The sequence below is a fragment of the Mastacembelus armatus genome, chromosome 11, assembly GCF_900324485.2.
Source record: "Mastacembelus armatus chromosome 11, fMasArm1.2, whole genome shotgun sequence".
NCBI lineage: Eukaryota > Metazoa > Chordata > Actinopteri > Synbranchiformes > Mastacembelidae > Mastacembelus > Mastacembelus armatus.
In genome coordinates this window covers 20,749,863-20,865,628 of record NC_046643.1, presented here as the reverse complement: position 1 = coordinate 20,865,628, position 115,766 = coordinate 20,749,863, and the positions used below count along the sequence as shown (strand labels likewise).

Here is a 115,766-nt window from a genome sequence, read left to right as displayed (position 1 = left end):
ACCTGCAGCTAACACTTAGCTTGTTAGCGCCGCTAACTTAGCGGCTAACGCTGCCTGACGGCGGCCCGATACGCCCAGCGGCTCCAAACGTCAGACTACGGACCGGAAAAGACAACAACTCGCTATCACTTGGATCTGCTGTGACTCCTGTCTCTCCTCAAACGCTCCCCCACCTCCAAAACTCTGGTCCTTCTCAATCGTTTGGCTTCCGGTGGCTCTGGGTTTGTTTTCTCTCCCGCCCCTCATCTCCGCAGCCAATCACAGCCCGACCTGGCTGACTGACAGGTCGATGACCAATAGAAGTTGCGCATTTAGCTGCAGGTGTTGTTCCAGGTGAGGTACCCACCCAGCTAATAGGATTTATGACCTGGATTATTAACTGCACTGACCAAAGTACTTGCAGTTGTGTTCCCTTAGTAAAAGGTCTGAATTGACCCCGTTTTAGAAACTAAACTGTTTTAATCCCGAGTTTTTCCCTCCAGGGCTGCACAGTGAATGTTTCTTAAAATGCAGACGGACTCAGTAAAAACATCAGATCTGCTCCTCACATCAGGACTGTTCAGGAAAACATGTTCCCAAAGAACTGGAGGACACTGCAGTCAGCAAGTGACTTATTTATTATTTAACTACATTATATTAAAGACAATCAGTCAACAGGAAATTATTTCATATATACATCGAATATTTGAGCCATTACTGAACTATAGACTGTGTCAACCTGTTCTTTGTTTTTAATCTATTTATTCAAGTGTTAGTAACAACAGATCTGCTGCAGTTTTTAGATGAGTAAATGTAGTACATTTACAACAATGTTCTGTTGGTTTGATGTTCAACAGAATGAGGTGTTTCTCCTTCAAACAACAGCAAAAAAAAAAAGTTGTAATTTAATTTTTCTCATGATGTTGATTTAGTTTGGATGTCTGGATTAAACATTTAATGCTTTTATTTTGAAAAGAAAGTCCATCATAGTGTCTGCTGTCAGCTCTTTCAGACTCTCTCACAAGTAAAAATTTCTTTATTTGAAAGTAGTTTTTCCCTGATCCCTCTGTGTCTCTATATGCTGATGATATTTCACTTTTTATTTCTAGTTTCTACATTTTGTCAGAGGTTCTGCAGATTCTTTTCTTGGCAAAATAAATAAACTTTTAAATAGACAAAGTAAATGAAACACAACAAATTCACTTCATTATTCTCAGTTGGTAAAACAGTGTTAAAGTGTTGATAAGGACAAACAATGAACAGTTAAAGTGCAAATACTTGAATTCATTTGGACTCCACTAATAAATAAAACACTTCACAAACTTGAAACTACATCAGTCCATCTGTCACTGGACATACTATAATACATCCAATAACTTTGAATACAGCATAAAATCTTTATCACACACTATTGTGATGTTGAATCAATGCACAAACATCCATTCTGTATTCTGATTTTTATATCTTTAAATAACTTGACAAAGTAATGATTCTGTCCACACATACCACATACAGCAATAGTAAAAAATTCTTTTGATTACAAATCACAATTTTTCTCTGTAAACACTGTCAGTATATTTGTATAACTGTGTGTTTTAATGTTAAAATAACCTAATAAATAAATGACAAAGTGAAACAGAATTGAGTTGATGATCAGATCTTTATTAGTCTGGAAACTTTGACATAATCAACGTTAAACGAAACTAGCAAACATATCTGGAAGTAAGAAAAAACATAGAAGGAGATTTTCAGAGTGAGACAGTTTCAAAGTAAAACCAGTATCAGTGTCCCAGTGAGTCAGGTCAGGACTGGGAGCACTGGTCTCTCCTCAGTGTCTCTGTGACCGGACTCTGGGAGCCCTGGGTGGCCTCACAGGTCACAGAGCCCACCTTCCTCCACTGGTCTGCAGGGAGCCTCAGGGTGCTGCTCCAGCTGTAGCGGCCGTCCTTCCCCAGCACCCCGGGGCTCCTGCTCTCCTCCCAGTTGCTGCTGCTGCCGTCCACCTTCCAGGTCAGAGTCCAGTCTGAGGGGAAGCCCTTGTTGGCCAGGCACATGAGCGTGGCCTTCCCCTGCTGCAGCTCCTGGCTGGAGGGGCCCAGCACCGTCAGGGTGGGACGGACATCACCTAGGAGACACCGATCGGCTTAGAGCACAGGTACCACACAGCTGTCAATCAAAGAGCAGACACCTGGACACCTTTCCTGTGTCAGAGTGGATTTTCTCCTTTAAGGACTTTGTGTCAGATGGTTTTTCTGCTCCACCAGTCACTGACTCACACATTGTTTCACTTCCCTTTAACAAACCTCTCATGCACATCAGCACAGAGACAGTCAGCTCACAGTTTGACCTGAAATATGTCAAACTACAGACGATACAAAACTGGATCATCAAAAACATCCAAAATATTTACATTCAAATATTTAGTGAAAGAAACAAACACAGAAAATGACCTGAATGAACTTCATGTTGATTTCAGTCATTGTTTAACAAACTGTTCACATGATTTCAAGACACATTTAAAATAACATGTGACACAAAATCTTTATCTTCACTGTTTGTTTTGACATAAACTAAGTGAAATGAAGTCACTGTAATAATAGTCACTATGGTGAAAAAATGAAAATCATTTTCAGATATTTTAAAGTAGAATTAAAGTTTCAGTGTTTTTAGACTTGAAGTGGTTTAAATTTGAGCAACTTGAATCAAACTGCTCTGAGTTCACCTTCATGGAGGTGGAATAAAACCATAAATACTAAACAAATTACAAATATAAATGAAAGTTTGATCAGACAGAAACATTAAAAACAGAATTTAAAATGTCACTTTACAATATTATATTTAGTATTTGTGCAGAAACTTACTTCCAAACTCCAGTCTGGTTCCTCCACCGAACGTGTACCACAGTGATACAAACTGATTGAGGCGTCGTACAAAAACCTCTCAGTGCAGAGACACGGCTCTCTGAGTCTGAAACAAACAGTCAACAAAAACAGTCTGTAAAACACAGCTGCTGTTATAAACATGAACTAAAACTGAGCTCCAGAAAACACTCAAATTAATTCATTTGTTGAATATTTAGTAGATTTTTAATGTCTTGAATTCAAACTAAATGTTGCACATGCACCATCATTCTTTCATTCAAAACAGCTATTTAGGAAAAACATCCACCAAACAAATCAACACATTCCTAATCAATAATGTGATAAAGTGATTGATCCATGAATAATCAGCCTGATCAAAGTGATCCAAGTCCCTGTTGAACACTGGATGACTGACAGCTGTCCTTCATGACAACAGAAGCCACAGAAATCCTCCTCATCAAAAACATGACTCTGATCTCCGTCCTCATCTGGACTCTCCTCTGCTGCTGCTTCACAGGTAAAGTCCAGAGAATCCAGCTCCTCTCCTCTATGAACATCCGTCGTTGTGAAATGAAGCCGACAAAACCATGAGGCTGCTTTATGTTTTTGTCTCTGTGTCCTCAGAGTCCAGAGGCCAGTTCACAGTGACTCAGCCTGGAGCAGTGAGCTCTGCTCTGGGAGGCTCCGTCACCATCAGATGTAAGACCAGTCGGGATATTTATGTTTCAGGCAGCACCCACTATTTAGCCTGGTACTAACAGAGAGATGGAGAAAGTCCGAAACTGCTCATTTACTATGCTAGCACTCGAGTATCAGGGATTCCAGGTCGTTTTACAGGCAGTGGCTCAAACTCTGACTTCACTCTGACCATCAGTGGAGTCCAGGCTGAAGATGCAGCAGTTTATTACTGTCAGAGTTATCACTACATCAACAGTCAGGGTGTGTTCACAAAGTGAAAAACAGTCGTACAAAAACCTCCCTCAGTCAGACTTAACAGAAACTGAACTGACTGCTGCAGCTGGAAACTACTGCAGAGACTGATACAGTTCACTGAGGACACACACACACACAAACAGTTCAAATCAACATTTAACAACAACAGGTCCAATGATCCAAAATGATGCTGATGGAATTTAAACTCCTTTCTCCATGACAGCGTCTCACCATCCTTTCATATCCCAGTATAATCCCATGGTTTTAAGGGATTGGCCAAAGACTCAAGATGAGCCAAACTGGGACAGTCAGTGAGAAAATGCCTGCTCATGACCTTTGCCCTCAGCCTCATACTGGATCCCAGCTGTTTCAAGTCCAGTTCCAAGTCCAATCTAAAGTCATCAGCAGCAGAAACCTTGATGATTAAAGACCCAAACAGCCTCTGCACATACAGCTCATATCCCTACATCAACATACAGTATATAACTGGAGGAGGTCTAAGAGAAAGGGGGGGGGTTCAAGCTTATGGAAAGCGTTAGAAGGGAGTAGTAATATTTTATAATGGATTTGAAATTTGACAGGCAGCCAGTGAAGTTGTCTAAGTGCTGGAGTGATGTGATCAGAGGAGGGGGTTCTTTGAGAGATGAATTCTGCACCAGTTGACATTTATGGACGAATTTGTAAGGTAGACCATATAGAAGTGAATTACAGTAATCACTTCTGGATGTGACGAGGGCATGTGTGACGATGGCAGTGTTAAAGGGGCTGAGTGATGAGCGCAGACGATTGATATTACAAAGGTGGAAGCAGGTGGACCTGGTGACATAGTTAATATGAGCGGAAAAGGAGAGGGTACTGTCAAAGGGTGACACTCAGACTCTTTACCTGAGGGGAGAAGAGAATAGTGGAGTGATCAATCAAGAGAGAGAAAATGTCGACTTTAGAGAGTGTAGATTTGGTAGCGATGAGCAAAAACTCATTTGTATCACTGTTTAATTTGTGAGAAAACCACATTTTGATGTCCAAGAGTCAGTCAGAGAGGGAGGAAGGGGGAAGTGCAATGGTGGGTTTAGAGGAAAGATAGACCAGGGTGTCATCTGCATAGCAGTGGAATTGTATATTGTATTCATGGAAAATGAGACCAGGTGGGAGTAAGTATATAATGAACAGGAGGGGTGCCCAGGACAGAGCCCTGGGGAACACCAGTAAACAGATGAGGAATGGGATCTGTGATTTTTAATTTGGAGAAACAGTGGGGCCAGAGATGTATGAATGAAAGCAGGTGAGTGCACTGTTGATGATACCAACTGATGCTAAACGGTGAATGAGAATGAAGTGTGAAATTATATAAAATGCGGCAGTTAAATTAATGAGGATGAGAATAGTGATGAGTCCAGAATCTGCAACTAATAGGAAGTAATTTGAAATTTTTACCGCAGCTGTTTCAGTGCTATGGAGGGGGTGAAAACCAGACTGGAATTTTTCATACAAATTATTGTTAGTAAGATGATTATGAACCTGAGCAGCAACTGTTTTTTCTAGGACTTTGGAGATAAATGGTAAATTGGAGATGGGTTGGAAATTATTCAGGTTTGTTGGATCAGAGCTGGGTTTTTGAGGATAGTTGTGTGTTTAGCAGTCTTTAGAGATAATGGAACAGAACCAGAGAGAAGAGTGAATAATATTGGTTATGAGAGGAGAGAGGGAGTGGGTGCAGGCTTTAAATAAGGTGGTGAGTAGAGGGTCCAGTTGGCAGGTAGACCACATTCTCATATGGCTAAAAAAAGTAAAATATTGATGAGCGCAATGAATGAATGTTTTGAAAATAAAAGGTGAAAGTGCAAATAGTTTAAGCTATAGCTTTAAAAACTTGACAAGGTCATGACCTCCACACCTTTACAACCTAAACCTAATTTTAACTTAAGTGTTTTACTATATATCACTGACACAGGCTCAGTGTATTTATATCAATTTGTCTGTGAATGTTAAAATAATCTAATGAATAAATAAACGAATAACATACATGGAAATACAACTGATCTGATGATCAGATCTTTATTACTCTGAAAAAATTGAAACAATCAACATTAAACAAAACCAGTGAACATATCAGGAAAAAATAAAATGAGAAAGAGTTTCAGAATGAGACACTGTGAGAAAAAAATCAGTAAAACCAGTAGCGGAGTCCAGGAGGGAGGTCAGGACTATGAACACTGGTCTCTCCTCAATTTCACTGTGACAGGACTCTGGGAGCCCTCAGGGGCCTCACACTTCACATTTCCATAGAGAGCCACTTTGCATCAGCAGCACCATGCTCCAGTGCTCTGGGACAGTTTATAGTCCTGAGAGTTGAACACTGGATGACTGACAGCTGTCCTTCATGACAACAGAAGCCACAGAAATCCTCCTCATCAAAAACATGACTCTGATCTCCGTCCTCATCTGGACTCTCCTCTGCTGCTGCTTCACAGGTAAAGCCCAGAGAATCCAACTCCTCTCCTCTATGAACATCCGTCGCTGTGAAATGAAGCCGACAAAACCATGAGGCTGCTTTATGTTTTTGTCTCTGTGTCCTCAGAGTCCAGAGGCCAGGTCACAGTGACTCAGCCTGGAGCAGTTAGCTCTGCCCTGGGAGGCTCCGTCACCATCAGATGTAAGACCAGTCAGAATGTTTATGGATCAGACAGTTTAGCCTGGTACCAACAGAGAGATGGGGAAATTCCTAAACTGCTCATTTACTATGCTAGCACTCGAGTATCAGGGACTCCAGATCGTTTTACAGGCAGTGGATCAAACTCTGACTTTACTCTGACCATCAGTGGAGTCCAGGCTGAAGATGCAGCAGTTTATTACTGTCAGAGTTTTCACAGCATCAACAGTCAACGTGTGTTCACACAGTGAAAAACAGTCGTACAAAAACCTCCCTCAGTCAGACTGAACAGAAACTGAACTGACTGCTGCAGCTGGAAACTGCTGCAGAGACTGATACAGTTCACTGAGGACACACACGCACACACACACACACCAACTCATATTTCTATCCTTATTAGGACTCTCATAGACATAATGCAAATCATAGACCCTAACCCTGAAACCAAGCCTTAACCCTCAAATAGGTGTCTGAAAAATGGTAGAAATAAGGTAGAAATACAAACCTACACAACCTCATGATGTTCACTTTGTTTCCAACAGTTTTTCTGCTAAACTTCAAACAGTCACCTCCCACTTCATCAACTGGACAAAGTCCCCAAATTATTGCTATACTTATAAATGGACACATACACAACTGTGTTTGTCCATACATATGTCAATGAGATCACAGGCTCCACAGATTTATACACATCTACACCAAGAATCCAGTGTGGTATTTCTTTAGGCATGTTACAGATTCCAAAGTCCCACATTTGCAGCCAGACAGAGGTAAAGTAAAGTGTGGACTGAGGGCAGGTTGGTGTCAGGAGCTGAGGCCCTGTGCTGAGGTGGGAGAGCTCAGGTGGGAGAGGACTATTATCTTGGAGCTGGTGTGTCTGATCCTGGAGTGTTTGTTGTTGTTTGATACAGTCAGGATGGTGAACATGCAGGAGGACACTGTAACACTGTAACTGAACTGTGTGAAGGTAAAGTTTCCACAGAAATAAAAATAGAGATCTTAAGATGATTATAAAGTGACGTCATTGTTCTTGTGATGTTGATACATCCTGAGTTTGGATATCTGGATTAGAATGAATGGTTTATTTTGGAAAGCAAATATTGTCTTTTGTCAGATCTTTTGTTCTTTCAGACAGCCCCTGTTCACATGTGAAGATATTTTTATCTGAAAGTAGTTTTTCACTCTTTGTGTGTCTCTATATGCTGATGATATCTGAGTTTATATTTCCAATTTCTAAGTTTTCTCAAAAATTCTGAAGATTTTTTTCACAGAAACTTATAATGGACATAAACTTTTAAGTACTTTCATGTAAAATAAATTAAACACAATGAAGAAATTATTCTTCTCTGGGCAAAATGATTAAAGTGTTGATGAGAGCAATGAATGAATCTGTTGAAAATAAAAAGTTAAAGTGCAAATGCTTCACATTTATTTCAAAACAGTTAAAAAGCCAAGACTACATCAGTTCATCTGTGACTGTAGATCCAAAAAATATTATATCCCATAAATTTCATAAAATTACAAAATCTGTATCAAGAGGACAGTATGGTGATGGGGAATCAATACAAAATATTTCATTATATTTGATTACTTTTTTACCTTTAAAAACTTGACAAGATGAAGATTATCTCCTCACCTTTTGCTCATTTGTTGAATATGTATTAGAATTTTAATGTCTTGAATTCAAACTAAATGTTGCACATGCACCATCATTCATTCATTCAATACAGATATTTAGGAAAAACATCCACCAAACAAATCAACACATTCCTAATCAATAATGTGATAACGTGATTGATCCATTCATAATCAGCCTAATCAGAGTGATCCAAGTCTCTGTTGGACTCAGTAAGATCATTTCCATAGAGAGCCACTTTGCATCAGCAGCACCATGCTCCAGTGCTCTGGGACAGTTTATAGTCCTAAGAGTTGAACACTGGATGACTGACAGCTGTCCTTCATGACAACAGAAGCCACAGAAATCCTCCTCATCAAAAACATGACTCTGATCTCCGTCCTCATCTGGACTCTCCTCTGCTGCTGCTTCACAGGTAAAGTCCAGAGAATCCAGCTCCTCTCCTCTAAGAACATCCGTCGCTGTGAAATGAAGCCGACAAAACCATGAGGCTGCTTTATGTTTTTGTCTCTGTGTCCTCAGAGTCCAGAGGCCAGGTCACAGTGACTCAGCCTGGAGCAGTGAGCTCTGCTCTGGGAGGCTCCGTCATCATCAGATGTAAGACCAGTCAGAATGTTGGTGTTTACAACAATAAACATCTTATGGCCTGGTACCAACAGAGAGATGGAGAAACTCCTAAACTGCTAATTTCCCGGGCTAGCACTCGAGAATCAGGGACTCCAGGTCATTTTACAGGCAGTGGATCAAACTCTGACTTCACTCTGACCATCAGTGGAGTCCAGGCTGAAGATGCAGCAGTTTACTACTGTCAGAGTGAACACTACATCAACAGTCAGAGTGTGTTCACACAGTGAAAAATGGTCGTACAAAAACCTCCCTCAGTCAGACTTAACAGAAACTGAACTGACTGCTGCAGCTGGAAACTACTGCAGAGACTGATACAGTTCACTGAGGACACACACACACACACACACACACACACAGTTCAAATCAACATTTAACAAAAACACATCCAATGGTCCAAAATGATGTTGATGGAATTTAACCTCCTTTCTCCATGACAGCGTCTCACCATCCTTTCATATCCCAGTATAATCCCATGGTTTTAAGGGATTGGCCAAAGACTCAAGATGAGCCAAACTTGGACAGTCAGTGAGAAAATGCCTGCTCATGACCTTTGCCCTCAGCCTCATACTGGATCCCAGCTGTTTCAAGTCCTGTTCCCAGTCCAATCTAAAGTCAGCAGCAGCAGAAACCTTGATGATCAAAGACCCAAACAGCCTCTGCACATACAGCTCATATCCCTACATCAACATATATAGAACTGCAGAGATTGAACCTGCCAAAGCAAATGGGATGACACACTCTCTCTGACTATTAACTCATAAATCAAACAAGCTCAGTGAGACTAAAAGTTCTGTGTGCAGCTTTCAGTCCCATCACATGATCATCCTCAGCACATGGACTTTCCCAGTTGTCACTGAGCTGTGGATGTTCAAATTTCCATTCCTCTGAGCATTTTGGGACAAATGATCCACACTGGCTTCAGAGTCAAAGCATCATTTCACTTTGCCAAACTCATGTCTCAGCTTCACTGAGTAATTGTGTCATTGTTTCATTTCGTCAGACATTCTGAATATTTGTTTTCTTAGAAAACTATAAAGGGCATGTAGTCTATGGAGTAGATGTTAGATGGGATAGAGTTCCAGAGGTGGGGAGCAGAGTGGCTGAAAGGCAAAGGCAAATTTATTTGTATAGCACCTTTCATACACTACGCAATTCAAAGTGCTTTACAAGGCATACAATTACATTAAAAGCATTAAAATCATTGAAAAGAGCATTTAAAAATAAAGACATTTAACATAAAATAAATTTAAATCAAGTAAAGTAAATTAAAATAAAATAAAACATAAATGCACATTAAGAAAACAAAGATAACAATTATTCGAAGGCAGCAGTAAACAACAGAGTTTTCAGTCCTGATTTGAATGAGCTCCTGGAGTGGACAGGAGAATGGCTGTAGAGGACTGTAGTGAGCGGGAAGGATTACGGTGGGTACGGAAAGTATTCAGACCCCTTTAAATGTTTCACTCTTTGTGTCATTGCAGCCATTTGCCAAAATCAAAAAAGTTAATTTTATTTCTCATTAATGTACACTCAGCACCCCATCTTGACAGAAAAAAACAGAAATGTAGAAATTTTTGCAAATTTATTAAAAAAGAAAAACTGAAATATCACATGGTCATAAGTATTCAGACCCTGTGCTCAGTATTGAGTAGAAGCACCCTTTTGAGCTAGTACAGCCATGAGTCTTCTTGGGAATGATGCAACAAGTTTTTCACACCTGGATTTGGGGATCCTCTGCCATTCTTCCTTGCAGATCCTCTCCAGTTCTGTCAGGTTGGATGGTGAACGTTGGTGGACAGCCATTTTCAGGTCTCTCCAGAGATGCTCAATTGGGTTTAGGTCAGGGCTCTGGCTGGGCCAGTCAAGAACGGTCACAGAGTTGTTCCGAAGCCACTCCTTTGTTATTTTAGCTGTGTGCTTAGAGTCATTGTCCTGTTGAAAGGTGAACCTTCGGCCCAGTCTGAGGTCCTGAGCACTCTGGAAGAGGTTTTATTCCATGATATCTCTGTACTTGGCCGCATTCATCTTTCCTTCAATTGCAACCAGTCGTCCTGTCCCTGCAGCTGAAAAACACCCCCACCACATGATGCTCCCACCACCATGTTTCACTGTAGGGATTGTATTGGGCAGGTGATGAGCAGTGCCTGGTTTTCTCCACACATACCGCTTAGAATTAACACCAAAAAGTTCAATCTTGGTCTCATCAGACCAGAGAATCTTATTTCTCATAGTCTGGGAGTCCTTCATGTGTTTTTTGGCAAACTCTATGTGGGCTTTCATGTGTCTTGCACTGAGGAGAGGCTTCCGTCTGGCCACTCTGCCATAAAGGCCCGACTGGTGGAGGGCTGCAGTGATAGTTGACTTTGTGGAACTTTCTCCCATCTCCCTACTGCATCTCTGGAGCTCAGCCACAGTGATCTTTGGGTTGTTCTTTACCTCTCTCACCAAGGCTCTTCTCCCACGATTGCTCAGTTGGCTGGATGGCCAGGTCTAGGAAGAGTTCTGGTCGTCCCAAACTTTTTCCATTTGGGGATTATGGAGGCCACTGTGCTCTTAGGAACCTTGAGTGCTGCAGAAATTCTTTTGTAACCTTGGCCAGATCTGTGCCTTGCCACAATTCTGTCTCTGAGCTCCTTGGGCAGTTCCTTCGACCTCACGATTCTCATTTGCTCTGACATGCACTGTGAGCTGTAAGGTCTTATATAGACAGGTGTGTGCCTTTCCTAATCAAGTCCAATCAGTTTAATTAAACACAGCTGGACTCCAATGAAGGAGCAGAACCATCTCAAGGAGGATCAGAAGAAATGGACAGCATGTGAGTTAAATATGAGTGTCACTGCAAAGGGTCTGAATACTTATGACCATGTGATATTTCAGTTTTTCTTTTTTAATAAATTTGCAAAAATTTCTACATTTCTGTTTTTTTCTGTCAAGATGGGGTGCTGAGTGTACATTAATGAGAAATAAAATGAACTTTTTTGATTTTGACAAATGGCTGCAATGACACAAAGAGTGGAAAATTTAAAGGGGTCTGAATACTTTCCGTATCCACTGTATATAACTGGAGGAGGTCTAAGAGAAAGGGGGGGTTCAAGCTTATGGCGAGCTTTAGAAGGGAGTAGTAATAATTTATAATGGATTTGAAATTTGACGGGGAGCCAGTGAAGTTGTCTAAGTACTGGGGTGATGTGATCAGAGGGTGGGGTTCTTGAGAGGATGTGGGCAGATCATTTCTGGACCAGTTGAAGTTTAAGGAGGGATTTGTGAGGTAAACAATATAGAAGTGAATTACAGTAATCAATCGTGGATGTGACAAGGGCATGTATGAGGGTGGCAGTGTTATAGGGGATGAGTGATGAGCGCAGACGATTGAAAGTACAGAGGTGGAAGCAGGCCGCCCTGAGAGAAGGGGGGAATAGTGGAGTGATCAATGCGGAGAGAGATAATGTCAACTTTATGAAGTTGATTTATGAACTTTATGTGTAGATTTGGTAGCGATGAGCAAAAACTCATTTTTATCACTGTTTAATTTGTGAGAAAACCACATTTTGATGTCCAAGAGGCAGTCAGAGAGGGAGGAAGGGTGAAGCGCAGTGGTGGGTTTAGAGGAAAGACAGACCCGGGTGTCATCTGCATAGCAGTGGAATTTTACATTGTATTTACAAAAAATGAGACCAAGTTGGAGTAAGTATATAATGACCAGGAGAGGTGTCCAGGACAGAGCCCTGGGGAACACCAGTACTAACAGATGAGGAATGGGATCTGTGATTTTTAATTTGGAGCAACAGTGGGGCCAGAGATGTTTGAATGAAAGCAGGTGAGTGCAGTGTTGATGATACCAACTGATGATAAACGGTGAAGGAGAATGAAGTGTGAAATTATATAAAATGCGGCAGTTAAATTAATGAGGATGAGAATAGTGATGAGTCCAGAATCTGCACCTAACAGGAAGTAATTTGTAATTTTTACCCCAGCTGTTTCAGTGCTATGGAGGGGGTGAAAACCAGACTGGAATTGTTCATACAAATTATTGTTAGTAAGATGATTATGAACCTGAGCAGCAACTGTTTTTTCTAGGACTTTGGAGATAAATGGTAAATTGGAGATGGGTTGGAAATTATTCAGGTTTGGGGTAGAGGGTCCACTTTGCCCACATTCTCATATGGGCTAAAAAAAGTAAAATATTGATGAGAGCAATGAATGAATGTTTTGAAAATAAAAGGTGAAAGTGCAAATAGTTTAAGCTATAGTTCATGACCTCCACACCTTTACAGCCTAAAACTAATTTTAAATTAAGTTTTTTACTATATATCACTGACACAGGCTCAGTGTATTTACATCAATTTGTCTGTGAATGTTAAAATAATCTAATGAATAAATAAATGAATAACATAGGCAAGGCAAGGCAAGTTTATTTATATAGCACAATTCATACACAGAGTAATTCAAAGTGCTTTACAGAAATAAAAGACAGGTTAAAAATACATAAGCAAGAATAAAAATAAAAAGGCATGCCACCGCTTTGTCACCATATTTGCCCCTTATGATATCGACTATCGGACCACGCTGACCCATATTTGTGGGTCCCCTACTTTCAGTTTGTCCCATCCCTGATGGACTAAAAGTACCTCAACACAGACTATCTGCGGAGACGATCCTGAGTCCCGGACTCTTACGTCTAGGATTGAGTAGACTACAGCTGGAGGTTCCAAACCCCTTGTTTAAGTCTACAGCTGTTTAGACCCGTATTCCAAGGATAACACTAAAGCGCCTGGGTTCCTAACCCCTGAGTCCCTGACCCAATTGGCTTTAGATTGAAGGTTCCTAACCTAATCAACTTAGAGTACTGACCGTGAGTCCGATTGTCTCCCCCAACTGGACAGAAGTAGTGACAAAACAGTTTTTAAAAAAAAAGAAAAAAGAAATAATAATAAAAAGTTAAAAATTAATATTAGAGGAAACTGAGTGCCGATAGAGCGGTTTGGATAAGACACTGTCAGGTCTAGTCAGGTCATATGTTATATGCCACACTAAAAAGAAAGGTTTTTAGCTTGGACTTAAACATTGCCAGAGATAAGGCTTGTCTAACATCATCAGGAAGACTATTCCAGGTTTTAGCTGCATATAACTGAAACACTGCTTCTTCCTGTTTACTCCTGACTCTGGGCACGAACAGAAGGCCTGTCCCTGATGTTCTCAGAGTTCGAGATGGTTCATATGGCATCAGCATGTCAGAGATGTAATGTCGTGCTGAGCCATGAAGAGACTTATACACAAGCAGTGCAGTTTTGAAGTCTATTCTCTGAGAGACAGGAAGCCAGTGCAAAGATCTGAGAACAGGAGTAATGTGGTTGTACTTCCTGGTTCTAGTCAGGACCTGAGCAGCGTTCTGAATGTACTGCCTTACAGCTCGTTTTGAGAGCCCCGTGAACAGGCCGTTACAGTAATCTAACCTGCTAGAGATGAAAGCATGGATGAGTCTTTCCAAGTCTGGTTTAGACATGATCCCTTTGATTCTGGCAATGTGTTTGAGATGGTAAAATGCTGATGATGTTATCGATTTAATGTGGCTGTTAAAATTTAAGTCTGAGTCCATGATTACCCCTAGATTTCTAACTTGATTTTTAAATTTTAGAGAAAGAGACTCGAGGTGACTGCTGACACTTTCTCTTTGTTTCTGAGGCCCAAAGATGATTATTTCAGTCTTGTCACTGTTTATTTGGAGAGAGTTGTTTTGCATCCACAGAGTGATCTGTTCAATACAGCTGCACAGTGAGTCGACTGGTCCATATTCACCAGCTGCGAGTGACACGTAAATCTGAGTGTCATCTGCATAGTTATGGTAGGACACATTATTGCTGCGTATTAACTGGCCTAAAGGAAGATTGAACAAAAGGGGTCCCAAGATGGACCCTTGGGGGACCCCACATGTTAACACAATTTGGTCTGAGACACAGTTACCAAATTCAATGAAATACTTCCTGTCTTCAAGATAGAACTTAAACCATTTAAGGGCAGTACCAGAGATGCCTATCCAATCCTCTAAACCTTTGTAATAGGATCACATGGTCCACTGTGTCAGAAGCAGCACTTAGATCCAGCAGTACCAAAACAGACACTCTGCCAGCGTCGGTGTTCAGATTAATGTAATTTGTCACCTTGATGAGGGCAGTTTCAGTGCTGTGATGGGGCCTAAAACCTGACTGAAAATCATCAAAGCAGTTGTTTAGCATGAGAAAGTAAGTAAGTTGTTGGTAAACAACTTTTTCAATGATTTTGCCTAAAAACGGCAGATTTGATATGGGCCGGTAGTTGTTCAGCACCATGGCATCGAGACTGTTCTTCTTCAGGAGAGGCTTGATGACAGCAATTTTCAAGGCACTTGGAAATGTTCCAGACTGTAATGAGTTATTAACTAATTGAGTGAGTTGTGGTAACAAACTGCTTAGTACTGATTTCAGAAATTTAGTGGGTAAAACATCAAGGCAACAGGTGGATGAGCTCAGACTTGAGATGGTCTCTTCAACTGTTATGTCATTTACTGGTGTAAAGTGTGCCAGTTCTACCAAGCATCTCCTGGATGGCTGCAGAGTTGGTATCTGCCTTGTGCAATTTATTGTTTGTTTAATACCCTGAATCTTGTCATTAAAAAATAATGCAAATTCATTACATTTAGATGTTGAAATTAGTTCCACTGGCAATGGAGATGGAGGGTTTGTTAACCTACTCACTGTAGCAAACAGGACACGTGAGTTGTTACTGTTGTTGATGATTTCAGAAAAATACATTTCTCTCTTTCTATGTAGAGTTTCATTGAACACACACAACATCTGCTTATAAATGTCATAATGAACCTGGAGCTTTGATTTACGCCATCTTCGTTCGGCCTTCCAGCACTCCCTTTTCTGTGCCCTGACCGAGTCATCATTTCTCCACGGTGGCTTTTGCCTGTTCCTGATTAATTTATCCTTAACAGGAGCAATCACATCTATGACATTTAGAACACTTGAAGTATATGAATTCAACAAATCTTCAACATGAGAGAAAGTGGTACTTTCAAACCTAATCATCTCCATAAACAGTGTCCTGGTGTTATCATTTATGTGTCTTTTCTGAACAAGTGTAGGTCCAGTTGCATCTTTGGGAATTATGGACAAATCAAAAAAGACACAAAAATGATCAGACAAAGCAACATCAGTCACAGTGATATTAGAAGCGTTAACACCCTTAGTAATGACAAGGTCCAGAGTGTGACCTCTGGTATGGGTCGGCTCCCTAACGTGCTGACTAAGGCCATACGTTTCAAGGACGGCAGAAAGTTCTTTGGCATATCTGTCACAGGCCTTATCCATGTGAACATTAAAATCACCTGTAATAACCAAACAGTCAAATTCTGTGAGGACAACTGAAAGCATCTCAGTAAATTCATCAATAAAATTTTGACAGCATTGGGGAGGTTTGTAGAGGATAATAAAAAGTACAGAGGGAGATAATTTTTGCTCCATTTTAAAAGATACATACTCAAATGATAAGAACTCCCCAAATGACAGCCTGTGGGTAACCATATTATCCCTAAAAAAGGAACAGACGCCACCACCCTTTTTGTTTTCTCGTGTTTCTGATAGAAATGTAAAATTAGGTGGGGTGGATTCAATAAGAACTACATTTGCTGTCCTGCTATCTAACCATGTTTCTGTTAAAAACATAAAATCAAGATTGTAAGAGGAGATAAAATTATTGATTAAAAATGATTTGTTACATAAAGATCTGACATTGAGCACTACAAGTTTCAAATTAGTTTGAGTAGGACCTGAAACTATCTGTCTGCAAAAGATTTGAATTAGATTTCTCTGATTGGACAGTCTAACTGTCCCTCTTTTAGCCACTCTGTGTGTTTTGACTGAAGCTATAGCACTAGGGGAGAGTGTTCTCATACATGGAAATACAACTGATTTGATGATCAGATCTATATTAGTCTGGAAATATTGAAACACTCAACATTAAACAAAACCAGTGAACATATCAGGAAAAAGATAAAATGAGAAAGAGTTTCACAATGAAACAGTATCAGAATAAAATCAGTAAAACCAGTAGAGGAGTCCAGGAGGCAGGTCAGGACTGTGAACACTGGTCTCCACAGTTTCATTGTGACAGGACTCTAGGAGCCCTCAGGGGCCTCACACTTCACATTTCCATAGAGAGCCACTTTGCATCAGCAGCACCATGCTCCAGTGCTCTGGGACAGTTTATAGTCCTGAGAGTTGAACACTGGATGACTGACAGCTGTCCTTCATGACAACAGAAGCCACAGAAATCCTCCTCATCAAAAACATGACTCTGATCTCCGTCCTCATCTGGACTCTCCTCTGCTGCTGCTTCACAGGTAAAGTCCAGAGAATCCAACTCCTCTCCTCTATGAACATCTGTCGCTGTGAAATGAAGCCGACAAAACCATGAGGCTGCTTTATGTTTTTGTCTCTGTGTCCTCAGAGTCCAGAGGCCAGGTCACAGTGACTCAGCCTGGAGCAGTGAGCTCTGCTCTGGGAGGAGACGTCACCATCAGATGTAAGACCAGTCAGAATGTTTATACTTCAGGCGGTTATGTTAATGGTGGGAACTATTTAGCCTGGTACCAACAGAGAGATGGAGAAAGTCCGAAACTGCTCATTTACCGGGCTAGCACTCGAGAATCAGGCATTCCAGGTCGTTTTACAGGCAGTGGATCAAAGTCTGACTTCACTCTGACCATCAGTGGAGTCCAGGCTGAAGATGCAGCAGTTTATTACTGTCAGAGTGCTCACTCCATCAACAGTCAGTTTGTGTTCACACAGTGAAAAATGGTCGTACAAAAACCTCCCTCAGTCAGATTGAACAGAAACTGAACTGACTGCTGCAGCTGGAAACTACTGCAGAGACTGATACAGTTCACTGAGGACACACACACGTGCGCACACACATGCACAGTTCAAATCAACATTTAACTAAAACAGGTCCAATGGTCCAAAATGATGTTGATGGAATTTAAACTCCTTTCTCCATGACAGCGTCTCACCATCCTTTCATATCCCAGTATAATCCCATGGTTTTAAGGGATTGGCCAAAGAATCAAGATGAGCCAAACTGGGACAGTCAGTGAGAAAATGCCTGCTCATGACCTTTGCCCTCAGCCTCATACTGGATCCCAGCTGTTTCAAGTCCTGTTCCAAGTCCATTATAAAGTCTTCAGCAGCAGAAACCTTGATACACACATACAGCTCATATCCCTACATCAACATATATAGAACTGCAGAGACTGAACCTGCCAAAGCAAATGGGATGACACACTCTCACTGACTATTAACTCAGAAATCAAACAAGCTCTGTGAGACTAAAAGTTCTGTGTGCAGCTTTCAGTCCCATCACATGATCATCCTCAGCACATGGACTTTCCCAGTTGTCACTGAGCTGTGGATGTTCAAATTTCCATTCCTCTGAGCATTTTGGGACAAATGATCCACACTGGCTTCAGAGTCAAAGCATCATTTCACTTTGGCAAACTCATGTCTCAGCTTCACTTGGTGAAATCTCCACTTTGCAAACACACAAACATGTCACAGCTGTTTTCACATCAATCTACAAAGAAGTGGACGAGTTCACTGCCAGACTGTTTGATCCTGTACATGTGAATATGCAGCAGTGAGGAGGAAGCAGGCTGCCGTGGTGAGGGCAGCTGCAGCTGACTGACTGTGTGTTTGCATATGTGTCCTGCCTCTGTGCTCCAGACGTTAAGAGGCCAGTGTTGATCAGTGGCCGTCCAGGCCTTTCAGAGCCACCCACACGCTGGCAGCACCATGATGATGATGATGATGATGTCGTCTCTGACTCTACTGCTGGCCACCCTGGGGCTCCTGGTTCAGGGTGAGACTCTCTTCTGAAAACTTTGCTTCAGGATGCAGCCAGGTTCACCACAATGATGTTCTGCTCTGATGGAGAAACGCTGACACGAGCAGCACTGAGCTTCTTCCATCTATTGTCCATGTTAAAGAAATGATCCTCTTCTGTTTGGATGATGATCGTCTTTCTCCAAGCTGGACTGGTCTCCATAAGCCTTCTCCTCTTTTTCATGTTTTCCAGGTTCATCAGGACAAATCACCCTGACTCAGTCTCCTGGATCTCAGTCTGTTGTTCCAGGACAGACTGTAAACATCAGATGTAAAGCCAGTTCACATGTTAGTTATGAGATGGAATGGTACCTTCAGAAACCTGGAGAAGCTCCTAAACTCCTGATTTATTCAGCTACAACCCATCAGCCTGGAGTTTCTGATCGTTTCAGTGGAAGTGGATCTGGGACTGACTTCAGTCTGACCATCAGTAGAGTTCAGGCTGAAGATGCAGGAGTTTATTACTGTCAGCATGATTACGGCACACCCTTCACACAGTGAAACAACGTCGTACAAAAACCTCCCTCAGCTGCAGAGTGTCATGAACTTGGGCGTGGTCAGGAGCAAACTTCAACCAAAAACACAGGAGTGAGGGGAAAGGGGCTTTATTGAACAAAAAACAAGGTTAAACAAGAACTAACACACAAGGCAGGAGTACACTAGGGCATGAAACCTGAACATGAAGACAAGACAGGGACTCAAGGGGAACAAGGCATGAGGGTCTGGGTCACACACTTAGGGAGACGCACCAGACCAAACAAGAAAACATGAATATGAAAGTCAGGGAAAACAAGGCATGAGGGTCTGGGTCACACACAAGGAGGACTCACAGACCTAGGGGAAACATGGACATGAAAATCAGGGAAGACAAGGCATGAACAAAGGGAACTAACATGCACACAGTAACAAGACAAAACCTGAACACAAGAGGAACTAGATAAACACGCAAGACATGGTGAGGACACACACAAAAGAAAACCAGAACAACTTAACTTGGAGAAACCAAAAATTCAAACCATGGCAAAAGGTCAGGCAATCAAGACATAGAAAGCATAACAGACATGGTAGGATAGCAGTCGAGGTGAGGCAACAGACATGGTACAACAGACAACCTGGCAAAGGGCAGTGACTGAAACAAGGTACTTAAAGTGAGGGAGAAAACAAGGCACAGGTGAAAACAATGAACTAATCAGGTCAAAAGGTCAAGGGAACAGAAAACAACCAAAACAAAATCCTGCCATGATCCTTCAAAATAAAACGACAGGAAGTGCAAAATGCGGATCATGACACAGAGGAACTGATCTGACTCCACAGCTGCACTGAAACTCAAACATCAAAATATGTTTTGACATTAATTAATGACTTTTAATTCATCCAACACATAATTTAGTAACTAGTTAAAGCAGATTTCCAAAGAACTGGTGGACACTACAATTAGCAAACTCTTTTACAAAATACTAATTTGTCCCCACATTATACTAAAAAATAAAATAAAATAATCAGTGAACAGAAAAACACTTCACAAACAGATAAAAAAATTGACCCACTATAGACCATGTTGACATTTTTATTTATTAACTTAATCATTGAAGTATTTTATTTTTGTTTGTGACTCCTCATAAATAATGAAAAAGCAGATTTGTTGCAGTTTAAAGTTTGCATAGTAAATGTTTTATATACAACATTATTATTGAACTACAGATTCATATTGTTGTTTGTTGTTTGTTTGTTGTTTTACTGTCCAACAGATTCAGATGTTCCTCCCTCTCCTACATCAGTGAAGGAAAAGTTTCCATAAAAGTAAAAACTAGAAATCGTCTCTAAATTGATGTAAATGTTTCAATGATGTTCACGTGTGCTGAGTTTCAATATTTGGATTAGAATTAATGCCTTTATTTTGTAAAGAACGAGCATCACAGTGTCTGTTGTCAGATCTTTTGTTCTTTCAGCCTGACACTGCTCAAATGTAAAAATATTATTTGAATGTAGTTTTTCACTATTTGTGTGTCTCTATATGCTGATGATATTTGACTTTATGTTTCCAATTTCTACATTTCCTCAGACACTAAATATTTGTTTTCTCAGAAAATTAAGAAGGATATAAACTTTTAATTGCACAAAAGTAAATTAAACATAACTATTACTCTCATCTGGGCTAAAAAAAGAAAAATATTGATAAGCGCAATGAATGAATGTGATGAATAAATAAAAGATTAAAGTGCAAATAGTTCAAATAATACTTTATAAAAACAGTCTGGTTTCGAAATCCTGTGCTGACCAGCTGGCTTCCATCTTCAGACAGATCTTCAAACAAATCACTGGAATTGTGCGAAGTCCCTTCATGCTTCAAATGCTCCACCATCATCCCCATCCCAAAGAAATCCAAAATTACAGGACTAAATGATTACAGGACTGTGGCTCTAATGTCTGTGGTCATTAAGTCATTTGAAACACTGGTGCTGGCCCACCTGAAGGACATTACTGAACCCTTGCTGGATCCTCATCAGTTTGCCCATAGAGCAAACAGGTCTGTGGATGATGCAGTCAATATGGAACTGCATTATGTTCTGCTACATCTAGACAGCTCAGGGACTTATGTGAGGATCCTGTTTGTGGATTTTAGCTCTGCCTTTAACACCATCATCCCAAACCTCTTCCTGCCCAAATTAACTCAGTTCTCCGTACCCACCTTTGTCTGTCAGTGGATCAACAGCTTTCTGGCAGACAGGCAGCAGCTAGTGAGGCTGGGAAAATTCACATCCAGCACCCATATAATCAGCACTGGAGCTCCTCAGTGATGTGCTCTCTCCCCACTGCTCTTCTCCCTCTATACGAACAACTGCACTTCAAAGGACCCCTCTGTCAAGCTCCTAAAATTTGCAGATGACACCACGCTCATCGGCCTCATTCAGGATGGTGACGAGTCTGCTTACAGGCAGGAGGTGTGACATTCAGGAAATTATTTTCCCGAATCCTGTATTTTATTGTGAAGGGTCATTTGGGGAAGTGGATGTCACTCAGTTGTTGGTGCCTAGTGATTGCTGATTCACTTCACCTGTGGACCTTGTAGACTTTTTGTTCTTATAGCAGAGACCGTGCCGTCACTAGCCGCCGGGTTGTCTGCTACCTCGTCTTGGAGAGACGTTTGGATTATCTGGAGTAAGGAATCTCACCCCGTGTGGCTGCTAGAGGGATCTGTGGGATCTTCCTGGTCGCAGCAAGTATTTTTGGTTTATTGACATTTTAAGACTCTTTAGAAGAGGAGGACCTCCCCGGTGTCGGGAGGATCCCGCGAAGGAGAGGACCTCGACGAGGGGGACGTTTTCTCTATTTGGATTTTAAGTTAGTTACGGACTACGTTGGTCAAGACCTCGCAAGTAGTGCGAGAAGAAAGAGAAACGCACTGGACTCTCCGTGTGCCAGAGAAGCGCAGGTGCGTCACCGCAGTCATTGAAGGGTTTCTTTCTACTAACCCGTGTCCTTACCTTCCTACAGTTGTGTGGCAGCTTGCCTGGATCCCTGTTCGACCACAGGGAAGCCCGTTACCCGTCAGATGTTGCTCTGCGGACACCCATCGGATCTAGCACACCATCTCTGTGGACCGTCCCGGTAGTACCGTGTTCCGGCCCTCAGAGGAACCCTCCACTCCATACTCCGCATCCGGTCCTGGACCCTCACCTGCTGGTCGCCAATTCACTGACTCCCCCACTCCTTGCAATCTCTCAATAAACATTCCTTTTTGCCTTCATACCCGGACTCCAGTGGTTGGTGTTTTTGAAGTCAAGGTCCACATAAAAATTAGCTAGAAGCATGACAGGAGGCTAAAGAGATGGCTGTCTGGTGCAGTCTTAACAACCCGGAGCTTAACATGTTCAAAACAGTGGAGATGAAAGTGGACTTCAGGAGAAACCCCCCGACTCACCATCATGGACAACACTGTAATAACAGTGGAGACATTCAGGTTCCTTGGCACCATCTCCCAGGACCTGAAGTGGTACATTCACATTGACTCCATTGTTAAAAAGGCCCAGCAGAGGTTGTACTTCTTTCGCCAACTGAGGAATTTCAACCTGCCACAGAAGCTGCTGAAACAGTTCTACTCTGCCATCATTGAATCCAGCCTCTGCACTTCTATAACTGTGTGGTTAAGCTCAGCTACCAAATCTGACCTCAGAAGACCACATCAAATAGTCCAGACTGCTGAGCAAATCACTGGTACAACCTTCCCTAGTCTCCAAGAACTGTAATTATCCAGAGTGCACAAAAGGGCTAAGAAAATCACTTTGAACTGTTGCTGTCTGGTCGACACTACAGAGCACTGCGTACCAGAATGGCCAGGCAGAGGAAGAGTTTCTTCCCTCAGGCAATCCAACTTGACAATAATTGTGGAACACACAACACTATTTATACACCTATTTATCTAACACACATACTTAGTTTACATTTCGAATTTGCACATAATATACCTGTACATACAATTGTCAATTTGTATATTCTTATTCCCTATTTATTTGTTCTATTTTTATTCTTTTATTATCTTGTATTTTGTCCTGTCACTGTCATTCTGTTGCACCGTGGAAGCTTCTGTCACGAAAACAAATTCCTCGTATGTGTAAACACACCTGACAATAAAGCTAATTCTGATTCTGTTTTATAAACTAAACTGTTTTAATCCCGAGTTTTTCCCTCCAGGGCTGCACAGTGAATGTTTCTCAAAATGCAGACGGACTCAGTAAAAACATCAGATCTGCTCCTCACATCAGGACTGTTCAGGAAAACATGTTCCCAAAGAACTGCAGGACACTACAGTCAGCAAGCGACTTATTTATTATTTAACTACATTATATTAAAGACAATCAGTCAACAGGAAATTATTTCATATATACATCAAATATTTGAGCCATTACTGAACTATAGACTGTGTCAACCTGTTCTTTGTTTTTAATCTATTTATTCAAGTGTTAGTAACTACAGATCTGCTGCAGTTTTCAGATGAGTAAATGTAGTACATCCAACATTATTAACAAAGCACAGATTTGTATTTGGAGGCTCCGTCACCATCAGATGTAAGACCAGTCAGAATGTTTGTGTTAGGCAGCACCCACTTTTTAGCCTGGTACCAACAGAGAGATGGAGAAAGTCCTAAACTGCTCATTTATGCTGCTAGCACTGTATACACTCCATGTATACATATGGCAATAATTTTGGAGACGTTGTCAGGTTGTTGAGGTGGGAGGTGACTGTTGGAAGTTCAGCAGAAAAACTGTTGGAGACAAAGTGATCATCGTGTGTTTGTGTAGGTTTGTATTTCTGCCTTATTTCTACCACTTTTTCAGACACCTATTTGAGGGTTAAGACTTGGTTTTAGGGTTAGGGTCTATGGTTTCCTTTATGCTTATGAGAGTCCTAATAAGGATAGAAATATGAGTTGGTGTGTGTGTGTGTGTGTGTGTGAGAGAGAGTGTGTGTCCTCAGTGAACTGTATCAGTCTCTGCAGTAGTTTCCAGCTGCAGCAGTCAGTTCAGTTTCTGTTCAGTCTGACTGAGGGAGGTTTTTGTACGACCATTTTTCACTGTGTGAACACCCACTGACTGTTTAACCAGTGTTCACTCTGACAGTAATAAACTGCTGCATCTTCAGCCTGGACTCCACTGATGGTCAGAGTGAAGTCAGACTTTGATCCACTGCCTGTAAAACGACCTGGAGTCCCTGATTCTCGAGTGCTAGACCAGTATATGAGCAGTTTAGGAGTTTCTCCATCTCTCTGTTGGTACCAGGCTAAAAGATGTTTGTTGTTCCAAAAATTAACATCCTGACTGGTCTTACATCTGATGGTGACGGAGCCTCCCAGAGCAGAGCTCACTGCTCCAGGCTGAGTCACTGTGACCTGGCCTCTGGACTCTGAGGACACAGAGACAAAAACATAAAGCAGTCTCATGGTTTTGTCGGCTTCATTTCACAGCGACGGATGTTCATAGAGGAGAGGAGTTGGATTCTCTGGACTTTACCTGTGAAGCAGCAGCAGAGGAGAGTCCAGATGAGGACGGAGATCAGAGTCATGTTTTTGATGAGGAGGATTTCTGTGGCTTCTGTTGTCATGAAGGACAGCTGTCAGTCATCCAGTGTTCAACTCTCAGGACTATAAACTGTCCCAGATCACTGGAGCATGGTGCTGCTGATGCAAAGTGGCTCTCTATGGAAATGTGATCTGTGAAGCCACCAAGGGTCCTAGAGTTCTGCCACAATGGAAATGAGGAGAGACCAGTGTTCCCAGTCCTGACCTGATTCACTGGGACTATTGGTTTTACTCTGATTATGGTTTTACTCCGTTCTCCATTCTCTGTCTCTGTGTTTAGGATGAAAACACCCAAGCACCATCAGGTTGGGGGCCGCTCGACCCACTGCAGGCAGAGAGAACAAATTGTAGAGAAACTGGGAGTTTGTATAAAACTGGTCTTCAGTGTTTGATTTCCCTCTTTAAGCTCAGTAACCATAGCAACAGGCAGGTTTCAGTACTAAAGACAAAAATGTTGATACAAGAACCTTTTTTTGGTAATGTCAGTTAAACCAGTCTGGTTTTTCCACTAAACATGTCTCACACTGATTTAAACAAGTGATTATAGAAAAACCTCTCACTGTAAACACAGCTCTCCGACTTTGAAACAGAAAAGTTAGTAAAAAATTTTCTGACCAAACATGATTTCAATTTTAATTTCATTTTAAAAATGTGATATGACCATCTCTGAAACTAAAAGAAAATAGGGGCAGATTTTCTCCTTGGTAATTTCTTAGGTGCATACAAATTTGCATGAAAGTAATTCGCTAACTAGACAGCGCTGTTGATCCATTGATCAGCAGCCTGATCAGAGTGATCCAAGTCCCTGTTGGACTCAGTCAGAACATTTCCATAGAGAGCCACTTTGCATCAGCAGCACCATGCTCCAGTGCTCTGGGACAGTTTATAGTCCTGAGAGTTGAACTCTGGATGACTGACAGCTGTCCTTCATGACAACAGAAGCCACAGAAATCCTCCTCATCAAAAACATGACTCTGATCTCCGTCCTCATCTGGACTCTCCTCTGCTGCTGCTTCACAGGTAAAGTCCAGAGAATCCAACTCCTCTCCTCTATGAACATCCGTCGCTGTGAAATGAAGCCGACAAAACCATGAGGCTGCTTTATGTTTTTGTCTCTGTGTCCTCAGAGTCCAGAGGCCAGGTCACAGTGACTCAGCCTGGAGCAGTGAGCTCTGCTCTGGGAGGAGACGTCACCATCAGATGTAAGACCAGTCAGAATGTTCATGTTTATAGCAGCAACCATTATTTACAGTGGTACCAACAGAGAGATGGAGAAACTCCTAAACTGCTCATATACTGGTCTAGCACTCGAGCATCAGGGACTCCAGGTCGTTTTACAGGCAGTGGATCAAACTCTGACTTCACTCTTACCATCAGTGGAGTCCAGGCTGAAGATGCAGCCGTTTATTATTGTCAGAGTGAACACTGGTTAAACAGTCAGCTCGTGTTCACACAGTGAAAAACAGTCGTACAAAAACCTCCCTCAGTCAGACTGAACAGAAACTGAACTGACTGCTGCAGCTGGAAACTACTGCAGAGACTGATACAGTTCACTGAGGACACACACACACACACACACACACAGTTTTTCCATTCATGTCTATGAGTGTATTGTATCCCACTACTCTCTTCCTTCAGTCGTAGCTATGAATAAATGAAAACTCCTGCTGTCTACATAAACTACACATGCACTGCAACATAAATGACTGACACATTACTCAGACTTCACATTGTTGTTCTGACCAATAAAACAGAACAAACACATTAACGTCAGTTGTGCACATCAACACTTTAGTTGATCCTGGATGAATATGTGGTCAATTCACTTCCCAGGAAACTTCTCAGTCTGAGCTAAAGTTAGTGATGGTTGATTATAGCAAAGACAGTGAACCAGCAAATGTCTTTTTGGAGGATTCTCAGGAAAAACTACCTGCCTGAAAAACTGCTGGTGTCCTTTTATCGCTGTGCAACTGAAAGCACACTGACCTACTGCATGTGTGTGTGGTTTGTCAGCTGCACAGTCACAGAGAAATAAAGTTCTCCAGAGAGTCTTGAATACGGCCCAGAACAGTCCCGGCTGCCCCCGACCCTCTGTGGAACATCTACACTGGTCCGGCAGCTTGAAAAGGGAGCAGAGTATCACGAGGAACATCTGGCACCAGGTAAACATCTGTTTGAGCTGCTGCCTTCAGCCAGAGGGTAGAGGACGTTTGAAGCAAGAACAAAAACACTCAACAATAGTTTTTATCTTGGAGCTATTGCTGCAATGAATAGTAACTGTTTTACTGGGGTAGGCCATGTTAATGTAGGTCTATACAATCACAGCCACGCTGTGACTCATGGGAAGTGGGAATAATTCAATTGATCTTATCTAATAAACTGATCATATTCTATGATTCTGATCAAATCAGTGATTCAGTCTTGGCAGATTTGATGACTTTGTAAATGAATTTCAACCTGAGAGTTTCCACCAATGACGTCTAAACATTTGAATTTCTCTGAGTTGAATAAAACTATTGGGACAGAAACATTATTTTGTGTCACTATTACAAGAAAACAAGTCATTTGATGAAATAATGTTTATTTACTGTGATGATTCAAATTGTAACAAGCACAAAAACTTTATAGATAAAACATGAAACTAGAGAAGGAGGGAGGGAACCAGAGGGAGACAGAGCTGCAGAACAAAGACTGAGAACAGTTACAGAGTAAAACCAGAATCAGAGTAAAACCAGTAGCAGAGTCCCAGAGTCATATCGGGACTATGAACACTGGTCTCTCGTCAGTGTCTCTGTGACTGGACTCTGGGAGCCCTGGGTGGCCTCACAGGTCACAGAGCCCACCTTCCCCCACTGGTCTGCAGGGAGCCTCAGGGTGCTGCTCCAGCTGTAGTGGCCGTCCTTCCCTAGCACCCCGGGGCTCCTGCTCTCGTCCAGGCTGCTGCTGCTGCTGCCGTCCACCTTCCAGGTCAGACTCCAGTCTGAGGGGAAGCCCTTGTTGGCCAGGCACATGAGCGTGGCCTTCCCCTGCTGCAGCTCCTGGCTGGAGGGGCCCAGCACCGTCAGGGTGGGACGGGCATCACCTAGGAGACACCAGTCGGCTTAGAGCACAGGTACCACACAGCTGTCAATCAAAGAGCAGACACCTGGACACCTTTCCTGTGTCAGAGTGGATTTTCTCCTTTAAGGACTTTGTGTCAGATGGTTTTTCTGCTCCACCAGTCACTGACTCACACATTGTTTCACTTCCCTTTAACAAACCTCTCATGCACATCAGCACAGAGACAGTCAGCTCACAGTTTGACCTGAAATATGTCAAACTACAGACGATACAAAACTGGATCATCAAAAACATCCAAAATATTTACATTCAAATATTTAGTGAAAGAAACAAACACAGAAAATGACCTGAATGAACTTCATGTTGATTTCAGTCATTGTTTAACAAACTGTTCACATGGTTTCAATACACATTTAAAATAACATACGACACAAAATCTTTATCTTCACTGTTTGTTTTGACATAAACTAAGTGAAATGAAGTCACTGTAATAATAGTCACTATGGTGAAAAAAATGAAAATCATTTTCAGATATTTTAAAGTAGAATTAAAGTTTCAGTGTTTTTAGACTTGAAGTGGTTTAAATTTGAGCAACTTGAATCAAACTGCTCTGAGTTCACCTTCATGAAGGAGGTGGAATAAAACCATAAATACTAAACAAATCATCAATGATCAGACAGAAACATTGAAAACAGAATTTAAAATGTCACTTTACAATATTATATTTAGTATTTGTGCAGAAACTTACTTCCAACTTCCAGTCTGGTTCCTCCACCGAACGTGTACCACAGTGATACAAACTGATTGAGGCGTCGTACAAAAACCTCTCAGTGCAGAGACTCGGCTCTCTGAGTCTGAAACAAACAGTCAACAAAAACAGTCTGTAAAACACAGCTGCTGTTATAAACATGAACTAAACTGAGCTCCAGAAAACACCCAAATTAATTCATTTGTTGAATATTTAGTAGATTTTTAATGTCTTGGATTCAAACTAAATGTTGCACATGCACCATCATTCATTCATTCAAAACAGATATTTAGTAAAAACGATCCACCAAACAAATCAACACATTCCTAATCAATAATGTGATAAAGTGATTGATCCTTTAATAATCAGCCTGATCAGAGTGATCCAAGTCCCTGTTGGACTGAGTCAGAACATTTCCATAGAGAGCCACTTTGCATCAGCAGCACCATGCTCCAGTGCTCTGGGACAGTTTATAGTCCTGAGAGTTGAACACTGGATGACTGACAGCTGTCCTTTATGACAACAGAAGCCACAGAAATCCTCCTCATCAAAAACATGACTCTGATCTCCGTCCTCATCTGGACTTTCCTCTGCTGCTGCTTCACAGGTAAAGTCCAGAGAATCCAACTCCTTTCCTCTATGAACATCCGTCGCTGTGAAATGAAGCCGACAAAACCATGAGGCTGCTTTATGTTTTTGTCTCTGTGTCCTCAGAGTCCAGAGGCCAGTTTACAGTGACTCAGCCTGGAGCAGTGAGCTCTGCTCTGGGAGGCTCCGTCACCATCAGCTGTAAGACCAGTCAGAATGTTTATGTTTACAACAGTAAACATCAGTTAGCCTGGTACCAACAGAGAGATGGAGAAACTCCTAAACTGCTCATTCATGATGCTAGCAGTCGAGCATCAGGGACTCCAGGTCGTTTTACAGGCAGTGGATCAAACTCTGACTTCACTCTGACCATCAATGGAGTCCAGGCTGAAGATGCAGCAGTTTATTACTGTCAGAGTGCACATGTTATCAACAGTCAGGATGTGTTCACACAGTGAAAAATGGTCGTACAAAAACCTCCCTCAGTCAGACTGAACAGAAACTGAACTGACTGCTGCAGCTGGAAACTACTGCAGAGACTGATACAGTTCACTGAGGACACACGGACACATACAGTTCAAATCAATATTTAACAAAAACAGGTCCAATGATCCAAAATGATGTTGATGGAATTTAAACTCCTTTCTCCATGACAGCGTCTCACCATCCTTTCATAGCCCAGTATAATCCCATGGTTTTAAGGGATTGGCCAAAGAATCAAGATGAGCCAAACTGGGACAGTCAGTGAGAAAATGCCTGCTCATGACATTTGCCCTCAGCCTCATACTGGATCCCAGCTGTTTCAAGTCCTGTTCCCATTCCAATCTAAAGTCATCCGCAGCAGAAACCTTGATGATTAAAGACCCAAACAGCCTCTGCACATACAGCTCATATCCCTACATCAACATATATAGAACTGCAGAGATTGAACCTGCCAAAGCAAATGGGATGACACACTCTCTCTGACTATTAAGTCAGAAATCAAACAAACTCAGTGAGACAAAAAGTTCTGTGTGCAGCTTTCAGTCCCATCACATGATCATCCTCAGCACATGGACTTTCCCAGTTGTCACTGAGCTGACATGGTTAATTTGAGTGGAAAAGGAGAGGGTACTGTCAAAGGGTGACACTCAGACTCTTTACCTGAGGGGAGAAGAGAATAGTGGAGTGATCAATCAAGAGAGAGAAAATGTCGACTTTAGAGAGTGTAGATTTGGTAGCGATGAGCAAAAACTCATTTGTATCACTGTTTAATTTGTGAGAAAACCACATTTTGATGTCCAAGAGGGAGTCAGAGAGGGAGGAAGGGGGAAGCGCAGTGGCGGGTTTAGAGGAAAGATAGACCAGGGTGTCATCTGCATAGCAGTGGAATTGTATAATGTATTCACGGAAAATGAGACCAAGTGGGAGTAAGTATATAATGAACAGGAGGGGTGCCCAGGACAGAGCCCTGGGGAACACCAGTACTAACAGATGAGGAATGGGATCTGTGATTTTTAATTTGGAGAAACAGTGTGGCCAGAGATGTATGAATGAAACCAGGTGAGTGCACTGTTGATGATACCAACTGATGCTAAACGGTGAAGGAGAATGAAGTGTGAAATTATATGAAATGCGGCAGTTAAATTAATGAGGATGAGAATAGTGATGAGTCCAGAATTGGCAGCTAACAGGAAGTAATTTGTAATTTTTACCCCAGCTGTTTCAGTGATATGGAGGGGGTGAAAACCAGACTGGAATTGTTCATACAAATTATTGTTAATATGATGATTATGAACCTGAGCAGCAACTGTTTTTTTCTAGGACTTTGGAGATAAATGGTAAATTGAAGATGGGTCGGAAATTATTCAGGTTTGTTGGATCAGACCTGGGTTTTTGAGGCTAGGTGTGATTTTAGCAGTCTTTAGAGATGATGGAACAGAACCAGAGAGAAGAGTGAATAATATTGGTTATGAGAGGAGAGAGGGAGTGGGTGCAGGCTTTAAATAAGGTGATGGGTAGAGGGTCCAGTTGGCAGGTAGACCACATTCTCATATGGGCTAAAAAAAGTAAAATATTGATGAGAGCAATGAATGAATGTTTTGAAAATAAAAGGTGAAAGTGCAAATAGTTTAAGCTATAGCTTTAAAAACTTGACAAGGTCATGACCTCCACACCTTTACAACCTAAAACTAATTTTAAATTAAGTTTTTTACTATATATCACTGACACAGGCTCAGTGTATTTACATCAATTTGTCTGTGAATGTTAAAATAATCTAATGAATAAATAAATGAATAAAATACAAGGAAATACAACTGATTTGATGATCAGATCTTTATTAGTCTGGAAATATTGAAACACTCAACATTAAACAAAACCAGTGAACATATCAGGAACAAGGTAAAATGAGAAAGAGTTTCAAAGTGAGACAGTGTCAGAAAAAAATCAGTAAAACCAGTAGCGGAGTCCAGGAATATGAACACTGGTCTCATCAAGTTTCACTGTGACAGGACTCTGGGAGCCCTCAGGGGCCTCACACTTCACATTTCCATAGAGAGCCACTTTGCATCAGCAGCACCATGCTCCAGTGCTCTGGGACAGTTTATAGTCCTGAGAGTTGAACACTGGATGACTGACAGCTGTCCTTCATGACAACAGAAGCCACAGAAATCCTCCTCATCAAAAACATGACTCTGATCTCCGTCCTCATCTGGACTCTCCTCTGCTGCTGCTTCACAGGTAAAGTCCAGAGAATCCAACTCCTCTCCTCTATGAACATCCGTCGCTGTGAAATGAAGCCGACAAAACCATGAGGCTGCTTTATGTTTTTGTCTCTGTGTCCTCAGAATCCAGAGGCCAGGTCACAGTGACTCAGCCTGGAGCAGTGAACTCTGCTCTGGGAGGAGACGTCACCATCAGATGTAAGACCAGTCAGAATGTGTATAATTCAAACTATTTACACTGGTACCAACAGAGAGATGGAGAAACTCCTAAACTCCTCATTTATGAAGCTAGCACTCGAGTATCAGGGATTTCAGATCGTTTTACAGGCAGTGGATCAAACTCTGACTTCACTCTGACCATCAGTGGAGTCCAGGCTGAAGATGCAGCAGTTTATTACTGTCAGAGTTTTCATGTTATCAACAGTCAGTACGTGTTCACACAGTGAAAAACGGTCATACAAAAACCTCCCTCAGTCAGACTGAACAGAAACTGAACTGACTGCTGCAGCTGGAAACTACTGCAGAGACTGATACAGTTCACCGAGGACACACACACAACTCATATTTCTATCCTTATTAGGACTCTTATAGGCATAATGAAAACCATCAACCCTCAAATAGGTGTCTGAAAAAGTGGTAGAAATACAAACCTACACAAACACATGATGTTCACTTTGTCTCCAACAGTTTTTCTCCTGAACTTGAAACAGTCACCTTCCACCTCATCAACCTGACAAAGTCCCCAAAATTATTGCTATATGTATACATGGACACATACACAGCTGTGTTTGTCCATACATATGTCAGTGAGATCACAGGCTCCACAGATTTATGCACATCATGAAGTGTTGAAAGTTTATTTTGGAAAGCAAATATTGTCTTTTGTCAGATCTTTTGTTCTTTCAGACAGCCCCTGCTCACATGTGAAGATATTTTTATCTGAAAGTAGTTGTTCACTCTTTGTGTGTCTCTATATGCTGATGATATTTGAGTTTATATTTCCAATTTCTAAGTTTCCGCAAACATTCTGAAGGTTTTTTCACAAAAACCTATAATGGACAGAAACTTTTAAATACAAGCATATAAAATAAATTAAACACAATGAAAAATCTGTATTAAGAGGACAGTATGGTGATGGGGAATTAGTACAAAACATTTCATTATATTTTACAACTTTTATGCCTTTAAAAAAATTGACATCATGAAGATTATCTCCACACCTTAAGTCATTTGTTGAATATTTATTAGATTTTTAATGTCTTGAATTCAAACTAAATGTTGCACATGCACCATCATTCATTCATTCAAAACAGATATTTAGGAAAAACATCCACAAAACAAATCAACACATTCCTAATCAATAATGTGGTAAAGTAATTGATCCATTAATAATCAGCTTGATCAGAGTGATCCAAGTCCCTGTTGGACTCAGTCAGAACATTTCCATAGAGAGCCACTTTGCATCAGCAGCACCATGCTCCAGTGCTCTGGGACAGTTTATAGTCCTGAGAGTTGAACACTGGATGACTGACAGCTGTCCTTCATGACAACAGAAGCCACAGAAATCCTCCTCATCAAAAACATGACTCTGATCTCCGTCCTCATCTGGACTCTCCTCTGCTGCTGCTTCACAGGTAAGGTCCAGAGAATCCAACTCCTCTCCTCTATGAACATCCGTCGCTGTGAAATGAAGCCGACAAAACCATGAGGCTGCTTTATGTTTTTATCTCTGTGTCCTCAGAGTCCAGAGGCCAGGTCACAGTGACTCAGCCTGGAACAGTGAGCTCTGCTCTGGGAGGCTCCGTCACCATCAGATGTAGGGTCAGTCGGAATGTTCATGTGTCAGGCAGCACCCACTATTTAGCCTGGTACCAACAGAGAGATGGAGAAAGTCCTAAACTGCTCATTTACTATGCTAGCACTCGAGAATCAGGGACTCCAGATCGTTTTACAGGCAGTGGATCAAACTCTGACTTCACTCTGACCATCAGTGGAGTCCAGGCTGAAGATGCAGCAGTTTATTACTGTCAGAGTTTTCATGTTATCAACAGTCAGTGGGTGTTCACACAGTGAAAAATGGTCGTACAAAAACCTCCCTCAGTCAGATTGAACAGAAACTGAACTGACTGCTGCAGCTGGAAACTACTGCAGACTGATACAGTTCACTGACCCACATCAGTTAAACTGTCTGTAGAACAACTACTGTATCTGGTGTACAGTGGGTACGGAAAGTATTCAGACCCCTTTAAATTTTCCACTCTTTGTGTCATTGCAGCCATTTGTCAAAATCAAAAAAGTTCATTTTATTTCTCATTAATGTACACTCAGCACCCCATCTTGACAGAAAAAAACAGAAATGTAGAAATGTTTGCAAATTTATTAAAAAAGAAAAACTGAAATATCACATGGTCATAAATATTCAGACCCTTTGCATTGACACTCATATTTAACTCACATGCTGTCCATTTCTTCTGATCCTCCTTGAGATGGTTCTGCTCCTTCATTGGAGTCCAGCTGTGTTTAATTAAACTGATTGGACTTGATTAGGAAAGGCACACACCTGTCTATATAAGATCTTACAGCTCACAGTGCATGTCAGAGCAAATGAGAATTATGAGGTCGAAGGAACTGCCCAAGGAGCTCAGAGACAGAATTGTGGCAAGGCACAGATCTGGCCAAGGTTACAAAAGAATTTCTTCAGCACTCAAGGTTCCTAAGAGCACAGTGGCCTCCATAATCCTCAAATGGAAAAAGTTTGGGATGACCAGAACTCTTCCTAGACCTGGCCGTCCAGCCAAACTGAGCAATCGTGGGAGAAGAGCCTTGGTGAGAGAGGTAAAGAAGAACCCAAAGATCACTGTGGCTGAGCTCCAGAGATGTAGTAGGGAGATGGGAGAAAGTTCCACAAAGTCAACTATCACTGCAGCCCTCCACCAGTCGGGGCATTATGGTAGAGTGGCCCGACGGAGACCTCTCCTCAGTGCAAGACACATGAAAGCCCGCACAGAGTTTGCCAAAAAACACATGAAGGACTCCCAGACTATGAGAAATAAGATTCTCTGGTCTGATGAGACCAAGATTGAACTTTTTGCTGTTAATTGTAAGCGGTATGTGTGGAGAAAACCAGGCACTGCTCATCACCTGCCCAATACAATCCCTACAGTGAAACATGGTGGTGGGAGCATCATGTTGTGGGGGTGTTTTTCAGCTGCAGGGACAGGATGACTGGTTGCAATTGAAGGAAAGATGAATGCGGCCAAGTACAGAGATATCCTGGAAGAAAACCTCTGCTCAAGACTTCAGACTGGGCCGAAGGTTCATCTTTCAACAGGACAATGACCCTAAGCACACAGCTAAAATAACAAAGGAGTGGCTTCGGAACAACTCTGTGACCGTTCTTGACTGGCCCAGCCAGAGCCCTGACCTAAACCCAACTGAGCATCTCTGGAGAGACCTGAAAATGGCTGTCCACCAACGTTCACCATCCAACTTGACAGAACTGGAGAGGATCTGCAAGGAAGAATGGCAGAGGATCCCCAAATCCAGGTGTGAAAAACTTGTTGCATCATTCCCAAGAAGACTCATGGCTGTACTAGCTCAAAAGGTGCTTCTACTCAATACTGATCACAGGGTCTGAATACTTATGACCATGTGATATTTCAGTTTTTCTTTTTTAATAAATTTGCAAAAATTTCTACATTTGTTTTTTTTCTGTCAAGATGGGGTGCTGAGTGTACATTAATGAGAAACAAAATGAACTTTTTTGATTTTGGCAAATGGCTGCAATGACACAAAGAGTGAAAAATTTAAAGGGGTCTGAATACTTTCCGTACCCACTGTATGTGCTCACAAAGAATCATGACACATCTCTGAATTGTTTCTTCACAACTCTTTACACTTTTATTTGATCCAGGTGCTGACATTTAAAATCCCAATGCATCTTTGAATTAACACCATCATTAAATCAGCTTTTATGCTGATGACCTCCTATTATACATCATAATAGCCTAATTTTTCTTCTTTGAATTATTAGTAAGAACATTAATTAAAGGTATTTTTCTGCCTTCTCTCAGTTAATATTCCAGATCTCATCAAACTAAACGTAGTTGAATTTCAAGTACTTACTTTCATGTTACATTAAAAACATATTAGTTGGAAGCTTGGAATTGGTTTTCCTTATCTGACTTGTTAAACATCTACAAAACTCTTCCTTTAATTAGTTTCTTACTTTTGGTATTTGTTTTCATTCCTTTCCAGGTCAACTCTTTTAAAGGTGTAGTTGCTAAATCATCTTCTTTTCCTTTCAGCTGCTCCCTTCAGGGATCGCCACAGCGAATCATATGCATCCATCCAACCCTATCCTCTGTTCCCAGCAAATTAAGAAACAAATCCAATGTTTCTCAGGAAGGACAGACTCTGCAGACAGTTGGGGAATCAGAATGAGTCCACCATTAGATCCTAACGACCTTCACCTGAGCTCACTCCTTTGGTCACTTAACGAGCCTATTCAGACTAGGTGTGAAGTGAAACCAACTCAGGGGCGTGGGTCTAACGACTCTCACCTGATTTGCTTTAGCCCACTTAGTGAGCCGTTGGGCCAAGGGTGGAGTGAAACTAACCTGGGAAATAAATTTGGGGTTTCCAGTCCAGCCTCTCTCAGACTGATGAAGCCACTTGAATGGGTGGCGAAACATTTCAGCTTTAAAGAACAGAAAGTGCAGTTGCCATGACTCAACCTCAAGATAACGTCCTGTGGACGACTGAGAATCTATACAGACATATCCTCTGTAGCCTCCTCACCCACACCAACTATCCTCATGTCCTCCTTCACTACATCCAAGAACCTTCTCTTTGGTCTTCCTCTAGGCCTCCTTCCTGGCAGCTCTAACTTTAGTATCCTTTTACCAATATATTCACTGTCCCTCCTCACCCCCTCCTTCCTGGCTTTTTATCCAAAACATCCACATCTGTGGTTCTCTTTCTTGGCATGAAACCATACTGCTGCTCACAAATGCTCACTTCAGATATCAGCCTAGCCTCCACTACACTTTCCCATAACTTCATTGTGTGACTCATCAGCTTTATTCCTCTGTAGCTTCCACAACTCTGCAAGTCTCCCTTGTTCTTAAAGATGGGCACCTTCTCCTCCATTCCTCAGGCATCCTCTCACTCTCCAAGATCTTGTTAAGTAGCCCAGTCAAAAACTCTACTGCCACCTCTCCTAAACACTTCCATACCTCCACAGGTATGTCATCAGGACCAACTGCCTTTCCACTCTTCATCCTCTTAAAGGTGTAGTTGATAAATATATTGTGAAAAACACCTGCCTTTACCTCTAAACTTTAGTTAGAGATAGTTTTAATAGAATCACCTCTAAAAATACAGACTGATCATCATCATCTAGCAGGATGTTAATACTTGTAGATTATAAATAAAAGACATTTGAACTAATAACATCCACAGAAACTTTGTTGATTGAAAGACAAACTTTATTATCTTCAAATGTGAACAGTGTCAGCGTCACCATGAGCAGAAAAATATCACTATTGAAATCTTTTATTCTAAACTAAGAGACAGAGTTGCAGAGAGCAGAGTAAAACTAGAATCAGAGTAAAACCAGTATCAGAGTGTTACATGTCATAGGTTGCTTGTGGTGTGTGCCCTCTTTTGTTCTGCCCCTAGGAGCATGGCTTGTGTCCATGGGTTGGCTGAAGAGGATCCAGGTGGATACTGGCTGCTTCCTGCTTCTGTAGAGTGTAGACGCACTTCTGCTTGCTCCTGCTTTCTGCCAGTTTTACTTTGCTTTTATTCCTTTTTACTTCATGCATTCTTACCCAATGATTTTATAATACACTTTTTAACATTATTTTACCCCGTTTTTACCGCATTTGGAATTTTAGTGAGGATTTTATTTTTAATTTTATTTTTGATCAACCTCCGATGACCATGCCTCTCTTCCCTGAGGACGATCACAGCAAACTTCTACAGAAAATCACTATGCTGGAAACTAAAGTGCAAAGGTTAGAGATGTACGTGGAGATAAATGGACTATCTGGGAAAGAGGACACTACTCTACCACTCTACCATAGTAGCAGACAAAAGCATGCTAGTATACAGATAACTAGCACTAACAAGACCAAGCAACAGGAGGGTTGTGTCCGGGTAAATAAAACTACTGGTATCAGTCCTCCCTGGAACGCTCTCGGAGCAAAGCCAAAGACTAAATCAGGACAAGCAACAGGCAGAACTCAGCGCCCAGAAATCTGTGATGCGACAGGCTGGCCAGCATTACCATCCTCCTCAACTCCTGTGCAGAGGAAAGCACAGCCATGGATAACAGCTAAAGGGAAAAGGAGCAACAAAACTCCTAAGAAACTAACTGTACAGCTACAAAATAGATTCGCTCCACTACTGCAGGACCCTGGATCTTCATCTGATCACTTGGACAATCCTCCACATCCACAGAGAGGGGTAAGGTCTGAAAACTCAACAGAAGACAGAAAACTAAGAGGAAAGCTAACAGGGCCTCAGACTCTGATTGTGGGCGACTTGGCCATAAACGATGTGAGACGGATGTGCAGTAACAACACAAAAGTGCTGTATTTCCCAAAAGATATGGTCTCTGACACTACTGACAAAATCCTGAGCATTGTTGCAGAAAACCCAACTGTGAAAAACCTCGTACTACACACAGGGGCAAATGATATTGTGAAGCAGCAGTCCGAAATCCTCAAAAAGGACTTTAATAATCTGCTAAACACAGTAAGGTCGCTAAATGCAGAGGTTTTTATCAGTGGACCTCTACCACCAGTCAGAGGAGGAACTGAGAAATTCAGCAGGTTACTAGCACTGAACACATGGCTTTCAACTGCATGTGATGTCCACTCAATACATTTTATTGATAATTTTAACCATTTCTGGGATCGCAGGCATCTTTTTAAGGGAGACGGATTGTCTCTAAATAAATCAGGAGTTAAAGCTTTCACCTCCAACCTATTTTTCTTCCTGCGCCACAACCTTCCCTCTGCCAAGGACAAGATACGACGGGAATCTGCCAAGGACAAGATACAGGAATCTAAACAAAATGAAGAAACATCAAAACATCCAAAGCCAACACTCCCCCCCGAATGCTCTAACATAGAGAGAAGTCAGAGCAAAGATGAGGAGGCCACACCCCCTCCACTAGTAGACACTGCCTGTGAGGATTCACTTCCCACAACCCCGCAAACCCTACCTAGTTCACCATCTTCCCGGGGCATCCCATTCCCCATCACCAAGAACCTCGCCAACCTAATGAAGCACATCACTACTGGGCCCAAACTGACCTCCTCCCCCAGTGTCATTTTCACCCCCAGAAGTCCCTCAAAGCGGCATGCCCCACCAATTCCTCAGCAAGCTCTGCTGCAATGACAACTGCAGCATCCACCACCCCCTCCTCCACGCCGTCACCAAAATCATTCTTTGTCTCCACAGCCTGATAACAGCACAGTAAGCTCTAACTGATATGTGCTGGGTCCAGGCTGCAATACTGTTAGTCATGGCTCTCTCCAGGAAAAGCCGGGGCCCAGTATGCAAATAGCTGTTTCAATCCCAGTTTTGATAGGTAACAGAAAAAGTTTGGTAAATCAACAGAGAAATAAGATTTACCCAACGCATTCTGCAAATTTATGTATCCCTTGCCAACCAAAGTATGTCCCAGAACATGGGGAAAACAATGTTTTTAACACACTAAATTTAGCTCTTTTAAATGTCAGGTCTTTGGTAGGCAAATCATTTTTAATCAATGATTTTATTATTAAGCACAAGCTTGATTTTATGTTTTTAACCGAAACATGGTTAGGACAAGATAATAATGCTGCAGTTCTTATTGAATCAACCCCTCCAAATTTCAGTTTTATGAGTGAAACAAGAATACATAAGAAAGAAGGTGGAGTTGCTATTTTATTTAGTGATAGCCTCAAATGCAAAAACATATCATATGGAAAGTTTGACTCCTTTGAATATGTTGCTATTCATACCAAATCCTCCTGTCGAGCAATATTTGTAACTATTTATAGACCCCCAAAGTACAATGCACATTTTTTTGACGAGTTTGCTAAATTACTATCTATTGTATGCATTGATTTTGATTGTATTGTTTTAGTGGGTGACTTTAACATTCATGTTGATAAGCTCAATGATGCAAGTGCAAATGAACTCTTGAACATCCTGGACAACTTTGGGCTTTCTCAGCATGTAACAGATCCAACACACATCAAGGGACACACACTGGATCTAATAATTTCTAAAGGTCTTAATATTTCTGAGGTGGTGGTGACCGATGTTGCTCTTTCTGATCATTACTGTGTTTTTTTTAAAACAACCACCCCTGCTGTTTTGAACACAGGTGAAACAGAGGTAGTCAAAAAGCAGAATATTAACGAGAAGCGCTGTGCATTATTCATTCAGGCTTTTGCACCATCACCAACCATGCCATCAACCCCTGTTGATGATCTTGTAAGCAGTTTCAGTTCCAAAGTTATGACTGTTATTGATTCCATTGCCCCAATTAGGACCAAGGTATTGTCAGCAAGAAAAAAGTCAAAGTCACCTTGGAGAAAAGCCACAGTGGTTAAAATTCAGAAAAGAATATGCAGACAAGCAGAACGCAGGTGGCGAAAAACCAAACTCCAGGTTCATTTCGACTTGTACAAAGAGAGTCTTCACAACTATAACCAAAAACTAAAAAATGCAAGGCAATCATTTTTCTCAGAGGTTATCAATAGAAACAGCAATAATGCCCGCGCATTGTTTTCTGTTGTAGACAGACTCACAAACCCAGCACCCTCTCTTCCTTCTGAACTACTGTCCAAAAAGTCATGCAATGATTTTGCAGCCTTTTTCACAGACAAAATATTAAAGATAAGAGAAACTATATCTAGCTGCAGTCCTAGGAACATGACAATATCACCTGTGCCTCCTTGTTCTCCAGTGAATCTAGAACATTTTGATCTCCTTGATCACAGAGCTCTGGCAGAAACGCTTCTACAATTAAAATCTACATCATGCTGCCTTGATATTTTACCAACAAATTTTTTTAAAAATGTTTTTAACAGCTTAGCTCCAGATGTATTGCAGATTGTCAATAGTTCTCTTCAGTCAGGGCAGTTTCCCCAGGCCTTAAAAACTGCTGTTATAAAACCTCTTCTTAAAAAGCCTAATCTAGATGCTTCAGCAGTAAGTAACTACAGGCCAATATCAAATCTTCCATTTCTGGGAAAAATAATTGAAAAAGTAGTTTCTCAACAAATTCACAGATTTATGGTGCAAAACAATCTTTTTAATGCACTTCAGTCTGGATTTCGCGCACACCACAGCACAGAGACTGCACTTATTAAAATTTTTAATGATTTACATTTAAATAATGATGAGTCCAAAACCTCTGTTTTAGTACTACTGGATCTCAGTGCTGCATTTGACACAGTTGATCATGATGTGCTGCTTCATAGACTAGAAGCTTGGGTGGGAGTTACTGGCTCAGTGTTAAATTGGCTAAAATCTTACTTACAAGATAGACTATTTTGTCTCACTTGGTAACTATGAGTCTGAGCGAACAAAAATGAAATGTGGGGTTCCTCAGGGGTCTATTCTTGGTCCTCTCTTATTCAATATCTACATGCTGCCCCTTGCTCAGATTATGGAATACTACAACATTGACTACCATACCTATGCAGATGACACCCAACTTTATATATCAGTATCATCTCATGATTATAGTCCTCTAATTTCATTATGTGAGTGTATTAATCAAGTCAAAGAATGGATGTGCCAGAATTTTCTCCAGCTTAATACAGACAAGACAGAAGTGATTGTTTTTGGCCCCAAAAATGAAAGGTCAAAGGTCATTGCTCACCTTGACTCCATGTCATTGAAAGCTACAAATCAAGCCAGAAACCTTGGTGTAATCATTGACTCAGACCTGAATTTTAACAACCACATAAAATCCATCACTAAATCTTCCTATTACCACCTGAAAAACATTGCTAGAATAAAAGGTTTTCTGTCTACACAAGATGCAGAAAAACTTGTTCATGCATTTATCTTCAGTAGGTTAGATTATTGTAATGGCTTGTTCACAGGTCTTAGCAAAAAGTCAATCAGGCAGCTGCAGCTAATCCAGAATGCTGCTGCCAGAGTCCTTACAAACACCAAGAAACTGGACCATATCACACCAGTTCTCAGATCACTACACTGGCTTCCCGTTAGTCAAAGGATAGATTTTAAAATTTTATTGCTAGTTTATAAAGCACTAAATGGTTGTGGACCAAAATATATCCAAGATATATTGGTTCCCTATGAGGTTTCCAGACCCCTCAGGTCATCTGGGACAGGTCTATTGTGTGTTCCCAGAACCAGAACCAAACAAAGTGAAGCAGCATTTAGTCACTATGCTCCTCACTTGTGGAACAAACTTCCTGAACACCTGAGGTCTGCTCAAACTGTCAGCTCATTCAAATCTGGACTGAAAACTCTGTTGTTTACTGCTGCCTTCGAATAATTGTTATCTTTGTTTTCTTAATGTGCTTTTATGTTTTATTTTAATTTACTTTACTTGACTTAAATTTATTTTATGTTAAATGTCTTTATTTTTAAATGCTCTTTTCAATGCTTTTAATGCTTTTAATGTAATTGTATGCCTTGTAAAGCACTTTGAATTGCCTAGTGTATGAAAGGTGCAATAAATTTGCCTTTGCCTTTGCCTTTGGTGATTGGTGATCTTGACCTGGTTAAGCCAATCATAGTAAAACACCCCTATAAGACAGGCAGGAAGTGGATATCCAGATGGTGCTGTGTCTGAAGGGCATGGGCAAAGTGCTGCATGCTGCAAATTTGTTTGGCCTCATTGTCTCTTTCTTTCCTTTTCTTTGTCTGTAGTTGATACAACCCTGCTCTCACTGTGTTGTGAGGTGGAGACCGTGGTAAGACAGGGTACCTTATACACTTTGCATACGAGTAGGATGTTGTTTGTTAGACACACTAGGTTAGAGGGTGAGTGCCTTCACTGAGTTTTATATGCACCACCATTTTGGTAGACAAGGTAGTCAATCTTTTGTTTTAGGATCTCTTTTGTTTATTAGTGGTTTAGCCAAGTGGCAGGTAGACCTGTGTTTTGTTTTGTTACTTTCACTTATTTTGGTCCCACCCCCATGGTCTCTCACTTCGCTCACTGTTGTTTCTCGGTTTGTGACTAAGTTGGAATGAACCCATTTTGTTTGTGAAAATCTCAGCTGTTCTTGCTTTCTTCCTTGGTTGTCGTGTAGGTGTGTTCTCTCCTTAACTATACATATGGGAGCTGGACCGTAACACAGAGTAAAACCAGCATTAGAGTCCCAGTGAGTCAGGTTAGGACTATGAACACTGGCATTTTCTCAGTTCCACTGTGACAGGACTCTGGGAGCCCTCAGGGGCCTCACACTTCACATTTCCATAGAGAGCCACTTTGCATCAGCAGCACCATGCTCCAGTGCTCTGGGACAGTTTATAGTCCTGAGAGTTGAACTGGATGACTGACAGCTGTCCTTCATGACAACAGAAGCCACAGAAATCCTCCTCATCAAAAACATGACTCTGATCTCCGTCCTCATCTGGACTCTCCTCTGCTGCTGCTTCACAGGTAAAGTCCAGAGAATCCAACTCCTCTCCTCTATGAACATCCGTCGCTGTGAAATGAAGCCGACAAAACCATGAGGCTGCTTTATGTTTTTGTCTCTGTGTCCTCAGAGTCCAGAGGCCAGGTCACAGTGACTCAGCCTGAAGCAGTGAGCTCTGCTCTGGGAGGCTCGGTCACCATCAGATGTAAGACAGGTCAGAATGTGCATAGTTCAAACCGTTTAGCCTGGTACCAACAGAGAGATGGAGAAACTCCTAAGCTGCTCATTTAATAATAATAATAATAATACATTTTATTTCATGGCGCCTTTCAAACACTCAAGGTCACCTTACAGAGAGAAAAAGGAAGCATACAGCATGAAATACATAGAGTGCATTAAAACAACAATAAAATCAACAATGCATTAACAGAGGGCCAGAATGTAAAGGCAAAAGTGCGTAGCATCCAGGAAGTGGGCGATGTACAGCAAGAGCAAATTGAAACACAGAAACCCAGATGACAGAACAACAAATATGAAACAATATGAGACAATATGAAATAGGCGGAGGGTGGTAGAACATCACGGGCTGCTTTGAGAAGTTAAGACAGTTAGGTGGAAAACGCTATACGGAACAGATACGTTTTGAGTGATGATTTAAAAGTTGATAAGTCCGGAGACGACCGGATGTGATGAGGGAGAATGTTCCAAAGGCGGGGCGCAGTGTGGCTGAAGGATCTAGCGCCCATGGTGGCCAGGCGCACTGTAGGGGTGCAGAGGAGAGTGGAACTGGAGGAACGGAGAGTACGAAGCGGAGAATAGATGTGAAGTAGATCAGTGATGTATGGTGGGGCAATAGAGTGGAGGGCTTTGTAGGTGAGAAGGAGGATTTTATAGTTTATACGGAAGGACACAGGGAGCCAGTGAAGTTGTTTAAGGACAGGGGTAATATGATGTGAGAATGGAGTTCTGGTGATGATGCGGGCAGCAGAGTTCTGGACAAGTTGAAGTTTATGAAGTGATTTGAGAGGTAGACCAGTGAGGAGTGAGTTACAGTAATCCAAACGAGAGGTGACAAAGGCATTAACGAGTATGGCCGTGCTATCGATGGTGAGTGAAGAACGGATGCGGTTTATGTTACGGAGATGGGAGTAGGCCGACCGGGTAGTGGTATTGATATGCTGAGTGAAGGAGAGAGTACCGTCTAGGATGACACCCAGGCTTTTAACTTGGGGGGAGGGGAGGACAGTATTGTTGTCAATTAAAATGGAGAAGGTGCTGGTTTTAGAAAGGGTGGATTTGGTGCCCACGAGGAGAATTTCAGTTTTGTTGGGGTTGAGTTTCAAAAAGTTATGGGTGAACCAGGATTTGATATTATGTAAGCAGGTAAGGAGGGAGGGAGGGGGGGGGGTAGAAGATGGAGCAACAGAGAGGTAGAGCTGGGTGTCGTCTGCGTAACAGTGGAAATTGATGTTATGTTGCCTAAAGATATGTCCGAGAGGAAGGAGAGAAATAATGAAGAGGAGGGGCCCCAGGACAGAGCCCTGGGGCACGCCACAACTGACAGTAGAGGGCTGGGAGTGGAAGTTCTGGAGATGGACGGACTGGGTGCGGTCAGAGAGGTAGGAGGTGAACCATGAGAGGACCGAGCCAGCTATGCCGATGGAAGCAAGGCGATGGAGGAGAATATTGTGCGAGATGGTGTCAAAAGCTACAGTTAGGTCAAGGAGGATGAGGATGGAGACAAGGCCAGAGTCTGCGGCTACTAGGAGGTCGTTGGTGATTTTGACCAGGGCAGTTTCAGTGCTGTGAAGATGGCGGAAACCAGATTGAAAGTGTTCGTATAAGCTATTTGACTATGCTAGCTATTTTTACTATGCTAGCAGTCGAGTATCAGGGACTCCAGATCGTTTTACAGGCAGTGGATCAAACTCTGACTTCACTCTGACCATCAGTGGAGTCCAGGCTGAAGATGCAGCAGTTTATTACTGTCAGAGTGCACATAGATAGCATCAACAGTCAGTGGGTGTTCACACAGTGAAAAACGGTCGTACAAAACCTCCCTCAGTCAGACTGAACAGAAACTGAACTGACTGCTGCAGCTGGAAACTACTGCAGAGACTGATACAGTTCACTGAGGACACACACACACACCAACTTATATTTCTATCCTTATTAGGACTCTCATAGGCTTAAGGGAAACCATAGACCCTAACCCTAAAATCAAGTCTTAGCCCTCAAATAAAAGTGGTAGAAATAAGGTAGAAAAAGTGGTAGAAATAAAGTAGAAATACAAACCTACACAAACACGATGATCACTCTGTCCCCAACACTTTTTCTCCTGAACTTCAAACAGTCACCTCCCACCACCTCAACAACCTGACAAAGTCCCCAAAATTATTGCTATATGTATACATGGACACATACACAGCTGTGTTTGTCCATACATACGTCAGTGAGATCACATGCTCCACAGATTTATGCACATCTACACCAAGAATCCAGTGTGGTATTTCTTTAGGCATGTTAAAAGTCCCACATTTGCAGCCAGACAGAAGTAAAGTAAAGTGTGGACTGAGGGCAGGTTGGTGTCAGGAGCTGAGGCCCTGTGCTGAGGTGGGAGAGCTCAGGTATGGGAGGACTATTATCTTGGAGCTGGTGTGTCTGATCCTGGAGTGTTTGTTGTTGTTGGATACAGTCAGGATGGTGAACACACAGGAGGACACTGTAACACTGTAACTGAACTGTGTGAAGGTAAAGATTCTACAGAAATAAAAATAGAGATCTTAAGATGATTATAAAGTGACGTAATTGTTCTTGTGATGTTGATACATCCTGAGTTTGGATATCTGGATTAGAATGAATGGTTTATTTTGGAAAGCAAATATTGTCTTTTGTCAGATCTTTTGTTCTTTCAGACAGCCCCTGTTCACATGTGAAGATATTTTTATCTGAAAGTAGTTTTTCACTCTTTGTGTGTCTCTGTATGCTGATGATATTTGAGTTTATATTTCCAATTTCTAAGTTTCCTCAGACACTAAATATTTGTTTCTTCAGAAAATTAAGAAGGATATAAACTTTTAATTGCACAAAAGTTAATTAAACATAACTATTACTCTCATCCGGGCTACAAAAGTAAAATATTGATGAGAGCAATGAATGAACGTGATGAATAAATAAAAGGTTAAAGTGCAAATAGTTCAAATGATACATCATAAAAACAGTTTGTAAAACACGGCTGCTGATATAAACATGAACTAAAACTGAGCTCCAGAAACCACCCAAATTAAGCCTCAAGCTGTATCGGGTCTACAGAGTCTGCAAGTGAGTGTAGACTAGAATGAAGGGACTACAGGGCCCCAGTCCCAAGGCAGCTACCCCAAAGCTTTACCTGCTGAGAGTGAAGTAGTTCATACCTGTTCACAGTAGATGATCACATATGCACATACAGGCTGATTCACTATTCCACCTATTTATCTCAGTGACTGGCCCCACATGGTGTTTAGCAAAACAAAGGAATTTGATATTAAAAGGAAACAGGAAAATTATACACCACACCAAAATTAACGCACTGGCCTCTTTAAAAAGGGTTTAAAACAAACAGCAGCCTCCCTAATTGGAAATGAGGTCCCTGAGAACCAGCACTAGAACCAAACACACAGATAAAGCCCACACTTTTATTTCCAACTTCCACATTAGAGCCAAAGGTCAAAAAATGAGCGAGTGCAGCTGAAGGTCTCTCAGCCTGATTGGAAATATTCACCATCAGGAACCGGATGATGCTCCAGACACAACGGGCCCACATGACCCAAATCACAAGAACCGGTGCAGCCCGGTTGGAGCTCGGCTGCGGTTTGGCCCATATTATCTTCACTCACACACAGTCAAAGGGAAGAAACAGACACTTAAGGACAAACAATGAACGGTTAAAGTGCAAATACTTGAAGTCATTTGGACTCCACTAATAGATAAAACACTTTACAAACCTGAAACTACATCAGTCCATCTGTCACTGGACATACTATAATACATCCCATAACTTTGAATACAGCATAAAATCTTCATCACACACTACTGTGATGTTGAATCAATCCACAATCATCCATTCTGTATTCTGATTTTTATATCTTTAAGTAACTTGACAAAGTAATGATTCTATCCACACATACCACATACAGCAGTTGTAAAATTTTCTTTGGATTACAAATCACAATTTTTATCTGTGAACACTGTCGGTATAATTGTATAACTGTGTGTTTTAATGTTAAAAGAGGTGGTGTACAGATGTAACAGTGTTGAAGAAGATCTGCTGTCCTGACCTGGAAGCGCTTTTCATTAACTGTAAACCCTTCTACTCGCCGCGGGAGTTTTCCTCGTGCGTTCTGGTCAGTGTTTACATTCCCCCGCAAGCGCGCCTGTGCGACGCGCTGCATCAGCTGGCTGAGGAGATCGCAAACACAGAGCAGCAGCACCCGGACTCTGTTTTTGTCATCCTCGGAGACTTTAATAAAGCACACTTGAGCCACGAACTGCCCAAATTCAAGCAGCACATCAAGTGCCCCACCAGACAGGTCAATATTCTGGATCACTGCTACACCACAATAAAGGATGCATATCACGCCGTCCCCAGAGCAGCTTTAGGACTCTCTGACCACTGTCTGGTCCACCTCATACCAACATGCAGGCAAAAGCTCAAATCTGCTAAGCCTGTAGTGAGAACTGTCAAGAGATGGACCAGGGAAACAGAGCAGGAGCTACAGGCCTGCTTTGAATGCACTGACTGGAGTGTTTTTGAAGCTGCTGCCACAAACCTGGACGAACTCACGGACTCTGTTACATCTTACATCAGTTTCTGTGAGGACATGTGCATTCCCACCCGGACCTTCTTAACATACGACAACGACAAAGCGTGGTTCTCTGGAAAACTCAGACAGCTTCGTAAAGCCAAAGGAGATGCCTACAGAAGTGGTGATCGGGTCTTGTATAATCAGGCCAGGAACACACTGAATAAGGAGATCAGAGCAGCTAAGAGGAGCTACTCCAAAAAGCTGGAAAACCAGTTTACAGCTAACGACTCTGCTTCAGTGTGGAGAGGCCTGAGGACAATAACCAACTATAAGACTCCATCCCCCTCCTCAATAGGCAATCAAACGCTGGTGAACGATCTGAATGAGTTCTATTGCAGATTTGAATCACCCCCCACCCGCTCTGATTGTCCTCCAGAGCAACCATTAACACCTCCAACCATCAACCCCCTCTCCTCCGCTCTGATACTTTAGACCAGTGTGGAAGATATGTGTCGGCTCTTCAGGAATCAGAAGAGAAGGAAAGCACCAGGACCAGATGGGGTTTCACCAACATGTCTCAGAACCTGTGCTGACCAGCTGGCTCCCATCTTCTCTCTGATCTTCAACAGATCACTGGAGCTGTGTGAAGTCCCTGCATGCTTCAAACGCTCCACCATCATTCCCATCCCCAAGAAGCCAAAAATCACGGGACTCAATGACTACAGACCAGTGGCTCTGACATCTGTGGTCATGAAGTCCTTTGAAAGACTGATGTTGGCCCACCTGAAGAACCTCACTGGACCCTTCCTGGACCCCCTGCAGTTTGCCTACCGATCCAATCGGTCCGTGGATGATGCAGTCAATATGGGGCTGCACTTCTTCATGACTCCATCATGAAGAAGGCCCATCTTCTCTCTGATCTTCAACAGATCACTGGAGCTGTGTGAAGTCCCTGCATGCTTCAAACGCTCCACCATCATTCCCATCCCCAAGAAGCCAAAAATCACGGGACTCAGTGACTACAGACCAGTGGCTCTGACATCTGTGGTCATGAAATCCTTTGAAAGACTGATGTTGGCCCACCTGAAGAACCTCACTGGACCCTTCCTGGACCCCCTGCAGTTTGCCTACCGATCCAATCGGTCCGTGGATGATGCAGTCAATATGGGGCTGCACTTCTTCATGACTCCATCATGAAGAAGGCCCATCTTCTCTCTGATCTTCAACAGATCACTGGAGCTGTGTGAAGTCCCTGCATGCTTCAAACGCTCCACCATCATTCCCATCCCCAAGAAGCCAAAAATCACGGGACTCAATGACTACAGACCAGTGGCTCTGACATCTGTGGTCATGAAGTCCTTTGAAAGACTGATGTTGGCCCACCTGAAGAACCTCACTGGACCCTTCCTGGACCCCCTGCAGTTTGCCTACCGATCCAATCGGTCCGTGGATGATGCAGTCAATATGGGGCTGCACTACATCCTGCAACATCTGGACAAACCAGGGACTTATGTAAGGATTCTGTTTGTGGACTTCAGCTCGGCATTCAACAGCATCATTCCATCACTCCTCCAGAATAAACTCTCCCAGCTCTCCGTTCCTGACTCTACCTGTCAGTGGATTACAAGCTTCCTGACGGATAGGCAACAGCTAATGAGGATGGGGAAATTTACTTCTGGCTCCCGCATCACCAGCACCGGCGCCCCCCAGGGGTGTGTTCTCTCCCCACTGCTCTTCTCCCTCTACACAAACGACTGCACCTCCTGTGACTCCTCTGTGAAACTCCTGAAGTTTGCAGATGACGCCACTGTCATTGGTCTCATCCAGGACGGTGAAGAGTCTGCATACAGACAGGAGGTGGAGAAGCTGGCTTTCTGGTGCAGTCACAACAACTTGGAGCTAAACACGCTCAAAACAGTGGAGATGGTTGTGGACTTCAGGAGAAATGCCCCCACCCACCCCCCTCTCACCATTATGAACAGCACTGTGGCACTAGTGGAGTCATTCAGGTTCCTGGGCACCACCATCTCTCAGGACCTGAAGTGGAACTTCCACATCGACTCCATCATGAAGAAGGCCCAGCAGAGGTTGTACTTCCTGCGCCAGCTGAAGAAGTTCAACCTTCCACAGACGCTGCTGACCCAGTTCTACTCGGTGGTCATTGAGTCTATCCTGTGCTCCTCCATCACTGTCTGGTTTAGTTCCGCCTCTAAATCAGATATCCGAAGACTTCAGAAGACAGTTCGGACTGCTGAGAAGATCATTGGTGTTACCCTACCAACCCTCCAAGTCCTGTTCACCTCCAGAGTGAGAAAAAGAGCTCAGAAAATCACTCTGGACGCCACCCACCCGAGCCACCACCTCTTCCAGCTCTTACCCTCTGGCCAGCGCTTCAGAGCTCCAAACATCAAGACAGCCTGGCACAAAGGAAGCTTCTTCCCTCAGGCCATCCAACTTTTAAACTCATAGCTCTCCACCATTCCCTTCCACCACCTGCACTATGACACTGGCACCTTTTTGCTCTTTGCACACCAATTAGTTCCCCTTTCATCCTGTTTTTTCAGGTTATCTGTGCATTTTTCTTTTAGTTTTTTGTAGCATTTCTGTAGCATTTATGTTTACTGTTTGACCCTTTGTAGCATTTGTATTTATGTCTGTTTGCACTGGAGTACCCCCCCTGTATCTAAACAAATTCCTTGTGTGTGTGTGTGCACACTCACTTGGCAATAAAGGTCATTCTGATTCTGATTCTGATTCTAAAAAATCAGAATAATAATAAATAAATGACAAAGTGAAACAGAATTGATTTGATGATCAGATCTTTATTAGTCTGGAAACTTTGACACGATCAATGTTAAACAAAACTAACAAACATATCTGGAAGTAAGAAAAACATAGAAAGAGATTTTCAGAGAGAGACAGTTTTAGAGTAAAACCAGTATCAGTGTCCCAGTGAGTCAGGTCAGGACTGGGAGCACTTGTCTCTCCTCAGTATCTCTGTGACCGGACTCTGGGAGCCCTGGGTGGCCTCACAGGTCACAGAGCCCACCCTCCCCCACTGGTCTGCAGGGAGCCTCAGGGTGCTGCTCCAGCTGTAGCGGCCGTCCTTCCCCAGCACCCCGGGACTCCTGCTCTCCTCCAGGCTGCTGCTGCTGCTGCTGCCGTCCACCTTCCAGGCCAGACTCCAGTCTGAGGGGAAGCCCTTGTTGGCCAGGCACATGAGCGTGGCCTTCCCCTGCTGCGGGTGGGACGGACATCACCTAGGAGACACCAATCGGCTTAGAGCACAGGTACCACAGAGCTGTCAATCAAACGGCACACACCTGGACACCTTTCCTGTGTCAGAGTGGATTTTCTCCTTTAAGGACTTTGTGTCAGATGGTTTTTCTGCTCCACCAGTCACTGACTCACACATTGTTTCACTTCCCTTTAACAAACCTCTCATGCACATCAGCACAGAGACAGTCAGCTCACAGTTTGACCTGAAATATGTCAAACTACAAACGATACAAAACTGGATCATCAAAAACATCCAAAATATTTACATTCAAATATTTAGTGAAACTGTTCACATGATTTCAAGACACATTTAAAATAACATGTGACACAAAATCTTTATCTTCACTGTTTGCTTTGACATAAACTAAGTGAAATGAAGTCACTGTAATAATAGTCACTATGGTGAAAAAATGAAAATCATTTTCAGATATTTTAAAGTAGAATTAAAGTTTCAGTGTTTTTAGACTTGAAGTGGTTTAAATTTGAGCAACTTGAATCAAACTGCTCTGAGTTCACCTTCATGAAGGAGGTGGAATAAAACCATAAATACTAAACAAATTACAAATAAAAATGAAAGTTTGATCAGACAGAAACATTAAAAACAGAATTTAAAATGACACTTTGCAATATTATATTTAGTATTTGTGCAGAAACTTACTTCCAAACTCCAGTCTGGTTCCTCCACCGAAAGTCCTCCACAGTGATACAAACTGATTGAGGCGTCGTACAAAAACCTCTCAGTGCAGAGACACGGGTCTCTGAGTCTGAAACAAACAGTCAACAAAAACAGTATGTAAAACACAGCTGCTGTTATAAACATGAACTAAAACTGAGCTCCAGAAAACACCCAAATTAATTCATTTGTTGAATATTTAGTAGATTTTTAATGTCTTGAATTCAAACTAAATGTTGCACATGCACCATCATTCATTCATTCAAAACTGATATTTAGGAAAAACATCCACCAAACAAATAAACACATTCCTAATCAATAATGTGATAAAGTGATTGATCCATTAATAATCAGTCCCTGTTGGACTCAGTCAGAACATTTCCATAGAGAGCCACTTTGCATCAGCAGCACCATGCTCCAGTGCTCTGGGACAGTTTATAGTCCTGAGAGTTGAACACTGGATGACTGACAGCTGTCCTTCATGACAACAGAAGCCACAGAAATCCTCCTCATCAAAAACATGACTCTGATCTCCGTCCTCATCTGGACTCTCCTCTGCTGCTGCTTCACAGGTAAAGTCCAGAGAATCCAACTCCTCTCCTCTATGAACATCCGTCGCTGTGAAATGAAGCCGACAAAACCATGAGGCTGCTTTATGTTTTTGTCTCTGTGTCCTCAGAGTCCAGAGGCCAGGTCACAGTGACTCAGCCTGGAGCAGTGAGCTCTGCTCTGGGAGGCTCCGTCACCATCAGCTGTAAGACCAGTCAGAATGTGTATAATTCAAACTATTTAGCTTGGTACCAACAGAGAGATGGAGAAAGTCCTAAACGGCTCATTTATGCTGCTAGCACTCGAGAATCAGGGATTCCAGGTCGTTTTACAGGCAGTGGATCAAACTCTGACTTCACTCTTACCATCAGTGGAGTCCAGGCTGAAGATGCAGCAGTTTATTACTGTCAGAGTTATCATGCTATCAACAGTCAGGCTGTGTTCACACAGTGAAAAACAGTCGTACAAAAACCTCCCTCAGTCAGACTGAACAGAAACTGAACTGACTGCTGCAGCTGGAAACTACTGCAGAGACTGATACAGTTCACTGAGGACACATGCACACGCACACACACACACACACACATACACACACACACACACACACACATACACACACACACACACACACACACAGTTCAAATCAACATTTAACAAAAACAGGTCCAATGATCCAAAATGATGCTGATGGAATTTAAACTCCTTTCTCCATGACAGCGTCTCACCATCCTTTCATATCCCAGTATAATCCCATGGTTTTAAGGGATTGGTCAAAGAATCAAGACGAGTCAAACTGGGACAGTCAGTGAGAAAATGCCTGCTCATGACCTTTGCCCTAAGCCTCATACTGGATCCCAGCTGTTTCAAGTCCTGTTCCAAGTTCAAACTTTTGGAGAGCTTTATAAGGCAGTAGTAATATTTTATAATGGATTTGAAATTTGACGGGGAGCCAGTGAAGTTGTCTAAGTACCGGGGTGATGTGATCAGAGGGTGGGGTTCTTGAGAGGATGTGGGCAGATGATTTCTCGACCAGTTGAAGTTTATGGACGGATTTGTGAGGTAAACCGTATAGAAGTGAATTACAGTAATCAACCTGGATGTGACGAGGGCATGTATGACGGTGGCAGTGTTAAAGGGGGTGAGTGATGAGAGCAGACGATTTAAAGTACGGAGGTGGAAGTAGGCTGCCCTGGTGACATAGTTAATATGAGTGGAAAAGGGGAGGGTACTGTCAAGGGTGACACTCAGACTCTTTACCTGAGGGGAGGGGGGAATAGTGGAGTGATCAATCAAGAGAGAGTAAATGTCGACTTTAGAGAGTGTAGATTTGGTAGCGATGAGCAAAAACTCAATTTTATCACTGTTTAATTTGTGAGAAAACCACATTTTGATGTCCAAGGGGCAGTCAGAGAGGGAGGAAGGGGGAAGCGCAGTGGTGGGTTTAGAGGAATGACAGACCAGGGTGTCATCTGCATAGCAGTGGAATTGTATATTGTATTTACAGAAAATGAGACCAAGTGGGAGGGAGTCTATAATAACAGAAGGGGTGCCCTGGACAGAGCCCTGGGGAACACCAGTACTAACAGATGAAGAATGGGACCTGTGATTTTTAATTTGGAGCAACAGTGGGGCCAGAGATGTATGAATGAAACCAGGTGATTGCAGTGTTGATGATACCAACTGATGCTAAACGGTGAAGGAGAATGAAGTGTGAAATTATATAAAATGCGGCAGTTTAATCAAGGAGGATGAGAATAGTGATGAGTCCAGAATCTGCAGCTAACAGGAAGTCATTTGTAATTTTTACCCCAGCTGTTTCAGTGCTATGGAGGGGGTGAAAACCAGACTGGAATTGTTCATACAAATTATTGTTAGTAAGATGATTATGAACCTGAGCAGTAACAGTTTTTTCTAGGATTTTGGAGATAAATAGTAAATTGGAGATGGGTTGGAAATTATTCAGGTTTGTTGGATCAGAGCTGGGTTTTTGAGGATAGTTGTGATTTTAGCAGTCTTTAGAGATGATGGAACAGAACCAGAGAGAAGAGTGAATAATATTGGTTATGAGAGGAGAGAGGGAGTGGGTGCAGGCTTTAAATAAGGTGATGGGTAGAGGGTCCAGTTGGCAGGTAGACCACATTCTCATATGGGCTAAAAAAAGTAAAATATTGATGAGAGCAATTAATGAATGTTTTGAAAATAAAAGGTGAAAGTGCTAATAGTTTAAGCTATACCTTTAAAAACTTGACAAGGTCATGACCTCCACACCTTTACAACCTAAAACTAATTTTAAATTAAGTTTTTTACTATATATCACTAACACAGGCTCAGTGTATTTACATCAATTTGTCTGTGAATGTTAAAATAATCTAATGAATAAATAAATGAATAAAATACAAGGAAACACAACTAATTTGATGATCAGATCTTTATTAGTCTGGAAATATTGAAACAATCAACATTAAACAAAACCAGTGAACATATCAGGAACAAGGTAAAATGAGAAAGAGTTTCAAAGTGAGACAGTGTCAGAAAAAAATCAGTAAAACCAGTAGCGGAGTCCAGGAATATGAACACTGGTCTCCACAGTTTCGCTGTGACAGGACTCTGGGAGCCCTCAGGGGCCTCACACTTCACATTTCCATAGAGAGCCACTTTGCATCAGCAGCACCATGCTCCAGTGCTCTGGGACAGTTTATAGTCCTGAGAGTTGAACACTGGATGACTGACAGCTGTCCTTCATGACAACAGAAGCCACAGAAATCCTCCTCATCAAAAACATGACTCTGATCTCCGTCCTCATCTGGACTCTCCTCTGCTGCTGCTTCACAGGTAAAGTCCAAAGAATCCAACTCCTCTCCTCTATGAACATCCGTCGCTGTGAAATGAAGCCGACAAAACCATGAAGCTGCTTTACGTTTTTGTCTCTGTGTCCTCAGAGTCCAGAGGCCAGGTCACAGTGTGTGAGGGTCCGAGCATGGAGACACAGGATGCCAGGAATTTTTCAAAACAAAGGGGATTTATTCACCCTTAAAAAAACTTAGGCAAATACAAAAATGATCAATTACTAACTAAAGAGCTCTAAAAGAGGTCAACACAGGATAACTCAACTCAGGAAAACTATTAATTAAATATCTTAGACACCAAACTAACAAACCACAAATGACCCAACCCAAATTGACACACAGGGGAACATATATACTGGCTGGCCAAACCAATACACAACACAGAAACAAAATTGACATAACAAATAATATTCCAAAATAACTATATAAGTCAAATTAAACATCTCCCTTATAGACCTCCCCCTCCTCCTGGGGCAGCCATTGGTATAGTCCAATTGGGGCAAGCAGTATTTCAACCTCCCCAAGAACTCAGTCCAATCCTTTGGCCGACGTCCCAGGATCCACAAAACGGTAAGTAGTTACTTCATGGGATGGCCAAAGCTGAGGCCATCACACACCCCCCCTCTTCAAAAGTCTCGCTAGGACAGCGAGACAAGTAGTCTGCCATCACATTACTCCTGCCCGGAACATGCTGGATGGAGAACCTGAAGGGTTGCATTGCCAGGTACCAACGTGTGATCCTCCCATTGGTGTTTTTCATCTGGTCCAACCACCTCAGAGCCTTATGGTCCGTCTGGAGATTAAAGTCTCGTCCCAATAGATAATATTTCAGGGAATCCAATGCCCACTTAATGGCAAGGGCTTCCTTCTCCACCGTGGAATACCGCATCTCCCTCGAAAACAGCTTCCGGCCGATATAAGCCACAGGATGTAGATTGCCTTCTATTTCCTGCAGAAGGACTGCCCCCAAACCTCTATCTGAGGCATCAGTCTGTAACACAAAGTCTCTTTCAAAATCAGGGCTATATAAAATGGGCTCCTTACTGAGTGATTGCTGAATGTCGCGAAAGGCCGCCATTGCCTCCTTTGTCCACTGGAGCTGGTTAGGACGCCTTGATCCTGTCATGTCTGTCAGTAAAGCAGCCCTAGATGAGAAGTGAGGTATAAACCGATTATAAAACCCTGCCATCCCCAAAAAGGACCTCAACTGCTTCCTAGTTTGTGGTAATGGACAGGACTCAAGGGCTGCAATCTTATTAACTTGGGGCTTGACTATCCCATTACCTATAACGAAACCCAAATATTCTGTTTCCGTTTTGGCAAAGGCACACTTGGCAGGATTAATGGTCAGCCCAACTGATCGAAGGCAGTGCAGCACCCTCTTCAAATGTGCCAGATGCTCAAACTCTGAGCATCCTTGCAATACCTGGTCCATAAGCCGCTGGAACGTCGCAGGGGCACCATGCAACCCAAATGGCAGAACTGTAAACTGGAACAGACCCCAAGGTGTTCTAAAGGCAGTCAGCTCCCGTGACTGCTGAGTGAGAGGCACCTGCCAGTAGCCCACAAATCTATAGTCGTTAGATATTTTGCTTTCCCCACCCGCTCCACCAAGTCATCCCCAGTGTCAACATCAGGTCAAGATGTTAGAGATGTCAACAAGCGCTCTGGAATCCTGTAACTCATTCGCCTCACAGCAGAGCCCTCTTTCAGTACAATATCATGTTCAACTACTTCTGTTCTACCAGGATATTCTCGGAAAACTTCCAAATTGCAAAGCACTCTCACCTGCAACTGTTGTTCCTCTGCCAAATGGTCCAGAGTAAGGTCTATAGATGCTGGAGATGGCAAATACTGGTCATCTGCCTCATCTTCCTCCTCCACCTTCCTGATAAACAGTGCGGTTTGGGACTCCTCTGACCTCGACACCCACTCTTTAAGTAAGTTCACATGCAGGACTTTGCAACTGCGCTGCTGCCCTGGGGTGGCCACTTTGTATGTTGTTGGGCCCAGCTGTTCCAGAACCTCAAATGGTCCTTGCCACTTAGCCAGCAGCTTACTCTCCTCCATGGGTAACAACACCAGCACTTTCTGGCCTGGGACAAAAGTCCTCTGACGGGCTGAGCAGTCACACTTCTGATTCTGCTGTGCCTCTGCCAGATGGGCCTGAGCCATCTCACTCATCCTTTCCAACTGTTCTCTCATCTGTACGACATAAGACACAACATTTACTGGCCTGACAGCCCTCTGGTCTCCCTCCCAGACCTCTTTCAGCAATGACAGGGGCCCCCTAACGTCACGGCCATACAAGAGTTCAAAGGGGGAAAAACCCATAGAAGCCTGGGGCACTTCCCTGTATGCAAACAGGAGGTATGGCAGCCATTGGTCCCAATCTGAGCCTGATTCATTCACAAATTTACGAAGCATCTGTTTCAACGTTTGATTGAATCGCTCCGTTAATCCATCTGTCTGTGGGTGGTAGGGTGTAGTCCTCAAGCTCTTGATTCCCAGGAGCCGATACACCTGCTTAAGCAAACCAGACATAAAGTTAGTTCCTTGGTCTGTTAATATCTCAGAGGAAATCCCATTCTAGAAAAAAACTGAACAAGACAAAAAGCAACAGTCTTGGCTTTAACTGATTTCAGGGGGAAAACCTCTGGATATCTGGTGGCATAATCGGTAATCACCAGCATATAACGATATCCGGTCCTTGTCCTTTCCACCGGACCAATAATATCCATGCCAAGTCGGTCAAAAGGGGTGGACATAATCGGTAGAGGAGCCCTGGAGGGGGTTTTAGGTGATGTCATCTGGCACTGAGGGCAGCTTCTGCAGAATTTAGCAACATCAGCCTGCATACCTGGCCAAAAAAAATGTTGCTTAATACGTGCAGCTGTCTTGTGCTTCCCCATGTGACCAGCCCAGGGGATGGAGTGGCCCATGGCCAGTACTGCCTCCCGAGCAGGCTGAGGGACTACCAATTGCTTGACTGCTGCACACTGGCGATAAAGCACATCATCCTGCAGAAAAAATCTTTCGTTAAAATGTTCAGACTCAACACCTTGTCCCCTCTCCATGGCTTTCTGAAATAATGTCTTTAATGTCAAATCACTTTGTTGTAAATCAGCAATGTTAGTGGGGATTTCAATAGACGTTTGTAAATCGGGCATTAACTCGACCGCCGAATCAACAACTGTATGCTGAAATTTCTTTTCTGTCTGCGTGATTTTCGAGGCTTCCCGGGCTTTGTCTCTATTTCCGCATCATAAAACGGGAGGACTGAAAGAGTCTCTTGTTGGTCAGCATGTTTAGCTCGTGCCCTCGTCATGACCACATTACACTGCTGATCCTCCTTCAACAGGTCACAAAGTATTGGCAGATCCCGGCCTAGTATTACAGGAATAGACAGGCCATGTACGACTCCCACATTCAGAAGGTAGACCTGCCCCAGGACCTTTATATACGTATCCGCTGTGGGATACAACTATTCATCTCCATGCACACAGCGGATAGGGATTGTGTTGTGATTACACATCATATTGGGGGATACCAGGTTACTGTGCACCAGCATCTGATCGCTACCAGTGTCTATTAGAGCCTGCACATTGAAACACACACACACAGTTTTTCCATTCATGTCTATGAGTGTATTGTATCCCACTACTCTCTTCCTTCAGTCATGGCTATGAATAAATGAAAACTCCTGCTGTCTACATAAACTACACATGCACTGCAACATAAATAACTGACACATTACTCAGACTTCACATTGTTGTTCTGACCAACTAAACAGAACAAACACATTAACGTCAGTTGTGCACATTAACACTTTAGTTGATCCTGGATGAATATGTGGTTAATTCATTTCCCAGGAAACTTCTCAGTCTGAGCTAAAGTTAGTGATGGTTGATTATAGCAAAGACAGTGAACCAGCAAATGTCTTTTTGGAGGATTCTCAGGAAAAACTACCTGCCTGAAAAACTGCTGGTGCAACTGAAAGCACACTGACCTACTGCATGTGTGTGTGGTTTGTCAGCTGCACAGTCAGAGAAATAAAGTTCTCCAGAGAGTCTTGAATGCGGCCCAGAAAAGTCCTGGCTGCCCCCGACCCTCTGTGGAACATCTAGACTGGTCCGGCAGCTTGAAAAGGGAGCAGAGTATCACGAGGAACATCTGGCACCAGGTAAACATCTGTTTGAGCTGCTGCCTTCAGCCAGAGGGTAGAGGACGTTTGAAGCAAGAACAAAAAGACTCAGAAATAGTTTTTATCTTGGAGCTATTGCTGCAATGAATAGTAACTGTTTTACTGGGGTAGGTCATGTTAATGTAGGTCTATACAATCACAGCCACGCTGTGACTCATGGGACATGGGAATAATTCAATTGATCTTATCTAATAAACTGATCATATTCTATGATTCTGATCAAATCAATGATTCAGTCTTGGCAGATTTGATGACTTTGTAAATGAATTTCAACCTGAGAGTTTCCACCAATGACGTCTAAACATTTGAATTTCTCTGAGTTGAATAAAACTATTGGGACAGAAACATTATTTTGTGTCACTATTACAAGAAAACAAGTCATTTGATGAAATAATGTTTATTTACTGTGATGATTCAAATTGTAACAAGCACAAAAACTTTATAGATAAAACATGAAACTAGAGAAGGAGGGAGGGAACCAGAGGGAGACAGAGCTGCAGAACAAAGACTGAGAACAGTTACAGAGTAAAACCAGAATCAGAGTATCAGAGTCCCAGAGTCAGATCAGGACTATGAACACTGGTCTCTCGTCAGTGTCTCTGTGACCGGACTCTGGGAGCCCTGGGTGGCCTCACAGGTCACAGAGCCCACCTCCCCCCACTGGTCTGCAGGGAGCCTCAGGGTGCTGCTCCAGCTGTAGCGGCCGTCCTTCCCCAGCACCCCGGGGCTCCTGCTCTCCTCCCAGCTGCTGCTGCTACTGCCGTCCACCTTCCAGGCCAGACTCCAGTCTGAGGGGAAGCCCTTGTTGGCCAGGCACATGAGCGTGGCCTTCCCCTGCTGCAGCTCCTGGCTGGAGGGGCCCAGCACCGTCAGGGTGGGACGGGCATCACCTAGGAGACACCAATCGGCTTAGAGCACAGGTACCACAGAGCTGTCAATCAAACAGCAGACACCTGGACACCTTTCCTGTGTCAGAGTGGATTTTCTCCTTTAAGGACTTTGTGTCAGATGGTTTTTCTGCTCCACCAGTCACTGACTCACACATTGTTTCACTTCCCTTTAACAAACCTCTCATGCACATCAGCACAGAGACAGTCAGCTCACAGTTTGACCTGAAATATGTTAAACTACAGACGATACAAAACTGGATCATCAAAAACATCCAAAATATTTACATTCAAATATTTAGTGAAAGAAACAAACACAGAAAATGACCTGAATGAACTTCATGTTGATTTCAGTCATTGTTTAACAAACTGTTAACACATGATTTCAAGACAAGATTAATCTTCACTGTTTGTTTTGACATAAACTAAGTGAAATGAAGTCACTGTAATAATAGTCACTATGGTGAAAAAATGAAAATCATTTTCAGATATTTTAAAGTAGAATTAAAGTTTCAGTGTTTTTAGACTTGAAGTGGTTTAAATTTGAGCAACTTGAATCAAACTTCAGATGGGGGGCTCCGTCACCATCAGCTGTAAGACCAGTCAGGATGTTGATAATTTAGCCTGGTACCAACAGCATGAAAGAGAAAGTCCTAAACTGCTCGTTTATGATGTTGACACTCAAGAATCAGGGATTCCAGATCGTTTTACAGGCAGTGGATCAGACTCTGATTTCACTCTGACCATCAGTGGAGTCCAGGCTGAAGATGCAGCAGTTTATTACTGTCAGAGTGAACACTACATCAACAGTCAGCTCGTGTTCACACAGTGAAAAATGGTCGTACAAAAACCTCCCTCAGTCAGACTGAACAGAAACTGAACTGACTGCTGCAGCTGGAAACTACTGCAGAGACTGATACAGTTCACTGAGGACACACACACACATACACATACACACACACACACACACACACACACACACGCACACACACACACACACACACACCAACTCATATTTCTATCCTTATTAGGACTCTCATAGACATAATGCAAACCATACACCCTAACCCTAAAACCAAGTCTTAACCCTCAAATAGGTGTCTGAAAAAGTGGTAGAAATAAGGAAGAAATACAAACCTACACAAACACATGATGTTCACTTTGTTTCCAAAAGTTTTTCTGCTAAATTTCAAACAGTCACCTCCCACCTCATCAACTGGACAAAGTCCCCAAAATTATTGCTATATGTATACATGGACACATACACAGCTGTGTTTGTCCATACATATGTCAGTGAGATCACAGGCTCCACAGATTTATCCACATCTACACCAAGAATCCAGTGTGGTATTTCTTTAGGCATGTTAGAGATTCCAAAGTCCCACATTTGCAGCCACACAGAGGTAAAGTAAAGTGTGGACTGAGGGCAGGTTGGTGTCAGGAGCTGAGGCCCTGTGCTGAGGTGGGAGAGCTCAGGTGGGGGAGGACTATTATCTTGGAGCTGGTTTGTCTGATCCTGGAGTGTTTGTTGTTGTTTGATACAGTCAGGATGGTGAACATGCAGGAGGACACTGTAACACTGTAACTGAACTGTGTGAAGGTAAAGTTTCTACAGAAATAAAAATAGAGATCTTAAGATGATTATAAAGTGACGTAATTGTTCTTGTGATGTTGATACATCCTGAGTTTGGATATCTGGATTAGAATGAATGGTTTATTTTGGAAAGCAAATATTGTCTTTTGTCAGATCTTTTGTTCTTTCAGACAGCCCCTGTTCACATGTAAAGATATTTTTATCTGAAAGTAGTTTTTCACTCTTTGTGTGTCTCTATATGCTGATGATATCAGAGTTTATATTTCCAATTTCTAAGTTTTCTCAAAAATTCTGAAGATTTTTTCACAGAAACTTATAATGGACATAAACTTTTAAATACTTTCATGTAAAATAAATTAAACACAATGAAAAAATGATTCTTCTCTGGGCAAAATGATTAAAATGCTTATGAGAGCAATGATTGAATCTGTTGAAAATAAAAAGTTAAAGTGCAAATACTTCACATTTATTTCAAAACACTTAAAAATCAAAGACTACATCAGTTCATAGATCCTATAAATGTCCTTAAAATTACAAATTCTGTAGCAAGAGGACAGTATGGTGATGGGGAATCAATACAAAACATTTTATTTTATTACTTTTTTACCTTTAAAAACTTGACAAGATGAAGATTATCTCCTCACCTTTACTCATTTGTTGAATATGTATTAGATTTTTAATGTCTTGAATTCAAACTAAATGTTGCACATGCATCATCATTCATTCATTCAAAACATACACCAAACAAATCAACACATTCCTAATCAATAATGTGATAAAGTGATTGATCCATGAAGAATCAGCCTGATCAGAGTGATCCAAGTCCCTGTTGGACTCCGTCAGAACATTTCCATAGAGAGCCACTTTGCATCAGCAGCACCATGCTCCAGTGCTCTGGGACAGTTTATAGTCCCGAGAGTTGAACACTGGATGACTGACAGCTCTCCTTCATGACAACAGAAGCCACAGAAATCCTCCTCATCAAAAACATGACTCTGATCTCCGTCCTCATCTGGACTCTCCTCTGCTGCTGCTTCACAGGTAAAGTCCAGAGAATCCAACTCCTCTCCTCTATGAACATCCGTCGCTGTGAAATGAAGCTGACAAAACCAAGAGGCTGCTTTATGTTTTTGTCTCTGTGTCCTCAGAGTCCAGAGGCCAGGTCACAATGACTCAGCCTGGAGCAGTGAGCTCTGCTCTGGGAGGCTCCGTCACCATCAGATGTAAGACCAGTCAGAATGTGTATGGTTCGGATCGTTTGCACTGGTACCAACAGAGAGATGGAGAAACTCCTAAACTGCTCATTTACTTGGCTAGCACTCGAGAATCAGGGACTCCAGGTCGTTTTACAGGCAGTGGATCAAACTCTGACTTCACTCTGACCATCAGTGGAGTCCAGGCTGAAGATGCAGCCGTTTATTACTGTCAGAGTTATCATGAGATCAACAGTCAGTACGTGTTCACACAGTGAAAAATGGTCGTACAAAAACCTCCCTCAGTCAGACTGAACAGAAACTGAACTGACTGCTGCAGCTGGAAACTACTGCAGAGATTGATACAGTTCACTGAGGACACACACACACACACACACACACTAACTCATATTACTATCTGTCAGGTTTACGCTACACTGACATGGTTCTTTTCCCTGAAGGCAATGAAACACACGACAACTTTGTACCGAGTATCTGTCTGCAAGTGAAAACGCCTCAGTTGCAAACGGAGAGAAGAGACTGTCCTCTCTCCCCATGCGACTTTCACCCTTCTCCTTTTCACTTAGCAGTCCTTTATTTGTATAGTGGGGAACAAAACCAGACACAGGATACTTGGGTGCAATAAAACTTCAGTTCATCATGGGTCATAAGGTTATGGAGGTCAGCTGGAGAAACAGACCTCTCACATAAACATCCTATCTTCAGATCTAATTCCACAATGGCAACAATTTGAACTTTTGTCCTTATAACCCCAACATTTCCCCCTTGTTTGTCATTGTGAGAGTCACCATCATTCATGACAGACCACGGAGGGAGTGGAGGAAATCACATAGGTCCTAATCTAACAGTGTTAATGCTAAAATAAAAATGAATAACACACATAGATATGTATGTAGCAAGGCTGGGCGAAAAACCCCTCCTTCAGGGGAAAATTCCCAGCCGACTCCCTCACCAGGGCAGTCAACTTATGGCTTGCTACCTAAAACGTTACATAGATAAAAGAAAAACATTCACATCTCCTTTACACTCGGCCCTCTTCCTCCTCCGGTGAAATTGTTTGTAGGAGAGTATAAGACACAAAGGCTTGGGTGAACATTTTGGCAGCATATCTATACCACATATTAGTTTTGAATGGGTGTGGCATTCCATTCAGGTCCTGAGTCCAGTGCCAGTCTTTAGGATTTATCCATGTCCATCGCTTTGGTCCTAGGTTTTTTGTGCTCCTTCGTAAAATTGTTATTCGCTATAGTCTCTAGATCTGCCATTGTGAGGAAGATTACCAGTATGGTCAGACAGAGCCATACTGGTAGGAGAACACATTCCCACCCTTTAGGGCAGGCGGTGGGTGCCATAGCTGGGAGCGAGGATTAGATGTTTTCTTCAGCGGCCAAAGGTTTTGATACCGGCCGACTTCCACCTCTACTCGACACTCACCAGGTGTTGCAGTACCTTACAGTGGCTCTGATGAATCCACGTGGGTCTCTCTTGAATCTTTACAGCTGTGGGTGTAGTCAGGATCACAGTGTAGGGTCCTTCCCACTTAGGTGTAGACCAAGTTTTCCTTTTTATGACCTTTATCAGCACTTGGTCTCCTGGTTTAACCCTCTGGCCCTGTGGAGACAAAAGGTCATCTGGCAGATTATTTGCACTCACAACTTCCTTGGTCTTTAACATTTTACTCATCCACTCTGCAAGAGTAGTTTCTCCTTGAGGTTTTTCACACACATCCTCACAAATGGGAAGTGTAAAAGGTCTCCCATAAAGGATTTCAAATGGGGTCAGGCCTTTGTCTGTTGGCGTGACCCTCATGTACATTTTTACCAGAGGGAGTCATTCTACCCATGTCCTCCCCGTTTGCTCCACGGATTTTCTCAGTCTCATTTTTATAGTGCCATTAGTTCTTTCAACTAATCCTGCACTCTGGGGGTGATATGAGCAATGCTTTTTTAACTCAAACCCCAGGTGTTTTGACATTTGTGTAACGACTTCATTCACAAAATGTGGACCATTATCACTGTAAACTCGCTGTGGGATCCCATGATCTGGAATAATATTTTTGCACAGCGCTTTAGCCACTGTTAGTGCATCAGCATTTTTACTGGGCACAATTTCAACCCATTTAGAGTATGCATCTATCAGAACAAGGCAGTACTTGTATGTCTGACATTGCGACAACTCTATAAAATCCATGTGAATGACTTGGAATGGATAATCTGGGTTGGGGAATCTCCCTCTCTTTGGTCTGTGGGTTGTGTTTACAACAAATCAAACAGGATTTACAAAAATTTTTTGAGTAGTTATTGAATCCTGGTGCGTGGAAATACTTTTCCACTGCATATACCATCCCTCCTGTTGACACATGGCAAGGCCCATGTGTCAAAATAGCTGCTGTATGATAAAGACTTCTAGGTAGGCAAAGTTTGTCTTTGATTTTAAAAAGGTCTTGCTCTATTGTGGCTCCGTTTTTGAGCCAGAGTTGTTGTTCAGTTGGTGGGGCTCTTTTCTGCATGTCTGAAAGTACTTCATGGTCTATGGGCTGTTTCACGTCTTCTATAATATATAGATTACATTTGCCAAATTGTCCCTGTGCAGCTGCCTTTGCTGTTACATCTGCCTTCTCATTTCCTTTCGATACGGAGTCTGTACCTTGTGTATGTGCAACACATTTACAGATAGCAATCTGCTTTGGTAACATAACAGCTTGCAATAACTCTTTTAGGAGGGAGGCATGTTTAACTGATTGTCCACCAGCTGTCTTCATTCCTCTGCGAGCCCATTGTGCAGCAAAGAAATGGAGTGTTGAAAAAGCATATTGGCTATCTGTGTACACTGTAACACTTTTTCCCTCTGCCAGTCTGCATGCTTGAGTTAGAGCGATTATTTCTGCAGCCTGGGCTGAGAAATGTGAGGGGAGCTGACCTGCTGCACAAACGTCCTGTTGTGACACTACAGCGAACCCACACATATTTTCTCCTTTATCATTTTTAAAGCAGGAGCCATCTACAAACCACACTTCCCCCTCAGCTAAGGCAACATCTTTCAAATCACTACGAGGTTTGCACGTCTCTTCAGTGTTTGTAATGCAACAATGTGGTGTGCCTTCCTCAGCTGTGGGCAGTAGGGTAGATGGATTAAGTGTAGAACATCTTTTTATGGTCAAATGTGGCTGAGACATTAAAAGAGCCATGACAGACAGATGTCTGGCTGGTGACAAAAATGACATCTTGGTCTCTGTCAGAAGCAAGTCAACTGAGTGTGGGACTAGCAGTGTAAGTGGGTGAAAAAGTACCACTTCTGCTGAGGCCTGTACTGCCATTGCAGCCGCACACACAGCTCTGACACAGGCAGGCAAAGCACAAGCCACAGGATCTAACTTCTTAGAGTAAAAGGCTACTGGTTTCTGTTTTCCTCCTGACAGCTGAGTCAACACTGAAGTCATAAACTTGCCTTTACAGTCTACTGTCTGGACAAAAGGTTTACTATAATCTGGCAGGCCTAAAACTGGTGTGGTCACTAGTTTTCCTTTTAACTCACTGAAAGCCCTCTCGCCTTCAGGAGTCCACCTTATCTCCTGCTTCATGGCCATTGGAGTCTCATAAATTAAGTCTAACAGGGGTTGTGTCACCTGAGCATAGTTTGGAATCCACTGTCGACAATAGTTACACAGCCCTAAGAATTGCATCATCTGTTGCTTAGTGATAGGCTTACAGGCTTGTTGAACAGCTGCTTTCCTGGATTCAGTCAGGGCTCTGCCTTCTGGTGTTAGTTTATGACCCAGGAATACAACTTCAGAGGCAGCCCACTGCAATTTTTCTGGGGATGCTTTGTTGCCTGTTCTTTCTAAGTGTTTGAACAGCGCTATTGCAGTGTCTTTGTTGTGTTGCTGGGTGTCTGATGCAATTAAGATATCATCAACATAAGTCAAAATTTGGCTGTGTGGAGGCATGTGGAATGTAGATAAGCAATTTTCTAATTCAGAAGCAAATATTGTGGGGCTATCTACATAGCCTTGGGGTAACCTAGTGTATGTAAGCTTCTTTCCCTCAAAGGTGAAACCAAACCATCCCTGTGAGTCTGGATGCACTGGTATAGAAAAGAAAGCATTGCTTAGGTCTACTACTGTAAACCATTTCATCTCAGGTCTTAATTGATTCATCAGGGTGTGAGGGTCTGGGACACATGGTGCTCTACTCTCCACTGCCCTATTGACTTCCCTCAAATCCTGGATCATCCTCCAACTATTTCCATCAGCTTTCTTGACTGGAAATATGGGGGTGTTACACTGAGCCTCTGGGGATCTCACCAGGATTCCTGCATCGAGCATCCCTTGCACTACAGGTCTGATTCCTGCTAAAGCATCTGGTTTTAGGGGATACTGTTTTATTCTGGGTCTATAACCTGATTTAGGTTTGATTATGACTTCTGAGGCAGTGGTCATTAAGCCTACATCAGTCTTGCCTCGGGACCAGAAACTGCTGGGCACTTCAGCCAAGCACGGATCTATGTCCTCTAGTAGCAACACTCATTCTCGATCATCCTCCCCCATGTGGGCACGGGGAGTGGCAGTTACAACCCAATTTAGGTTTTTGTAAAAGCGGTTTCCCACACTGTTACTGAACCAGCCCCCCTTGCCCTCATGCCAATCACAAATGCTTTCTGCTTCATTTAAAAACTGTTTCAGCTCCTCCCAGTACATGTCACTAGACTTAGACACTGACAGATAAGGATTAGGCGTCCACCCTTTTACAAGACGTTTAGCTTCCTTGGTGAGGCCTACAGAACAGACTGCTTTTCGTTTTCTGTCAGTGTAAAGAGTTTTAAGAGTTATTCTTTGTGGCCCTAGTTTTTCAAATTTCTGTGCATAAACTAAGTCAGGGCCTGGAGTGTGCTTATAGTAAAGAGTTACATGCATCTGCTCTGGAGTAAGGCTTTCCGTGTGAGGTGGTTGAGGATCAGGCAACAGGCGCAGGAGCTGCTCTCCTGTCCGTCCAGGGTCAGGCGTGGGCAGATCTAGGGACCACCAGTAGTAAGGCGTCCCTTGTTTTAGCACTACATAGGAGGGGACCTCTTCCCCTGGACCTATTGCAGCCATTCCATTGGTAGTGGGCACCAAGGATATTTTCAATTTGCTCAACAGATCTCTGCCCAGTAGATTGACTGGACAGCTTGGACATAAAACTGCCATTGCCTTCTCCTGGAAGCCAGATGCCTCATCCTTAATCACAAGGCTTTGAGAGAAACTGCAAGGAGTGACCTGTCCATTTGCTGATCTCACAAAGATATGTTTATCACCTCTTGTCACTCCAGGAATTCTGTCCCTTAATACTGTTCTGTCTGCTCCTGTATCACACAAAAATTTTATTTTTACTCCATTAATTTTTAACATTCTGATGGGCATTACTTTGTTCTCTTCTGTACTATAATAAGTCTCCACAATTTCACTAAGATCCAATTCTTCAGTATTTGAGGGGTCTAGTCATGCATTAAGGTTATAGGGTTCAGGTACTCATCTGATCTCCTGTATCCTCCCTTTCTCTGCCTCCGTTGATCACATTCTCGTGCAAAATGACCTGGCTGACCACAATTATAACATACTTCATCCTTTTGTTTTTCTTCCTTGTACCTGTCTCCTCGCCTCTTAAAACCTCCTCTACCTCTGACACCTCTTCTGAATCTTTGAGGACCCCCCCTAGATCCACCACTGCTCATCACATCCAGAAGTGCAAACACAGCAGCCTGTGACTGTTGCTTCGACTTATGCTTTTGCATATCCTGTGCATGTTGTGCATAATTCATTATCTGAGTGACTCCATCTGTAGGAGTATTAATGTTGAGTTTTCGTATGTGATCCGTAATGGAAGGGCGGAAACCACTCAGCAGGGCCTGCTTTAACTGCTGCTGATAGGCTGAACCAGGGGCCTCCTCAGGTTCCAATCCACTATTTGCTTTAAACACTTCCTCTAACCTTCCTCTGTATTCCTGCACATCTTCATCATCTTTCTGTTTACACTGAGCAATAGCTTGGTAATCAGGAGGTTTAACAAAAGCATCTCTAATCCGCTCTGTTAATGCTGTGAATTGAGCTTCCAATACAATATTATTAGGAGGCAGAACTGCTCCAGCTGGAGTTCGGCCAGTATATTCTCCTCTTACTCCTCCATACCTATGTCCTAAGGCTTTTCTACACACTGAGTCAATTTCCTGTCCATCCAAATTGTAAGTTTGTCTAAGTTGCTGCAGGTTAACAATCCACTGGCGAACATTAGCGAGGGGATCCCCCAGTCCTTTTACTGCATCCTCTAATTCTTTGCAGGACCAGGGTCTCCTCACTAAGAGAAGGGGCCTATTATCACCTCCCACTCCATAGTGGGGGTTAGGTACCTCTATGGCTGGAAAGATGCTAGTCTGGTCTTCCAGTAATGGCCAGGGGGGTGGGTCAGGACGGGGCCCCATCCATGACCCATCACCCTGGGGGTTTTTAAATGGGCTTGTGCCAGACATAGCTGCTGCTAATTGTTGAACCTCATTAACCAGGGGACTGTACAACTTTCCCGTTCTAGTGCGACTGGGGCTAGGTAGGACAGGTCCCACTATCCCACTGGAGGGGACTGGGGGAGCTGGGGTTTCAGCTGACCCTGCTGCCCCCGCCTCTGCCGCAGCCGCTGCTGCGGCTTGTGCAAGCAGACGTCTCTGCTGCTCTCTACGTTCTTCCTGTTGAATTAGTGCTTGTGGACGCCCTACAAAATCAAATCAAATCAAATTTCTAACAATTTTTCTCCTGAACTTCAAACAGTCACCTCCCACCTCAACAACCAGACAAAGTCCCCCAAATTATTGCTATATGTATTGATGGACACATCATGAAGTGTGGACTGAAGGCAGGTTGGTGTCAGGAGCTGAGGCCCTGTGCTGAGGTGGGAGAGCTCAGGTGGGGGAGGTCTATTATCTTGGAGCTGGTGTGACTGATCCTGGAGTGCTTGTTGTTGTTGGATACAGTCAGGATGGTGAACACACAGGAGGACACTGTAACACTGTAACTGAACTGTGTGAAGGTAAAGTTTCCACAGAAATAAAAAGAGAGATCTTAAGATGATTATAAAGTGACATAATTGTTCTTGTGATGTTGATACATCCTGAGTTTGGATATCTGGATTAGATTGAATGGTTTATTTTGGAAAGCAAATATTGTCTTTTGTCAGATCTTTTTTTCTTTCAGACAGCCCCTGTTCACATATAAAGATATTTTTATCTAAAAGTAGTTTTTCACTCTCTGTGTGTCTCTATATGCTGATGATATTTGAGTTTATATTTCCAATTTCTAAGTTTTCTCAAAAATTCTGAAGATTTTTTTCACAGAAACTTATAATGGACATAAACTTTTAATACTTTCATGTAAATTAAATTAAACACAATGAAAACACTATTCTTATCTGGGCAAAATGATAAAATTATTGATGAGAGCAATGAATGAATGTGTTAAAAATAAGAAGTTAAAGTGCAAATGCTTCAAATTTATTTCAAAACACTTAAAAAGCCAAGACTACATCAGTTCATCTGTGACTGTAGATCCAAAAAATATTATATCCCATAAATTTCATAAAATTACAAAATCTGTATCAAGAGGACAGTATGGTGATGGGGAATCAATACAAAACATGTCATTATATTTTATTACTGTTATACCTTTAAAAAACTTGACAAGGTGAAGATTACCTTCACACCTTTACTCATTTGTTGAATATTTATTAGATTTTTAAAGTCTTAAATTCAAACTAAATGTTGCACATGCACCATCATTCATTCATTCAAAACAGATATTTAGGAAAAACATCCACAACACAAATCAACACATTCCTAAACAATACAGTGATAAAGTGATTGATCCATGAAGAATCAGCCTGATCAGAGTGATCCAAGTCCCTGTTGGACTCAGTCAGAACATTTCCATAGAGAGCCACTTTGCATCAGCAGCACCATGCTCCAGTGCTCTGGGACAGTTTATAGTCCTGAGAGTTGAACACTGGATGACTGACAGCTGTCCTTCATGACAACAGAAGCCACAGAAATCCTCCTCATCAAAAACATGACTCTGATCTCCGTCCTCATCTGGACTCTCCTCTGCTGCTGCTTCACAGGTAAAGTCCAGAGAATCCAACTCCTCTCCTCTATGGACATCCGTCGCTGTGAAATGAAGCCGACAAAACCATGAGGCTGCTTTATGTTTTTGTCTCTGTGTCCTCAGAGTCCAGAGGCCAGGTCACAGTGACTCAGCCTGGAGCAGTGAGCTCTGCTCTGGGAGGAGACGTCACCATCAGATGTAAGACCAGTCAGGATGTGTATAATCTGCATGATGACATCCACTTTTTATCGTGGTACCAACAGAGAGATGGAGAAAGTCGTAAACTGCTCATTATCTTGGCTGACGCTTGAGAATCAGGGACTCCAGATCGTTTTACAGGCAGTGGATCATACTCTGACTTCACTCTGACCATCAGTGGAGTCCAGGCTGAAGATGCAGCAGTTTATTACTGTCAGAGTGTTCATGAGATCAACAGTCAGACTATGTTCACACAGTGAAAAATGGTCGTACAAAAACCTCCCTCAGTCAGACTGAACAGAAACTGAACTGACTGCTGCAGCTGGAAACTACTGCAGAGACTGATACAGTTCACTGAGGACACACACACACACCCACGCACACACACACACACACCCACACACACACACACACACACACACACACACACACACACACACACACACACACACACACACACACACACAGTTCAAATCAACATTTAACAACAACAGGTCCAATGATCCAAAATGATGTTGATGGAATTTAAACTCCTTTCTCCATGACAGCGTCTCACCATCCTTTCATATCCCAGTATAATCCCATGGTTTTAAGGGATTGGCCAAAGAATCAAGATGAGCCAAACTGGGACAGTCAGTGAGAAAATGCCTGCTCATGACCTTTGCCCTCAGCCTCATACTGGATCACAGCTGTTTCAAGTCCGGTTCCCAGTCCAATATGAAGTCATCAGCAGCAGAAACCTTGATGATCAAAGACCCAAACAGCCTCTGCACATACAGCTCATATCCCTATATCAACATATATAAAACTGCAGAGACTGAACCTGCCAAAGCAAATGGGATGACACACTCTCTCTGACTATTAACTCAGAAATCAAACAAGCTCAGTGAGACTAAAAGTTCTGTGTGCAGGTTTCAGTCCCATCACATGATGATCCTCAGCACATTGACTTTCCCAGTTGTCACTGAGCTGTGGATGTTCAAATTTCCATTCCTCTCAGCAGTAATATTTTATAATGGATTTGAAATTTGACAGTGAGCCAGTGAAGTTGTCTATGTACTGGGGTGATGTTATCAGAGGGTGGGGTTCTTGAGAGGATGTGGGCAGATAATATTTCTGGACCAGTTGAAGTTTATGGAGGGATTTGTGAGTTAAACCATATAGAAGTGAATTACAGTAATCAATCCTGGATGTGACGAGGGCATGTTCGAGGGTGGCAGTGTTAAAGGGGGTGAGTTATGAGCGCAGACGATTGAAAGTACAGAGGTGGAAGTAGGCCGCTCTGGTGACATGGTTAATATGAGCGGAAAAGGAGAGGGTACTGTCGAGGGTGACACTCAGACTCTTTACCTGAGGGGAGGGGAGAATAGTGGAGTGATCAATCAAGAGAGAGAAAATGTCGACTTTAAAGTGTGTGGATTTGGTAGCGATGAGCAAAAACTCATTTTTATCACTGTTTAATTTGTGAGAAAACCACATTTTCATGTCCAAGAGGCAGTCAGAGAGGGTGGAAGGGGGAAGCGCATTGGTGGGTTTAGAGGAAAGATAGACCTGGCTGTCATCTGCATAGCAGTGGAATTGTATATTGTACAGTGGGTACAGAAAGTATTCAGACCCTTTAAATTTTTCACTCTTTGTGTCATTGCTGCCATTTGCCGAAATCAAAAAAGTTCATTTTATTTCTCATTAATGTACACTCAGCACCCCATCTTAACAGAAAAAAAACAGAAATGTAGAAATTTTTGCAAATTTATTAAAAAAGAAAAACTGAAATATCACATGATCATAAGTATTCAGACCCTTTGCAGTGACACTCATATTTAACTCACATGCTGTCCATTTCTTCTGATCCTCCTTGAGATGGTGCTCCTCCTTTATTGGAGTCCAGCTGTGTTTAATTAAACTGATTGGACTTGATTAGGAAAGGCACACACCTGTCTATATAAGACCTTACAGCTCATAGTGCATGTCAGAGCAAATGAGACTCATGAGGTCGAAGCAACTGCCCAAGGAGCTCAGAGACAGAACTGTGGCAAGGCACAGATCTGGCCAAGGTTACAAAAGAATTTCTGCAGCACTCAAGGTTCCTAAGAGCACAGTGGCCTCCATAATCCCCAAATGGAAAAAGTTTGGAACGACCAGAACTCTTCCTAGACCTGGCCGTCCAGCCAAACTGAGCAATCGTGGGAGAAGAGCCTTGGTGAGAGAGGTAAAGAAGAACCCAAAGATCACTGTGGCTGAGCTCCAGAGATGCAGTAGGGAGATGGGAGAAAGTTCCACAAAGTCAACTATCACTGCAGCCCTCCACCAGTCGGGGCTTTATGGCAGAGTGGCCCGACGGAAGCCCGTCCTCAGTGCAAGACACATGAAAGCCCGCATAGAGTTTGCCAAAAAACACATGAAGGACTCCCAGACTATGAGAAATAAGATTCTCTGGTCTGATGAGACCAAGATTGAACTTTTTGGCATTTATTCTAAGCGGCATGTGTGGAGAAAACCAGGCACTGCTCATCACCTGCACAATACAATCCCTACAGTGAAACATGGTGGTGGGAGCATTATGTTGTGGGGGTGTTTTTCAGCTGCAGGGACAGGACGACTGGTTGCAATTGAAGGAAAGATGAATGCAGCCAAGTACAGAGATATCCTGGAAGAAAACATCTTCCAGAGTGCTCAGGACCTCAGACTAGGCCGAAGGTTCCACCTTTCAACAGGACAATGACCCTAAGCACACAGCTAAAATAACAAAGGAGTGGCTTCAGAACAACTCTGTGACAGTTCTTGACTGGCCCAGCCAGAGCCCTGACCTAAACCCAATTGAGCATCTCTGGAGAGACCTGAAAATGGCTGTCCACCAACGTTCACCATCCAACCTGACAGAACTGGAGAGGATCTGCAAGGAAGAATGGCAGAGGATCCCCAAATCCAGGTGTGAAAAACTTGTTGCATCATTCCCAAGAAGACTCATGGCTGGGTGCTTCTACTCAATACTGAGCACAGGGTCTGAATACTTATGACCATGTGATATTTCAGTTTTTCTTTTTTAATAAATTTGCAAAAATTTCTACATTTCTGTTTTTTTCTGTCAAGATGGGGTGCTGAGTGTACATTAATGAGGAATAAAATGAACTTTTTTGATTATGGCAAATGGCTGCAATGACACAAAGAGTGAAAAATTTAAAGGGGTCTGAATACTTTCCGTACCCACTGCATATTCGAAAAATGAGACCAAGTGGGAGTAAGTATATAATGAACATGAGGGGTGCCCAGGACAGAGCCCTGGGGAACACCAGTACTAACAGATGAGGAATGGGATCTGTGATTTTTAATTTGGAGAAACAGTGGGGCCAGAGATGTATGAATGAAACCAGGTGAGTGCAGTGTTGATGTTGATTATACCACCTGATGATAAACGGTGAAGGAGAATGAAGTGTGAAATTATATTAAAAAATCAGAAAAATTAATGAGGATGACAATAGTGATGAGTCGAGAATCTGCAGCTAACAGGAAGTCATTTGTAATTTTTACCCCAGCTGTTTCAGTGCTATGGAGGGGGTGAAAACCAGACTGGAACTGTTCATACAAATTATTATTAGTAAGATGATTATGAACCTGAGCAGCAACTGTTTTTTCTAGGACTTTGAAGATAAATGGTAAATTGGAGATGGGTTGGAAATTATTCTGGTTTGTTGGATCAGAGCTGGGTTTTTGAGGATAGGTGTGATTTTAGCAGTCTTTAGAGATGATGGGACAGAACCAGAGAGATGAGTGAATAATATTGGTTATGAGAAGAGAGAGGGAGTGGGTGCAGGCTTTATCTAAGGTGGTGGGTAGAGGGTCCAGTTGACAGGTAGACCACATTCTCATATGGCCTAAAAAAAGTAAAACATTGATGAGAGCAATTAATGAATGTGTTGAAAATAAAATGTGAAAGTGCAAATAGTTTAAGCTATACCTTAAAAAACTTGACAAGGCCATGACCTCCACACCTTTACAACCTAAAACTAATTTTAAATTAAGTTTTTTACTATATATCACTGACACAGGCTCAGTGTATTTACATCAATTTGACTGTGAATGTTAAAATAATCTAATGAATAAATAAATGAATAACATACATGGAAACACAACTGATTTGATGATCAGATCTTTATTAGTTTGGAAATATAGAAACAATCAATATTAAACAAAACCAGTGAATATGTCAGGAAAAAATAAAATGAGAAAGAGTTTCAGAGTGAGACAGTATCAGAAAGAAATCAGTAAAACCAGTAGCGGAGTCCAGGAGGCAGGTCAGGACTATGAACACTGGTCTCTTCTCAGTTTCACTGTGACAGGACTCTGGGAGCCCTCAGGGGCCTCACACTTCACATTTCCATAGAGAGCCACTTTGCATCAGCAGCACCATGCTCCAGTGCTCTGGGACAGTTTATAGTCCTGAGAGTTGAACACTGGATGACTGACAGCTGTCCTTCATGACAACAGAAGCCACAGAAATCCTCCTCATCAAAAACATGACTCTGATCTCCGTCCTCATCTGGACTCTCCTCTGCTGCTGCTTCACAGGTAAAGTCCAGAGAGTCCAACTCCTCTCCTCTTTGAACATCCGTCGCTGTAAAATGAAGCCGACAAAACCATGAGGCTGCTTTATGTTTTTGTCTCTGTGTCCTCAGAGTCCAGAGGCCAGGTCACAGTGACTCAGCCTGGAGCAGTGAGATCTGCTCTGGGAGGCTCTGTCACCATCAGATGTTAGACCAGTCAGAATGTGTATAATTCTGATTTTTTAGCAGGTACCAACAGAGAGATGGAGAAAGTCCTAAACTGCTCATTTACCGGGCTAGCAGTCGAGAATCAGGGACTCCAGATCGTTTTACAGGCAGTGGATCAGACTCTGATTTCACTCTGACCATCAGTGGAGTCCAGGCTGAAGATGCAGCAGTTTACTACTGTCAGAGTTATCATGAGATCAACAGTCAGGATGTGTTCACACAGTGAAAAATGGTCGTACAAAAACCTCCCTCAGTCAGACTGAACAGAAACTGAACTGACTGCTGCAGCTGGAAACTACTGCAGAGACTGATTCAGTTCACTGAGGACACACACACACACACACACACACACACACACACACACACACACACACACACACAGTTCAAATCAACATTTAAGAAAAACAGGTCCAGTGATCCAAAATGATGTTGATGGAATTTAAACTCCTTTCTCGATGACAGCGTCTCACCATCCTTTCATATCCCAGTATAATCCCGTGGTTTTAAGGGATTGGCCAAAGAATCAAGATGAGCCAAACTGGGACAGTCAGTGAGAAAATGCCTGCTCATGACCTTTGCCCTCAGCCTCATACTGGATCCCAGCTATTTCCAGTCCTGTTCCAAGTCCAATATAAAGTCATCAGCAGCAGAAACCTTGATGATCAAAGACCCAAACAGCCTCTGCACATACAGCTCATATCCCTACATCAACATATATAGAACTGCAGAATTTGAACCTGCCAAAGCAAATGGGATGACACACTCTCTCTGACTATTAACTCAGAAATCAAACAAGCTCAGTGAGACTAAAAGTTCTGTGTGCAGCTTTCAGTCCCATCACATGATCATCCTCAGCACATGGACTTTCCCAGTTGTCACTGAGCTGTGGATGTTCAAATTTCCATTCCTCTGAGCATTTTGGGACAAATGATCCACACTGGCTTCAGAGTCAAAGCATCATTTCACTTTGGCAAACTCATGTCTCAGCTTCACTTGGTGAAATCTCCACCTTACAAACACACAAACATGTCACAGCTGTTTTCACATCAATCTACAAAGAAGTGGACGAGTTCACTGCCAGACTGTTTGATCCTGTACATGTGAATATGCAGCAGTGAGGAGGAAGCAGGCTGCCATGGTGAGGGCAGCTGCAGCTGACTGACTCTGTGTGTTTGCATATGTGTCCAGCCTCTGTGCTCCAGACGTTAAGAGGCCAGTGTTGATCAGTGGCCGTCCTGGCCTTTCAGAGCCACCCACACACCGGCAGCACCATGATGATGATGATGAGGATGATGTCTCTGACTCTACTGCTGGCCACCCTGGGGCTCCTGGTTCAGGGTGAGACTCTCTTCTGAAAACTTTGCTTCAGGATGCAGCCAGGTTCACCACAATGATGTTCTGCTCTGATGGAGAAACGCTGACACGAGCAGCACTGAGCTTCTTCCATCTATTGTCCATGTTAAAGAAATGATCCTCTTCTGTTTGGATGATGATCGTCTTTCTCCAAGCTGGACTGGTCTCAATAAGCCTTCTCCTCTTTTTCATGTTTTCCAGGTTCATCAGGACAAATCACCCTGACTCAGTCTCCTGGATCTCAGTCTGTTGTTCCAGGACAGACTGTCAACATCAGATGTAAAGCCAGTTCAAATGTTGGTTACCATTTGCAGTGGTACCTTCAGAAACATGGAGAAGCTCCTAAACTCCTGATTTATGATGCTGCAACACGTCAGTCTGGAGTTTCTGATCGTTTCAGTGGGAGTCAGTCTGGGACTGACTTCACTCTGACCATCAGTAGAGTTCAGGCTGAAGATGCAGGAGTTTATTACTGTCAGCATGATTACGGCACACCCTTCACACAGTGAAATAACGTCGTACAAAAACCTCCCTCAGCTGCAGAGGAACTGATCTGACTCCACAGCTGCACTAAACCTCAAACAAAATACGTGGTTTAGTATCAAAATATGTTTTGACATGAATTTTAATTATTTTATGACTTTTAATTCATCCAACACATAATTTAGTAACTAGTTAAAGCAGAGTTTAGATCAGGGCTTCTGTGTTACAGTGAATGTTTGGTCTTCACATCAGGAAAAACATATTTCCAAAGAACTGGTGGACACTACAATTAGCAAATTCTTTTACAAAATACTCATTTGTCCCCACATTATACTAAAAAACATAACAAAACAAAACAGGAAAAATATGCACAAACAGATAAAATAACTGACCCACTATATTTTATTTTTATGTTTGTAACTGTAAATAATGAAAGAGCAGATTTGTTGCAGTTTAAAGTTTGCATAGTAAATGTTTTATATACAACATTATTATTGAACTACAGATTCATATTGTTGTTGTTTGTTGTTTTTCTGTTGGTTTTCTGTCCAACATTTTCAGATGTTCCTCCCTCTCCAACATCAGTGAAGGAAATGTTTCCATAAAAGTAAAAACTAGAAATCGTCTCTAAATTGATGTAAATGTTTCAATGATGTTCACCTGTGCTGAGTTTGAATTTCTGGATTAGAATTAATGCCTTTATTTTGTAAAGAAAGAGCATCACAGTGTCTGTTGTCAGATCTTTTGTTCTTTCGGACTGACACTGCTCAAATGTAAAAATATTTTCATTTCAAAGTAGTTTTTCACTTTTTGTGTGTCTCCATATGCTGATGATATTTGATTTTATATTTCCCATTTCTACATTTCCTCAGACACTGAATATTTGTTTCCTCAGAAAATTAATAAGGATACAAACTTTTAATTGCACATAAGTTAATTAAACATAACTATTACTTTCATCTGGGCTAAAAAAAAAAGGAAAATATTGATGAGAGCAATGAATGAATGTGATGAATAAAAAAGTTAAAGTGCAAATAGTTCAAACGATACCTCATAAAAAGAGTCTGTAGAGGCTGCTGATATAAACATGAACTAAAACTGAGCTCGAGAAAACACCCAAATTAAGCCTCACCCTGTACTGGGTCAACAGAGTCTGGAAGTTAGTGTGGACTACAAAGAAGGGACTACAGGGTCCCAGCACCAGAACCAAACACACAGATAAAGCCCACACTTTTATTTCCAACTTCCACATTAGAGCCAAAGGCCAAATAATGAGCGAGTGCAGCTGAAGGCCTCTCAGCCCGATTGGAAATATTCATCATCGGATGATGCTCCAGGCAAAACGGGCCCACACGACCCAAATCACAGAACCGCTGCAGCCCGGTTGGAGCTCGGCTGCGGTTCGGCCCATATTATCTTCGCTCACACACAGTCAAAGGGAAGAAACAGGTGTTCTAAAGACCACCCAGCTAATAGTATTTATGACCTGGATTATTAACTGCACTGACCAAAGTACTTGCAGTTGTGTTCCCTTAGTAAAAGGTCTGAATTGACCCCGTTTTAGAAACTAAACTGTTTTAATCTCGAGTTTTTCCCTCCAGGGCTGCACAGTGAATGTTTCTCAAAATGCAGACGGACTCAGTAAAAACATCAGATCTGCTCCTCACATCAGGACTGTTCAGGAAAACATGTTCCCAAAGAACTGGAGGACACTACAGTCAGCAAGTGACTTATTTATTATTTAACTACATTATATTAAAGACAATCAGTCAGCAGGACATTATTTCATATATACATCAAATATTTGAGCCATTACTGAACTATAGACTGTGTCAACCTGTTCTTTGTTTTTAATCTATTTATTCAAGTGTTAGTAACAACAGATCTGCTGCAGTTTTCAGATGAGTAAATGTAGTACATCCAACATTATTAAAAAAGCACAGATTTGTATTGTTGTGTGTATTTTTCTGTTGGTTTGATGTTCAACAACAACAGCAAAGAAAAACTTTTAATTTAATTTTTCTCATGATGTTTAGAGTTTGAATGTCTGGATTAAACATTAAATGCTTTTATTTTGGAAAGAACGTCCATCATAGTGTCTGTTGTCAGCTCTTTCAGACTCTGCTCACATGTAAAAATATCTTTATTTGAAACTAGTTTTTCACTGATCCCTCTGTGTCGCTATATAGTGGGGCAAAAAAGTATTCAGTCAGCCACCAATTGTGCAAGGTCTCCCACTTAAAAAGATGAGAGAGGCCTGTAATTTTCATGATAGCTATACCTCATCTATGAGAGACAAAATGAGAAAAAAAATCCAGAAAATCACATTGTCTGATTTTTAAAGAATTTATTTGCAAATTATAGTAGAAAATAAATATTTGGTCACCTACAAACGAGCAAGATTTCTGGCTCTCACAGACCTGTAACTTCTTCTGTAAGAGGCTCCTTTGTCCTCCACTCGTTTCCTGTATTAATGGCACCTGTTTGAACTTGTTATTAGTATAAAAGACACCTGTCCACAACCTCAAACAGTCACACTCCAAACTCCACTATGGCCAAAACCAGAGATCTGTCAAAGGACACCAGAAACAAAATTGTAGACCTGCACCAGGCTGGGAAGACTGACTCTGCAATAGGTAAGCAGCTTGGTGTGAAGAAATCAACTGTGGGAGCAATTATCAGAAAATGGAAGACATACAAGACCACTGATAATCTCCCTTGATCTGGGGCTCCACGCAAGATCTCACCCCGTGGGGTCAAAATGATCACAAGAACGGTGAGCAAAAATCCCAGAACCACACGGGGGGACCTAGTGAATGACCTGCAGAGAGCTGGGACCAAAGTAACAAAGGCTACCATCAGTAACACACTACGCTGCCAGGGACTCAAATCCTGTAGTGCCAGACGTGTCCCCCTGCTTAAGCCAGTACATGTTCAGGCCTGTCTGAAGTTTGCTAGAAAGCATTTCGATGATCCAGAAGAGGACTGGGAGAATATCATATGGTATGAAACCAAAATAGAACGTTTTGGTAAAAACTCTACTTGTTGTGTTTGGAGGAGAAAGAATGCTGAGTTGCATCCAAAGAACACCACACCTACTGTGAAGCCTGGGGGTGGAAACGTCATGCTTTGGGGCTGTTTTTCTGCAAAGGGACCAGGACGACTGATCCATGTAAAGGAAAGAATGAATGGGGCCATGTATCGTCAGATTTTGAGTGAAAACCTCCTTCCATCAGCAAGGGCATTGAAGATGAAACGTGGCTGGGTCTTTCAGCATGACAATGATCCCAAACACACCTGCCCGGGTAACAAAGGAGTGGCTTCGTAAGAAACATTTCAGGGTCCTGGAGTGGCCTAGCCAGTCTCCAGATCTCAACCCTGTTAGAATAAGGGCATTGTAAATTGCTAACTGTGTTATGAGAATTGTCATTTTGTAGACAGATTTATGTAAAGGGTGTAACCAGGCATGTCATAGTTGAGGAAACCCAGGTTTTCTGTGCAAATCACCAAGACATGTAAATGTATGGATGTGAACTCTGTATGAACTCTGAAGTTAACCTATGTTTCAACTTTCCCCTGTTGTGTAAAGTGAGACGGTGCCTGGAACCCATGTAACCACCTCCAGATATAAATTAAAGTGTTCTGAGCGGGCTCGGGGCTGCAGCCGGAGATAAGCAACAAGTTTGCATCTCCTAACAGTCACGAGCTCAACCTAGAACAAAGAAAAGAAAGTCTCTGTTTAAATGTTTGATTAGAACCAACATTTATTGGTGTTTCCGCCCGGTTTCCAATATAGCATCAACGGTGAAGAGGAGGACGAGGACGCTGGAAAACTGCGCGCAGTCGGTCCCATAGGGGACCGAGGAAAATCCACCCTCGTGAATTCGACGGGAGGTCGGTGTCTGCTCGCCTGAAAGATCCTCTTCACTTCTGCTGCTTGACGGAGGCCGGACAAGAGACGTATTTGCAGAAATAGGTGAGCTGCGTTGACTTCTATGTCTGGGACATAGCAGTGTCAGGGACACTAGCGAGCAGCTGCAGAGTTCGTCAGGGACGAAACCTATGTCAGGGACATAGCAGTGTCAGGGACACTAGAGAGCAGCTGCAGAGTTCGTCAGGGACGAAACCTATGTCAGGGACATAGTAGTGTCAGGGACACTTGAAAAGTAAAAGCGCTATTCGTCAGGGACGAAAAGAAAGTATCAGGGATACTGAAACACGTGTGAGTGAATGAGAGCGTGTGAGTGAATGAGAGCGTGTGACTGATGGTGGTTGACGGACTATTGTCGGCTGAATAGAACAGTGTCACTACCTATTAAAACTGTGTATTTTGTTGGGCACAAGTAAAAATTGAAAAGTTGAGTGTGGTGGACGGCTGTATCCGCAGGTAATTAGTACCTGTAGAAGCTTGATACAGTGGACGATCCCCACGCTGTTGTGACTGATCGTTTGCTTGTGCCAAAGTTGCAACTATGGGAAAGGGGAACAGTAAACCCCAATTAATGGGGGATCCTAAATATATGAACACTTATTCTCCCGGATCAGCGAGATATTTAGGAGAATGGCAGAAAAAGTATGAGTTTCCAGGAAAATTGGAAACCTGCGCATGCGATAAATTGGTAACTCAGTTAAAAGCAGAAGTGGCTATAGCAGAACCTAAGAAAATTGATAAGTTTAAACTTCAGCTTATTGAAGCAGTAAAGTGGCAGGAACAAGCCGAGAAGCGCAGACAGAAAAGGAAAGATAAGAAATCCCTCATAGCAGCGCTCCAAGAGGACCCTGCTGATTTTGTTGGGAGGCCACTAGCACTTATCCAGCAGGAGGAGGATAAGAAAAAGAAGCCTAAGCCAGCCCAAGGGGAATTGGCGGCCCGAGGGCCACAGGTGACTGCAGCACCAAAGGCCAAGTCGGAGGCGACGGAACCGCAGTCTCAAGGTTCGTCTACAGGCTCCGCTCCCCCTCTTCCTCCTCCACCTCTCCCGTTCGGGTTTGGTTGGCTGAGTCCTTCCCATTCGCGGTCGGGAAAGCAGTATGGCCCTTACGGTGAGGTACAGACAGAGCTGTCAGCCATGGTCAAACGAGACGAGCCATGGGGACCACGACCTGATCCCCCACCGTGGCCACCAACGGACCCGACTAGCATTTTTCCTGCAATTGAGGTGCCTAATCCTCATTTTGGAGTAAGTGGAGATAACAAACCTCTCCTCTTAGTTAGACGCCCATGGTCATGTAAAGAGTTAGAAGATGCAGTTAAAGGCCTGGGTGACCCCCTGGCTAATGTCCGCCAGTGGATTGTTAATCTTCAGCAGTTGAGACAAACATATAATTTAGATGGACAGGAAATTGACTCAGTATGCAGGAAAGCTTTGGGTCATAGGTATGGGGGAGTCAGAGGCAGTTATACAGGAACTGATCTGAATGGGTTTCCCTTAGCACCTAGGTCACGGGAGCTTACGGGAGAAGTAGAGGAGCTGATGGAGAGGGTAGAGAAAAAGTTTGTAAAACCTCCTGATTACCAGGCCATTGCCCAATGCAAGCAGAAAGAAGGAGAGGATGTACAGGATTATAGGGGAAGGCTAGAGGAAGTGTTTAAAGCAAATAGTGGTCTGGATCATGATGATGATTCTAAGAGTGCCTATCAGCAACAATTAAAACAGGCTTTATTAAGTGGCTTCCTCCCCTCCATCACTCACCATATCCGAAAGTTAAATATTAATACACCCACAGATGGAGTGACTCAAATAATGAATTATGCACAGCATGCCCAAGACTTACAGAAACATAAATCAGAACAACAATCAAAAGCTGCAGTGTTTGCACTACTGGATGTCATGGGTGACAGGGGGAGAGGAGGTCCTTCACAGTACAACAGGAGAGGATTCAGAGGAAGAGGCAGAGGTAGAGGGAGCTCAGGAAGAGGCTTTGGAAATAGGAAATGGAAGGATGATGTATGCTATAATTGCGGTAGACCAGGACACTTTGCCCGTGATTGTGATGAGCAGAACCAGAGCTCAGGGAGAGATGAAGGCAGACGATCAGAAGAGTATAGGAGACCAGGACCCTTTAACCCCCAAGCATGACTAGGCCCTACTGTAGATGAAATGCTGGACCTTGAAGAAATTGTAGACACTTATTATAATTCAGAAGGGAATAAGGTAATGCCCATTAGAATGCTAAAAATTAATGGAGTGAAAATAGAGTTCTTGTGTGACACAGGAGCAGACAGAACAGTCCTGAGGGATAAAGTTCCTGGCGTGACAAGAGGTGATAAAAATATTTTTGTAAAATCAGCAAATGGACAGGTCACCCCTTGCAGTTTCTCCCAAAGTTTTGTGATTGAGGATGAGGCATCTGGCTTTCAGGAAAAGGTAATGGCAGTTTTGTGTCCTAACTGTCCTGTGAATTTATTGGGCAGAGATCTGTTGAGTAAGTTAAAAATATCCCTAGTACCTACTACAAACGGGATGGCAGCCATAGGCCCGGGGGAGGAGATCCCCTCTTATGTAGTGCTGAAACAAGGGGCACCACATTACTGGTGGTCCCTAGATCTGCCCATGCCTGACCCTGGACGCACAGGAAAGCAGCTCCTGCGCCTGCTGCCTGATCCTCAACCACCACACTCAGAAAGCCTCTCCCCAGAGCAGATGCATGTCACCCTCTATTATAAACACACCCCAGGTCCAGATTTTGACTATGTACGGAAGTTTGAGAAGTTAAGGCCACAGAGAATAACGCTTAAGACCCTTTATACTGATAGGAAAGGAAAGGCAGTATGCTCTGTTAGTCTTCCTCCAGAAGCTAAGCGCCTCTTGATGGGATGGTCACCTAATCCTCACTTGTCAGTGTCTAAGACGAATGACATGCACTGGGAGGAGTTAAAGCAGTTTTTGAATAAAGCTGAGAGTATTTGTGATTGGCATGAAGAAGAAGGAGGCTGGTTTAGTAATAGTGTGGGAAGCTGTTTTTACACAAACTTAAATTGGGTTGTGACGGCCACTCCCCGTGCTCACATGGGGGAGGATGACCGAGAATGAGTGTTACTTCTGGAGGAGTTAGATCCGTGTTTGGCTGAGGTGCCTGACAGTTTCTGGTCTCGAAGCAAAACTGATGTAGGCCTAATGACTACAGCTCCAGAAGTTATTATTAAACCTAAATCTGACTATAGACCTAGGATAAAGCAGTATCCCCTTAAACCAGACGCCCTTCAGGGAATCAGGCCTGTGGTACAAGAGATGCTTGATGCAGGGATCCTGATGAGGGCACCAGAGGCTCAGTGTAACACCCCTATATTCCCAGTGAAAAAAGCTGATGGGAGGAGTTGGAGGATGATCCAAGACTTAAGGGAAGTAAATAAAGCAGTTGAAAGTAGGGCCCCGTGTGTCCCAGATCCTCACACTTTGTTGAACCATATAAAACCTGAAATGAAGTGGTTCACGGTTGTGGATCTCAGTAATGCTTTTTTCTCTATCCCAGTACATCCGGACTCACAGAGATGGTTTGGGTTTACCTTTGAGGGGAAGAAACTCACCTACACCAGGTTGCCACAGGGTTATGTTGATAGCCCCACTATATTTGTATCAGAATTGGAAAATTGCTTATCTACATTCCATGTGCCCTCACATAGCCAAATTTTGACCTATGTGGATGATATTTTAATTACATCAGACACTCAGCAGCATAACAAAGACACGGCGATAGCACTGTTCAAACATTTGGAAAGAACAGGTAACAAAGCATCTCCAAAAAAGCTACAGTGGGCTACTTCTGAAGTTGTATTCCTGGGTCATAAATTAACACCAGAAGGCAGAGCCCTGACTGAATCCAGGAAAGCAGCTATTCAACAAGCTTGTAAGCCTATCACTAAGCAACAGATGATGCAATTCTTAGGGCTGTGTAACTACTGTCGACAGTGGATTCCAAATTATGCTCAGGTAACACAACCACTGTTAGACCTGATTTATGAAACACCGATGGCCATGAAGCAGGAAATAAAGTGGACTCCAGAAGGTGAGAAGGCTTTCTGTGAGTTAAAAGCACAGTTAGTGACCACACCTGTCTTGAGTCTCCCAGATTATAGTAAACCCTTTGTTCAAACTGTGGATTGTAAAGGGAAGTTCATGACTTCGGTGCTAACTCAATTGTCAGGAGGAAAGCAGAAGCCAGTAGCCTATTATTCTAAGAGGCTGGATCCTGTGGCTTGTGCTTTGCCTGCCTGTGTCAGAGCTGTGTGTGCCGCTGCAATGGCAGTAAAAGCCTCGGCAGAAGTAATACTTTTCCATTCACTTACATTGCTAGTCCCACACTCAGTTGACTTACTTCTGACAGAAACTAAAATGTCATTTTTGTCACCAGCTAGACATCTGTCAGTCATGGCGCTCCTACTGTCCCAGCCACATTTGACTATAAAAAGATGCTCTACACTCAATCCATCTACACTATTGCCCACAGCTGAGGAAGGCACACCACACTGTTGTATTACAAACACTGAGGAGACGTGTAAACCCCGTAGTGATTTGAAGGATGTAGCCTTAGCTGAAGGGGACGTGTGGTTTGTAGATGGTTCCTGTTTTAAAAATGACAAAGGAGAAAATATGTGTGGGTTCGCTGTAGTGTCACTACAGGATGTCTGTGCAGCAGGGCAACTTCCTTCACATTTCTCAGCACAGGCTGCAGAAATAATAGCCTTAACGCACGCATGTAGGCTAGCAGAGGGGAAGAGTGTTACAATTTATACAGACAGCCAGTATGCTTTTTCAACTCTTCATTTTTTTGCTGCACAATGGGCTCGCAGAGGAATGAAGACAGCTGGAGGACAGTCAGTTAGACATGCTCCACTCTTGCAGGAGTTATTACAAGCTGTCATGTTACCAAAACAACTTGCGGTCTGTAAATGTGCCGCACATACGAGGAAATTAGATCCAATATCTAAAGGAAACAATAGAGCGGATGCTATAGCAAAAGCAGCGGCGCAGGGACAGTTTGGAAAATGTAACCTTTACCTCATGGAAGTCGTGAAACAGCCTATAGATCATGAAGTACTTTCAGACATGCAGAAAAGAGCTCCACCGGCTGAACAGCAACTTTGGCTCAAAGAAGGAGCCATAATTGAGCAAGATCTTTTTAAGATTAAAGACAAACTTTGCCTACCTAGAAGTCTCTATCATACGGCAGCTATTTTGACACATGGGCCCTGCCATGTGTCAACAGGAGGGATGGTATATGCAGTGGAAAAGTATTTTCATGCACCAGGTTTTAATAACTACTCAAAAAATTTTTGTAAATCCTGTTTGACTTGCTGTAAGCATAACCCACAGGGAAATCTCAGACCAAAGAGAGGGAGATTCCCCAATCCGGACTATCCATTCCAAGTTATTCACATGGATTTCATAGAGTTGTCACAATGTCAGACATACAAGTATTGTCTTGTTTTGATAGATGCATACTCTAAGTGGGTTGAGATTGTGCCCAGCAAAAGTGCTGATGCACTGACAGTGGCCAAAGCGCTGTGTAAAAGTATAATCCCAGATCATGGGATCCCACAGCGAGTCTACAGTGATAATGGTCCACATTTTGTAAATGAAGTAGTTACGCAGATGTCTAAACATCTGGGGTTTGAATTGAAAAACCACTGTTCATACCATCCTCAAAGTGCAGGCCTGGTAGAAAGAACTAATGGCACTATAAAGATGAGACTGAGGAAAACTATGGAGCAAACGGGAAGGACATGGGTGGAATGTCTCCCTCTGGTAAAACTGTACATGAGGGTCACGCCAACAGACAAAGGCCTGACCCCGTTTGAAATCCTTTATGGAAGATCTTTTACACTTCCCATTTGTGAGAATGTGTGTGAAAAGCCTCAAGGAGAAACTACTCTAGCTGAATGGATGAGCAAGATGTTGCAAACCAGAGAAGTCATGAGTGCAAATAATCTGCCAAGAGATGTTTTGTCTCCACAGGTGCAGAGAGTCAAGCCTGGTGACCAAGTTCTGATAAAGGTCATCAAGAGGAAGACCTGGTCCACTCCTAAGTGGGAGGGGCCCTACACAGTGATCCTGACCACTCCCACTGCAGTGAAGATTCAGGAGAGACCTACGTGGATTCACCAGAGCCACTGCAAGATACTACAGCCACTAGGAGCCGAGTAAGGTGGAAGTCAGCCGGTATCAAAACCCTTGGCTGCTGAAGAGACCATCTGATCCTTACTCCCAGCTATGGCTCTCCATTGGCTGATTCTGTGTCTAGGGACGCTAAGTATTGTCTGTTATGCAAGCACAGAGGTGACTGTAAAAACCACTTGCTCCAAACAAAGGGGTTATCAATTCGGCATACAGGTATGCTTACCGTTGAATAGCTCAGCTGTAATTACAATTCCATTCCACGCCCTAGTGAACACAAGAACAGGTTTAAAGGGGGAGCAGTATAGGGCCTATTATTGGTACCTGACAAATGATCCACAGGACACAAGCTGGTCGACCCTAGTGGCCGATCAGGGTAATCGATGGACCCCATCATGGGGCACCACACGGTATGCTAAACATCAAAAACAATTATTTAAGTTGACAACGACAAATGATGGCCTCAGTCTAATGGTTAACCTTACAACAAAGTCATTGTGGCCCCCAGGAGTAAAAACTCAAGGTGCAGGAAAACGAGGGGATTGTTGGGGATTTAGGCTGTGGGCCCATGCAGCTGGCACAGACCCTTGGTTTACTCTTATCATATGTGCTGAAAATCGCACTATTACTAACCTCATAGAGCCACAAGTGAGCCCCACAACAAAAAGAAAAGGAATCCAAGTACGGAACCTAAATAACATGACTACTGATGATTGGCTTCATGTAATGACTGGAGTGAGCCAGAGTACAAATAACTGGTTATTGTTGGCAGAGGAAGCAGCAAATACAACCAAGGGTGACTGCGTGGTTTGCATGGGTTCACGGCCACTCCTTAGAGTAGCAGCTGCACCACATATGGGAAATTGTACTTTAAAGCTTCTACAAAGTTCCAGTTCTTCATCAACTTGTTCCAGCTGGGATAATGTTTTTCCTGTCACACAGAGAACCAAAAGCGCCCCCCTCTTCAATTCTCAAGTGGCCGAACAGAACTTTACATGTATAAGGTTAACAGGTATTAATCAAGTGGGGAATGTAAGTGCCCACTGGTGCAATGAAATACATAACATAACTGTCCCCAGCCATCTGTTGGTGCCTAGGGGAGATTTATGGTTATGGTGCGGAGGTAAGAGCATCTATGATGTTTTTCCACGGAACGCATCAGGAATATGTGCATTGATTAATTTAATGCTGCCTGCAGTTGTACTTGAATATAATGACGCCTCTTTTGTGCATGCCTATCTTGAAGCTAATCGTGACTGGTTCACAAAAAGAAGCATCAATATTCCAGGGCCAGACTCCACATATATTGATGCTATTGGAGTTCCAAGGGGGGTACCAGATGAGTATAAGTTAGTAGATCAAGTAGCAGCGGGGTTTGAGTCCTTTTTGTTCTGGTGGAGCACCATAAATAAGAATGTGGACCGTATCAACTATGTGCATTACAATGTTCAGAGGTTGGCAAATTACACCACAAAAGGATTCATAGCAGTACGTGATCAACTACAGGCCACCTCACTGATGACCTTCCAAAACAGGTTGGCTGTGGACATGCTCTTGGCAGAGAAGGGCGGGGTATGTGCCATGTTCGGTGACATGTGTTGCACGTTTATCCCGAATAACACAGCTCCTGGAGGAGAATTGTCTGAGGTGGTTGAAGGATTAAGGACATTGAGTAAGAAAATGAAAGAACATTCAGGAGTGGACACCTCAATATGGGACCGATGGTTAACTGTGTTTGGAAAATACAAAGCTTTGGTGGTTTCAGTTCTGACCTCTGTAGCAGTGTTCTGTGCTGTTTTAGTTTTGTGTGGGTGTTGCTGTATCCCCTGTATCCGCTCCCTGGTCGAACGCCTAATACAGCGAGCGTTGGGCCCGGTGGAGAAACAGGTGGATCAGCTGTACCCTCTCCTCATAGCCATGGACCACTCTGATGAAGACGATGATGAACAGGTTGTGTAAATACTGATTATGTGTAACTGTTTGTGCTCTGACAGAGGACCAGAGGTGGTCGCCCAGGAGCCTGGGGGCCGGTTGGGAATTTTTCCTTTACAGAAGGTTTTCGCCCAACCCCTCACAGAGCCTTGCTTCTCCAAATCTTGTTTAGTCATAATGACGAGTTTCCAGAAAATCCTACAAGGAAGATGGAAAACTCTGATACTATGGTGAAAATGACAAACAGGAGGGAAATGTTAGAATAAGGGCATTGTAAATTGCTAACTGTGTTATGAGAATTGTCATTTTGTAGACAGATTTATGAAAAGGGTGTAACCAGGCATGTCATAGTTGAGGAAACCCAGGTTTTCTGTGCAAATCACCAAGACATGTAAATGTATGGATGTGAACTCTGTATGAACTCTGAAGTTAACCTATGTTTCAACTTTCCCCTGTTGTGTAAAGTGAGACGGTGCCTGGAACCCATGTAACCACCTCCAGATATAAATTAAAGTGTTCTGAGCGGGCTCGGGGCTGCAGCCGGAGATAAGCAACAAGTTTGCATCTCCTAACAGTCACGAGCTCAACCTAGAACAAAGAAAAGAAAGTCTCTTTTTAAATGTTTGATTAGAACCAACAAACCCCATAGAAAGTCTTTGGAGGGAGTTGAAAGTCCGTGTTGCCCAGCGACAGCCCCAAAACATCACTGCTCTAGAGGAGATCTGCATGGAGGACTGGGCGAAAATACCAGCAACAGTGTGTGAAAACCTTGTGAAGACTTACAGAAAACGTTTGATCTCTGTCATTGCCAACAAAGAGTATATAACAAAGTACTGAGATGAACTTTTGTTATTGACCAAATACTTATTTTCCACCATAATTTGCAAATAAATTCTTTAAAAATCAGACAATGTGATTTTCTGGATTTTGTCTCTCATAGTTGAGGTATACCTATGATGAACATTACAGGCCTCTCTCATCTTTTTAAGTGGGAGAACTTGCACAATTGGTGGCTGACTAAATAACTGATGATATTTCACTTTTTATTTCTACTTTCTACATTTTATCAGAGGTTCTGCAGATTCTTTTCTTGGCAAAATTAGTGAAGAAATAAACTTTTTAAATAGAAATACAGAAATACAAAGTAAATGAAACAACAAATTCACTTCATTATTCTCAGTTGGTAAAACACAGTGTTAAAGTGTTGATGAGGACAAAAAATAAACAATTAAAGTGCAAATGTTTGAATTAATTTGGACTCCACTAATAAATAAAACACTTTACGAACCTGAAACTACATCAGTCCATCTGTCACTGGACATACTATAATACATCCCATAACTTTGAATACAGCATAAAATCTTTATCACACACTATTGTGATGTTGAATCAATACACAAACATCTATTCTGTATTCTGATTTTTATATCTTTAAATAACTTGACAAAGTAATGATTCTATCCACACATACCACATACAGCAGTTGTAAAATTTTTCTTTGGATTACAAATCACAATTTTTATCTGTGAACTCTGTTGGTATAATTGTATAACTGTGTGTTTTAATGTTAAAATAACCTAATAAATAAATGACAAAGTGAAACAGAATTGAGTTGATGATCAGATCTTTATTAGTCTGGAAACTTTGACACAATCAGTGTTAAACAAAACTAGCAAACATATCTGGAAGTAAGAAAAAACATAGAAAGAGATTTTCAGAGTGAGATAGTTTCAGAGTAAAACCAGTATCAGAGTCCCAGTGAGTCAGGTCAGGACTGGGAGCACTGGTCTCTCCTCAGTGTCTCTGTGACCGGACTCTGGCAGCCCTGGGTGGCCTCACAGGTCACAGAGCCCACCTTCCCCCACTGGTCTGCAGGGAGCCTCAGGGTGCTGCTCCAGCTGTAGCGGCCGTCCTTCCCCAGCACCCCGGGGCTCCTGCTCTCCTCCCAGTTGCTGCTGCTGCCGTCCACCTTCCAGGTCAGAGTCCAGTCTGAGGGGAAGCCCTTGTTGGCCAGGCACATGAGCGTGGCCTTCCCCTGCTGCAGCTCCTGGCTGGAGGGGCCCAGCACCGTCAGGGTGGGACGGACATCACCTAGGAGACACAGATCGGCTTAGAGCACAGGTACCACACAGCTGTCAATCAAACAGCAGACACCTGGACACCTTTCCTGTGTCCGAGTGGATTTTCTCCTTTAAGGACTTTGTGTCAGATGGTTTTTCTGCTCCACCAGTCACTGACTCACACATTGTTTCACTTCCCTTTAACAAACCTCTCATGCACATCAGCACAGAGACAGTCAGCTCACAGTTTGACCTGAAATATGTCAAACTACAGACGATAGAAAACTGGATCATCAAAAACATCCAAAATATTTACATTCAAATATTTAGTGAAAGAAACAAACACAGAAAATGACCTGAATGAACTTCATGTTGATTTCAGTCATTAACAAACTGTTCACATGATTTCAAGACACATTTAAAATAACATGTGACACAAAATCTTTATCTTCACTGTTTGTTTTGACATAAACTAAGTGAAATGAAGTCACTGTAATAATAGTCACTATGGTGAAAAAATGAAAATCATTTTCAGATATTTTAAAGTAGAATTAAAGTTTCAGTGTTTTTAGACTTGAAGTGGTTTAAATTTGAGCAACTTGAATCAAACTGCTCTGAGTTCACCTTCATGAAGGAGGTGGAATAAAACCATAAATACTAAACAAATTACAAATATAAATGAAAGTTTGATCAAACAGAAACATTAAAAACAGCATCTAAAATGACACTTTACAATATTATATTTAGTATTTGTGCAGAAACTTACTTCCAACTTCCAGTCTGGTTCCTCCACCAAAAGTCCACCACAGTGATACAAACTGATTGAGGCATCGTACAAAAACCTCTCAGTGCAGAGACACGGCTCTCTGAGTCTGACACAAACAGTCAACAAAAACAGTCTGTAAAACACAGCTGCTGTTATAAACATGAACTAAAACTGAGCTCCAGAAAACACCCAAATTAATTCAATTGTTGAATATTTATTATATTTTTAACGTCTTGAATTCAAACTAAATGTTGCACATGCACCATCATTCATTCATTCAAAACAGATATTTAGGAAAAACATCCACAAAACAAATCAACACATTCCTAATCAATAATGTGGTAAAGTAATTGATCCATTAATAATCAGCTTGATCAGAGTGATCCTAGTCCCTGTTGGACTCAGTCAGAAAATTTCCATAGAGAGCCACTTTGCATCAGCAGCACCATGCTCCAGTGCTCTGGGACAGTTTATAGTCCTGAGAGTTGAACACTGGATGACTGACAGCTGTCCTTCATGACAACAGAAGCCACAGAAATCCTCCTCATCAAAAACATGACTCTGATCTCTGTCCTCATCTTTACTCTCCTCTGCTGCTGCTGCTTCACAGGTAAAGTCCAGAGAATCCAACTCCTCTCCTCTATGAACATCCGTCGCTGTGAAATGAAGCCGACAAAACCATGAGGCCGTTTTATGTTTTTGTCTCTGTGTCCTCAGAGTCCAGAGGCCAGGTCACAGTGACTCAGCCTGGAGCAGTGAGCTCTGCTCTGGGAGGCTCCGTCACCATCAGATGTAAGACCAGTCAGGATGTTTACTATGATGGTTCTGATTACATTTTAGCCTGGTACCAACAGAGAGATGGGGAAAGTCCGAAACTGCTAATTTACTGGGCAAATCGTCGAGCATCAGGGACTCCAGATCGTTTTACAGGCAGTGGATCAAACTCTGACTTCACTCTGACCATCAGTGGAGTCCAGGCTGAAGATGCAGCAGTTTATTACTGTCAGAGTGCACATAGCATCAACAGTCAGGCTGTGTTCACACAGTGAAAAATGGTCGTACAAAAACCTCCCTCAGTCAGACTGAACAGAAACTGAACTGACTGCTGCAGCTGGAAACTACTGCAGAAACTGATACAGTTCACTGACCCACATCAGTTAAACAGTCTATAGAACAACTACTGTATCTGGTGTATGTGCTCACAAAGAATCATGACACATCTCTGAATTGTTTCTTCAGAACTCTTTACACTTTTATTTGATCCAGATGCTGCCATTTAAAATCCCAAGGCATCTTTGAATTAACACCATCATAAAATCAGCTTTTATGCTGATGACCTCTTATTATACATCACAATAGCCTAATTTTTCTTCATTCAGTTATTAGTAAGATCATTAATTAAAGGCAGTTTTCTGCCTTCTATCAGTTAATATTCCAGATCTCATTAAACTAAACGTAGTTAAATTTCAAGTACTTACTTTTATGTTAAAAACATATTAGTTGGCAGCTTGGAATTGGTTTTCCTTATCTGACTTGTTAAATATCTACAAAACTCTTCCTTTAATTAGTTTCTTACTTTTGATATTTGTTTTTATTCCATTCCAGGTCAGCTCTTCTAAAGGTGTAGTTGCTAAATCATCTTCTTTTCCTTTCAGCTGCTCCCTTCAGGGATCGTCACAGCGAATCATATGCATCCAGCCAGCCCTATCCTCTGTTCCCAGCAAATTAAGGAACAAATCCAATGTTTCTCAGGAAGGACAGACTCTGCAGACAGTTGGGGAATCAGAATGAGTCCACCATTAGACCCTAACGACCTTCACCTGAGCTCACTCCTTTGGTCACTTAACGAGCCTATTCAGACTAGGTGTGAAGTGAAACCAACTCAGGGGCGTGGGTCTAACGACTCTCACCTGATTTGCTTTAGCCCACTTAGTGAGCCTTTGGGCCAAGGGTGGAGTGAAACTAACCTGGGAAATAAATTTGGGGGTTTCAGTCCAGCCTCTCTCAGACTGATGAAGCCACTTGACAGGGTGGTGAAACATTTCAGCTTTAAAGAACAGAAAGTCCAGTTGCCATGACTCAACCTCTAGATAACCTCCCGTGGACGACTGAGAATCTACACAGACATATCCTCTGTATCCTCCTCACCCACACCAACTATCCTCATGTCCTCCTTCACTACATCCAAGAACCTCCTCTTTGGTCTTCCTCTAGGCCTCCCTCCTGGCAGCTCTAACCACAGCATCCTTTTACCAATGTATTCACTGTCCCTCTTCTGAACATGTCCAAACCATCTCAATCTGGCTTCCCTGGCTTTTTATCCAAAACATCCACATCTGTGGTTCTCTTTCTTGGCATGAAACCATACTGCTGCTCACAAATGCTCACTTCAGATATCAGCCTAGCCTCCACTACACTTTCCCATAACTTCATTGTGTGACTCATCAGCTTTATTCCTCTGTAGTTTCCACAACTCTGCACGTCTCCCTTGTTCTTAAAGATGGGCACCAGTACACTTCTCCTCCATTCCTCAGGCATCCTCTCACTCTCCAAGATCTTGTTAAGTAGCCCAGTCAGAAACTCTACTGCCACCTCTCCTAAACACTTCCATACCTCCACATGTATGTCATCAGGACCAACTGCCTTTCCACTCTTCATCCTCTTAAAGGTGTAGTTGCTAAATATATTGTGAAAAACACCTGCCTTTGTCTCTAAATTTTAGTTAAATTTGAGATAATTAGTTTTAATAGAATCACCTCTAAAAATACAAACTGATCATCATATTCTAGCAGGATGTTAATACTTGCAGATTATAAATAAAAGACATTTGAACTAATAACATCCACAGAAATTTTGTTGATTCAAAGACAAACTTTATTATCTTCAAATGTGAACAGTGTCAGCGTCACCATGAGCAGAAAAATATCACTATTGAAATCTTTTATTCTAAACTAAGAGACAGAGTTGCAGAGAGCAGAATAAAACCAGTATCAGAGCGTTACATGTCATAGGTTGCTTGTGGTGTGTGTACTCTTTTGTTCTGTCCCTAGGAGCATGGCTTTGTGTCCATGGGTTGGCTGAAGAGGATCCAAGTGGATACTGGTGATTGGTGATCTTGACCTGGTTAAGCCAATCATGGGAAAACACCCCTATAAGACAGGCAGGAAGTGGATATGCAGATGGTGCTGTGTCTGAAGGGCATGGGCAAAGTGCTGCATGCTGCAAATTTGTTTGGTCTCATTGTCTCTTTCTTTCCTTTTCTTTGTCTGTAGTTGATACAATCCTGCTCTCACTGTGTTGTGAGGTGGAGACCGTGGTAAGACAAGGTACTGTGGAAAATATTACCTTTATTTCATTATAGCTTAAGGTATAAGGCATTATTACAGTTATAGTTATGAAGCATTTGGCCTGTGCAAAACAGCAGCAAGCTTAAGACATGAATATGTTTACCAGTAATTGCAAGGTCTCTCACAATGCAAGAAGTGAACTAGACATAACATCAGATAGGATGTGCCTGTTGCTTTTGTTGTTGTATTCTGTCTTGCAGGACAGGTTAACCTATGCCTGGAGGCATAGCAACAGTAAAACATCAGGTCATCCCACCGTTCTCAACCTATGGGACAGGAACACGCCAATTTCCTAAAGATTGCACATTTCACTCTGTAATATCATCACTGGGTCAGGGAAAGACAGGAGTCAGACTTCGTGAACTGACAGAGAACACTGTTGGTGTTAGGGACAGTCTGACCCAGAGCTCTGCAACTGCTTTATTCAGTGTGTTTTAATAAACGGCTAATTTGAGACCACATTCATTTCCTCCGTTTTATCAATCAAACGAACACGCGGAACTGAGGGAGGACATTCCAGTTCCAACAGTACCCTATACACTTTAAATACGAGTAGGATGTTGTTTGTTAGACACACTAGATTAGAGGGTGAGTGCCTTCACTGTGTTTTGTATGCACCACCATTTTGGTAGACAAGGTAGTCAGTCTTTTGTTTTAGGATCTCTTTTGTTTATTAGTGGTTTAGCCAAGTGGCAGGTAGACCTGTGTTTTGTTTTGTTACTTTCACTTATTTTGGCACCACCCCCATGGTCTACCACTTCACTCACTGTTGTTTCTCGTTTTGAGACTAAGTTGGAATGAGCCCATTTTGTTTTTGAAAATCTCAGCTGTTCTTGATTTCTTCCTGGGTTGTCGTGTAGGTGTGTTCTCTCCTTAACTATACATGTGGGAGCTGGACCGTAACACAGAGTAAAACCAGCATTAGAGTCCCAATGAGTCAGGTTAGGACTTGTAACACTGGTATTTTCTCAGTTCCATTGTGACAGGACTCTGGGAGCCCTCAGGGGCCTCACACTTCACATTTCCATAGAGAGCCACTTTGCATCAGCAGCACCATGCTCCAGTGCTCTGGGACAGTTTATAGTCCTGAGAGTTGAACACTGGATGACTGACAGCTGCCCTTCATGACAACAGAAGCCACAGAAATCCTCCTCATCAAAAACATGACTCTGATCTCCGTCCTCATCTGGACTCTCCTCTGCTGCTGCTTCACAGGTAAAGTCCAGAGAATCCAACTCCTCTCCTCTATGAACATCCGTCGCTGTGAAATGAAGCCGACAAAACCATGAGGCTGCTTTATGTTTTTGTCTCTGTGTCCTCAGAGTCCAGAGGCCAGGTCACAGTGACTCAGCCTGGAGCAGTGAGCTCTGCTCTGGGAGGCTCCGTCACCATCAGATGTAAGACCAGCCAGAATGTTTATGCATCAAACCGTTTAGCCTGGTACCAACAGAGAGATGGAGAAACTCCTAAACTGCTCATTTACTATGCTAGCACTCGAGAATCAGGGACTCCAGATCGTTTTACAGGCAGTGGATCAAACTCTGACTTCACTCTGACCATCAGTGGATTCCAGGCTGAAGATGCAGCAGTTTATTACTGTCAGAGTTTTCACAGCATCAACAGTCAGTACGTGTTCACACAGTGAAAAATGGTCGTACAAAAACCTCCGTCAGTCAGACTGAACAGAAACTGAACTGACTGCTGCAGCTGGAAACTACTGCAGAGACTGATACAGTTCACTGAGGACACACACACAACTCATATTTCTATCCTTATTAGGACTCTTATAGGCATAATGAAAACCATCAACCCTCAAATAGGTGTCTGAAAAAGTGGTAGAAATACAAACCCACACAAACACATGATGATCACTTTGTCTCCAACAGTTTTTCTCCTGAACTTCAAACAGACACCTCCCACCTCATCAACCTGACAAAGTCCCCAAAATTATTGCTATATGTATACATGGACACATACACAGCTGTGTTTGTCCATACATACGTCAGTGAGATCACATGCTCCACAGATTTATGCACATCATGAAGTGTGGACTGAAGGTAGGTTGGTGTCAGGAGCTGAGGCACTGTGATCAGGTGGGAGAGCTCAGGTGGGGGAGGACTATTATCTTGGACCTGGTGTGTCTGATCCTGGAGTGTTTGTTGTTGTTGGATACAGTCAGGATGGTGAACACCCAGGAGAACACTGTAAAACTGGAACTGAACTGTGTGAAGGTAAAGTTTCCACAGAAATAAAAATAGAGATCTTAAGATGATTATAAAGTGACGTAATTGTTCTTGTGATGTTGATGCATCCTGAGTTTGGATATCTGGATTAGAATGAATGGGTTATTTTGGAAAGCAAATATTGTCTTTTGTCAGATCTTTTGTTCTTTCAGACAGTCCCTGTTCACATGTGAAGATATTTTTATCTGAAAGTAGTTTTTCACTCTTTGTGTGTCTCTATATGCTGATGATATTTGAGTTTATAATTCCAATTTTTAAGGTTCTTCAAACATTCTGAAGATTCTTTTCACAGAAACTTATAATGCACATAAACTTTTAAATACATGCATGTAAAATAAACACAATGAAAAATTATTCTTACCTTGGCAAAATGATTGTGTTTATGAGAGCAATGAATGAATCTGTTGAAAATAAGAAGTTAAAATGCAAATGCTTCACATTTATTTCAAAACACTTAAAAAGCCAAGACTACATCAGTTCATCTGTGACTGTAGATCCTAAAAATATTACATCCTATAAATTTCATAAAATTACAAAATCTGTATCAAGAGGACAGTATGGTGATGGGAATCAATACAAAACATTTCATTATATTTTATTACTTTTATACCTTTAAAAAAAATTGACAAGGAGATTACCTCCACACCTTTACTCATTTGTTGAATATTTTGTAGATTTTTAATGTCTTGAATTCAAACTAAGTGTTGCACATGCACCATCATTCATTCATTCAAAACAGATATTTTGAAAAAACATGCACCAAACAAATCAACACATTCCTAATCAATAATGTGATTAAGTGAGTGATCCATTAATAATCAGCCTGATCAGAGTGATCCAAGTCCCTGTTGGACTCAGTCAGAACATTTCCATAGAGAGCCACTTTGCATCAGCAGCACCATGCTCCAGTGCTCTGGGACAGTTTATAGTCCTGAGAGTTGAACACTGGATGACTGACAGCTGTCCTTCATGACAACAGAAGCCACAGAAATCCTCCTAATCAAAAACATGACTTTGATCTCCGTCCTCATCTGGACTCTCCTCTGCTGCTGCTTCACAGGTAAAGTCCAGAGAATCCAACTCCTCTCCTCTATGAACATCCGTCGCTGTGTAATGAAGCCCACAAAACCATGAGGCTGCTTTATGTTTTTGTCTCTGTGTCCTCAGAGTCCAGAGGCCAGGTAACAGTGACACAGCCTGGAGCAGTGAGCTCTGCTCTGGGAGGCTCCGTCACCATCAGATGTAAGACCACTCAGAATGTTTATGTTTGGAGCGGTTACCATCAGTTAGCCTGGTACCAACAGAGAGATGGAGAAAGTCCTAAACTGCTCCTTTACTTTGCTAGCAGTCAAGCATCAGGGACTCCAGATCGTTTTACAGGCAGTGGATCAAACTCTGACTTCACTCTGACCATCAGTGGAGTCCAGGCTGAAGATACAGCAGTTTATTACTGTCAGAGTGCTCACTACATCAATAGTCAATTTGTGTTCACACAGTGAAAAATGGTCGTACAAAAACCTCCCTCAGTCAGACTGACAGAAACTGAACTGACTGCTGCAGCTGGAAACTACTGCAGAGACTGATACAGTTCACTGAGGACACACATACACACACACACACAGTTCAAATCAACATTTAACAAAAACAGGTCCAATGATCCAAAATGATGTTGATGGAATTTAAACTCTTTTCTCCATGACAGCGTCTCACCATCCTTTCATATCGTAGTAGAATCCCATGGTTTTAAGGGATTGGCCAAAGATTCCATCCATCCATCCATCTTCTTCCGCTTATCCGGGGCCGGGTCGCGGGGGCAGTAGCTGAATCAGGGATACCCAGACTTCTCTCTCCCTGGACACTTCCTCCAGCTCTTCCGGGGGGACACCGAGGCGTTCCCAGGTCAGCTGGGAGACATAGTCACTCCAGCGTGTCCTGGGTCTTCCCCGGGACTTCCTCCCGGTGGGACATGCTCGGAACACCTCCCCAGGGAGGCGCCCTGGAGGCATCCGAAACAGATGCCCGAGCCACCTCAACTGACTCCTCTCGATGCAGAGGAGCAGCGACTCTACTCCGAGCTCCTCCCAGGTGACCGAGCTCCTCCCAGGTGACCGAGCTCCTCACCCAATCTCTAAGGGCCCCTGTGGAGGAAGCTCATTTCAGCCGCTTATATCCGCGATCTTGTCCTTTCGGTCATGACCCAGAGCTCATGACCATAGGTGAGAGTAGGAACGTAGATTGACCAGTAAATCGAGAGCTTTGCCTTCTGGCTTAGCTCCTTCTTCACCACAACGGACCGGTACACCGACCGCATTACTGCTGCCGATGCCCCCCCGTGAACCGCCACCTTATTGTGGTGGAGGGGTTTGAGTGCCCATATGATCCTGGGAGCTATGCTGTCCGGGGCTATATGCCCCTGGCAGGGTCTCCCAAGGCAAACAGGTCCTAGGTGACGGACCAGACTAAGGCCGGTTAAGTGACCTCTTATGAAGCAAAAACCGAGGACCGTGACACCCGCAGGAGGATCCATAAGGGGCCGGTGCCTATTGGATCAGGCAGTGGTCGAGGACGGGGACCTCAGCGACCCGATTGCTGGATGCTGAAACTGGCCAAAGAATCAAGATGAGCCAAACTGGGACAGTCAGTGAGAAAATGCCTGCTCATGACCTTTGCCCTCAGCCTCATACTGGATCCCAGCTGTTTCAAATCCTGTTCCAAGTCCAATATAAAGTCATCAGCAGCAGAAACCTTCAAGATTAAAGACCCAAACAGCCTCTGCACATACAGCTCATATCCCTACATCAACATATATAGAACTGCAGAGATTGAACCTGCGAAAGCAAATGGGATGACACACTCTCTCTGACTATTAACTCAGAAATCAAACAAGCTCAGTGAGACTAAAAGTTCTGTGTGCAGCTTTCAGTCCCATCACATGATCATCCTTAGCACATGGACTTTCCCAGTTGTCACTGAGCTGTGGATGTTCAAATTTCCATTCCTCTGAGCATTTTGGGACAAATGATCCACACTGGCTTCAGAGTCAAAGCATCATTTCACTTTGGCAAACTCATGTCTCAGCTTCACTGAATAATTGTGTCCTTGTTTCAATGATGTTCATGTGTACTGAGTTTGAATATCTGGATTAGAATTAATGCCTTTATTTTGTAAAGAAAGAGCATCACAGTGTCTGTTGTCAGATCTTTTGTTCTTCCAGACTGACACTGCTCAAATGTAAAAATATTTGTATTTGTAAGTAGTTTTTCACTTTTTGTGTGTCTCTATATGCTGTAGAGGACCGTAGTGAGCGGGAGGGAGTATATAACTGGAGGAGGTCTAAGAGAAGCGGGGGGTTCAAGCTTTTGGAGAGCTTTAAAAGGGAGTAGTAATATTTTAGAAGTTGTCTAAGTACCGGGGTGATGGGATCAGAGGATGTGGGCAGATAATTTCTGGAACAGTTGAAGTTTATGGAGGGATTTGTGAGTTAAACCATATAGAAATGAATTACAGTAATCAATCCTGGATGTGACGAGGGCATGTATGAGGGTGGCAGTGTTAAAGGGGGTGAGTGATGAGCGCAGACGATTGAAAGAACAGAGGTGGAAGTAGGTCGCCCTGGTGACATGGTTAATATGAGCGGAAAAGGGGAGGGTACTGTCAAGGGTGACACTCAGACTCTTTACCTGAGGGGAGGGGAGAATAGTGGAGTGATCAATCAAGAGAGAGAAAATGTCAACTTTAGAGAGTGTAGATTTGGTAGCAATGAGCAAAAACTCAATTTTATCACTGTTTAATTTGTGAGAAAACCACATTTTGATGTCCAAGAGTCAGTCAGAGAGGGAGGAAGGGGGAAGCGCAGTGGTGGGTTTAGAGGAAAGACAGACCTGGGTGTCATCTGCATAGCAGTGGAATTGTATATTGTATTCACGGAATAATAAATAAGACCAAGTTGGAGTAAGTGTATAATGACCAGGAGAGGTGTCCAGGACAGAGCCCTGGGGAACACCAGTACTAACAGATGAGGAATGGGATCTGTGATTTTTAATTTGGAGAAACAGTGGGGCCAGAGATGTTTGAATGAAAGCAGGTGAGTGCAGTGTTGATGATACCAACTGATGCAGTGAAGGAGAATGAAGTGTGAAATCATGTAAAATGCGGCAGTTAAATCAAGGAGGATGAGAATAGTGATGAGTCCAGAATCTGCAGCTAACAGGAAGTAATTTATAATTTTTACCCCAGCTGTTTCAGTGCTATGGAGGGGGTGAAAAACAGACTGGAATTGTTCATACAAATTATTGTTAGTAAGATGACCTGAGCAGCAACTGTTTTTTCTAGGATTTTGGAGATAAATGGTAAATTGGAGATGGGTTGGAAATCATTCTGGTTTGTTAGATCAGAGCTGGGTTTTTGAGGATAGGTATGATTTTAGCAGTCTTTAGAGATGATGGGACAGAACCAGAGAGAAGAGTGAATAATATTGGTTATGAGAGGAGAGACGGAGTGGGTGCAGGCTTTAACAAAGGTGGTGAGTAGAGGATCCAGTTGGCAGGTAGACCACATTCTCATATGGGCTAAAAAAAGTAAAATATTGATGAGAGCAATGAATGAATGTTTTGAAAATAAAAGGTGAAAGTGCAAATAGTTTAAGCTATAGTTCATGACCTCCACACCTTTACAACCTAAAACTAATTTTAAATTTTGTTTTTTACTATATATCACTGACACAGGCTCAGTGTATTTACATCAATTTGTCTGTGAATGTTAAAATAATCTAATGAATAAATAAATGAATAACATAGGTAAGGCAAGGCAAGTTTATTTATATAGCACAATTCATACACAGAGTAATTCAAAGTGCTTTACAGAAATAAAAGACAAGTTAAAAATACATAAGCAAGAATAAAAATAAAAAGGCATGCCACCGCTTTGTCACCATATTTGCCTCTTATGATATCGACTATCGGACCACGCTGACCCATATTTGTGGGTCCCCTACTTTCAGTTTGTCCCATCCCCGATGGACTAAAAGTACCTCAACACAGACTATCTGCGGAGACGATCCTGAGTCCCGGACTCTTACGTCTAGGATCGAGTAGACTACAGCTGGAGGTTCCAAACCCCTTATTTAAGTCTACAGCTGTTTAGACCCGTATTCTAAGGATAACACTAAAGCGCCTGGGTTCCTAACCCCTGAGTCTTAATTTTTAACTTTCTAATAAAAAGTTAAAAATTAATATTAGAGGAAACTGAGTGCAGATAGATCGGTTTGGATAAGACACTGTCAGGTCTAGTCCGGTCATATGTTATATGCCACACTAAAAAGAAAGGTTTTTAGCTTGGACTTAAACATTGCCAGAGATGAGGCTTGTCTAACATCATCAGGAAGACTATTCCAGGTTTTAGCTGCATATAACTGAAACACTGCTTCTCCCTGTTTAGTCCTGACTCTGAGCACGAACAGAAGGCCTGTCCCTGATGTTCTCAGAGTTCGAGATGGTTCATATGGCATCAGCATGTCAGAGATGTAATGGGGTGCGGAGCCATGAAGAGACTTAAACACAAGCAGGGCTGTTTTAGAGTCTATTCTCTGAGCGACAGGAAGCCAGTGTAGAGACCTGAGAACAGGAGTAATGTGGTTGTACTTCCTGGTTCTAGTCAGGACCTGAGCAGCGTTCTGAATGTACTGTAGCTGCCTTACAGCTCATTTTGAGAGCCCCGTGAACAGGCCGTTACAGTAATCTAACCTGCTAGAGATGAAAGCATGGACGAGTCTTTCCAAGTCTGGTTTAGACATGATCCCTTTGATTCTGGCAATGTTTTTGAGATGGTAAAATGCTGACGATGTTATCGATTTAATGTGGCTGTTAAAATTCAAGTCTGAGTCCATGATTACCCCTAGATTTCTAACTTGATTTTTAAATTTTAGAGAAAGAGACTCGAGGTGACTGCTGACACTTTCTCTTTGTTTCTGAGGCCCAAAGATGATTATTTCAGTCTTGTCACTGTTTATTTGGAGAGAGTTGTTTTGCATCCACAGAGTGATCTGTTCAATACAGCTGCACAGTGAATCGACTGGTCCATATTCACCAGCTGTGAGTGAAATGTAAATCTGAGTGTCATCTGCATAGTTATGGTAGGACACATTATTGCTGCGTATTAACTGGCCTAAAGGAAACATGTAAAGATTGAAGAAAAGGGGTCCCAAGATGGACCCTTGGGGGACCCCACATGTCAACACCATTTGATCTGCGACACAGTTACCAACTTCAATGAAATACTTCCTGTCTTATAGATCGAACTTAAACCATTTAAGGGCAGTACCAGAGATGCCTATCCAGTCATCTAAACCTTTGTAATAGGATCACATGGTCCACTGTGTCAGAAGCAGCACTTAGATCCAGCAGTACCAAGACAGAGACTCTGCCAGCATCGGTGTTCAGACTAATGTCATTTGTCACCTTGATGAGGGCAGTTTCAGTGCTGTGATGGGGCCTAAAACCTGACTGAAAATCATCAAAGCAGTTGTTTAGCATGAGAAAGTAAGTAAGTTGTTGGTAAACAACTTTTTCAATGATTTTGCCTAAAAACGGCAGATTTGATATGGGCCGGTAGTTGTTCAGCACCATGGCATCGAGACTGCTCTTCTTCAGGAGAGGCTTGATGACAGCAATTTTCAAGGCCCTTGGAAATGTTCCAGACTGTAATGAGTTATTAACTAATTGAGTGAGTTGTGGTAACAAACTGCTTAGTACTGATTTCAGAAATTTAGTGGGTAAAACATCAAGGCAACAGGTGGATGAGCTCAGACTTGAGATGGTCTCTTCAACTGTTATGTCATTTACAGGTGTAAAGTGTGTCAGTTTTACCAAGCATCTCCTGGATGGCTGCAGAGTTGGTATCTGCCTTGTGCAATTTATTGTTTGTTTAATACCCTGAATCTTGTCATTAAAAAATGCAAATTCATTACATTTAGATGTTGAAATTAGTTCCAATGGCAATGGAGATGGAGGGTTTGTCAACCTACTCACTGTAGCAAACAGGACACGTGAGTTGTTACTACTGTTGTTGATGATTTCAGAAAAATACATTTCTCTCTTTCTATGTAGAGTTTCATTGAACACACACAACATCTGCTTATAAATGTCATAATGAACCTGGAGCTTTGATTTACGCCATCTTCGTTCGGCCTTCTGGCACTCCCTTTTCTGTGCCCTGACCGAGTCATCATTTCTCCACGGTGGCTTTTCCCTGTTCCTGATTAATTTATCCTTAACAGGAGCAATCACATCTATGACATTTAGAACACTTGAAGTATATGAATTCAACAAATCTTCAACATGAGAGAAAGTGGTATTTTCAAACCTAATCATCTCCATAAACAGTGTCCTGGTGTTATCATTTATGTGTCTTTTCTGAACAAGTGTAGGTCCAGTTGCATCTTTGGGAATTATGGACAAATCAAAAAAGACACAAAAATGATCAGACAAAGCAACATCAATCACAGTGATATTAGAAGCGTTAACACCCTTAGTAATGACAAGGTCCAGAGTGTGACCTCTGGTCTGGGTCGGCTCCCTAACGTAAGGCCATACGTTTCAAGGACGGCAGAAAGTTCTTTAGCATATCTGTCACAGGCCTTATCCATGTGAACATTAAAATCACCTGTAATACCAAACTCTGTGACGACAACTGAAAGCATCTCAGTAAATTCAACAATAAAATTTTGACAGCATTGGGGAGGTTTGTAGAGGATAATAAAAAGTACAGAGGGAGATAATTTTTGCTCCATTTTAAAAGATACATACTCAAATGATAAGAACTCCCCAAATGACAGCCTGTGGGTAACCATATTATCCCTAAAAAAGGAACAGACGCCACCACCCTTTTTGTTTTCTCGTGTTTCTGATAGAAATGTAAAATTAGGTGGGGTGGATTCAATAAGAACTACATTTGCTGTCCTACTATCTAACCATGTTTCTGTTAAAAACATAAAATCAAAATTGTAAGAGGAGATAAAATTGTTTAAAAATGATTTGTTACATAAAGATCTGACATTGAGCACTGCAAGTTTCCAATTACTTTGAGTAGGACCTGAAACTATCTGTCTGCAAAAGATTTGAATTAGATTTCTCTGATTGGACAGTCTAACTGTCCCTTTTTTAGCCACTCTGTGTGTTTTGACTGGAGCTATAGCACTAGGGGAGAGTGTTCTCATACATGGAAATACAACTGATTTGATGATCAGATCTATATTAGTCTGGAAATATTGAAACACTCAGCATTAAACAAAACCAGTGAACATATCAGGAAAAAGATAAAATGAGAAAGAGTTTCACAATGAGACAGTATCAGAATAAAATCAGTAAAACCAGTAGAGGAGTCCAGGAGGCAGGTCAGGACTATGAACACTGGTCTCCACAGTTACACTGTGACAGGACTCTGGGAGCCCTCAGGGGCCTCACACTTCACATTTCCATAGAGAGCCACTTTGCATCAGCAGCACCATGCTCCAGTGCTCTGGGACAGTTTATAGTCCTGAGAGTTGAACACTGGATGACTGACAGCTGTCCTTCATGACAACAGAAGCCACAGAAATCCTCCTCATCAAAAACATGACTCTGATCTCCGTCCTCATCTGGACTCTCCTCTGCTGCTGCTTCACAGGTAAAGTCCAGAGAATCCAACTCCTCTCCTCCATGAACATTCGTCGCTGTGAAATGAAGCCGACAAAACCATGAGGCTGCTTTACGTTTTTGTCTCTGTGTCCTCAGAGTCCAGAGGCCAGTACACAGTGGCTCAGCCTGGAGCAGTGAGCTCTGCTCTGGGAGGCTCCATCACCATCAGATGTAAGACCAGTCAGAATGTTTATGGCGGGAGCTATTTATACTGGTACCAACAGAGAGATGGAGAAACTCCTAAACTGCTCATTTACTATGCTAGCACTCGAGTATCAGGGACTCCAGATCGTTTTACAGGCAGTGGATCAAACTCTGACTTCACTCTGACCATCAGTGGAGTCCAGGCTGAAGATGCAGCAGTTTATTACTGTCAGAGTTTTCACTACATCAACAGTCAGTACGTGTTCACACAGTGAAAAATGGTCCTACAAAAACCTCCCTCAGTCAGACTGAACAGAAACTGAACTGACTGCTGCAGCTGGAAACTACTGCAGAGACTGATACAGTTCACTGAGGACACACACACACACACACACACACACACACACACACACAGTTTTTCCATTCATGTCTATGAGTGTATTGTATCCCACTACTCTCTTCCTTCAGTCGTAGCTATGAATAAATGAAAACTCCTGCTGTCTACATAAACTACACATGCACTGCAACATAAATGACTGACACATTACTCAGACTTCACATTGTTGTTCTGACCAATAAAACAGAACAAACACATTAACGTCAGTTCTGCACATTAACACTTTAGTTGATCCTGGATGAATATGTGGTTAATTCATTTCCCAGGAAACTTCTCAGTCTGAGCTAAAGTTAGTGATGGTTGATTATAGCAAAGACAGTGAACCAGCAAATGTCTTTTTGGAGGATTCTCAGGAAAAACTACCTGCCTGAAAAACTGCTGGTGCAACTGAAAGCACACTGACCTACTGCATGTGTGTGTGGTTTGTCAGCTGCACAGTCACAGAGAAATAAAGTTCTCCAGAGAGTCTTGAATACGGCCCAGAAAAGTCCCGGCTGCCCCTGACCCTCTGTGGAACATCTAGACTGGTCCGGCAGCTTGAAAAGGGAGCAGAGTATCACGAGCAACATCTGGCACCAGGTAAACATCTGTTTGAGCTGCTGCCTTCAGCCAGAGGGTAGAGGACGTTTGAAGCAAGAACAAAAAGACTCAGAAATAGTTTTTATCTTGGAGCTATTGCTGCAATGAATAGTAACTGTTTGACTGGGGTAGGCCATGTTAATGTAGGTCTATACAATCACAGCCACGCTGTGACTCATGGGACATGGGAATAATTCAATTGATCTTATCTAATAAACTGATCATATTCTATGATTCTGATCAAATCAATGATTCAGTCTTGGCAGATTTGATGACTTTGTAAATGAATTTCAACCTGAGAGTTTCCACCAATGACGTCTAAACATTTGAATTTCTCTGAGTTGAATAAAACTATTGGGACAGAAACATTATTTTGTGTCACTATTACAAGAAAACAAGTCATTTGATGAAATAATGTTTATTTACTGTGATGATTCAAATTGTAACAAGCACAGAAACTTTATAGATAAAACATGAAACTAGAGAAGGAGGGAGGGAACCAGAGGGAGACAGAGCTGCAGAACAAAGACTGAGAACAGTTACAGAGTAAAACCAGAATCAGAGTATCAGAGTCCCAGAGTCAGATCAGGACTATGAACACTGGTCTCTCGTCAGTGTCTCTGTGACCGGACTCTGGGAGCCCTGGGTGGCCTCACAGGTCACAGAGCCCACCTCCCCCCACTGGTCTGCAGGGAGCCTCAGGGTGCTGCTCCAGCTGTAGTGGCCGTCCTTCCCCAGCACCCCGGGGCTCCTGCTCTCCTCTCTGCTGCTGCTACTGCTGCTGCTGCCGTCCACCTTCCAGGTCAGACTCCAGTCTGAGGGGAAGCCCTTGTTGGCCAGGCACATGAGCGTGGCCTTCCCCTGCTGCAGCTCCTGGCTGGAGGGGCCCAGCACCGTCAGGGTGGGACGGACATCACCTAGGAGACACAGATCGGCTTAGAGCACAGGTACCACACAGATGTCAATCAAACAGCAGACACCTGGACACCTTTCCTGTGTCAGAGTGGATTTTCTCCTTTAAGGACTTTGTGTCAGATGGTTTTTCTGCTCCACCAGTCACTGACTCACACATTGTTTCACTTCCCTTTAACAAACCTCTCATGCACATCAGCACAGAGACCGTCAGCTCACAGTTTGACCTGAAATATGTCAAACTACAGACGATACAAAACTGGATCATCAAAAACATCCAAAATATTTACATTCAAATATTTAGTGAAAGAAACAAACAGAAAATGACCTGAATGAACTTCATGTTGATTTCAGTCATTGTTTAACTGTTCACATGATTTCAAGACACATTTAAAATAACGTGTGACACAAAACCTTTATCTTCACTGTTTGTTTTGACATAAACTAAGTGAAATGAAGTCACTGTAATAATAGTCACTATGGTGAAAAAATGAAAATCATTTTCAGATATTTTAAAGTAGAATTAAAGTTTCAGTGTTTTTAGACTTGAAGTGGTTTAAATTTGAGCAACTTGAATCAAACTGCTCTGAGTTCACCTTCATGAAGGAGGTGGAATAAAACCATAAATACTAAACAAATTACAAATATAAATGAAAGTTTGATCAGACAGAAACATTAAAAACAGAATTTAAAATGTCACTTTACAATATTATATTTAGTATTTGTGCAGAAACTTACTTCCAAACTCCAGTCTGGTTCCTCCACCGAACGTGATCCACAGTGATACAAACTGATTGAGGCGTCGTACAAAAACCTCTCAGTGCAGAGACACGGCTCTCTGAGTCTGAAACAAACAGTCAACAAAAACAGTCTGTAAAACTGCTGTTATAAACATGAACTAAAACTGAGCTCCAGAAAACTCCCAAATTAATTCATTTGTTGAATATTTAGTAGATTTTTAATGTCTTGAATTCAAACTAAATGTTGCACATGCACCATCATTCATTCATTCAAAACAGATATTTAGGAAAAACATCCACCAAACAAATCAACACATTCCTAATCAATAATGTGATAAAGTGATTGATCCTTTAATAATCAGCCTGATCAGAGTGATCCAAGTCCCTGTTGGACTGAGTCAGAACATTTCCATAGAGAGCCACTTTGCATCAGCAGCACCATGCTCCAGTGCTCTGGGACAGTTTATAGTCCTGAGAGTTGAACACTGGATGACTGACAGCTGTCCTTTATGACAACAGAAGCCACAGAAATCCTCCTCATCAAAAACATGACTCTGATCTCCGTCCTCATCTGGACTCTCCTCTGCTGCTGCTTCACAGGTAAAGTCCAGAGAATCCAACTCCTCTCCTCTATAAACATCCGTCGCTGTGAAATGAAGCCGACAAAACCAAGAGGCTGCTTTACGTTTTTGTCTCTGTGTCCTCAGAGTCCAGAGGCCAGGTCACAGTGACTCAGCCTGGAGCAGTGAGCTCTGCTCTGGGAGGCTCCGTCACCATCGGATGTAAGACCAGTCAGAATGTGTATAATTCAAACCGTTTAGCCTGGTACCAACAGAGAGATGGAGAAACTCCTAAACTGCTCATTCATGCTGCTAGCAGTCGAGCATCAGGGACTCCAGGTCGTTTTACAGGCAGTGGATCAAACTCTGACTTCACTCTGACCATCAATGGAGTCCAGGCTGAAGATGCAGCAGTTTATTACTGTCAGAGTGCACATGTTATCAACAGTCAGGATGTGTTCACACAGTGAAAAATGGTCATACAAAAACCTCCCTCAGTCAGACTGAACAGAAATTGAACTGACTGCTGCAGCTGGAAACTACTGCAGAGACTGATACAGTTCACTGAGGACACACGGACACATACAGTTCAAATCAATATTTAACAAAAACAGGTCCAATGATCCAAAATGATGTTGATGGAATTTAAACTCCTTTCTCCATGACAGCGTCTCACCATCCTTTCATAGCCCAGTATAATCCCATGGTTTTAAGGGATTGGCCAAATAATCAAGATGAGCCAAACTGGGACAGTCAGTGAGATAATGCCTGCTCATGACATTTGCCCTCAGCCTCATACTGGATCCCAGCTGTTTCAAGTCCTGTTCCCAGTCCAATCTAAATTCATCCGCAGCAGAAACCTTGATGATTAAAGACCCAAACAGCCTCTGCACATACAGCTCATATCCCTACATCAACATATATAGAACTGCAGAGACTGAACCTGCCAAAGCAAATGGGATGACACACTCTCTCTGACTATTAAGTCAGAAATCAAACAAACTCAGTGAGACAAAAAGTTCTGTGTGCAGCTTTCAGTCCCATCACATGATCATCCTCAGCACATGGACTTTCCTAGTTGTCACTGAGCTGACATGGTTAATTTGAGTGGAAAAGGAGAGGGTACTGTCAAAGGGTGACACTCAGACTCTTTACCTGAGGGGAGAAGAGAATAGTGGAGTGATCAATCAAGAGAGAGAAAATGTCGACTTTAGAGAGTGTAGATTTGGTAGCGATGAGCAAAAACTCATTTGTATCACTGTTTAATTTGTGAGAAAACCACATTTTGATGTCCAAGAGGGAGTCAGAGAGGGAGGAAGGGGGAAGCGCAGTGGCGGGTTTAGAGGAAAGACAGACCAGGGTGTCATCTGCATAGCAGTGGAATTGTATATTGTATTCACGGAAAATGAGACCAAGTGGGAGTAAGTATATGATGACCAGGAGGGGTGCCCAGGACAGAGCCCTGGGGAACACCAGTACTAACAGATGAGGAATAGGATCTGTGATTTTTAATTTGGAGAAACAGTGGGGCCAGAGATGTATGAATGAAAGCAGGTGAGTGCAGTGTTGATGATACCAACTGATGATAAACGGTGAAGGAGAATGAAGTGTGAAATTATATAAAATGTGGCAGTTAAATCAAGGAGGATGAGAATAGTGATGAGTCCAGAATCTGCAACTAACAAGAAGTCATTTGTAATTTTTACCCCAGCTGTTTCAGTGATATGGAGGGGGTGAAAACCAGACTGGAATTGTTCATACAAATTATTGTTAATATGATGATTATGAACCTGAGCAGCAACTGTTTTTTTCTAGGACTTTGGAGATAAATGGTAAATTGGAGATGGGTCGGAAATTATTCAGGTTTGTTGGATCAGACCTGGGTTTTTGAGGCTAGGTGTGATTTTAGCAGTCTTTAGAGATGATGGAACAGAACCAGAGAGAAGAGTGAATAATATTGGTTATGAGAGGAGAGACGGAGTGGGTGCAGGCTTTAAATAAGGTGATGGGTAGAGGGTCCAGTTGGCAGGTAGACCACATTCTCATATGGGCTAAAAAAAGTAAAATATTGATGAGAGCAATGAATGAATGTTTTGAAAATAAAAGGTGAAAGTGCAAATAGTTTAAGCTATAGCTTTAAAAACTTGACAAGGTCATGACCTCCACACCTTTACAACCTAAAACTAATTTTAAATTAAGTTTTTTACTATATATCACTGACACAGGCTCAGTGTATTTACATCAATTTGTCTGTGAATGTTAAAATAATCTAATGAATAAATAAATGAATAAAATACAAGGAAATACAACTGATTTGATGATCAGATCTTTATTAGTCTGGAAATATTGAAACACTCAACATTAAACAAAACCAGTGAACATATCAGGAACAAGGTAAAATGAGAAAGAGTTTCAAAGTGAGACAGTGTCAGAAAAAAATCAGTAAAACCAGTAGCGGAGTCCAGGAATATGAACACTGGTCTCATCAAGTTTCACTGTGACAGGACTCTGGGAGCCCTCAGGGGCCTCACACTTCACATTTCCATAGAGAGCCACTTTGCATCAGCAGCACCATGCTCCAGTGCTCTGGGACAGTTTATAGTCCTGAGAGTTGAACACTGGATGACTGACAGCTGTCCTTCATGACAACAGAAGCCACAGAAATCCTCCTCATCAAAAACATGACTCTGATCTCCGTCCTCATCTGGACTCTCCTCTGCTGCTGCTTCACAGGTAAAGTCCAGAGAATCCAACTCCTCTCCTCTATGAACATCCGTCGCTGTGAAATGAAGCCGACAAAACTATGAGGCTGCTTTATGTTTTTGTCTCTGTGTCCTCAGAGTCCAGAGGCCAGGTCACAGTGACTCAGCCTGGAGCAGTGAGTTCTGCTCTGGGAGGCTCCGTCACCATCAGATGTAAGACCAGTCAGAATGTTTATGGATCAGACCGTTTAGCCTGGTACCAACAGAGAGATGGAGAAACTCCTAAACTGCTCATTTACTTTGCTAGCACTCGAGAATCAGGGACTCCAGATCGTTTTACAGGCAGTGGATCAAACTCTGATTTCACTCTGACCATCAGTGGAGTCCAGGCTGAAGATGCAGCAGTTTATTACTGTCAGAGTTTACACAACATCAACAGTCAGTGGCCGTTCACACAGTGAAAAACGGTAGTACAAAAACCTCCCTCAGTCAGACTGAACAGAAACTGAACTTACTGCTGCAGCTGGAAACTACTGCACAGACTGATACAGTTCACTGAGGACACACACACACACCAACTCATATTTCTATCCTAATTAGGACTCTCATAGACATAAGGAAAACCATAGACCCTAACCCTAAAACCAAGTCTTAACCCTCAAATAGGTGTCTGAAAAAGTGGTAGAAATAAGGTAGAAATACAAACCTACACAAACACATGATGTTCACTTTGTCTCCACAAGTTTTTCTTTTGAACTTCAAACAGTCACCTCCCACTTCAACAACCGGACAAAGTCCCCAAATTATTGCTATATGTATACATGGACACATACACAGCTGTGTTTGTCCATACATACGTCAGTGAGATCACAGGCTCCTCAGATTTATACACATCATGAAGTGTGGACTGAGGGCAGGATGGTGTCAGGAACTGAGGCCTTGTGCTGAGGTGGGAGAGCTCAGGTGGGGGAGGACTATTATCTTGGTGCTGGTGTGTCTGACCCCGGTGTGTTTATTGTTGTTGGATACAGTCAGGATGGTGAACACACAGGAGGACACTGTAACTGAACTGTGTGAAGGTAAAGTTTCCACAGAAATAAAAATAGAGATCTTAAGATGATTATAAAGTGACGTAATTGTCCTTGTGATGTTGATACATCCTGAGTTTGGATATCTGGATTAGAATGAATGGTTTATTTTGGAAAGCAAATATTGTCTTTTGTCAGATCTTTTGTTCTTTCAGACAGCCCCTGTTCACATGTGAAGATATTTTCATCTGAAAGTAGTTTTTCACTCTTTGTGTGCCTCTATATGCTGATGATATTTGAGTTTATATTTCCAGTTTCTAAGTTTCCTCAAATATTGTGAAGATTTTTTTCTTAGAAACTTATAGTGGACATAAACGTTTAAATACTTTCATGTAAAATAAATTAAACACAATGAAAAAATTATTCTTATCTGGGAAAAATGATTAAAGTGCTGATGAGAGCAATGAATGAATGTTTTGAAAATAAGAAGTTAAAGTGCAAATGCTTCACATTTATTTCAAAACACTTAAAAGCCAAGACTACATCAGTTCATCTGTGACTGTAGATCCTAAAAATGTCATATCCTATAAATTTCATAAAATTACAAAATCTGTATCAAGAGGACAGTATGGTGATGGGGAATCAATACAAAACCTTATATTTTATTACTTTTATACCTTTAAAAACTTGCCAAAATGAAGATCAACTTCACACCTTTACTCATTTGTTGAATATTTATTAGATTTTTAATGTCTTGAATTCAAACTAAATGTTGCACATGCACCATCATTCATTCATTCAAAACAGATATTTAGGAAAAACATCCACCAAACAAATGAAGACATTCCTAATCAATAATGTGATAAAGTGATTGATCCATGAATAATCAGCCTGATCAGAGTGATCCAAGTCCCTGTTGGACTCAGTCAGAACATTTCCATAGAGAGCCACTTTGCATCAGCAGCACCATGCTCCAGTGCTCTGGGACAGTTTATAGTCCTGAGAGTTGAACACTGGATGACTGACAGCTGTCCTTCATGACAACAGAAGCCACAGAAATCCTCCTCATCAAAAACATGACTCTGATCTCCATCCTCATCTGGACTCTCCTCTGCTGCTGCTTCACAGGTAAAGTCCAGAGAATCCAACTCCTCTCCTCTATGAACATCCGTCACTGTGAAATGAAGCCGACAAAACCATGAGG

General features: G+C 42.5%; 1 pseudogene and 10 gene segments (V, D, J or C); 7 read left to right on the top strand and 4 right to left on the bottom strand.

Annotated features, from left to right (window-relative positions):
* Positions 1-1,620: 1,620 nt before the first annotated feature.
* LOC113126877 (Ig kappa chain V-III region MOPC 63-like) lies at positions 1,621-24,666 on the bottom strand. The segment is given in 4 exon segments: positions 1,621-2,104; positions 2,841-2,878; positions 24,189-24,507; positions 24,615-24,666. Coding segments are annotated over 4 exon segments (732 nt in total).
* Positions 24,667-27,246: 2,580 nt separating this feature from the next.
* On the bottom strand, positions 27,247-52,181 carry LOC113126935 (Ig kappa-b4 chain C region-like). The segment is given in 2 exon segments: positions 27,247-27,764; positions 52,135-52,181. A coding segment is annotated over 1 exon segment (249 nt).
* LOC113126906 (Ig kappa chain V region K16-167-like) lies at positions 29,046-29,635 on the top strand. The segment is given in 2 exon segments: positions 29,046-29,097; positions 29,205-29,635. Coding segments are annotated over 2 exon segments (384 nt in total).
* On the top strand, positions 30,611-33,856 carry LOC113126323 (Ig kappa chain V region 3381-like). The segment is given in 3 exon segments: positions 30,611-30,620; positions 31,755-31,799; positions 33,525-33,856. Coding segments are annotated over 3 exon segments (387 nt in total).
* Positions 52,182-52,669: 488 nt separating the features above from the next.
* Positions 52,670-53,165, top strand: LOC113126894 (Ig kappa chain V region 2717-like). The segment is given in 2 exon segments: positions 52,670-52,721; positions 52,829-53,165. Coding segments are annotated over 2 exon segments (375 nt in total).
* A 6,964-nt stretch (positions 53,166-60,129) lies between these two features.
* LOC113126322 (Ig kappa-b4 chain C region-like) lies at positions 60,130-94,144 on the bottom strand. The segment is given in 3 exon segments: positions 60,130-60,638; positions 93,239-93,292; positions 94,126-94,144. Coding segments are annotated over 3 exon segments (393 nt in total).
* Positions 63,219-63,799, top strand: LOC113126896 (Ig kappa chain V region BS-5-like). The segment is given in 2 exon segments: positions 63,219-63,270; positions 63,378-63,799. Coding segments are annotated over 2 exon segments (375 nt in total).
* Positions 76,275-76,848, top strand: LOC113126924 (Ig kappa chain V region 3381-like; annotated as a pseudogene).
* A 3,604-nt stretch (positions 94,145-97,748) lies between the features above and the next one.
* Positions 97,749-98,424, top strand: LOC113126895 (Ig kappa chain V region 3381-like). The segment is given in 2 exon segments: positions 97,749-97,800; positions 97,908-98,424. Coding segments are annotated over 2 exon segments (375 nt in total).
* A 10,598-nt stretch (positions 98,425-109,022) lies between these two features.
* On the bottom strand, positions 109,023-110,331 carry LOC113126321 (Ig kappa-b4 chain C region-like; the record flags this gene model as incomplete). The annotated part of the segment is given in 2 exon segments: positions 109,023-109,537; positions 110,271-110,331. Coding segments are annotated over 2 exon segments (387 nt in total), but the record flags the coding sequence as incomplete, so codon positions are not given.
* Positions 110,332-113,513: 3,182 nt separating this feature from the next.
* Positions 113,514-113,983, top strand: LOC113126929 (Ig kappa chain V region BS-5-like; the record flags this gene model as incomplete). The annotated part of the segment is given in 2 exon segments: positions 113,514-113,565; positions 113,673-113,983. Coding segments are annotated over 2 exon segments (363 nt in total), but the record flags the coding sequence as incomplete, so codon positions are not given.
* Positions 113,984-115,766: the final 1,783 nt, after the last annotated feature.